Source organism: Mustela lutreola, chromosome 10 (assembly GCF_030435805.1).
Source record: "Mustela lutreola isolate mMusLut2 chromosome 10, mMusLut2.pri, whole genome shotgun sequence".
Classification (NCBI taxonomy): domain Eukaryota; kingdom Metazoa; phylum Chordata; class Mammalia; order Carnivora; family Mustelidae; genus Mustela; species Mustela lutreola.
Genome location: NC_081299.1, coordinates 99,786,590 through 99,929,026, shown reverse-complemented (window position 1 = coordinate 99,929,026; position 142,437 = coordinate 99,786,590). Strand labels below are relative to the sequence as shown.

Sequence of the window (142,437 nt, the reverse complement as noted above, 5' to 3'; positions counted from 1 at the left end):
TATGTGGAATCATGTGAAAACAGCACAGAGGCCTTAGGAATGACCTTTTTAAAATATCCAGAAGGTGGTTTTGGGTCCCGTGAGGATATCCCAGAGAATAACAAACACAATAAGCAGGTCCTGAGCGTCTATCTTCTGGCAGGACCTGTGTGCAGGGCTCTATCTCCCTCCTCTCACCTCATTCTCGGAGCTACTCCACAAATGACCACAACTGTGCCCAGCCTGCAAATGAGGAAGTGAACGATAAGTGGCAGTAAGTATCTGGCCTGGTCACCAATCGGAAAGCAGGAAGCCTGCTTTGAAACCTGGGTCTGACTCCTGAGCCGATGTTCCTAACCAACACACTGCAGCTTGCTGTCCCATACCGTGCTCACTGGCCACCAGTGTTCATGTACGTTTAGATACAGGGTCATTAGAATAGAATGTGGGTTTTTTTTTTTTTTTAAAGATCTCATTTATTTACTTGAGGCAGAGAGCGCATGAGCAGGGTGGAGGGGCAGAGGGAGAGAGAGAGAATCCTGAGCAGACATCCCACTGAGCAGGGAGCCCGAGGCAGGACTCGATCCCAGAACCCCAGGGATCATGACCTGAGCAGAAGACAGACACTTAACTGACTGAGCCCCCCAGGTGCCCCTAGAATGTGGTTTGATGGCCCAGTGACACTAACTACCTTTCAAGTGCTCAGTAGCCACTCGTGAGGGATAGTGTCCATCCTACTGAACCGTGAAGATACACGACATTTGCAAGTCCACAGAAAGTTCTGTTGGACAAGCCTGGGCTGCAGGAATGGATTGTTTCTGGCTTCCATTCCTCCTAATCAATGAGGCGAGGAGATATTCTCTTCCTTCCCGCAGCCTCCTTTTGGGCTCCCCAGTTGCTCTGTCTTGTCACCCTGCACAACGCGCTGTGAAAAGAAGCGGAAGGAATTCTGAGAAAGAGAATATGCAGAAAGTTGGGAAAGCGGCCGCTTGCGATGTTTCTGCTGCCTGGAACTCTGCAGGCCAAGTCCGTTTGTCTCACGGGGTGCCCGCTAGACTGGCGGGAAAGCCTGAGCACCTCGCTGCAGCCCCCTTGTCTTTCCATTTCTCTCTTCGGCTTTTCTTCCCTCCTTCTCCCATTTCAACTTTTGAAAAAGAGCTCTCAGCTGCTGCAAAGTCAGTGTTCAGAGCACATTTGCATCTTTTCTCAGTTGCTGCCTTAATTACACATAATAAAGGTATTTAGTTAGAGAAGAATAGCTGATGAGCCTGAACTATAATAAAAAGGGCTTTTGCCAAAAGCCATTTCCTTTGTCAAGAGAGAACTTGCTCAAAGGCAGTGGGAAGCCGTGATTCATTCTTACACCACAAGCGTTACTATAAGAAATTCGGTTCCTGGGGAGTGGCTGTCGCCCAGACTTTCAACAGTGACACAGCCCTCAGTCACGTTCTGCGCCCGCGACCACTGCCTTGACCAGGGACCAGGGCACGGACGACAGGACAAGACGGGCTCCGCAGGACTGGTGCCACAGGGTCTGCAAACGTGGCCAACTGACCACCCGTTTTGGTACAAGAAGCCGTGTTGGCACGTGGCCGTGCTCATTCATTTACATATTGTTTATGGCTGCTTTGCCCAACAGCGGCAGGGCTGAGTAGCTGCAGCAGAAGCCACGTGGGCAGGAAAGCCTAAAATACTGTCTGACCCTTTCCCCAGCCCTTGGCTTCTTCAGAAGGCAGGAGTGGGAGTCCACGAGAGGTCGTGGTCCTTCCTATCCCGTTTGGGGCTCTGTCTAGGAGGGTCCGCAACCCCCCTGCCCTCCCACCTGGTCCAGGACAGCATCATCTCGCCCCTGCAGGACGGCTCTAGACACTTCCAGACACTTCTGCCTACTTGTGCCCTCCCACCCCGACCCCGGCCTTGGCAGTCTTGGTCTCTACTCTGCGGCCAGAGCACCCTTTGGAAATATTGCCATTTCATGCTTCAAACCCTGCCAGGGCTCCCATTTCAGAGAATAAAACCCAAAGTCCTCGGAGCGACCTGAAGGGTCCAACTTCGTCTGCTCGCCGCCCAACCTGTTACCCCCCGCCGCCCTATTCGCTTTTCCTGGCTCTTTCTGCCCCAGTCACACTGGCTTCCTCCTGCAGCCCCGAACGGCCAGGCGCTGTCCCCAGTCATGGGCAGAGGAGGCTAGCTGGCCCCCTAGGATGACCAGCCGCAGTGTGGCCTTGCTGCTGGCAGACAGCCGCCCAGCTGGGCCCCTGGCGTTCAGGGGGAGCCCCCACACTAGCTCTCGGACGTCCCTAAGGAAGGGAGCAGATCACCTGCCACCCCGGCTCCACTGCCCTGTACTGCTTTAGTTTTCTTCATAACATACCCTGCGCCCTGAGGTGGTCTTTATTTACTAGCTTACCATTCTGTGCCAGAGATGTCTGCCATCTTTCTTACTGCCCTGGAATGGAGAGGTTCCCATGCACTCCGCACAGTGTCTGCCAAGTGTCAATGTTTGATGAGTGAATGAATGAATGAATGAATGGACAGATGAGCAGTCCCAAGGGTCTTTAAGTAAAGGATCGTTTGATAGCAGAGACGCTGTGGACACCAGATGTGTGGAGCCGCTGCTCTCCTGGGGCTGTGGGCCACAGGCATCAGTGCATGGTGAGAACTGCACTACTCTGTCTCAGGGAGCCCGGGCTGCTCAGAATCTCAGGGGCCGGGCCTCAGAATTTGCTCGAGGGGCTCGGGGAAGCTTGCCAAAGGAGGCAACACCCAGGAGGGACTGGCTGTGAGAAGCAGCCAGGAGAGGTGTTCCTGGCCTAGGGGAGACCAGGAGACGTGCCGCAGCCTGGTGGGTTTGCAGAACCCTGAGCCGCTTGAGACGGTGTGAACTCAGGGAGGCAGGTGGGAAGTGGGGTAAGGGAGTACACAGAGGCCTGTGGGGCCAGGTCATGAACAGACTTGCTTGTTGTGCTAAGCCGCTTCGACTATATCCTGAAAGCGATGGGAACCAGGAGGGGGAGGGGGAAGCTGGGGAATATCATAATCAGGGGTGCGTTTTATGAGGCTCCTCTGGCAGCATTCAGTAGATGCTGTTGGCATGGGCGTGAGATGAGTGGCCCAGTGTGGCACATACACCGAGACGTCCTAGAGGTAGTTGAGGACCCCAGTGCCTCACTTTTGGAAAACAGCACAGCCAGCGGGTCCTAGCTCTAGCCAGGGGGGACCTGGGGTGCTCTTCCCACTTTCTACCTGCCTGTGCCAGGTTGAGGAGGTGGGAGCCAGCTGAGTCTAGTTTCATAAAACCATGGGCTCCAGGAGAAGGCAGTGGTTTCAAAAAGTGGATCTCTGAGGAGCACCTGAGTCAGTTAGGCATCCAGTTCTTGATCTCCGCTTACTTAGGTCTTGCTTGATCTCAGTTCAAGCCCCATGTTGGGCTCTATGCTGGGCAGGGAGTCTATGTTTAAAAAAAAAAAAAGTGGATCTCGGAATCCTTATTGAGCTCTGCATTCATCTTCTCTCGCTGTCCAGCAGGGGCCCTTTGGGGACAGGGGATCCTGATGGGTCACTGCCACCAACCGGTGCCTGCAAACGCACCAGGGGCCTGGGGCCACCGCTGAAGGGAGGCCCAGGTCTCAGGTCCATCCTGTTGTAACTTATATGTTTCGGGTCCCAGTGCCTGACGGGGACCCAGACAGGGGACAGAGGTGGGTATAGACCATGCCGCTGCATTTCAGATGAGTATGGTTAACATTCTCCAGTCAGGCAAGGCCCAAGGAAGACTGATGTCGGTGATGGATAGCCATAGCCACCCAAATGTCAGCAGTGGGCCTTCCCAGACTCTGGTAGCTTCTATATGGCCGCATCCCCACAGCGGCAGAATCCGTGACCCCTTCATTTCCAGCATGCCCCAAGCTCCCCCACCCATGGGGCACTTGTGGAGGATTCCAGGAATGGGAGTAGGGGAGAATGGGGTCTCACAGGTGTGCAGACACTAACACGTGGAGCTGCACAGTGGGTAAACTCTAGGAGTCTGGCTTCTAGCAACGGGTCTCAAAAGCTGGGAGAGGAGCAAGACAACCCTTGTTTCTCCTGTGGTGTGTGCCATGAGACGTGCTGAGGCTGAAGCGGGGAGTGCGGGTGGTGGGCAGCCGGAGGGAGCTGGTGTGGTTGGAAGCATGGTAAGTGTGTGGCGGAGCGGACAGGTGCCCGTAGTTCTGTCCAGGAGAGACTCTCACAGGCCCTCTGGGGTGCTTGTTTGACAGGAGTGGCTTGGGGTTTGAGTCGGGAGCGTGGAAGGATTGGCACGCTATGCAAGTGAATAATGGTGGGGGATGGGGTACCGGGGGAGATGGGCATGAAAGAGGGCACGTGATGGAATGAGCTGGGTGTTCTAGGCGACCTATGAATCACCGGGCTCTACCTCTGAAACGAATAACACACTGTACGTTAATTAAATTGAACTGAAGTTTTAAAAAAAGAAAACTGCAAAAAAAAAAAATTAAAAATACTAAAGTGGGCAGGTGGTGACCGGTCTCCATTGAGAAGGGGAGGCGAGGATCCTTCATATCCAGCCATTCCTTACCGTGGGGCTGGGGGCCCATGTCTTCGATCTTCTGACTCTTTGAGAGCAGAGGGAGATCCAGATTCTTATGGGAATATCTCCTCTATGGGTCAGTTTCTCTAGGTTAGGGCTGTAGTAACAAACAGCCCCAAATATCAGGGGCTTATACCAGCGAAGGTCCATTTCTGTTGCTGTTACAGCTTGGCAGGGCTGGCTCTGCTCGGAGTGGTTGTCCCTTCCCTGGGTCCGGGCTGAAGAGCAGTCCCATCCTGGTTGTGCGATCTTGTGGCAGAGCGAAAAGAGAGCCTTCAGACCCACGCGGTGCCCCTTCAAGCCACAGCTCCCAGGTGGCATGGGTCACCGGTGTCCACACTCCATCAGCCAAAGGTGGGTGTCCTGGCCAAGCCCGAGCAAGGGGAGAAGTCTGAAGGCCTGCTTCTTCACCTTTCTGGCGGAGACAATGCTGTTCCCGTGGCCACTGCGGAGGTGGGGGGGGGGGCAGGGGACAACAGGGCAAGAATATCACCTGCCATGCTCCCTCTTTTTTTAAATGTTGGCAACTGAATCAAAAGCTTCATAAATGCTGGCAGAGCCAAGCAAAACACAGGACACCCTGGGCCGCCAATGTACAACCTCTGATTTATAGGGCCAGAGATGGCATAAATAATCTTGCTCTCTTCCTGAAACACAGACCCCTGTCTCAGAATTTCCCCAGCTCAATAGTCCTCTCAAAAAGCAAAAAAATGGTTACTCAGCAATGACATTTGTAAGATGTCTGGGCATCCAAGGCTTAAAAAAGAGTTTCAGGCCAAGAAACTTGACACCATTTCCGATAGTAAGAAACTCTCTTAAATTCACTTTGTTATTTCTTTGTGATGGGCGTGTCCGGGATGAGGCTGACCCTTGCCTTTCCCTTTGAGAATTCTGTGTATAGACAGAATCTGAGGAAACTTGCCATTCACACCTGTGTCCATCTTTGCCCAGAAAGAAGACAGTGGGTTGAATCCATCCGGACAGACAACATACTAGTTTGCAAGTCATTTTGTGACATACACAACACACACGCATGAAGCAGGTGTCTCATGTGTGCTCTTTGAAATGATTAAAGTCATTATTAGTCTGGACGATGATTTTTAGGTTTGGGTGATAAATGTTTTGCTTTGGTGGTGTCTATTTTTGTACACACTAAAGTCTGAGCTTGGTCTCTGGGATCTTGCTTTCAGAGAAGGGGAGAAATATCTATTTTTTAAAGATTTTATTTATTTATTTGACAGAGAACACAAGTGGGCAGAGAGGCAGGCAGAGAGAGAGGAAGGGAAGCAGGCTCCCCGCCGAGCAGAGAGCCCAATGCGGGGCTCAATCCCAGGACCCTGGAATCATGACCTGGACCAAAAGCAGAGGCTTTAACCCACTGAGCCACCCACGCGGCCCTATTTCACCTCTTTTTATTTGTCCTTCCCAATATGTAAAAGTGCATGATACGTTTTAGAGGATTTTGATAATCCTATAATCATTTCATCAGCAGCATCGCCATCATATCATTTTCATAAGAACATTACATATAACAAGGATAAAAGCCATGTCAAGTTTCTGGGGCCTCAAAATATGTCTATTTCTTCATCCATTTGGAGAAGGTGTGTCAAATACAATTCACTACACCGCTCACAGGGAAAAATTCTCCATTGTTTTAACAGGCAGCCCCACCCTAATCATTCCATGTTTTCGTTTAGCTGTCACTCAGCACTTTCTTTCTTCTGCTCCCTTTTTTTTTTTAACCTTTTTTAAGACAGAGAGAGAGAGAGAGAGAGAGAGAGAGAGAGAGCACATGAGTGGAAGGAGGGGGAGGGCAGAGGCAGAGGGAGAGAGAGAATCTTGCCAGCTCCACCCGACAAGGGGCTCCAGCTCATGACCCTGAGATCATGACCTGAGCTGAAATCAAGAGTCGGCTGCTTAATCATCTGTGTCACTCAGCACTTTCTAGAAAGGTGATTGGCAGCTTCAGGACACTATTTTTAAAATTAAAAAAAAAATTATTTTTAGCATTGTTAGCACGTATTTCACTTTTTTTTTTATTTTTAGAAGATTTTAAATCCAGTATAGTTAACATAGTCTTATATATTAGTTTCAGGTATCCAGTAGAGTGATGCAGCACCTCCCCCCGTCCCCTGTTCCTCATCACAAGGGCCCATCCCCTGTTTCACTCATTCCCCACCCACCTCCCCTCTGGTGACCATCCGTGTGTTCTCTTGAGTTAAGAGTTTTCTTCTCTTTTGTTTCGCCCTATGCTCATTTATTTTGTTTCTTAAATTCGGCATGAGTGAAATCATATGGTATTTGTCTTTCTCTGACTTATTTGGCGTAGTGTTACACTCTCGGGGTCCATCCATGTTGTTGCAAATGGCAAGATTCCAATCTTTTTAATGGCTGAGTAATATTCCATTGTATACATCCACCATATCTTCTTTATCCATTCATCAGTCGATGGACACTTGGGCTGTTCCATAATTTGGCTATTGTAAATAATGCTGCAATAAATATAGGGGTGCCTATACCTTTTTGAATTAAGGTTTTTATATCCTTTGGGGAAATACCTAATACTGGAATTACTGGATCATATGGTGGCTCAAATTTTAATTTTCTGAGGCACCTCCATACTGTTTTCCAGAGTGGCTGCACCAGTTTGCATTCTCGGCAGTACATAAGGGCTCATTTTCCTCCACATCCTTGCCAGCACTTGTTGTTTCTTTCATTTTTGATTTTAGTCATTCTGACAGGTGTGAGGTGATAACTCATTGTGGTTTTGATTTGTATTTCTCTGATGGTAAGTGATGTTGAACATCTTTTCATGTGTCAGTTGGCCATCCGTATTTCTTCTTTGGAACAACCTGTGTTCATGTCTTCTGCCCATTTTTGAATTGGATTATTTGAGGGGTTTTGGTGTTGAGTTATGTAAGCTCTTTATATATTTTGGAGACTAACCCTTTCTTGGACATGTCGTTTGTAAATACCTTCTCCTATTCAGTAGGTTGTCTGTCAGTTTTGTTGATTCTTTCCTTTGCTGTGCAGAAGATTTTCATTTTGATTTAATCTCAATAGCATACTTTTGCTTTTGTTTCCCTTGCCTCAGGAGACCGATCTAGACGAATGGTGTTATGGCCAATGTCAGAGAAATTACTGTCTATGTTTTCCTCTAGGATTTTTATGATTTCAGGTCTTACATTTAGATCCTTAATCCATTTTGAGTTTACTTTTATATATGGTGTAAGAAAGTGGTCCAGTTTCATTCTTTTGCATGTGGCTGTCCAGTTTTCCTAACACCATTTGTTGAATCTTTCTCCCATTGGATGTTCTTTCCTGCTTTGTCAAAGGTTAATTGACCATATAATTGTGGGTTCATGTCTAGGTTTTCTTTTCTGTTTCATTGATGTATGTATCTATTTTCATGCCAATACCAAACTGTTTTGATGACTATAGCCTTGTAATATAACCCAAAGTCTGGAATTGTGATGCCTCCAAGTTTTTGTTTTTGTTTTGCAAGATTGCTTTAGCTATCTGGGGCTTTTGTGAGTCCATACAAATTTTAGGACTGTTTGTTATAGTTCTGTGAAAAATGCTATTGGTATTTTGGTAGGGATGAGATTACATCTGTAGATTGCTTTGGGTAGTATACACATTTTTTTTAAAACATTTTATTTATTTATTTGACAGTCAGAGATCACTAGTAGGCAGAGAGGCAGGCAGAGAGAGAGAGGAGGAAGCAGGCTTCCCACTGAGCAGAGAACCTGACGTGGGACTTGATCCCAGGACCCTGAGATCATGACCTGAACCGAAGGCAGAGGCTTAACCCACTGAACCACCCAGGCACCCTAGTATACACATTTTAACAATATTTTTTTCTTTCGATCCATGAGCATGCGATGTCTTTCCATTTGTTTGTGTTGTCTTCAATTTTTCTCATCAGTGTTTCAGAGTTTTCAGAGTATAGGTCTTTCACCTCCTTGGTTCAGTTTATTTCTAGGTATTTTATTATTTTGGTGCAATTGTTAATGGAACTGTTTTCTTAATTTCTCTTTCTGTTGCTTCATTATTAGTGTATAGAAATGCAATGGTTTTCTGTATGTTGGTTTTGTATCCTGTGACCTTACTAAATTCACTTATCTATTCTAGTAGTTTTCTAGTGGAGCCTTTAGGGTTTTCTATATACAGTATCATGTCATCTGCAAACAGTGAAAATTTTACTTCTTCCTGACCAATTTGGATGTCTTTTATTTCTGTTTGTTGTCTGATTGCTATGGTTAGGACTTCCAGTACTATGTTGAATAACAGTGGTGAGAGTGGACAACCTTGCTTGTTCCTGACCTTAGGGGAAAGGCTCTCAGTGTTTCCCCTTTAAGGATGATGTCAGCTGTGGGTTTTTCATAGATGGCCTTTATTATGTTGAGGTATGTTCCCTCTAAACCTACTTTGTTGAGGGCTTTTATCATGAATGGATGTTGTACAGTGTCAAATGCTTTTTCTGCATCTGTTAAATGATGGTATGATACTTATCCTTTCTCTTGTTGATGTGATGGATCATGTTGATTGATTTGCAAATATTGAACCACACTTGCATCCCAGGAATAAATCCCACTTGATTGTGGTGGATGATTATTTTAATGTATTGTCGAATTTTGTTTACTAATATTTTGTTGACAATTTTTGTATCTATGTTCATGAGATCTGTTTGGCCAGTAGTTCCCCCCCCCTCCTTTTTTTTAATAGTGTCTTTATCTGGTTTTAGTATCAAGGTGATGCTGGCCTCATAGAATGAAATTTGAAGCTTTTCTTCCTCTAATTTTTGGAATAGTTGGAGGAGAAAAGCCGTTAACTCTTCTTTAAATGTTTGGTAGAATTCACCCATGAAGCTGTCTGGTCCTGGTCCTAGTCTTTTGTTCATTGGGAGTTTTTGGATTACTGATTCAATTTCATTGCTGATAGTGGGTCTGTTCAAATTTTCTATTTCTTTCTGATTCAGTTTTGGGAGGTTATATATTTCTAGGAACTCATCCATTTCATCTAGGTTGTTCAATTTGTTGGCTTATAGTTGTTTCTTGCAATATTCTCTTATAATCTTTCTATTTCACTGGTGTCAGTTGTTATTTCTCCTCTTTCATTTCTGATTTCGTTTGAGTCCTTTCTGTTTTTTTGTTTTGATGAGTCTAGCTAAAGGTTCATCAATTTTGTTAACCTTTTCCAAGAACCAGCTCCTGGTTTCATTCATCTGTCCTATCATTTTTTTGGTTTCTATTTCATTTCTTTCATTCTTCCTTTTTAAGATTTTATTTATTGGAGAGAGAGAGAGACAGCAAGAGAAGGCAAGCAAGCAGAGGGAGTAGCTCTCCACTGAGCAGGGAGTCTAATGGGGGACCCGATCCCAGGACCCTGGGATCATGACCTGAGCTTAAAGCAGACACTTAACATCTGAGCCACCCAGGTGCCCTTATTTCATTTATTTCTGCTCTAATTTTTATTATTTCCCTCCTCTACTGATTTTGGGGTTTTTTTGTTCTTCTTCCAGCTCTTATAGGTATAAGGTTAGGTTGTTTGAGATGTTTCTTGCTTCTCTTGTATTGTTATTAACTTTCCTCTTAGAACAGCTTTTGCTGCATCCCAAAGATTTTGGACAGTTATGTCTTTATTTTCATTTGTCACCATGTATTTTTTTATTTCCATTTTGATTCCTTGTTTGACGCATTCATTGTTTCATAGCATGTTATTTAACCTCCATGTATCCGTGCTCTTCTCAGATTTTTCCTTGTGGTTGATTTCTAGTTTCATGGCACTGTGTTCAGAAAAGATGCATAATCTACTTCAATCTGTCTGAATTTGTTGAGACTTGCTTTGTGGTCTAATAGGTGATCTATTGTGGAGAATGTTCCATGAAAATAATGTGTAAGGGTACCTGGTTGGCTCAGTTGGTTAAGTTTCTGGCTCTTGATCTCAACTCAGGTCTTGTACTCAGGGTGGTAAGTTCAAGCCCCATGTTAGGTTCCATGTTTGATGTGGAGCTTACTTAATTAAAACAAACAAACAAACAAACAAATAAAAGAACATGTATTCTGCTTTAGAGTGGAATGTCCTGAATATATCTGTTAGATACATCTGGTCCAATGTATCATTCAAAGCCATTGTTGCCTTATTGATTTTCTGTTTGGATGATTTATTTAACCACTGATGTAAGTGGGGTATCAAAACCCCCTACTATTATTGTATTACTATTGATTACTTCCTTTATGTTTATTAACTGCTTTGTGTATTTGGGTGTTCCCATATTGAGTGCATAAGTTACATAGTTACATAAATTACAGTTGTTTTATCTTCTTCTTGGATCTCTCCCTTTATGATTATATAGTATCCCTCTTTGTCTCTTGTTACAGTCTCTGTTTTAAAGTATATTTTGTCCAGAGTGCCTGGGTGACTCAGTCGGTTAAGCATCTGCCTTCAGCTCAGGTCATGATGCCAGTATTCTGGGATCAGGCCCACATCAGGCTTCCCCGTTCAGTGGGGGCGCCTGCTTCTCCCTCACCATCTCTCCCTTCCATCCTCCCACCGCCCCCCACCCCTCACTCACACCCTCTCTTTTTTTTTGCTTTGGCTCTTTCAAATAAATAATTTAAAAATCTTTTAAAAAATAAAGTCTGTTTTGTATACTATAAGTATTGTTACTCTGGCTTTCTTTTCACAACCGTTTGTATGATAAATTCTTCACCATTGCTTCACTTTAAATGTGCAGATGTCATTAGGTCTGAAATGAGTCTCTTGTAGGCAGCATATAGAGAGGTCTTGCTTTTTTATCCATTTCATCACCCTACGTCTTTTGATTGGAGTATTTAGTCCATTTACATTCAAAGTAATTATTGATATATATGTGTTTATTGCCATTTTTTAACTCATTTTACGATTTTTATAGTTCTTCTCTGTTCCTGTCTTCTAAGGCAAGCCTTATTCTTTACACAAAGTTACCACCTACCAACCAGGCCCTCTTCCCATAGCCGTGCCCATCAAGTAGGGTCACCTTTTAATGTACATGCCCTAGCGGAAACATTTTTTTTTTTTTTCTATTTTGTCAGCCCAGCATACCCTCCACTTTCCACAAAAGCATTTTCTTCATGCAAAGCCACAGGCCTGCTCGAGGGGGAGGGGTTACTTTTTATAATTTGTACAAAGGCATTCCTAAATTTGGGCCTGAGAACCCCAAAATTAGCAACATCTTTCAACGGTTGTTACGCATTCTCTGTCTCATCTTTAATTTTGGAATGTTTAGTAAAGACTGGTTTAGAGTTATGATTTCCTGAGCCCTTGCTATCTGCCAGAAACTGTTCCTGGGGGTCCATAGCGAGAGTGGAGTGGGTTCCGACAGATGCCCTGCCCTTGTGCAGCTTGTGTTCTGGACTGTCGATCCAGGAAGGTCAGTTGATCTCAGCTGTGCTCTGGGGAGCTGAGGGAAGGCTGTCGGGGCCCCTCACCCCGAGGCGTATGTACTGGTAGCAGCGGTAGGCCTGGCTGGCTGGGGCCGGTACGGGGCTAGGCCCTTGAGTATCATTAGCAGGAGGGGGGTGGATTTGAGCAGTAGACAAGCCTTGGGAACTTGGCACCCTGGGCATCCTCTCTGAGGAACACTTGGAGGGGGATAAATCCTGCCGGGCCTTTAGGATCTTAGTGAGTGTGTGAAGTCTTCTCATGGCCCTTACCTGTGGCTTCATTCCCTCTCACCTGCATTAATTCTGTCTTTTTCCAGTCTGAAGATCCAGCTTCCTGACCGAGAACTTGGAAGTAAAGTCCTATTTGAGGTCTGCTTTCTTGCTTTCGTTGGTTAACAAAACACAATTAGTCCCAATTAGCCCCAATTACCCTCCCTTTCCTCTGGAGTTGCCAGCTCACTGAGAGTCTCTGCTCAAGGAGAGCTATTCTGGATATTTCTAACCCTTATCTGGACATTTCTAAAACCTGCTTTCCCAGTGGGTTCAGGGCCCTCACCTGGTCAGGCCCTCGATGTCACCAGCTTTCCAGCTTTCCCGAAGGCTGGCTCCCCTCAGGGTCTCTGTCACGGACGCCTACAGAGCAGAATGCCAAGAGTTAGGTTCAAGGGAGCACTTCTTATTTCTTCCTTTAAATTACAAAAGATGAAACAGAGGCACGAGGAGAATTGATCAGGCACCCTGTGTCTAGTAAGATGAGATTTCCAGCTATCTCCACTGGATCTTGCTGCCGAGCCAGCCAAGGAGCTCATATGTGCCTTCAGAAGTCCCGCTCAGCCCCTGAGCCCCAGGCAGAGCCACGCGCCTGTGGACAAGCAGGTGTAAAAGCAAAGCTTTGGCACAGACAGCTGTCCACCGGACTTGCACACGAGACTTTGCCTGCAGCCCAGTGCCCACTGGCCTCAACCACACACCCCACGGGACCTCGCCAGCATCTGCTCCTGGGCTCCTCCCTCTACCAATGTCTGACTCTTAGACTCCCTTTCTAGATCTTACTCACTCACCTCCCCTTGCTTGCACCCTTAGATTGACCTTGAACCTGTATTTGTCTGCTCCTGAGTGCATCCATTTGGCAGCTAGGGTGTTTCACGCCCAGAGTCCCCGTGCTGGTTGCTTCCTGGAGCCTCTCCCTGTGCTTTTAAGCCCTACCCCCTGCTCCCAGGGAGTGAGCCTGGCACCCAGGCTGCCATGCAGCTCTGGAAGCCTGCCACCTCTTCCCCACCTCTGGTCCTACGCCTGGGAGCATGTGCCAGAGTCTCATTTCCCTTTCTCTCTTCGTCTTCTCCATGACCATCTCTACCCTTATTTTGTGTGCGCCCATGCAGGTGTCTTCATTCTCCCGTGTGGTCAGTCTGTCCTCCCCTTCCTACCAAAAGAAAGGAACTCTTCTGTTGCTGCCCTCCCGTCTCATCCTCCAAGGCAGGTGATGCCAACAGTCACGTTTGTCTTCCTGAGCTAAAATTCCAGGGTCCCTTTTTTCAGGTCTATACCCTGCACCCTAAAGTGTATGTGGACCTCCGAGATGGCAAATTTCATCCCTCCCGATTATTTTGCTCCTGGAAGTTACAACATCTCCTCCATGTTTCTTGTTGTTTCTGTTTCTTTTATTTTGTCGAGCTCTATAATTTTGCTGCCTTATTTAGTGCTTTGTTTAAAACATGTTAGGTCTGGGGGCGCCTGGGTGGCTCAGTGGGTTAAAGCCTCTGCCTTCGGCTCAGGTCACTGTCCCGGGGTCCTGGGATCGAGCCCCACATCGGGCTCTCTGCTCAACGGGGAGCCTGCTTCCTCCTCTCTCTCTGCCTGCCTCTCTGCCTACTTGTGATCTGTCTGTCAAATAAATAAATAAAATTCTTAAAAAAAAAAAATGCTAGGTCTGAAAATGTGACAGAAATTTGACTTTGACCAGCTCAAGCAATACAGAGAATTTGTGAGGTCGTAATCCAAGCAAGTGGCGCAGGAGTGATGGTAGAACTGGAACTTGGAGACTCTTGGGGCGTTTCTCACCCTTCTTTCCTGCTTACTGCACCGTAGCTCTGTGCTACTCTAGCGACTTTCCTCTCGAGGCTGGAAGCGTGGCTGCCAGCCACCAGCCTCACGTGCTCCCAGCTTTGCCATCAGGTAGGGCAGGAGAATGGAGAGAACCGTTCAAAAGCCCCTGGAAGCACCAGGTTGTCATCTTGGATGATTACATCATCACTGAGACCAAGGGCCAAACTGATCAAGGTTAAACACAAGGTCAGATGGCTCTGACCATCCCACCTCTGTTCCCTTCTGAGTCCTCTTCCCCAAAGCTGGGAGGTCTTCTGGCCTCCTTCTGGTCTTTCTATCTTCAGTTATCATCATCACAAGCATACTGGATGTTAGAGATTCTCTGTGTTGGTGCTGTGAGTGATGGTCAGGAGGACTGAATAAAATCTTCTAGAGATGCTTCCCACCTTGCAGGGACAGGGTGTAAGAATCCAGTGAGTGCTTATTTCTCACCTGGGCTCCATCGCTAAATAATTTTGGGTGTAGCTGCTGATTCAGAAGATCCTTGTTCTGACTCCAAGTGGATGGTTAGCAGAATTCTGCCTTTAGAATAGTAGTGTTTGCTGCATCTAAGATTTCCATTAAATGTCCTGCCAGAGCACCTACGAAGACACAGAAGTGGGTCTTCACTGAGATTACCAAACAGGTTCGGTGATGGCTTCTCTGCTGGCTTGATCATATGTGTTTGTGACGTGAAGCAGAATTTAACCTGACACTGGTCTTTGTTGTGACCCGGTAACAAGATTATGAAGGGGAAGAGCCCTATATTCCCCTAGCTAAGGTCAAATCTGGTATTTGAGGGCCTTCCTGGGAAAAAAAGGTATTAAAAATACTTTTACTATTTATATTTAAAATATACTATTTGTATTTAAAAATGACAAAAACAAACGTATTCAAAAGTGAATATTTGTATAGAAATGAGAAAAGAAATAGCAAATTCTGAACTTTAAACAGTTAAATTCACAAAAGTCCAGAAAACTGAGTAATTTTTTTTAATTAACGGCTGATGTGCAATGAAAGATATATAATAAAATAAAAGCTGATATGAAAAATAGCTGTAATATAATATATAGATATATATGATCTATATATTATAGATACAACTATGATTTAATATTTTCCATAGAAATAAAATAATTCCATTCTTCCTCTAACTTGGTTGATCAATTTTTTGTGAGTCATTAATTTATAAAATTCATAAAACATGGAACTTTAATGGACACATTCACCATAGTTCTTCCATAAGACTTGTGCCCTATAAATAGAGGACTTCTGATAAATTTGATTTTGCAAAAGTCTTCAAAAAGAAAAAAATAGCGGACAGTGTTTATGATTGCAGACGCTGCACATAGCATACATTCCTAACAGAGTTTCCCTTACTAAGAATTGATGAGAACTGAATCTTCAGATTATCATTTTCTGGGTTTAACTGGAAAAACTCTCCACAGCGTAGCTTCCGGCTTTGCGCATAGAATCTTGCTCTTCTTCCTCTCCCCTTAAACATCCAGTGCTAGTGCCCTAGAATAGATTCATTTCACAGTAGGCCCCCTGGTACTGCATTTGCCCATCGTGTCAATGGGAAAGTTGACCCAGTGGGCGGTAAGACCACTCCTGCAGAGGATAGATAAGAGTCAGTTAACTGTATGTGGAAATGTCTGTAGACCACACAAACACATCTCACTCAACCCAAACTCAATATATTACCAACTGAACTTTCCTTAGTTAGTTCCTCAAATGCCCATAGCTCTCAACGCCACCTGACTAATGGGGTTTGGTGGAAAGAAATTCATAAAGGAAAGAGAAGGTGACTTCATTGATTGTGGTTCAAATATGTGTCCTCTGCAAAATTTGTAAAAACATCCGCCATGTAAACAGATGGCTAGGGACCCATCCGAGGCCCACAGAAGTGGGCCAGCAAATGAAGAGTTCTCATGTTTGGCTTCATTTTTTGTTTTGTGGTATATTGTATCTGCCCCAAACTCTAACTATGGGGGGCGACCAATATTTAACTGGTTGGTAACAGCCAAATTGGCGTAGGTGGGTTTGCAACAAAGGGAATAAAGCTCCTGCTTATAATCATCAGCGAAAGAGTCATAAATTACGGTGCTTTCTAATTCATAATATATTGTTTGCAATATTCCCTACAACTGTTCACAAAACCGTGGTGGAAAACTACACCTACAAGGATGAAAATAATTACCCATTAAATTTGTATAATATGTAAATATGTAAATGAGGCCTAGTATTATTAGACCCATTTAAAAAATTTATAAATGAGGAGGCTGCCTGGCAAATGCATCTGTTAGAGCCTGCTCTAGGCGATGAGGGCATGGTTGGAAAAAGCAGACCGATGAGACAGTGGGATTAATAGGTACAAATTATTGATGGATTGGATAGAGGTAAAGAAGACAAGGAAGTTTTAAAAAAATAATTTTAAGGGTTATCGTGAGTCTGGTTTTTTTTTTTTTTTTAAATTTAATTTTATTTTTTCAGTGTTCCAAGATTCATTGCTTAAGCACCACACCCAGTACTCCATGCAATCTGTGCCCTCCTTAATACCCACCACCAGGTTCTCCTAACCCCTCATTCCCCCCTCCCCTCCAAAACCCTGTTTGTTTCTCAGAGTCCACAGTCTCTTATGGTTCATTTTCCCCTCCAATTTCCCCCATTTCACTTTTCCTTTCCTTCTCCTAATGTCCTCCATATTATTCCTTATGCTCCACAAGTAAGTGAAACCATATGATAATTGCTTTCTTTACTTGACTTATTTCACTCAGCATAATCTCCTCCAGTCCTGTACACGTTGATACAAAAGTTGGTTATTCATCCTTTCTGATGGCTTTGTAATACTCCATTGTATATATACCACATCTTCTTTATCCATTCGTCTGTTGAAGGGCATCGTGTCTCTTTCCACAGTTTGGCAATTGTGGCCACTGCTGCTATGAACATTGGGGTACATATGGCCCTTCTTTTCACTACATTTGTATCTTTGTGGTAGATACCCATAGTGCAATTGCAAGGTCATAGGGAAGCTATATTTTTTATTTTTTAAGGAATATCCACACTGTTTTCCAAAGTGGCTGCACCAACCTGCATTCCCACCAACAGTTTAAGAGGGTTTCTCCACATCCTCTCCAACATTTGTTGTTTCCTGTCTTGTTAATTTTGGCCATTATAACTCGTGTAAGGTGGTATCTCAATGTAGTTTTTATTTGAATCTCCCTGATGGCTAATGATGATGAACATTTTTTCATGTGTCTGCTAGCCATTTGTATGTCTTCTTTGGAGAAATGTCTGTTCATGTCTTCTGCCCATTTTTTGACTTGATTATCTGTTTTTTGGGTGTTGAGTTTGTGGAATTCTTTATAGATCGTGGATATCAGTCCTTTGTTGTGAGTCTGGGTTTTTAAAAGTGGTTACCTTTGGGGACCCCTGGGTGGCCCAGTGTGTTGAGCATCTGACTCTTGGTTTCTGCTCAGGTCATGGTCTCATGGGTCATGGGATGGCACCCCCAGTTGGGTTCCATGCTTAGTATGGTCTGCCTGAAGATTCACTCCCTCTGCCCCTCCCCCAACTTGCATATGTACATGCACATGTGCTCTCTTCCAAATTGAATTAAATTAAAAAAAATTATGTCTCAAATTAAAAAAAATTATGAAATTGCTTTTGACCTTATGGGAATATTGTGGAGAAATATTTATTTAGGCACGGAAAGCAGAAAAGTTATGAGTTTAATTTGCAACTGGTTAAAGTGATGCATCTCAAATTAATGAACTTACTTGGTCATCTTGTTAGAATGTAAATGGATTCAGCAGTTTGGGGCAAGTCCCAAGCTCCTGTAGTTCCAGTAAATTCCTAGGGATTCTGATACCACTGATTCAGGACCACACTTTGAGTACAAGGCATTAAAAGTGACTAATCACCTTTCAACTATAGATTTCTTTTGAAAGATAAGGGGAGGGTCCTGACAGGAAGGGCTTTTCATGCATTTGGAAGAAAGCAGTCTACTAGTCTTCTTTAGAGACAAGGGAGCAAAGAGTCTGCAATCTTGAGGGAATCCTCAGTGCAGAGAGGAGGAGGATTCAGGGCCATCAAGGAGAAGAAAGAAAAGAGAACAGGAGAATATAGTGTTGTTAAGGAATCCTATGGAACAGAATTTCAAGGAAGAAGTCAGTGGAATTCCAACATATAACTAATTTATCCCACCATCTTCTAAGGCCCCCTTTCACTGCTTTGTTTGCTCTATTTTTTCCCCAGCCCTCCCTTGGCTATAGTAGATGGTTATTGGATTGTCTGCCTAAAGCTCTCCCACCCCTTTTGCTAGGAAGACCTCCCCTTCTTAGGATCACAACCATAAGGACTGCCATGTTTTCATATGACCCTACACCCCCTCCCTACAGTTGATTGGTCCAGGCATGGGCACCCGATCCCATTTGAGCCAATCATAGTTCTTCCCTGGGATTATTCAAAATAGGACTTGAGAGTGGCAAAATGTGTTAGGTACAAAATCCGTTAGTGGTTGCCAGCCGGGTTAGAAACCAGCACAGAGAAAAATTAAAGACAGGTGATGGCAGAGAGCCCTGGCAGAATTCCAGCCCCTTCCAGCTATTCCCAAGCCAGCTACCTCCATCTCTTCTTTGCCCATGATTTGTTTATTCAGTACTCCTTTCTATGACCCAGAAAATTCACCTATTGCCTAAGTGGGTTTGAGTCACTTGCAGCAAAATCCTGACTAATACCCGGCAAACATTTTCCCAACACATTTCCTCTTGTACACCCCTTCCCCTGGGCCTCTTCACGCTGCTGAGTGTAGCCTTCCCCAGGTACTGGTGCAGGATGACAACAGGCCAGACCCAGCTGCTGAGCAAGGACCATAAACCCCAGTGTTGGTCTTGGCGGACATCAGCGTGTCACTGAACGCCACTGTACCAGATCATGTGTTCAGGGCAACAGCTGAGCAGAGCCCACAAAAGCCTCATCTTCAGCTTACTGGGACTTCCACTGGCAGATTGTTAAGACCCTGGGGGCAGACTTTAATGTGTATACCTATTTTCAATGCACAATTTCCTTTTTACACATTTAGTCTAAATTAAATTTGTTTTTGGAATTCTCCAAGTTCTCGCTTAGTAACTTCTCCCCACCTTACTTTATGTTCTAGGTCCGTTTCCCCAGAACTGAAAGCTACTCCCATCTTTAGCTCCCTGGATGCACGAGGCCGGGAGAGGTCTTATCCCTCCACAAATTTGTTTGAGATTCATTAACTCCTTACTTCACATTAGTTAACTTTTTAACTACTGGGAAAGTAGTGGGGAAAAAATACAAATAAAATCTTCTCTTCTGCAAATGGGCAAGTCTAGTTAGAACTTCCCATTCTCTCCTGTACCTCCAATTCATGCACACACACACACACACACACACACACTCACACATGCCTGTACATGTGTGCGCACACGCAGACACACACGTGCACCCCGGTCCTGGTTGAGAGCAAAAACCCACCTCCCACCACCCCTTCTGCAGACAGAAATGCTGCCATTCGTAAGCTGTCACTCCGAGGAAGACAGCAGCTGTGTTATTCTATGATTTATAGAACAGATTTGCATTTCCTTGCCTTTGAAGCTTGCCTATAATCTGCCACATAAATATTTGAAAGACAGGATGGTGGAAACAGACCTAAGCAGCTTAATCGAACACTTGGCAGGTAGAGGACTTGGGCTGGTGTTCATTTCAAACGCCCCCATTGCCCCAGGGCCTCTTGGTGTGTGTGTGTGTGTGTGTACAAAATTGAAATTCAATGTTTAAGCTCAATCCTATAGTCCAAATCCTACTTGAAGGAAAGCCAGAAGAATGCCTGTTGGAAGACAGGCTTCATTTCATGTCTTCTCCTGGGCCAAAAGCCCAGCTGGCCTCCTTAAACTGTTCCAGGAAGTGGGGAGCAGGGAGCACAGCAGAAGCCCCACCTGTACAAATGGGGTGATCTGGGTGCTGGCCCGCCCCACAGCAGCCCTGAGGCCATGGAGAGGCAGCTTGGCTGGGTTGTAGGAACGCTCATCTCAGAGGCTAACCAGCGCTTTGGCTGTCCCAGGAAACCAGAAGGTCCTGGGGGTGGGGGAGATTCAAGGAAGGCTCCGATTTTCTATGTACCCACCACACACAGCATTTCCCCAAACATGGCACCGAGTGCATTTTCTGGAGTTGTTACAGGCTCATACTGTGTAGCCAACGTCACAGCACCCTTTAGCCTACTAGAAGTTCTAAGTTGTGCAGCAAAAAACAACAGTCTAAGTTTGCTTCACCTAATTGGGCCGAAAATATGCATTTATTTTTTCATAGCACTCCCGTTAACACACTATAGGGTAGGAAGGAAATGGGAAATAATGCCATAATCTGATTCCATAAATACGTGTTGGTTCCCCTCTATGTGCTAGAAGGGAGATCACAAAAGTAGTCCTCGGCCTTGAGACAAACCACGAGGGCCACTCCTGGCTGAGGCTCCTTATCAGAGGTCATGCAAGTGTGGTGGGGGTATGGGGACTGAAGAGGGAGGTGTTCCAACTAAAAAGGACCATTCATAAAGCTCTGAAACTGGGAGGACAGAAGATCCAGTGAACAGAGACCCAGACTGAGAATCGGGAGACATGGGGAGCCCGGCCCTGCCACGAGCTCTGTGGCCCGAGTCCTGGGCTCAATGGCTTTGCCTTTCTGGACCTCTGTTTTCTCCTCTGCAAAATGAGCTAGTTGGCCTTGACCTCCACACTCTCACTGGCACCACTCTTCTATAGCAGGCTGGGGAAAGAGCTCAGATTTAGACACATGGGATGGTGGTGTGACCTCTTCTCCCACCCGTTCCCACCTGGATTTCTGGAACTCCAGAGGAAGAACCCCGCTGTGTTTGTGAAGAGTTGCCTACAGACTCAAGACAGGGAGGGGAGGGAGGTGGGGAGATTGTTGGCAATAGGCAAACATGGAGCTCATCAGGACACAGCTCATCCTTAGAGGGAAAGGACGCAGAAGCACAGCTCCAAGTCAGGAGGAAGCAGAGGTCCCAGCAAGTGTGGTGGCCTCTACCACAACCAGCCACCCAGAGGCCAGTAGACAGCGGGGGCATCTCACCACACTCCCAGTGCCCCATATGCTGAGTGACCCTGCCCTAGGGCCCTGTGGTATTGTCAAATGGAAAGCAAGAACCTATTCTCCTTCTCCAACTCCCCAGCAGGGTGCCGGGGACCAAAGGTGCAGGAAAGCCATGCAATCTGCAGACATAGGTGAGAAATCCCCAGGGACCGGCAGAGAGGCTGTGGGCCCGAGAAACACGGAGCCGCATGGTGTCGTGAGTGGTATAGTGAGCCAGGGACAGGAAACTGATGTGAATGTGCCCTCGTCTGGGGCCCCCATGAGCCTATTCTCGTTTCACCAGAGCTTCAAAGGAAACCCAGGCTTGAGCTAGGTCGGCTGACCTCATTCTGGGAAAAATGGCTGCCTGGAAACAGAAGGCAAGGAGACCCGCCTCCAGAGGAAGTCTGATGAGCAAGCCGGGTGTCCCTGCTGACAGAGGAAGGAAGGAAGGAAGGAAGGAAGGAAGGAAGGAAGGAAGGAAGGAAGGCCGTCCTCACTGCTCTCTGTCCTGGTGGGGTCAGGCTGGGATGCACAGAGCTGACTTGAACCTGGGAGAGGGGTTTGCTGCAGACAAGGGGAAGAAAAATGAGGAATGACCAGTCTCAAAAATGGAAGAAGATTTGGGGACCCACTCATCAATCAATCTTTATGTCCACTCAGCTGCTAGTTATAGAAAGGGGTTGGTAATGAGGGGGGGGATTACTATACCAACACCAGTCCCTGCCTTCTCAGAGCTTGGCAGAGCTGCCCTGCTTTGCCCCATTGTGAAAGAGAAGTAGCTGGCCCAGCCCGCCATAATGGGGGAGCTACCAGGGGAAAAGTTCTTAAAGACACACAGAGAAAGTAGGTCCATGCTTCCCTTGCCCCTGTCTCTCTATAACCCCTGATAGCTGTGGCAGAGGAAATGGCTGCTACCTAAACTAGACAGTGCCTAAAGAAGACTTTGACCCCATTAGTGTGTTCCTCATCCAATCCACGGTGACTTTTCCTTTCTTCACAGAGTTGAGCCCACAACCGACTCCATTGTCCTGTGGACTCTGCAGCTGTGCCTGTGACCGGGGTGGGGCTGCAAGTCTGGGCAGGAGAGGCTCCGGGAAGCCGGAGTTGCTGCCAGTGATCTGTTTCCAGCCTGGGGCAGGAGCTGGGCTAGGTTCCAGGTGCAACTTTTGATCAGTCATTAGGCACAGACTTTGCTCAAGTCACGCAGTCACCTCCTTCCTGCCTCAGGGCCTTTGCACTTGCTGGTCCTTCTACCTGAAAGATTTTTCCTTCTATCTCCACCTGACTTGTGTTCCATACTCTACCAAATGCTACCTTCTCAGAGAGATTTTCCCTGACCACCCAGGTTAGTGGGTGTCTACTCTCTACTTATTTCCTTTTTAACACTTAAAACAATTTATAGTTATCTTGTTTATCTTTTCCCCTGTTCATTATCACTTTCCCCCATTGAAATGCTGGTTCCTTTAGGGGCAGGGTCTATGTTTCTTGTCCACAGCTTTTAGCACAATGCCTAATGGAGGCTAGGTACTTAGAAACTATGTATTGAATGAACGAGTGAATAAATGGATGCCATTACAGGAAACTGTGTGGTTGCTCATTCAGGATAACCTTACCCCTATGTTTTTTCCTTCATAACAAAACCCAAATTTTATTTGGCAACCTGTGCTACTCATGATTGTGTGTTTTACTGAGCCATTCATAATGTTCCCTTTCCCTGTGCTCGTAATTGGTTTCAGAAAGGACACACGACATAATACTAGCCAGAACATTCAGCAGAAGTCCACAGGGACAGGGAAGGGGGTTCTAAAAGAGTTTTTCTTTTCATAAAAAGAGAAGCAGACATTGTCTTTTGATCTGGATACAATGCCTAGTACAGCTGAAGAAACTGGGTCATCAATAACATTACTGGGGAACAATACTTCTTGTTACAGGGCGTAGTAAGTTTCCTCATTACTAAACCATTGTGAGTTGCATCTTTTGTTACTTGCAGCCAAAGGCATCTGAACCATAGAGACTATGGCATTTGCTGTCCCTCAGTCTGCCTCTATGACTAAGACTGACAAAGAGAGACTGATAGTCCAGAGCACACCAGCCCCAAAAGAGGGGTACAGAAGTTGCCACAGCAGAGCAGAAGGTAGGAGGTACATAGGCCCACCTCTAATCCTTAGGAAATGCAAGCAGGTAAATACGGTTATCCCATTTTTTAAAACATGGAAACAGGGCTCCAGAGAGCTGTGACTTGCCCAAGGTCATACAGCCAGAGAGCGACAGAGCCAGGGTTTGCACAGACCATCTGGCTCCAGAGCCCAGGATTTCCTATCACCCCAGCCCTTGTATAGAAGTAGACCCTGTTTGGGAAGAAGTTACCTGTATACGGACTCAGTGACCTATAGACGGAAGACAGCACCAGAGCTCCATGAACTGGAGAGAGATGCGTGTGAGCAGAGAGTCAGAAGACCGAACATATGCCCTGGGTGACGTGGTGGGGAGCTGCATGGGTGATGGAGACGGGGCAGATGAGAGAGGATGTAGGTGGCCCGAAACCACCCGTCTCTTTTGCCCCGTGTTTATTTTAAACTAAGACGACTGCCATCTCTTACCCATTTCCTTTTGCGTGACCCTTCCAGCTAAATATCATCCTAAAAATTGATCAGCCCACAAAGTTTTGTTAACCAGCCTGCTCGGAATGCTCTACAGATGGCAAAATAAATAAAACCTACCGGTAGTTACAACTGCCCTCCTCAAAATGGTAACTGGCCTCAGGCTCACAGAACTCGGCTTCAGGAAGTCTGCCTTACATAATGAACAGGAAGATGAAACAAACGTTGGGTCTCTGGACACTTCGTGGCACTATTAGTGGGCACCCCAGCTCCCCCAGAAGCCTTTGGTTTGCAAGCCCTCTTTTTCACAAAACCAGGGGTATGGCAGACTCCCATCACCATAATAAAATAACGGCACCAGCTAATTTCCCCAGGCTTCAATCTCAGCAGGGAAGGATATAATATTGCAAGCCAGCAGAAGCCAACCAAGTGGTGATACAGTAATTCTGTTTTACATTACATTAAATGTTACTATTTCTGAAGGGAATATCTGTGGAGCGCTGGTGTAACCCATAGCAACCAGCTAATAAATTGTAACTTATACTGCCTCAGCTTATTGTAGGGGTGGAGAACAGCAGGGGAAAAAAAACCACCAAAAAACAAAACAAAAAGGCAAATGCTGGCACCCCCCCCCCCACTACCTCCTCTACACACTGGCGCGCGCGTGCGAGCACGTATGCTCACACACCATGCCCCACCACACCACACACCACAAATACAGGCGCACTGGCATTTTCTAATGAAATGATTTCCGGTGAAGTGGGACAATGATCAGCCAAGCTTTTAATTCTTCACCTTCGTGTTTATAGATATATTTGATGTCTCTTTGAGAGCTCAGGAGAGGTGTTCTAAATGGGGCCAGCCGTCCCCCTGGCGTTCCAGAAGGATGACCCTCGGCATCACTTCATAGCCTTTAGCGAGGGTGACGGTCTCAGCGACAAGCCTGCACACGGGATGGAGCGGCTGAGCTCACCTTTTCTCCTTCTGTCTACAAATAGCTCTTGCCTAATTGCTCCCATACTTCAAACTCACAGCAGGCTGGTGAGCCCTGCTCTTTGCTCCACGGAGCTCCTCTCTGGCCTCAGCCCCCATAGACTCCTCCCCTCCATTAACTCCTGTTCCTGTTTGGGCCCTTCCATCTCTTAGACACTCAGCCAGTCCCTCTGAAATGGGGGCATTGGATCCGAACTTACAGGAATTATTCATGGTGTACTTTGTGTCCTTGAGACAGTCTGTTCGTCTGATTGGGCTGATGAGCTGGGCACACCCCCATCTGTCTGCTTGAACAGTGCTGGACTTGATGAACTCGCTCCCAATTCTGAGACTGAGATGCCCATCACTCAGTGGGCTGGAAGGAAATGACCAGTGCCTAGGCCACCTGAGTAACTTTTCTCCTGTCTAGCCATGTCTGCTTGGGTCCAGAGAAGGGGAGTCAAGAGTGCACTCAGGCTTGGGGTAAGGGGGCTCTCCTGACCTCCTCCCTTAGGTGACCAACACAGGCCACTGAGAATCGGGCACTCTGGGTCAAGAGCCTCCTGATGCACTTATGAGCTGAGTGTCATTTGGAAAACCCATGCAGCTCTTGGGGACTTAATTTCCTTATCTGAAATGCAAGGCCACGATGAGTACATGCAAGGGTGCGTTCAGCTGCGATGATGAAAAACCCAGCTGGCAATGCTTTAAAGAGAAGGAAATACATTTTCACACATGATAATTGCTAGGGCAGGTTGGAGACTCGGCTTCCACTTACCTGTGATTCTCTCCTGGGGCGGGGGGGGGACACTTTCATCACCATGTTTGCTCCACCAGAGCGAGTTTCTCCCCTACAGTCCTTGTTACGCTGTGCTGTAGTTTACGTGTCTGTCGACTTGAGGGATTGGATCTCCTCCCTCATCTTGGAAAGCCCCCTGACTCTGGCTCAGCACCTGGTATGTGGTCAGGATGAATGGACAGGTGAATGAATGAGTGGATGTTTCTAAGCTTCCTGCAGAAAGAAAAGGAAATTTGGGGACAATAAAAAGCTGTAATATGGGCAAAAATGCTGTGCCAACTGGATGCAACAGAAGCATTAAGAAAGTTATGATTATTGGGGCGCCTGGGTGGCTCAGTGGATTGAGTCTCTGCCTTCAGCTCGGGTCATGGTTTCAGGGTCCTGGGATCGAGCCCCTCATAGGGCTTTCTGCTCGGCAGGGGGCCTGCTTCCCCCTTTCTCTCTGCCTGCCTCTCTGCCTACTTACGATCTCTCTCTCACTCTCTCTGTCAAATAAATAGATAAAATATTTTTTAAAGTTATGATTATTAATTATTACAGTCACAAAGCCTTCTGCTCTCGGAGCAGCCACTGGGATGCTGGCATGAGCTCTAAGTCCCTCCATGTTGGTAGTGGGAGATTTGGATGGGACAGTAGAAGAGAGATGGTTTTTCTAAGAAATGTTGATGGCATTTGGCCCCTATGAACAAAAACCACCAACAATGTAATTATTAGTTACAAAGGTCAAAAACTGTCTTTACAATGGAGCAATCAGATGGACATTCCTTTAACCAAATAATGAAACTTGGCATCCCAAACAATGAGGTCAGCTGGCCCTACAGCTTCTTGATGCCTTCAGTGGGAGGTGCACCATTCGCCTGTGTGGGATTTTTATCTCCAACACTCAGCCTGAATATAATCATGGGGGAACAACCAGCAAATCCCAGATCAAAGGTCATCCAAGAGGACAGCCAGCCAAACTCCACTGAGATACTGTCAAGGTCATTGAGATAAGTCAAGGCAGGGGACTCTTCTAGATTAACAGAGACTAAGATAGAGCACCCAAATTGCAACAAATGAATTTGATTGGATCCTGGATTACAGAAATGCTACAAAAACATATTTTCAGATAATTAAACTACATATTGGATAATTCTGTTGCATCAATGTTAAATTTCTTCAGCTTGATGATGATATTTTAGGAGTGTGTCTTTATTCTTAGTAGTTACATAGTGAAGTGTCCTGATGTCTGTAACTTGTTTGGAAATGGTTTAGAAAAAGACACACACACACACACACACACACACACACACACACACTCCTGTATACACACACACTCAGAGACAGAGATACATAGGGAGAAAAAGCAAATGTGGCAAAATGCTAACTAGTGAATCTGGGGAGGGGCATATAAGTATTCATTGCGCTAATCTTTCAAGTCTTCTGTAGCTTGGAACGTTTTCACTGTAAAATACTGGGGGAGAAGATGTTGGCAGACAGCATGAAAATCCCATGTATTCACTAAGACGGTATTCCAATGAGACATTTACATTTTATCCATTTTGATCCTCTCAATTTTTACTATTATGCACCTACCTTTGGACTTCTCTTACCTAGGCTAAATTAGAAAAATCTGGGTAGCATATGAGTCCACATTCTTGTAAGGACGCATCATGTTTTCAAAAACATTAATTGGGCTCCAGCCAGGTATGCCTACTGTGCCTCTTTCTCTCTTCCTGCCTCTGTCTCTGTCTCTCTCCTTTCCCTACCCCCGTCCCTCGTCTCCCCAACAGTGATCTCAAATGCGCCATGCATTTAAGTGACCTTGGTCCTTGCCCTTCAGCCCCCCACACCATAGCTAAGACTTCTTTGAGCAGAAGTGAGGAAAAGAGCGTCCCAGTCCCCAACCCCCACCTCCCATAAGCATGCCCCTGAGACTTTGACAAAAAAGGACAGCAGGATTAAAATCTAGCTTTCGTTTATCTAGTCCATAATCGAGGTGGCTTTTGGGTCAGAGTCTTGGTGGTGGAGGGGTTCAGAGTTGTGGAAGGCTGGGTCTGGCCCTGGCTGCCAGAATGTAGATCAGGCTAAGCCCAGGATGCTAGAGCATCGGGCAGAGTTTCTAGAGAAGGCAGCTTCCTGCTGCTTCCTATCCCTGAAGCCAGAAAGGCCAGCCTGTCCTATTGACCATTGGCAAGGGGCCCTTTGCCCACCTGCGTATCCAGTCCATGGTCTTTGGCCAACATGTGACCGTATTGCCTCGCCTCCTCTAGTGCATGCCTTGCTTTCCCAACAGGGCCAGAGTTCTCCGTAGACAGAACCACTGAGGCGGTTACGATAGCACGTGTCCTCTGGGACCTCACCCCCCAGGATGCTGCCCAAATCTCCAGACAGTCTGGCCTGACTTACTCACCAGGCATCACAGGCAAAGCACCTTAGGCCTCCAATACTTTGAGTGACCCACAAAAATGTATGAAGTTCTTTTAAGACCCAAAGGGGGATAAACAGGAACTATTAGGGATAAAGATTATATTATTTTTTATGCCAACACAATTAAAAAATGTAATTTGTAATTTGTTTTGTAGAAAAGTCCAGCGAGGAAATGTTCTGAGGCTGTAGGAGGCCACATCGCAGCTCTGGGGTCTGGTTGGCTCTGCCCCTACCTTCTCCCAAACCCAGGGTACCCAGATACCTCAGGACCTCTCTCCCTGTTCCTTTTCTCTGCCTGTGGCACCTTCCCCAGCCTCTCCCCCAACTATAGCTCTATGTTTTGTGTTTTCTTGAATCTGCCACCAAATAAGACAATTCAATGTGAAAAGATCTCCCCCAAACTGAATCTATGACAATGGGAGGACCGTTCTTTTTCTTTATTTCTTTCTAAAATGATGTCCTTCTCTTTTCTTTTCCTTTTGGTACGAAAATGTCCTTCCATCTATAAAATTACAGTAAGGGCAGATGATACTTGAATGGCAATTATGTCACAGGTCATAGAGGTCGGTGACCATCTGCTGGTTCAGCCTTGATCCCCAGTTCTGTGAACATTGTCCTGGGTGTGAAACCCCATTCTTGGACGAGTCTGGACTTAGAATACTGAGAAAACTGAGCTGCTCTTCCGGACTGACTCATGGCCCCTCCTCCATGAAGCCCTCTCTCTGGCTCCAGGCCCACCACTCTGCTCCCTGTGGCCTGTCACGCTCACTTCCCCTGGTAGCATTTTTCTCATCTGCCCCCACCTCTACTAGCCATCTTCTGGAAGGCAGCACTGCGCCTTACTTCCTTGTGTCTCCTCCGCTTGGCATGGTTCCTGGTCCCCAGTAACTGCTCAATCAATCTTTGTTGGATGAATGAAGAAATATACTAATTCCCAGAAAAAATTAAGTTAATGGATAGAATTTCTCTGGCTTTTACTTTTTTCTCTCTCTACATTTTTATTAAATCTTTGGCACCTGTTATTCCTTGTCCACTGGCCAGTGCTAGCAGATGACAGAAAGAATTAGCAAGTAGCAAATGAATATTAATGGGCCCAGGCATAGCCGCTGGTGCTTCGTTTGACAGCTTGTTTTTTCTGTGGACAGGTGTTTGGGCTTATGGTTGTGGTTTTATATTGTGTGTTAGTGCCTGTAAATTTAATTAAATTTAACATTTCTAAGCAACTTAAGCATACAGTAGCTAAATATGTAATTTTTTGCTAAATCAGAGGCTGTATTTTGGACTTAAATATATCAATATTTCATGGCATTCTGCAAAAGGTACCATGACCGATAGGAACCCTGTTGTATGAAAACATAGAGACCAGAGGCTAGAGAACCGCTCTGAAGGCAGGTTTTAAGTGGAATGGGGGCTCTCCATCACTGCAGGCAGCCTGAAAGAAGGGGGCGGGATGCAGGAAGATGCGGTGGAGAAGTTTGTAGGAGGCCAAGGCTAATCACTGGTCCCCGTTCCTCCCTCCCATTGCTTGAGCCTGAGAATGTAATTCTCTCTTGTTTATTCTTGCTGCAGCTTTAGGTGGGTCTGTATGAGTGTGTGTGCATATTGAGGGCGTGGCAAATAACTAAAACAGTTATTATTGGGCAAAAGAAGAAATGCCTTTGGTCCTTCTGAAACTGAATTTTCCCACGCTCAGCTCCGATAAGGTTACCAGTCTATTGGGAAATTCTCTCAGGGCCGCCGTTTCCAAGCTGAGCAAACCCTAATTTATGGGCCTCTCAAATCCGGACCTGATGTAAGTTTCCACCATCAAGCCCGCTCTCCTCTAGGCACGCTCCGCAAGCCGGCTAAACGGAACTTACCATGTGGTTTTCCAGAACCTTCCAGCCTCTACCGTTATTATTACAGTTCCCTACTTCCTGCACCCAGGCAGTCCCCCATTCCATCTCCGTTCCCCCACATCCCACCTACTTTTCAAGACCCAGCTTTCATTCTAATTCCTTGTTGAGACTACTTCCATCTCCCTAAATGCATGTCATGCCTCTCTTCTCTGACCTCCTGTATCCTTTTTCAAGGCACTTGTGTTCTGCTATCAAGGAAGGTAATTTCTGTGTTTTATTATCTCCAGTCCACAATCCAGACACACACAGATTTGTTATAAGACATTCACAGTAAAGGAGTTTTATTCATCGGGGTATAATACCCTGCCTGGTACATTGTTCTCGCTTTATCTATATCGCATAGAATGTGAATTTGTGTCCTCAATAAGGCCAAGCTGAATTCTGCAAGCATTTTGCTGCTAATCTGTGTATCTGAATTCTTCTAGTTGCAAATCACAGATGAACCAACAAAAAAGGGATCGAGTCAACAAGGGAAATATAGAATCATATCACAAATTCTAAGAAATCCGGAGGTAAAGAGGAGGCTCTGGGGTTGGGATTGGTGATTCAGTGATGTCCTCGAAGGCCTGCCTCCTGCAGTGTGTAGCCACCGCCGCCCCTCCCCCCTTAGACCCAGTCGCCATGTGGCTGTTCAGCTCCGGATTCTACACACAGATACAACACTGCCGAGCAAAGAAACATCATCATTCCTTCTATGATTCTCTTTTTATTATAAGGGAAGAACTTTTCCCAGAGGCTGCCCGCAGACCTCCTCTCACGCATTATCGATCAGAACGGCAACACAGGCGCGTGCCTAAAACAAGGGCTGGCAAAGAGAACAGAAGTCCCTTGATCAGCTCAGGTTCATCAAGATTCACAGCCTTGGTCTGGGAAAAATTTCAGACCCTCCTAAGCATATGGCCCTACGTATCTGCACAGACCTGGGTTCTAGGTCAAGGTGGAAGTAAGAGGTGTCTTTGTCTATGCACAATGGTGCCAGTTAAAGTCCTTCTATGTAAAGGCTGTTGTAAAGCTGGGACATGCCAGAACAGGAGTCCTGAGCTCTTGGGTAGTAACAGGCAGGGTGGGAACACTCACTTCCTACGGATAGATAATAATGACTCATGATAGCTACCATCCATTTCTATCCCCTTTCTCCCGCACCTTCCAGTATAACCCCCTCTTCTCCTCAAGCTCAGCCAATGGTCCCCCTGAGAAAACCTAGGCAAAGACACTCCATGTACTACCTACACCGACCCACCAACCTACATCAGTGCCCACATATTCTGCCTTTCCTCCCACGTTACGTGTGCCCCATCCTTGCTCCCAGCAAAGCCCAGTGCCTCCACTTACACCGTTCCCATCCCCACTCACCTACTCGAAGGCATAGTCCAGCGAATCCCTCCACTTCCTGCACCACTTGACTTGCCTCTGCCTTCTAGATCATTCCCACCCATAAACCGCATGCTCCCGACCTTAAAACATCCCCTCTTGACTTTGCATCCTTCTACTGCTCTCAGTCTGCTTATCTATTTTCCTTTGTAACAGAATCCCTCAAAAGGGTTATTACCCAGAGCCCTGACTAAACCCGTTCAGGGTAACCAAGGATATTCATTGCCTAAATCCAGTATTTAGCTCTCAGTTCTCATCTTATTGGTCCAGTTAGCAGTATTTGACATAACTGGTTTCCTCTTTGTAGGAAGACTTGGTTCCCAGGATGTCTCCTGTGGCTGGCTTTTCTCCCATTGCACCTGCTGGGTGCTCTTGGCCACCTTTGTAATTCCTCTTCCTTTCTGAATGTTATGCTATCTGGGAGCTCAGTCCTTGGACTTCCCTGCCTCTACTCAACTTCCCAGTATCCATACCATGGCTTTAACTATCATCTATGTGTTGAGGACTCCCAAGATGCGTTTTCAGACTCAGACATCCAGCTGCCTACTTGACATCTTAATCTGAATGTCCATAAGGCATCATCAAACGTAACACGAATGCACCAAATATCTATCACGGCAGAACAAACCCGAAAGCTTTGGGACAATTTGGCCTGGGCTCAACTGGAAGATTTGCTTGGTCATGCTGGGATCATTCATGTGACTGATGTCCTCTGGAGGATTATACTGTGACAGGATGTTTTAAGACATCCTCAAACACATCTGGCTGCTAGCTGGAGCTATTGACCATGACCCTCTGGTTGTCCTCCGTTGTCCTTAAGTGGCCGAGGCAGAGTTCTAAGAAGGCAAGCACCCAAACACAAGACCCAGTGCATGACTTACCCGGTGTAGGGAAGGTAATCATTTCTCACCATGTCCAGAATAGAATTCACAGCGTCTACTCCCCCAGTCCCCATCTGCTCCAACTATAGTCTTTGCCATCTCGGTAAGCAGCCATTCCACCCTTTCCATTGCTCAGGCCAAAAGCCTTAGAGGCCCCCTGGCACTCCTTTCTTGCCACACTCCCCCTCTAATCTGTCATCACACTCCTGTCAGCAATTCCTTAAGAAACATAAACCCGAACCCGGCCGCTTCTCACCACCATGCTTCCTACCGCAGTCTCTCACCTGGATGATGGCAGTGGTCCTTAGCTAGTCTCCCTACTGTCACTCTTGACCCCTGCAATCTGTTTTCAACACATCAGCCTGAGCTATAATGTTAAAACATTGATCAGATTATATCACTCCTCTCCTTAAGTCTTCAAGGTTTTTACAATGGCCAGCAAGTTCCCAAACGATTGTTCTCCCTGCTCCCCCCTACCCCGCACACATACACCGTTATCTCTCCGACCTCACTTCCAGCTGCGCACCCCCACCACATCCCAGCTCCTGTCTCACCGGCCGCCTGGATGCTTCTCACTTGTACTTAGTGCATGGCTGGCTCAGGGCCTTTGGACTTGCGGTTCCTCTGCCCAGAATGTTCTTCCTTCAAACATCTGGGGCTGGGCTCCTTCACCTCCTCTGGATCTTTATTCAAACACCATGAGGGTCTGGGAGGCGCCTGGGTGGCTCAGTTGGTTGAGCCTCTGCCTTCGACTCTGGTCATGATCCTGGGTTCCTGGGATGGAGCCCCACGCAGTCCTGGAATTGAGTCCTGTGTTCTACTCCCTGCTCAGTGGGGAATCTGCTTCTCCCTCTCCCTGCCACTCTCCCTGCTTGTGCATGTGCCGCGCTCTATCTCAAATAAATAAATAAAATCTTAAAAAGAAAGAAAGAAAGAAACATCACTGGGGGGTTGTGACTGCTCTATTTAAGGTCACAATCCCTCTTTTTGAAGGGCAGATTTATCCCTCACCAAACCCCAGGATTTCTTCTCTCTTGGGGCTTTCTGTCACGATTGCGCCACATCCTTTACCTGTTTACTTGTTTTTTGTCTGTCTCCCCATCTTAGAAAGTGAACTCCTTCAAGCAGGATTTCCTTTTCACTTATTTTGCTGCCCCCCACCCCACCCCACCACGCCTGGACTAGAGACTGCCATTTTCAGGTGTTTAATTATATTTGTGAAGTGACTGAATTCATTGACTACTGACTGCGGGCTGCAGACGTCATCCGGTTTATTGGCCGCGGACTCCCCACGCTAGCCCTGTGCAAAGACAACTGCAGTACCTCCACTGGCGAACCAGGTGCTATTGCTACCATTTAGCAGGTGTGGAGACTGAGGCTGGGTGGTTAAATAACTGCTCTGAGGTCCCGGAGCCAGGGCAAGGGCAAGGGCAAGTGTGGATTCGAGCTCTTTTTTTTTTTTTTTTTTTTTTTTTAAGATTTTGTTTATTTATTTGACAGAGAGAGGGAGAGAGGGATCCCAAGTAGGCAGAGAGGCAGGCAGAGAGAGAGGGGGAAGCAGGCTCCCTGCTGAGCAGAGAGCCGATTTGGGGCTCAATCCTAAATCCTTGAGATTATGACCTGAGCTGAAGGCAGAGGGTTAAACCCACTGAGCCACCCTGGCACCCCCAGATTCGAGCTCTTGACCAGCCAGCTAAACTGTCATTGCCTTCCTGGCGTTCTCTCCTGGCCCAGGGGGCGGGCAGCTCGGTGGCCTTCTGGTCAGCATCTTCATGTGGTGTGACTGCCATTGCTCATCCAAATTCCTAGTTATGAAGGAGAAGGAGGTGGAGGAAGAGGAGCAGGAGGAGTGGGAAAGGCGGTAAGAGAAGGCAGTGAGGGAAGGCTCAGTGGTGGAGGTGATGGAGGTGGTGGGGTCTCGAACCATCCAGCTGCCTCTGGGGCTGTAGCAAACTGTAGGACCACCCGGAAAGCAAACCCCGGGGTGAGGGCTAGGGTGTGTTCCCCACCATGTCCCCCAGCTCATGGGTGCTCCTTTCAAAGACTGCTAGGAGGACGGTCCTCTCTCTCCCTCATGCTAACCACTGGATTCCCAGGCTGAAATGAAGCCCTTGAACAAGCAGCATTTGCAGATGACCCCATCTGGCCTCTGCTCCCAGGAGGCTTTGCTCCTTCCCCTCTCGCCCCAGCGGGCCTCAGGCGATTCGGCCTCCCTCAGACCTGGCGCAGGGCTCAGCAACAGCCGGGACCCCCAGCGCTATGCCGGCCAAGATGGCTCTGCGGTGGGTGATGAAGGAAGGGGGCCTCCGGCTGACGTCTGGTGGCCAACAGCAGGCTGGGAGGGTCCGTGCTGAAAACACCACAGGCCAGCCATTTGCAACAGAGACTGCTTTGGTCTTGGGACTGATGGACGCATACACATATTGTTTTGAAAAGGTTGTGTTGTTGTTGTTGTTGTTATTGTTGTTGTTGTTGTAACAGTCTAGGACCAAGACAGACAGCTGGGGTTGATAGTGTCTAGAGAAAGATCGCAACTACTGTATTTGGGTTATCATACGATAGCTCACGAAGAAAAGGGCTTTGTTCTACGATTGGTTTCTCTCGTCAATTAAACGTTGAATATCTGCCACGAGGTCCCGGCTGTTGAAGTAGAGATACTTCCGATATACCTGGCGGTCACATGCCTGCTTACCTAATGTAAGGTTCGGTCTCCTTTCCTTCTTCCCTCCCTCTCTCATTCCCTCCTTCCTTCCTTGCTCCTTCCTTCTTCTCCTTCCTTCCTTCTTGCTTTCCCTGTCTCTCTCCTTCCCTTCAGCCTTTTTTCTTTCCTCTCCCTTCTATCCTTCCTTCAATCCTTCCCCCTTCCCAGTTGTCCTCCTTGGTTTCATCCTCTCTTCTTTCCCTTTTCTGCTCCTCTTTCATGATTAGGAAATTGTCCTTGAGGAAAGGGAGGGGAGGATGAGGGGGTCACAGAAGTGTGGTCGAAATTACAAGGGGAAGAAGCCTGTCGACGTCCATGTATGATGTTCTGGGTTGTGAACGTATGGCACACGCGTGGCCTCCTAGGCCTTGTCGGCTTTGTCCAAAGTGTCAGGGGAGATGATCTCCCTGACGAAGTCCCCAGGCTCTGAGGTCTGGGCTGGGGTGAGACTCGGGGATCCCAGGGAGGTGGGCTGTGTTGGAGGGGGCAGATGTTCCTTGCCAGGGGCCTCTGTGGAGGGAACTAGAGGGTGATCACTAATGAAGGCTCTTGGGTACAAGCAGGAACAAAAACCTGACCTCCTACTTGTTTGTATGAATTCTCTATCCAAAGCAGCTTGGGGTCTGCTACACCCGGGACTAAATCACCCAGCGGAAACTCAGGAAATACCCCTATCCCTCGGCTGCTGGAGCTCCCTGCAGCCCAGGGCCTGGAGGCCCACTCTGTGGGCTTGCGGGTAGAGTCCAGTGTATTCGCTTAGCCTCACCTTCATTCACTCCAAAAAACTTCACCTGAATGCCCGCTAGGCACCAGGCGTAGTGCAGGGAACAGACGGCACTGTTACATTGGGCAGTCTCTGGTCCCAGGAAACCCACTAGGTAAACATACATGTAAACAAATAACCAAAATCAGTGAAAAAGCACTACCCTTGAGGACTATACTAAGCACAGAGCTTTTATCAGTGGTTAACCCAATGCCGGAAGGAGGCAAGCAGTGGGGGGCGGGGAGGAGGGCTTCATAGAGAAGCTGGGGGTTCTGTTGCTTCTACAAGAAGGCTGGGAGTTTGCCAAATTGATGGGTCATGGCAGGAGACAAAGCATACCAGGCAGAATTACAGCATGTACAAAGGCTGAACCAGGAATCTATTGGTAACCAGGTAAGACCCGATCGTAGTGGGAATAATCAAGAGCCGAGAAAAGTTGGAGCGAGATCAAGGGTAGCTGAAGGCATGCCCGTAACCTATTCTAAGGAGTCTGAATTTTTCGTAAGCAATCGGTGGCCCCAGAAGGGTCACATCTACACTTTAGGAAGATGTGCCCTTTAGAAGGACGGATGGGCAGAGAGTGAGATCGTCCCCTGGGAGAGCATGTGGACAACCAGGATAATAGTCTAGAAAGAGGAACTGAAGCCTGAGCTGGGGCAGAGGCCACAAAACCAGAAAGGAACCGACAGCTTCAAAAGATGTTAAGAAGATAGAGTTGGCAGCTCCAATTACCGATTGGCCGTGGAAAGTGAGAAGTCTAAAATTAATCTAAAGGCTCTGGCTTATATGATTGAGTGAAAAGTGGTATCACTAATGGAGATAGGAAATTGAAGAGGAAAAAATAGATTCCAGGCAAAAATAATGAGTGGGGCATATTCAGCCCAAGGTCTGGTGACATCCTGGTAGAACATTTCAAAAAGCAGTTGGCTCTCTAGGTGTAAAGCAAGGAAGGACTGGGCTAAAAGTGCTAGTTAGTCAGAGTTGTCTGCTGAGAGAGAAATAGATACCATGTGGTGTCAGGGGGAAAATGGGGTCATATAGAGAGTGTATTGGGGTGAGCAGCTCTTCTGGTCTTTGCCTTATACCCTATGTCTAATCCAGCAGGAAGAGTGGTCAGCTCACATCCTGAGTCCACTTCTCACCACTTCCATCACCACTTCCCGAGGCAAAGCTTCCATCGTCTCTCACCTGGGCTATGCAGTAATCTACAGCTGGATCACCTTGCATCTATTTTTGCTTCCCTGTAGACTATTTCCTATACAACAGCGAGATGGGCCTTTAAAAAAACGTGAATGAAGTCATGTCACTTTAATCTTCTAAACCACCCAGTGGTTTCCCTTGACACATGAAATAAAACGCAAATTCCTGTAAGACTCAAGATTTGGCATTTGCCTGCCTTTCTGAATTCACCTTCTACTTCTACCTCACTCGCTTTGTTCCTGCCACACTGAGTTTCTAGCTCTCAAACATGCCAAGCTTGTTCCTACCCCAGGGCCGTTGCACTTGCCGGCAAAGCTCTTCTCCTGGATCCTTCTACAGATCTGATTTCTGTGACAAAATTTTTAAGTTTGAATTCAAGTTTGTATTTCTTTGAACAGAGTAAGCATTGGTGCTCCATTGGCTGTGTCAGATAACTTCAGTCTTTTGAGATTTTGTGGACCTGTTCCAGTTTTCTGTTGCATCTGCTGGTTCTCATTCACCTTGTCTTATTTCCTGGTTATCTCTGGCTGTATGCTGGAAATTTTCCTTCTGGAATAATTTGAGGCCTAGGATGATAGTTTGTTTGTTTGTTTGTTTGTTTGTTTTTTCTCCTGAAGGGATTTTTATTTACTTCTGGAAGGTACCTAGTGCTACTCCCAGTCTGGTCCCACTTTAAGCCAAGTTCTAGGCTCAAGGTCTCATGCTGCATCAGATGACCTAAAGGCAGAGTTGATTCTGGTTCACAGTTACCCTGAGGGCATAGCTCTTGGACAATCCCAGCTTTGGGTTTAGAGCCTGCAACCTTCTCCCTGGGCTCTGATGTTTGTCCCCTTACTCTCCGAGGCCACCAAAAACTCAGTTCCGAATTATGGATAGTTACTGCACACGCATGGGTATCCACAAGGCGACAGTGGCTCTGTGTGATGGTCCCCCTCTTCTCCTAGCTTTTGCCCAGTAATTCCTCACCACTTTAATAAGTAGCTTTGGCATTATTTAAATTTCGTCTGGGTATTTTAGTTGGCAGTGAGAATATTGGTCCAAATTTCCTGGTCTGATGTTGCCCCATTTCTTCCACGACTCAATTCCTCATTCCGATCGTGTGCAAATATCATTTCTTTGGAAAAGCCTTTCATGCCCATTCCATCGAAAATAGCCAGCGCTATCCCAGCATTCTCAGCTTTATTGTTCTTTATAGAGCTTAATCACCATCTGATATTTGATTGCATATTTATTTGCTTCCTTGTTTATTGTCTGTCTCCCCAGCTAGAAGTTGTTTACTCATTCATGCATCAAATATTTATTGCACGCATCCTATGTCCTAGGCACTATTCTAGGCATTGGACATGCAGTACAGAACAAGGCTGGTCAGGTACCAGTCTACAGGGAGCTTACGTTCTCACGGGGAAGACAAACAATAAATAGTAAAATAAATACAGAAAGTAAACTCCGTGAGGATAGGAAGCTTGCCTGCTTTCTTGCACCTCGGGGTGTAGAACAGTGTGAATATTATTTTTTTTAACGGAAAAAAATCCTTGTCCCAATGTCTTTTTCTGTATTGTTTTATCTGTATTGTTGGCTTGCTGCCTTTTCTCTTAAATATGTTATCATTTTAAGTGTATTAAGGGTTAAAAAGACTTGTGTGTCAGCCTGGAAATAGAATCATCATCTACTATATTACTGTTATGGGGAAATATGTTCTGAGTTCCAAATAATTAACTTCCAAGTGAACTTTTGGAAACTGTCAGCTGGGCTCATATATATTTGGGTGAGATTTGCCAATGTCTTTGCACTCTTTTATAGAAAGAGGCAACACGCCAGCCAGATCAGGCTAGACAGCCCTGGCGATGAGTGGGATAACAGATGTCTCAGAAAGAGTGCCCTCACATCCAGAAGGCTCTCTTCTGCTGTAAGTTCGTGGTTGTTTGAATTCTTAGAATCTCAGATCCGGGGTGACACCCCTTCCCCTGTGCAGGGACAGAAGCTCTGTGACTGAACTCACAGTTTTTTCACCAGTGGGGGCCAAGCTCAATTCTTGAGTGTCCTTCACCTGGGCAACGGCATGGTTGAAAGTGGTAGCCAGCCCTGGCTCTCAGCCCTGCCACCCTAGGACACTGAAGGAGTGAGAGATGGTGGTGGGGGGCGGTCAGCCAATCCAACTCAGAGAAGTCACTCCAACATGACAGTATCATGGCATTCAGCCTCAGCTCAAAATCTTTGCCTTCGCATGTGCTCTAGGTTGTTCCATTCATTAGCAAGGGGAGGTAGCCCATGGAAGAAGAGCGCACGATGGTGGTGAGCCAGAGCAGAGTGTAGGAAGAATCGAATCTAAGGCTGCCATTGGGTTAAAGCACAAACAATCCCTCCCAAACCAAAAAAACAAAAACAAAAACAAAAAACAAACGAACAAACAAAAAACAACCCACCAAAAAATCCAAACCCAACCCAATCAGGATTAGCTGACATTTTGGCAAAGAAAATAGACAGCAACAAAATCCTCAAGGTTGGGACTGGGAAAGATGGGGAGCCTCTTCAGTGTGGTCAGGACTAATTTCAGAAGGGAATATTGGTAGAGAAATGAGCTCTTCTAATTCTTTTGAAGTGGGCAACAAACTATACCGTTGAGGGACCCAGCAATCAAAATCGGAACTGGGCTTAGAGGCAGGACATGGGATCATGAATTTGTGAAAACTCTATCCCAAGATTTTGAGCTGGAAGAGCCCTAGCAGGGGGAGGGGAGGGGACAGTGGCAGCCAGGTTGTTGTGAGTCTCTGTGCGTTCCCCCCTGCCCCCCACCGCTGCCAGTACCTGCATGATTCCGAGAGGGAAGGAAGGAGAACCAGGAGGGTGGGGGGAAATTTTTTCAAACAATCATCTAGTTCAGTCTCACACCAACACTTAGAAACTAAATCTTCCAGATGGGGCCCAGGAATCTGTATTTGTCATGCTGTTGGAGTCATTCCTTTCCAGCTACTTTGGGACCTTCTGCCTAGTCTCACCAACCTCGCTTTACAGAACAAGGAACTTGGGGCCAGAGAGGTCAAAAGACTCCATGAGCAGCAGAGCCCAGACAGAAAGCTAGAATGTCGGGCTCCCAGTCCCTTGCTGTGTATACGAAGTTCAGAATAAGCCCAAACAATATCCAGTGAGTACTGAGAACTAGTTAGAGGCATCTTACTAAGTTCTTTTATATATCAGCTCATTTCATTCTTGCAAGTGCCCTAGGAAGGCAGATGCTGTTGTTACCCCCTGTCTAAAGGAGGAACCTAGGCGAGAGTGTAGTACCTTGACCAGAGTTAAGTGTCAGGGGCTCAGACCTGGTGTCCTTCTCCAAACACCACCATTCTCCGTCAGTTGGAGAACCGGAGAATCAGTGAGCACAGCTCTGGGGCTTTGTGGAGGAGGAATGATGTTAGCTCCATAGACTCTTACATCCCCCCTGGGATAAACCAGTCTTCAGAGTTCCGGGGCGGCATATCCAGACCCTTCACTGACACCAGATGGCACACCTCAGGTTCCGAGCATCCACCCATGGGGAGGGCCTCAGGGGCCTACTCTGCTCCCTTGCCACCTTGATCCTGAGATGTAAGAGTGAACTCCATTTTTTTTTTTTTTTTTTTTTAATAGGACAGATGGTATCCTGTGTAAGCGATTGCTAGTCTCCAGCTCTGGGGAGCCTCACCCACGTAGGAGGATAATCACCAAGAAGAAAGCTTGCTATCAGGATTGTTTAGCGGTACTTTTAGCTCTGACTTGGCTGTTCTGTGGGGTGGGAAGGCTTTGCTCCTTCCACTTGGCATTTTGCATGGCTTAAGGGCAATGAACACGGGCACTGGTGAGCACAAGGTGTCAGGCTATCTTTAGACTAAATGCTTTGCCCTCAGCCTTTTTTAAGTTGACAAAAGAGAACTTGGCTAATGCCTTCTCCCCCCGCCCCCACTTCCCGCCAGTTTTAAAAAACCATAACATTATGTCACTTGTGGCTTTATATTAGCCTTTATTTTTTTTTTTTTAAGATTTTACTTATTTATTTGACAGAGAGAGAGCACAAGTAAGCAGAGCAGCAGGCAGAGAGAGAGAGAGAGAAGCAGGCTTCCCACGGAGCAAGGAGCCTGATGCGGAACTCGATCCCAGGACTCTGGAATCATGACCTGAGCCGAAGGCAGCCACTCAACCCACAAAGCTACCCAGGTGCTCCTTATATTGGCCTCTGATTACAGCTCCAGTCGGTCTGGAGACCTCCAACTGATAGAACTGCTTGCCCATATCTTATCTACCAATTTCGTATTGTTGTTGTTGTTCCCCCTACAGTGTTTACATTATTTTTAAACACTAGCTTCCAATGAATAAAATTAGGTGCAATCAAATGAAAATCTGGATCTCTGGCTTTTCTTGAAAAACTAAGAAAATCAGGCAACACTGGATCTTTGTTCCTGACCGCAGCTTCTTTGCTAAAGCTGTGCTTCAGCCTGGCTTTGTGGGCTTCTGAATTAAAGCCCCGGGGGAGAAGATTAAGGAGTCTTCCAAAGTGTCCAGAATATCCACCTGAGCCCAGGCCAGTCCAGGAGAGGGTTCGACATTCCAGCATAAGTTGTTTTGAAGCAAGTCGCTAGGGTTGGGCCCAGTCACCCGATATATTTGCTGACTGGGGACTTCTGTCCCCTCCTCTCCTTTGACCACTTCTCCTTCCCTTAGGATTCTTCCGCTGTCTGTAACTGGTCTCCTGAAAGGGCCACCCTCACACCACTGTTCAGCACTTCATTTAATGGTTTCTATGTCTGGAGGGCAGAGACAATCTTTTCACTGTACAGGTGTGCCCCAGAGATATTGAGGGTTAAGTTCCGGACCCCTGCAATAACGTGCATATTGCCAAAAAAATGAGTCAAATAAATTTTTTGGTTTCCTGATGTCTATTGTAGTCTATTGTACTATTCTAGTTTATTAAGTGTGCAATTCCTGATGCCTAAAAAATAATGTACTCACCTTAATTAAAAAATACTTTATTGCTGAAAATTCTAACCATCTTCTGAGTTTTTAGCCAGTCACCATTGCTGATCACAGATAACCACTAATAATGAAATAGTTGGAATAATAATGAAAAAGTTGGAAATTTCGTGAAAATTAACAAAATGTGAGTGACGCAGAGACATGAAGTGAGCGCTCCTGGTAGAATGGCACCAACAGGCTTGCTCCGACCAGGGTCACCACAGACCTTCATTTTATAAAAAACAGAAGTAGCTGAGAAACACAACAGAGCGAATCTCAATAAAATGAGGCATGCCTCTACTCTACTCTCCTGCCTTACAGTGAACACAGCCCTTGGAATATCTTAGATGGTCCATCTGTGTGCAAATTAGAAAGCTATGCTGGGAACCAGCCGTAGCATATCTGGGGGGGTGATGGAAGTCAAGGGTTGACAAACCATCCAACAAATGCCAGTGGTCTAGATGGTAGGTGGGGTAGGTGGAGAAGTTAAAAATGAGAAGGGATACTGAGTATAGGGTTCAAGGATGGAAGAAGTGGCCCTGGGCAGAAGTCTAGGGACTGAATGCTTAGGAAGAGTGGTCTTGGATAAGGGGTCGGGCAATCTTAGGGGGGTCAGAGAGTTCTGATACAGGCTGAGGTAGCTCTTCTTGAAGATCCCTTGACTCCTCTTTCTCTTCCCCTCCATATCCAGTTCTCCAGAACATACCACTGAACATAGTCTCAAAATGCTTCTAGACTCCACCCATATCTCACAACCTGTATCATTTTCATCCCAGTCCTAGCCAAGGTCATCTCTCACTTGCACAACTACATGAGCCCCCTTTTCAGTGTCCCTCCTCCACTTGTACCTCCTTTCCCTGCGGCCAGAAGGACACAAATTGCCCGCTAGCCCATGAGGTCCTATAGGATTTCCTCTGTGACCTCTCTGATCACATTTCACCTCCTCCTTTGCTCTCCTGTCCCTTCACAAACCTTATAGTTCTGAGCATTTTAAGGGACTTTGAACCTGCTGTTTCCTAAGCTTGGAATGCTCTTCTTCCAGAAATCTCCAAGGCTCATTCAGTCCTTCTAATAAGAGGTCGTCTTCCTGGTCACCCACATAGAACAGAATACTCCTACCCACCCCACACACATACACACGATCCCCTTCTCCCACTTTTCCCAAGAACACATGTCATGTTATGTTACATATTTATTCATTTCATTGTTTGTGTTTTCCACTAAGATAAGTGCCACGAACGAGAGTGGAGAATTTTCTTGGCACACAATATATGCTCAATAAATAAATGAAAGAGTCTAGCAGATAAGGAGGAGTGAGAGATGTCAGATTCAGGGTTGTCTTGGGGGAAAGAGGTAATATTTAACGCACAAGAAGAGATTTTCCATATAACACTCGGTATATGTGATAAATATTCAATTCAGTTCAATTCAGTTGAAGTACTTATAATGTGCTTACTGTACGCAGCTCACAATGCCAAGTAATGTTTGAGATAGGGGCGCCTGGGTGGCTCAGTTATTAAGCGTCTGCCTTTGGCTCAGGTCATGATCAGGGTCCTGGGCTTGAGCCCTGTGTCAGGCTCCCTGCTCAGTGGAGAGCCTGCTTCTCCTTCTCCCTCTGCCTGGCTGCTCTGTCTACTTGTGCTCTCTCTCTCTCTCTGTCAAATAAATAAATAAAATCTTTAAAGAAAAAAGAGAGAGAGAGAGATGTTTGGGATAAAAGATAATTATAGATCCTGCCAGCAAAGAAGAGGGGTGAGGGCAAGTGAGACCCCTTAGTTTTTTTTTTGTGTGTGTGTATGTGTGTTTATTCCCCATTGCATGTTCTTCATTGCCTTGCACACTGGGGGAGTGGGTAACTAATATCTCTTTTAATACATTAATTATCAGTATACTCCTTCACGAAATCCTTTCATTACCATACTGTACAATAGAGTGAAAAACATCTTATACCCACAGTCCCTTTCTGAGTTCTGTACTCCACACCCCGTCCCCTAACTGCTTTTTAGACATCTTCACTCCTATAACTCTTGGGCCTCTCAAACTCAATACATCCAATCTTATCCTATGTATCTTGATCTCAGTTTTTGAGGCGGAGCTGGTTTTTCTGCCCCATTCCTCACCTTCAACCTGGCATTCCACGTAGTTTACTTCCTGATATCCAGGGGAACTGCTCATATCTCTCCCTCCCTGTTGCTACTTCTGTGGTCCTGGTCATCAGGATCTCTTGTCTGGATTTTCAGCAACACCTACTAGAACTCCCCTCCCCTCCCATCTTACACATCTAGGCCAGAGTTGTCTTTCTAAAATGTACATCTGGGAACAGTACTGCCTTGCTCAGAACCTTCAGGGGTTTCACCATTGCCCTGGGTTAAAGTCCACCCCCCCTTTTTTTCAAAGACTTTATTAGAGAGAGAGAGTGAGCACAAGCAGGGGGAGCAGCAAGCAGAGGGAGAAGCAGGCTTCCTGCTGAGCAAGGAGCCTGAAGTGGGACTCAACCCCAGTACCCCAGGATCATGCCACCGGACTGAGCCACCCAGGGGTCCCTAAAGTCTAAACCCCTTAAAACACCATACAAAGCTCTCCAGGTTCTGGCACCAGATTTCTTCTCTGCCATTTCTTGCCACTTTCTTACAGCCTAATTTGTGCCCAACGGAGATTTCGGCTTCTCTAAGTGGACTGCTCTCTCCTCCCCCTAGGTCTTGGAGGGTACTGATTCAGGGTCCGGACTCAGTTACTCTTTCCCTCCCTCCTCTCCTTCCTCCGCAGCCTCCTTCTGCTCTTTTGGACTCTACCTGGTTTTCATTTCCTCCAGGAAGCCTTCCAGGCACCTGACCCGATTTGACCAAAGCCCTCCTCCTTATGACCCAACCTGAGTCCTAGAATGTGCTTCCTCAACCCTTTGTTCTTTTCTTGCCTTACTCCTTTTATAGTCTCCCCAGTAGACTGCAAACTCCAGGAGGGCAGGACTGTCTTTCTCTATCTTGGTTACCTTTTGACCATTCCTACCCAGAAGGCGTGTGTATTCATGAAGTATTGAATGGATGAAAATGCACTTGTTTCGATAGGGCTGTTCCTCATAAAATAATTATATCTTACATTTACCAAGTGCTTAAGATGGGGCAGGCTCCATTCTGAAGTGCTTTACAAGTGTGCTATGGACATCTCCCATAACCCTATTTAGTAGGGGCAGGCTATTTCCCCATACAACAGATGGGGAAACTAAGGTCCAGAGAGGTGAAGTAACTCCAAGGTCGGCCGCAAGGACGTGGAAGAACCAGGGTTAGAACCCAGGTTGGGTCCAGAGTCCAATTCGGCCACAACGTCTAGGAAGTTCTGCCCTAGAATGAAGCACAATATGGGGTTCCACTACATGAACGGATTCAAGTCTCCTGTTAAGGGCTTTGTTTTTATTTCCAGGAGAGAGGACACTGCTCCCTTGCTGCCCTCTTCAAGGCTGATGGGTCCTTTGCTGGGCTTTGGGAAAGGCCTTGTGCTGCTTGCCCACGGCGCGGTAGCCTGCGTGTGACGCCCTACTTAACTTTCAGGGCTGTCCTGCCCACACGCTCCCAGTGCCCAGGCCCTGGCTCGGCTCTTGCCCTGGGCAGGTGCGCCCCACAGAGCAGCGGCCCCCGCGTCCCCCCCTCGCACCCCACCGGGCCCCTGGGACGGGCCGCTCTTCTCCGGGGGCGGGGGAAGGGGCGGACCAAGGGCGGGGCCTCTCGCCCAGGCCACCGCCCTCGCCCCGCGCGCGGCTCCACCGGGTGCAGCGGGCCGGACTGGAGGGGCGGGGACTCGGGAGGGGCCGGAGCGCGGCTGCCGGTGCGGCTGCGGGGGGAGAGGGAGAAGGCGGCGCGTCCCCGGAGGCGTGCGCCCAGACTGCCGGCCGCCGGACCGACGCACGGAGGGAGAGGGCCGGGGGCGAGGTCAGTATCCGGTGGGAGCGCGGGCGGCGCGCGGAGGGGCGGCGGCGCGGGCAGCCGGGAACCCGGGGCAGGGGGCGGGGAGGGCGGCGGCGGGCGCGGGGCCGGCTCCGCTCCGGGGTCGGGCCCGAGACCCTCCCCTGGCCGGTCGGGCGCGCGGCGAGCGCGCCCCGGCCCCGGAAAGCGCAGCCTCCGCTCCCTTCTCCCTCCGTCTCTTTTCTTCCCAATCAGCGAAAATAAACACCCGGGAAGGTAAAACAATAGCGGGGCCACCTGGGACGCGGCGCGCGCGGAGCTCCCACGTTTGGGGCGGGGGCCGGAGCTGGCACCGGGAGTGGCGGCCCCACGTCGGAGCCCCCTCCCGCTGTGCCCCCGCGAAGGGTGGGGCTCCCCGCGGCGCTGGGCTCGGCAGGAGGTGAAGGGAATTCCCTGGAGTGAGGCGTGTGGGCAAAGTATTGCTGGAACAATCGGGCTTCCCGCATTTGCCCTGCTGTGGGCAGGGAAACTGAGGCGGGGGCCGGTGTAGCGACTTGCCCAAGGTCAGAACGCCCGGATTGACTGTCCTGATCCGGGAACGGGACCCAGGCGTCCCGAGCAGCCCAGCGCTCAGCGCCTCTCGGTTTTGCGGCGCTCTTGTTCGCCTTTGATACATCTCTGTTGTGTTTGTTTTAGAAATCTGCTGGCATTGTGGGACCGGCTTCGCCTCGGGGGCCGCAGAACGCCAACTTGCTTCGTGTGTCCTGGGTAGGTGTGGGGCAGGTGGCAGCTCCCTGACCTACCGACATGGATGGAGACGGACTTTTTGATGAAGAAACCCAGACAGTCGGTGCCATTCCGGGGCGATTTAGCTGTCAGAGGTTTTGACAAAACCTGCCCTGTTTCCTTGGGGGAATCCGAATGAGGGAGCTTTCAGACACCTTCACTGGGAAGCCAAGGACATTTCTGTATAATCAGTGGATGAAAGGATTTTCTCAGACTCTTTTTTCCCTTTTCCTTGAGGATTAATTCACTGCAATCTACAATTCCAGTGGAAACCGCAAGGCACAGGATGTGGCAGAAGCCTAGAGGGCCTTCAGAATTGTTCTGGACCCTTCTTTTAGCATAGGGGAGTTCAACACAAGCCACTGGCCGCCCCCCTGCCCCCCATCCTGCTGATCTCTTCTCTTTAACCTGTTTTCATTTTTTGAGTTACGTTCTATTTCCACAACTGTCCTCTGGAGCTATAAGTGGATTGCCAGAAATGAGAGATTAAGTGTGAGAGAAGAGGGAGCGTCCTGTGTTGTGTCTCTTCTCTGCTGCCGACATGAAGTGCTTTTTCCCAGTGCTGAGTTGTCTGGCTGTGCTGGGTAAGTGGCTCTGCTTATCAGTGCGATCGATGTGAAAGTTTAACCTGCTGTTGGTTCCTGTAATTCCGTGTGGTTCTTTCCCATCAACACTTGGCTTGGGGGCCACCGGCGCACAGCAGATATGTATCACAGGTTGGAATAGGGTACCAAGAGGCCCTATTCTGACCTGGGAGGAACGGTGAGATATTGTTTGCTGTCTTTAAGAAGGAGGAACATCTACTGTCCTTGAAGTGTCTGTCCCAAGCCTTGCCTTGCGGTGAGATCCCTCCATCTGCGTGTCAGTGGTTTAGGGACTCCATGTGCCTTATAAACTTCAGTGTCTTACCCGCTGTCCACATTAATTCCAAATTCAAAGTGGCAGCGTTATTCTTACTGTGGGGAAAGTTGGTTTGGTGGTAATGATGGAGCGTTTTTTGTTTTGTTGTGCCTTTTGAGGGGGTGGGGAGTAGTCATGGGTGGGGTAGGGTGGCGAAGGGATGCATTGCCCTGCCTGAGTGGCCTGGAGCCTAAAAGTGTTTGAGGATATCAGTCTTATGTCCCCTCCCCAAGGAAACTCAGAGCATAGTTCTGGAAGAGGAGAGACTGGAGGAGGGGAAGCTGCTTGCGTGGGAATGTGTTAGGAATGGTTTTAGTGCCCCTACAGAAGGCCAGAATGCTTAGAGCAGGGTGAGGAACTGTGGTCCCAAGAGGTAAACCCTTGATACCTGCCCTAGGGATCCCCTTCCCATTGCAGAGCCCCCGTCCCCCCTTGCCCATACTTTCTATACCATCAAACATCGGCTTGTGTGTAGTATCTGAGGACACATCTTGGGTCTAGGATAAACTTCCTAGCCAGGATCTGATGCATCCTTTCTGTCCATCTCCCCAGAGCTCGCACAGGAGCCCACCCTCTGACCTCTCTGTGTGGTTCTGTCCCCTGAGTGAAGAGGTCACCATGGCTGCCTATGGTGTCTGCATTTCTGAATCTAGATATTTGGCATTTACAGAGTTTATTCATGACCTGCTGGCAGTGGAGATTGCTCTGATGCGTTGTTTGTATGCTTGTAGGAGTTCACAGTTGGGTGGAAAGAACAGGTTTTGGAGTTTGAAAGCCTGATTTGAATCTGAGCCTCATCGTGATGGTCCTATAAACCTCAGTAAAATGGGATGATACCTCCAAGGACTGTCTTGACAGTGAAAGCCTATAAGGTGTCCTGAATACCTTGACTGCTTTGAAAAATGTCTGGAACACATAATAAACGTGTGCAGTCAGTGATTCTTAAACTTGGGTGCATGTCGTAATCCCAGGGGGAAGCTTTTAAAAGTCCCGATCTCCGGCAGCAACCCCAGACCAATGAAACCAGATTCTCCGGGAGGGTGAGCCAGGCATCAGTCTTTCTGCTCTCCCAGGTAGTTCCAAGTGAAAGAACCAGTGTGTGAGTTCATTAGTGCCAGCCCTGTCCGCCCTGGCACACACTCAGACACAGGGTCCCCTGGCAGGTTCGTCGGTGCCGTGCTCAAGGGTGGGTGAGGATAAGGTGTCCCCGTGTCTCCCTTCTGTTCAGGCAGAGTTAAGAAAGCAGATAGCTCTCTGTGCACCAGTCCTGAATATCCCATTGATATTTGTTCATACTGCATTTGTCATTGACTTCGTGTCTGGGTTTAAATCAGTAATTAGTGATTCATGTGGATTCAAGAGGACAAACAAGGAAGGCCCTGGGGAGTTGGAGGAGGTGGTATGGCTAAGTGGGATAGAGGGCTGGGTGGAAGGGTGGGGCCCAGGGCAGGAGAAGGAGCCACCAATGGCAAAACAAGGAAATGGGACATTTGTGCCTTTTGTTTGTTCTGGCTGCTCTAGAAATGGGAGGCCTCCTGCAGGTCCCTCTGCGGCTCGCGCTCTGGGCCACTCTGTGGACTGGTCCTTGGGCCCTGACACTCTTCTCTTGCCTCCCTCTCGCCCCCTTAGAAACAGGTGCCGGGGAGGGAAGGAAAGGAGCCTCAAGGTGGCCGCGAAAGGGAGCACTGGCTGCCGACCAGAGGACCAGCCGTGGGTGAGGGTGGGAAGGTTTAGAAGTGTGGGTGTGTCTGGTGCTTTACATCCTGCTGCTGAAGGTGCAACTTCTCCCATCACTGAGTGACTGTCAGCAGGGGTGGGGAGGGCCTCTTGCTACCCCCCCTGCTAACCTCGGAGAACTGGAGGTGTCTGGGGAGGGAACAAAACCCAGGTTGGGGGTCTTATTTCCTGCTTGCAGTCTGGTGTGGGCTGATTCATGCGTCAGCATTCTTGCTGTGTAATGTAAATTAATGTGTAATGTGAATTTCAAAGAGCAAAGAATCCCAAGGTTTTGTGCTCATGTGGGTCACACACCCAGAATCAAATTTTGTTTGTACAAAGTAGGATGAGGCTAAGTACTCTGCACAGTGGCACGGGTACAGGTGCTGTCAGCCTTCAGAAACAGCAGTTTGAGTCAGAAAGCCCGGTGACAGTCCCTGAGGGCGGACCTGGGGTCAATCTCCCACCTGCCACCAACTCCCTCCGCACCTATGGACCCACGCTTTGTGCTCCCTTCCTTTGCCAGCGTCGCGGATTTTGGATCAGGTTCCTCCTTTTCGGCCTGTCTGGGGGCTGACTCCTGCCCTTGTGTCTGTCCTCCCCGAAGCCACAGTGACCGCTGTGTCTTGTCTCTTCCTCTTGCAGCGCTGGCTGCCCCACCCAGCTTGGGAGCCACTGGCTGCCACGGCCACCCTTGTGCCAATTCCAGAGCCACCTGATGCCCAGGCCTGGTTGAGCCACGAGGGTTAGTGACGTCTCCGCTGCTGAGAATGGGCAGAGCCAGAGGGGCAGAAGATGAGAGAGAGAGAGAGAGAGAGAGCGCACGAGCAGGGGCTGGTGTGACCGTGGCATGACTGTGGCGTGCGTGTGAAAAAGGAGGGAATGAGGAGAGAGGGAGAGGGGGCCGGGGCTGTGCCAGGCAGCATCCTGCATGAGTGACAGGGACGTGGCAAAATGACAGCCATGTGGGAGAGACAGACTAGGATTTGTGTCTGCAAGAACAGGAAGGGGACGATCCAGAAAGATGATTGTAAGTTTCAGGCCCTTAAAGCAGATTTCGGTTTTGCATAGCCATGAAGAGTTACGCCTCCTAGGCCAGTGCTGATTGATGTCGCAAACAAGACGGAATAGCTTTAAAAGTGTGAGCCTGGAAAGAGGAGATTGGGACATCTGTGGATCAGCCCAGGAGAACCTGTAGCTGGCTCATGACCATTCGTCGTCTCCTCCAGCGGCGGCAGATTTCATGTGTTGAGTTTGAGAGGCTGCTTGCTTGAATAGGATGGGACTGAAGCAGTGATCCCTTACCACGCTGTTAGCTAGGGAGGAGGCCAGAGGGTTCTTCCAAAAGAGATTGAAGGGAACTTTGATGTTCTGATGAGAGTGAGCTCGGAAGCAGGACTCATGATCAAAGGCAGAAGACACAAGTGAAGCAGCTTGGGGGTGGCCAGGAGATGAGTTCTGAAGATCGTGATTTATGGGTGAACAAACACCGTCCCTAGCAGTTGTTGCAGGGGTGGTACACTGTCCCTTTCCTGGGGACCATTTGACCGGGGTGCCTGAGAAGGGAATTATCAGGACGACTAGACTGGCTAGGAGGTCTTTCAACTCTGCGAGTTACTGAGTCACCACTCTGCCCCCCAGGCCGTGTTAAGATGCCGCCATGCCCTGCACTTTGCATTGCAGTAAGGGAAGAGCAGTAATGATACCACCTCTCCTAGCTCTGGCCTTGGCTGTGAAGCGAGCCCCGTCTCATGAAGTCCTCCACATACACTCACTGGATAGAGGACTCCCAGCATCACCTGTGTGTAGATGGAGCTACTGAGGTCCAGGGAGGTTAAGGAACCTGCCTCAGGAAGACTACTGTACCAGCTCAATATGGTGTTCCACAGTGGCAGGGATGCAGGCCCCTTCTGTCTTGTCCCTCGTGCATGCCTCCATTCCCAAGGTCATGGCATGATCTGAGATGGCTGTGCTAGCCCCAGCCATCATGAAGGGGGTAAAGGCTTGGTGAAGGGCAAAACTTCATAATTTAAGGACATTTCTGGAAGGTTGCCCTCCCCTCTTCTGCTTATACCCCTGTTGGTTAGAACTTGAGTGCATGACTGTACTCGGCGGCAAGGGGGCCTGAGAAATGGCATCCTTAATTCTGACCAGCTAAAAACTGAGGGTTCCGAGAAGAGAACAGATGTGGGAGGGTCAGCAGTGGCTTGCTGGCTGAGCGACAGAGCTAGTGAGTGACAGCAGAGGGTTTTGAAGCCAAGATCTTCTGGTCCAAAGCCTGTGTTCTTCCATCTCACCAGCTGCCCCTCTGTGACTCTGTGGCCCAGCGCCTGGCCTCTAAGAAGCCTTATCAGGAGGGCGCGAGCCAGATGAGCCAATAGTTGTTACAATGGGAAGCAACGTAAATCTACATAAAATCACGCAGGCAGTGTTGTGATTTTAACAGTAGTGACCATAGTGTTTTTAGTCCACTTGTGTGCCAGTCACTGCTAGACACTTGGCGGAGCAAAGCCCTTCCATACGGAGGACCCTCCCTATCATGTTCACTGCTGTAGCCCCAGAACTCAGCCTTATGCCTGGCACAAAGTAAGTAGGTGTTCAGTTAATTTTTTTTAAAAAGATTTTTATTTATTTATTTGACAGAAGTAGGCAGAGAGGCAGGCAGAGAGAGAGAGGAGGAAGCAGGGTCCCCACTGAGCAGAGAGCCTGATGTGGGGCTGGATCCCAGGACCCTGGGATCATGACCTGAGCCGAAGGCAGAGGTTTTAACCCACTGAGCCACCCAGGTGCCCCTGTTCAGTTCATTTTTTGATGACTAAATGGTTTCGGTATTCTTCCTTGCCCAGGACAAGGAAACTCAAGGCTCAGGGAGCTCAGGTCGTTTTGCTCAAAGGACAAGTGCTAGAGATGGGCAGAGCCTAGATCTGAATCCAAGTTGGGCTCTAGAACTTGTGCTTTTAAAATGTCGACAAACAGGGTGACATTTCATCTTTCTTGGGCCCTGGATCCTTGGGGCAGTATGGTGAAACCTTTGGACCCTTTCCCTGGAGAACATTCTGAAATGTGCAAATAAAAACACATCGGCTAACAAAGGAAATCAATTATATTGAAATATAGTCATCAAAACATTAAACCAATTTATGATTATAGCAATACGCTTCTTTAGTAACACATTAAATAACGAGCCTCTAGCAGCAGGTCCAACAATTATTGTAATTATGGCATAGCGAGGCACGAAAACGGTATGTTGAGGTATCAGTGTCAACCATGATGTGATATGAAAGCATGTGTGATTTTTGCTGTGACAGAGTCACAGGTCCTAGAGACATCGTCATGACGGCTGCCTGCATCCATAATCAAACATTCACAAAGAGGTCCACATTCACAAAGAGGTTAGTTGAAAATAAAGGCGTATTTTTCTTTCCCATTCAAGTTCCCATAGCTCCTGACTTCTGTTCAAGGACCCCTGTGAAGTGCGAAGTGAAGTTCAGTGTAGGCGGTGGTTGCCGGGAGCACGCTGTGTGAGAGGACTTCATTAGCTTTCCGAAACGGGCAGGGTTTCCATGCGGGGAGCATTCTGTTCCCAGTAGAATCCTCATGGCGCAGAGGAGACAGCAGTTGTAATGGTGGTAGGGTGGCCCTGTAGGGTCTCGAGAAATGACTGGCGGTGGTTTTAGGGTCCAGTTCACCTAGGATGATGAGGGCACACAGAACTGCCTTCGACTGTAAGGAGTTTGGGAGTTGGGCTTAGGCTGGGTCTCCCGGAGCCCAGGCGGATCACTTCCGCTGAGCCCTGGCCTGGAAACTGAATGAAGTGGCGCCATTGCTGGCCTCCCCTGGTCCCTGGCCTTGTGCATCCTCCATTATGGCTCCTTGATTAATATTTTTAGGTTCCTTCGGGAGCTCTTCATTTGCCATGATTGGACACCTGTTTCTTTGCTGCTTGAAAGTGAGCACAGCTAACTCCTCGAGAAGGGTTGGTTTTTAATTTAAGGAAATTTAGGACACCTGTGTGTGAATGCCCCCTGATTTTCAAAGAAATGAGTGGTTGCGTCAAAATCAAGCTTCCATTTGTAGAAAATCACATGTTGCCAAATTCCCTCATCAAGAACGCTTTATTAAGTGACTAATTGTGGGCCACAGTGGTGGGCACTTAACAAAGACCATGGCAATGAACCTCCCTGAACTGGAACCTTCAATTAAGGGAGATTTTGTTTTTTATTTTTGAACTCCGCTTTCTGAAAGGCAAAAAATCGCAAGATGTGGTAGCAAGGATTTATTCCAGAAATTAACTTCCAGGCCACCATCCGTCCAGTCTCTACATCTTCCGCATCTATAATTATAGTAGCAGGAGAGAGTGATGAGCCTCAGGGCACTGCAAGATCCTAAATCAAAGATTAAATTATATTAACTCTACTCAGGCTGGAAAGTGATCAGATGTGTTTGAAAAACCTTTGTAACAGGCTTTGTGATAATGAGAGTTGAAACAAAGTTTCTGTCTGATCCTCTATTAACCCTTTAATTAAACTCCCCCACATATCCTCTTCCTCGTCATCCAGGTGACCCCGGCTTTGCCCAACGTCCCTGTCTTCTAGGCGATGATCCTCTAAGGCCAGCAGTAAAGCAAGCAGTATATCCCTGTGCAAATGGACAGGAAGACAATGACACTATGTGCTCTCCGAGGACAGGTGTCTTGGGGAAGGAGGGGGTGGGCAAGTTTGTTCTTGTTTTCAGCTCAGCAGTAGTAGGGAGGGAACTTCTGTCTAGGAGAGAGATGAGGCTGGAGTAGCTTGTGAGTGAGTGGTCAGTCTGGAAAGGCTTTCTGGAAGAGCTGGAATGTTAGGCATTTCTTGAGTAATAGGACAAGGAGGATCTGGCAGAATTCCGGGGCTGGAGGCCACCATGGGCGCATTGCAGCTGCTTTGAGAAGGTTTCCCAAGGACTAGAGAAGTCTGATGTGAGTGTCAGTGGCTGTTGCCGGAAGGAGCAGTCAGTCAGTTGGCATGACGTCTGGGTATTTGGATCTGAGGTGGAAGGAAGATACCAGAGAGCTGTAAGTGGGTGTTCTGGAGGACCTCTGGAGAAGTAGCCAGGGAGGGTAGGAGGCATTCCTGCAGGTGAGGGTCTAGAGTGGAAGTGAAGGGGACCTGTTCCCCTGTTCCTGTACCAAGGAAAGAGCTTTCATGAATCCATCAGAACATCGTCAGGGCAAAGACATTCTTTTTTTTTTTTTTTTTTAAAAGATTTTATTTATTTAATTGACAGAGAGAGAGAGCTCATGAGTAGGCAGAGAGGCAGGCAGAGAGAGGAGGAAGCAGGCTCCCCACTGAGCAGAGAGCCCTGTGCAGGGCTGGATCCTAGGACCCTGAGATCATGACCTGAGCCAAAGGCAGAGGCTTTAACCCACTGAGCCACCCATGTGCCCCAGGGCAAAGACATTCTAACAAAATTGTGAACTCAAAGAAATGCGTGGCCTCTTCCCCTTGACTTTCTGGTCCCTAGGCCTTCCCTTTATTAAAACGGGGCAGGGGATTGGGGGAGAATCCGATACCAGTTGTGTGTTCTTTCCCCAAATCTGATTCTTTGACGTTTGGGAGCATGTTCAGGATTGCCTAAACTTGGCCTTATTTTTGTGTGTTTAATACTGTTTTTGTCTGTAGCACCCATTTTCCCATTCTTTGGAGGGCGCTCCATGCCTCCTTTGTCTTGGTGACTTCTGAGAACACAGTCTCTGCCCTCAGGGCTTTGGATCCCGGCCTGTGGCATGCTGGCAACAGAAATGTGTCATGAGGCAGGCTGTTGGCCTCCTTCTCACGGACCCCTTTTTATTAACTTCCCTTCCCTCAGGCGCCCATCCATTTGAAGTCTTCTGTCTCTCAGCATTAAGTAGTAATTAATCTGTTTCTCCTACGTGGTAACCACTGTGATTGCTCGCTCTTGCTCTAGTGATACTCTTCAGCTCTAAAGCAACATTAATCTGACACGCTGCATTGCCCGTGACCAAAGGACGCACATGGCTTTATCTGTTGGGTACCTTAGCCCTGTATCTGCAGTGTAGGGGAAGTGGAGTCATTGTCGGGTGTTTTGAAATGTCTGAGGCGGCCAGCTTTCCTACCCCACATGTTACTTTGAGAGCCCCAGGTCCTTGGATAACCTAGACGGTGTTTGCCCATTTGTTGATTGTATCAGTGACCTTGACTGACTTTGCTAGGAAGGACTTTCAGTATGGAGCTGAAGAACCAGCCATTGCTGTAGGTCAGTCCACACTTGTCCTGTTCAGGGACAACCTCCTCCTCTCTTTTTTTTTTTTTTTTTTTTAAAGACTTCTAGAGAAGTTTCACAACTTCTTAGATGTAACGATCCTATCAATCTTAAATTTACTGAAGACTTGATTGGAATTAACTCATAATTTAAAACAACAAATAAAGTGTTGAGGGTATAATATTGTATAAAAATAAGATGATGAGAGATTGGTTTCAATTTCAGAAGGTAGCTTCTATTGTTTGCTTTGTTTTTTGGATTTTAAGTTGTTGACAGAGATAACAGGGGAATATAGTTGTGAATAAAAAATCTAGACAGTGGAGATGGAGGGTAAAATGTGAAAGTTCCCCTCTCCACCCTATGTCCCTTACTGAGTCTGATATATATTCTTTACAGTGTGATAAATATTCTTCCAAATCTTTTTTTTTAAATAATTTCTATGCATATATTCACACCAATATAGATTTTTTTCTGACAGAAATAGAATCATACAGAACATATTGTTCAACAACTTGATTTTAAAGGGGTGATTTACCTCACTATTTTTTTAGGCTTAATTTTATGGCCATATCAGAACTGATTTGGTTATTTTATAGCTAGTTGGAACTGTAATTTGTGAAATCATTGGGGAGTAGTGAGCCTCATTCAATAGCTATATCACGGAATAATTTTGTCTTGCCGTATCAAGAGTCATAATATAAACACTACCCTTAAATTTTAATGTACTTAATGAAAAGAATCGACTTGTTTGTTCTGAGTATTTTCTCCCAAACACATACATTTAACAAATTAGGTACACACATATTTTGTTGACTGTTTTAGTTATAATTTTGAAATTATGTTGAATTCAAATGAAGCATATTTAAAACTTGTTAAGAGAATAACCATAAATATTGGGCTTGGGATCTAATTCAGTCAAGTTTCATATTTTTTCCTAGACTGGGGGGAAAATGAGGGAAGTTTTCCTGCATTTTCAATTCCCCAATGATTCTTCCATTTAGAACGAACTGGACTACCGTAACTGCTGAGGTTACCGGCTACCAGACGTTTAAGACCCAAAAGAACACTTTTTTTCCCCTCTATCCCTGCGGAAGCAGCTATTTCTGTAAAAAAAGATTATCATTTCAAAGTGTTGGGTTACTTCTCAGGTTCACTGGTCTGACTTTCTTTCAATCCCTGGAAGCAAAAGCAGGTTTCTTGGATCGGTCACCTTTAGACCTGATTTTTAAAATAGTGCCCATTTTGGAGGGATGCTGGTTGGATTCATGTATCGTAGTCAACCCTTCTTCAGCATCGGGGTTTGACCTGCTCTTCCCCAACCGGAGACTGCTGTTCTGCTAGAAACCACTTACACGACTTTCCTAGGAAGACTTTTGATCTATTCATCCAGCAAATATTCAAGTGTGGACTCCAAGCAGCCCCTCATTCGGTTGCCTCCCATAACTAAGAATGGAAAGGTAAAATCGTGAGAAACATTTTAGAAAGTCACAGGATCTGTATTTTTAATCTTAATAAATAGAAAAATTAATTAATAACACTCTGATGTGGGGGAACTCTTTTCTGTCCCTGAGGTATGTCTTTTCTCTTACTGTTACTGAACATCTTTTCCTCCTGGTTTTTTTCAACTCTGCTTTAGCAGCTGTGAATTACATTTGCCCCCTCGGCCCCGAGAATGGCCTCTGAAGGAGTAAGACATGAGTGCCACTGATTGGGGGCGACTGGGGTGGGTGGCCCCGCGAGCGCAAATTCTTTCTTTTGAAAATACACAAATATCCCAAGTCCTGGATACGTGGAATGTCCTTACTTACTGCTGCGGATATTGTCTGTCTCTGGGAATTGGGAATTTCATCCTCAGCTCTGAATTTCTAGGAAGCCAGAACAAAAGAAAAATAGAGCAATCACATACATCCCTTCATGCCGGAGGCGGCTTCCACACCAGGGTTTCTCCTGAGGACCCTTCATGTGGGGGCTGTGGTGGTGGTAAGCTCCATGTGTCTCCTGTCTTATACTCCTCCTCCCTACTTTCCTACAGAGTGGCTCCCCTCGGGGAGCCTTGTCGGGGCAGGCTGTGGGGACAGCTCAGGGCCCCCTCCAGTGTTGGGCCTGGGTTCCAGAAACTGTTGTGTCTCCTCAGGGTGGTCCAGGCTCTTCCAGGCCTGCACCTTGCCAGATGCTGTCCTCTGACCCAGGGCTGCTACCCCTAAGCATTCATCGATCATTGCTTCCCCTTTCTCCACCAGTCCCCCAAGTCACAGGTTCCAGGCAGGTTGGAAACTGTGCTGGGTGGGAGTCACCCCAGCTCCAAAGCTGGTGGCTGCTGCTCCCCAGAGCGTCTGGATGGAGCCCTCCTCCTCCCCGTAGGCAGCGCTTTTCCAAGGCCTTCCTGGTGTGCCTCATCGGATTTGTTCCGCGCTGGTTTTGTGTTGGCTGGGAGTTGGCTGGTCTTTTGGGGGTTCTGCTTCCCACATGGACACGTCGGTTAGATTATCAGAGATGGCATGTGGAGTCATTCTAGGCTTCTCCTGAATCTAGACCACCCTTTAGGATGCTATTTAGAGATGATTTGCTAAATAGTGTCTTAAGGTCTTCTGATGTTTTAGTATCCAAGGAAGCATGCTGGACAGTGTTGCCATCTGCCTTCTAGTCTTCCATTACCAACAAGCAAGCTTGCATCTGAGTGCCCTGCCTAGCTCTTTCTTTGTCCCTGTGTCAGAATGGGCTGTGGCCCCCTGCTGGGGGTCCTGGTACCTTGCTGGCTGGAGGAACAGCATCTGAAGCTCCTTTCTCACACGTATGATTCCAACCTTTCTGAGCAGCTCTCTACCCACTGGTGAACTTCTGGAAGAGAGAAAGTAGATTAAGAACTCATGTGCCTCTGGGCTTGAATGTATTTGGAGAGAATCCTTAGGGATCTCCTGTGTAATCCTCTTCTCTTAAAGGGCAAGTGTTCTGGCCTGGGCTGGGGGAGTGGAGGGACTGGAGACCACCCCTCACAGAGCAGAGAGGGAGTCTGGTGTACGCAGCCTTTGTTTTAAAATGAAAACATGACGTAATACAAACATTTGCTTTTCCACTTTTGCCCCCCCTCCCCCCATCACCACAGAAGAGCTGTAATTTTCCATATTTGGAATTTGGGGAGAGCCAGGCCTCCTTTGAGGACAAGGCCAGATTCAATCTATGCTTTGGGGGAAAGTAAGTGAATACGAGAGAGCCTTGAGGGCTGCGGTATTTATGGTGAGTCTGTGATTACTGCATGTGCCTCCTTGTCATAATTTATTCAGCAGCCCCCGATGTCCCAGAGCTGGTGCTGTGCCCATCAGTAATCTGACTCTTGTTTCCTTCTGCCTATTTTCCCTTTTGCAAATGTATAGGTCTTCAGCTTTAATCAAGTAGGCTTTTACTCTGTCATCTGTAACGGGGATAACTGAAGTCATGTGGAGGATTTTAAGTATCTAATCTCTTAAGACATTCAGCGCATAATCTCCTCCAAACCCCGATCATCCTGCCTGCATCCGCGAGATTTGCGAGGTTCTGCGAGGAGGCGGGATGGGGACTCTGGCATCCTTCGGAGGGTCCGGCCTCCTCCTTGCTGGCGACAGATCTTTGTTGGCTTTCGGCCTGGGGAGAGGGCCTGCTGATCGTCTGCCACAGCAAGAGCGTTCGAGATGCTCCGTGAATGTGACCAGCGTGTCAGTAAATCTCAGAGCCGGTGCAGAGGACGAGAGGCCAAACACGCAGGAAGATACCAGCCAAGTTCACCGATGTCTGAGCAGTGTGTCTGGGGCTGGCTCTCTCAGACAGGCTGCGAGATAGACAAGAGGCCTGTTGGTCAGTGCTGTTCACCGACATTTGTCATTATGTTATAGCAGGTCAATCAGAAAGATCAGGGGGTGCAGGTTCTACAGTTTTCATGTGCTTTGCTTAGAAATGGGACGTGACTTTGTGTGTGTGTCATTGATTAGACTAAATTGGATTACGGTCACTCTTCAACATGAGTGCCCGGTTTAGCACTTTTTTTTTTTTTTTTTTTAAATTTAATTGACAGATCACAAGTAGGCAGAGAGGCAGGCAGAGAGAGAGGAAGAAGCCGACTCTCTGCTGAGCAGAGAGCCCGATGCGGGGCTTGATCCCAGGACCCTGAGATCATGACCTGAGTCAAAGGCAGAGGCTTTAACCGACTGAGCCAGCAGGCGCCCCTTACAGTCACTCTTCAGATTGTCATTTCTTGCTGTGCTGTTTTCAACACTTTCGGTGCTTAGCTCAGGTTCTCGCTGTCAGAAGTGTCTTCCTGGAAAGGAGTTTGGTGAATATTCCCGCAGTGCAGACTTTGGTACTCTCTTTCCATATGATGGTAAAATCCCTAAAAATGGAGACTAATGAGGATTAGTTTAAAATTAGAAAAATGTTTGAATTACCAAATATTTTCCAAGAACTTCACTGTTATTACTTTTAAGTAAATACTGTAACTCAAACGAGGCTAATAGAGCGCCTAATAAAAGATCCTTGGGGATCCTGCTTCAGGAGAGAAATAAGAATGATTTGCAATTAGCGTACCAATTGTTTATGTAAATGGAGTTTCTGAAAAACTGGATTGTGCATGAAAACAGTTTGTTCTCTTAAGTATTTTAAGTAGTCCCTGTGAAACCCTGTGTATGTTCACTGCCGGTAGACTCTGTATGGTATACAGACCTTTTTCGCGAAGACCTAATTCAACCCTATTAGCAATATCAGAACTCCCAAGTTAGTCAAGGCCTTGATCTTACCCTCCCCCCACCCCCATGCTGCTGCAGCACCTGCGCTTACCTATCTTAACATGAATCAGTAAGTTGAGCAAATATCTGATCTTTTCTGCCACGTGCTTGGCAGTGTGTTATATAGAAAAGACAACGATCACCATCCTTGTGTAGCTTTATAGGCTAGCAAGGAAGTCAAGCAGTCCACAAATAAACACACATATTGTTAATTATAGGAACGAAGCTAGACAGTATGTTACTTTGTAATGCACGGTCTAATGCATTAGACTGTAAGCCCCATGAGCACAGGGATTCTGTGGGTGTTGTCAGCCACGGTGTCCCAAGCCCTTCCTAGCCTGTTGCCTGGCATGGAGGAGATACTAGATTGAGTTGTGCAATATTGCCCCATTTGTAGGTCAGCAACAGTTGAATATCAGCAGTGTCATAAGGTTCAACGTAATAGCTCTTCAGTCAATATGTATTGAATTTTGAATATGTATTATAATCCGCTGAGCTCTTAGAGTACGCTGCATTTAACACAGTTCTCGTTAGCCAAGGAGATGACCGCTATGGTACTGGAGAAGGAACTCTGAAATTTCCAGGAGCCAAAACTCGCGGCCCTGTGATGTCAGGTAGAGATGGTGCACTAGTGGGACTTCACAGCCTTGTGGTACGTGTGTTTTCTGTGCAGTTCTTGGCATATTTCCCAGCCTCAGGTGGAGGCACGTGTATCTGGGGCCCAGAGTGCTATCTGTGGCCCAGAGACCAGAAGAAAGTGCTGGAAAGCTGAGATGAAGACAAAGATCTGAGCAGGGTTGCCCAAGAGGAATGAGGGATGAGAGCCCCATCGGGGCAACCGAAGGGGCCATCTCTTTAGTCCAGAGGAAAGGGAATGCTTGCATTTCCAGCCCAGACCTCACGCGGTCTCATAGTCAACAGATCCATGTGTGCCCACAAAGTGCTTGGTGACTCGCTAGGTACTGATAGCCCTCATTGTGAGCTTCATTTGTGCCTGCCAGGTTGTGGGCTGGTCTTGTAGATCACGGGCCCATTGGAGGCAAGAGTTGAACTGAGGAGAAGGCCCAGCTGGGCCCTGCTGGGAGAAGCCCAGGGCTCTGGCCCGTGGCCTACTCCCTATCCAGGGAACTGGGAGTTGGGCCCAGCCTAGGGCTGGGACCAGAGCTTCCCAGACCTCCTCTGCTGAGTACTTTTTTTGCATCTGATTGGATTTATTGGCCCTCTTTCCGGTTTCTCTGCACAAATGTCCAATTGTGCCACTCCATTGTAATGCTCACTATTTTCTCACACCCACAGGATAATTTCTAGTTTGGCTCAATGGCACAGCTCGCTGTTGAGCATCTTATGTGCCAGCACAGGATGGGGGTGACGAGTTCGGAAAACACAAATGTGTTTTGTTGGTCCCAGCCTATGGCAGACCCTTGGTTACCTCCACAACAGCTGTTCTGTTCTTTTTTTTTTTTTTTTTTTTTTTTTTTTTATTTTAAAAGATTTTATTTATTTATTTGACAGAGAGAAATCACAAGTAGTCAGAGAGGCAGGCAGAGGCAGAGAGAGAGGGAAGCAGGCTCCCCGCTGAGCAGAGAGCCCGATGCGGGACTCGATCCCAGGACCCTGAGATCATGACCCGAGCCAAAGGCATCGGCTCAACCCACTGAGCCACCCAGGCGCCCCAACAGCTGTTCTGTTCTTGACGGCAGAGCTCTCTTTTGGTTTCAAAGTCATGTCTCTCTTCCGGTACCCCTCAAGGAAAAGTGACCCCACCTCTGGCTCCAGAGTAAAAGCTGACCAATCTAAGCCAGTTATGGAGACCCGAAGTTTAGACGTGAGTGAGTGACAGAGTCGTTCGTGGCCAGTGAGATACGAGGAGAAGATTGCTGTGGTGATTCTAGGAAAAATGTCTTCTCTTAGAAACATAGAAGTAGGACAGCTCCTTCCACTAGAGTCTTGGAGACGAGGCAGCCATCATGTCACCATGAGGAAAGTAAAGCTGTTAAGCCGTTAGAGGGAGAGGATCCAGAGCCACTGAACGCTGAGCAGGTCGAGCTCCGTACTTCCTGTCTTCTCTGTTTCAGCCAGTTGAGTTGGTGTTTTCTGCTACTTATAGTCGAAGGCCACCTGTATTAGACACTCCCTCAGAGGAGCAGGACGTAGGATTTATTCGTAACAGTACAGTTCAGCTGATCATCAGAAGGCACTCTCTTCAGAGCCAGTGCTGAGCCCTCGGGTAAGCCAGAAAGGAGGGAGCTAAGTCCATGGGTAGGCAAAGCTGGAGCGAGGCAACTGTGTTTGGACTGGATCCTGAGGTGGATTAGGATTTGTGTGGGAAGAGCAGAAGGGCATTCCGGGCAGCGGATGGCATGAGCAGGCCTGCAGGGACAGGAGTGGACGTGGCACTGCTGGAGAACAGTTGAGATTATGTCCTGACTAATGCCACAGTCAGATTCTAGAGCATGGCCAGCTGCAAGCTCAGAAGGTGACCCTTGACCCATGCAGTGGAGAGAGGGTTGGGAGCAGGGAAGAAGCTGGGAAAGGGGACCTTGAGGGTTAAGGGGAGGCAGCCATGTACCAGGCTGGTCAGAAGGGGAGATGGGAAAAGCCAAACGGAATAATTCAGTTCCAGGTGGTGAGATGCGAGGTGAAAGTGGTAGGCAGGGGAGGAAGATAGCAGAGGAAAATGGGAAAGGAATAAAATAACTGCTGAGTGAAGGCTTGATTGAATGTGGCGCAAAGGGGAAGTCTAGAAGCTGCCTCCAAGTGTCTGGGTGTATGGCTTGGGAAATGACGTAAAATGGAAATTTGAAAGAGGGGATCGAGTTTAGGACGATGCTGTCTGGTCTCTGTCACCGGGCTTTTGAGGTGATGATGGAAGATCTAAGCAACGGGACCTTGAATTCTTCTCAAAATACGGGTTAGGCCTTGGGAATGAGAGACCGGGACTTAGGATGTTGTGGCCGGGATAACACAGATCTGTACACACTCCTCCAGGTTCGCAGTGTTGCGGGGTCAGTGAGATGGGTGAGGAAGTAACAGGCGTCATCTCCTGGGGAAGGAAGGCAGCTAAGAGCTGGTACTCCTGCATTTCTTCCCTTCCCCAGCTCGGCCCCCCCCCACCCTCCCACCCAGCCGGAACATGCTTGGTACTGAGGGGCAGGGACCGTGCGTGTGGCCACGAGGGGAGGAGGGCCTCCTCCCAGCATCAGACTTCACTCGCTCTGCCTTTGGCTGGGAGAGCGTCATGGAAGCTAGATCTGCTGTTGTAATGGGGTGGCATTGCTAACTGCTGTTTGTGTAGGATCCAGCTGCTATGGGGTCTTCACGTTACATTTTTTTTTTTTTTTTTAAGATTTTATTTATTTGACAGAGAGAGAGAGTGTAAAAGCACAAGCAGGAGGAGGGGCAGAGGGAGAGGGAGTGGCAGGCTCCCCGCTGAGCGGGACCCTGAGATCATGACCTGAGCCTAAGGCGGATGTCTGTCCCAGCCTTCCAGGCGCCCCTTCAGGTTACACTTTAACACCTCCTCCTGCCATGGTTTGCTCAGAGGTCTGTGTTGAGTGGGCTGCCCCTCCTTCTCCCTCTGGGGCTCTTCGGTGTTCTTGCAGGGTGAGTCCACTCCTTGCTCCTGTCCCCCAAGGCTGTTTAGCTTCCCAGGGTAGGGGCTCCCTGCTCAGGAGCGGTGTTGGGGAGACGGCTGCTCTCTCCACAGATTCCAGAAATGTCAAGTGGCTGGTATCCACTGGCGACCAGCTTGAGTGTCTCAGTCATCAGTGGAACTGGACTTGGAGCTTCAGGGAGAAGTTCCAGACCTCCAGCTTAGACCCAGCACAAGGTGCTTTTTAATCTTTCCTGTTCTCCAAAGAGGGGATGTGTGTCTTTTCTTCAAGGCTCAGGAGCGTGGAGCGAGGCCCCTGGACGAGGCCAGTCTTTGTTGCAGCCCGGAACACACTGGGCCTGGCTGACTCCCATTATTTTCCTCAGGGCAGGGGCTGGGAGGCAGGGCTGGGAGGCATCTGGGATCTGGTTTTCATCAGGCATCGAGGAAAAGTGCAGATGCCCAATCTGATCTCGCTTTAAACAAAGCAGAGTTAGTTGCAAGGGAAGGGCTTTTGTGAGGCGCCTCTCCTGCTCTGGGTGTGATCTCTGGGGTATCCTGTTTCTCGTCTCACTGAAAACTTTGAGCCCACAATTACCCAGAGGAAAGCCCTTGAGGCAGGGGTGGGGGTGGGGCCGGAGAGCCACCACGGACTCCTTGGCCCCTACCCCCTAGAAGTTTCCAGCTTCTCCTGAATTTGAAAACTTAAAGGCATGAAAGGGCCATCTCTCTGTTTTTTAAAAAAATTTTTCCTCGTCTTCCAGCAACACAGAAGTGTCATAAATATCTGTCGGTGCCATTCTGTTCCTGGGCAGCCACTCTTGCTTTCCCCTTTGCTCTCCCTGCTTCCTCTGACAGGCCTCGGAGGTCCAAGTGTCATCCCAGGAGGAAGATGACACTGAAGCCATCTGTCAGCCTGGCCTTTCCCTTGTCCATCTGTCCTTCCAGTCATCCTTCCATCTGGGCACCCAGCCGACATTCAATAAGCATTTGTTACTGAGCCAGCAGTAGGATTTGGGGCAAGCTACTTAACCCTTCTAAGCTCCCATTTATTTCCTCTTCTGTAAAACAATAGGAGCCACTCATGGGGGTTAGTGTCAGAATGGAATGGGGCCCAGGGAGGAGAGCGCCTGAGTGCCCGCCATGTGCCCGGGGCCTGGTCCATGCTCAGGAAACTGTACTTGGCGCTCAGGGCCTGGGCGCCTCCCTGGTCAGCTGACCGGCTGCAGGTTGCCTTGGACGCCGGTGGCCATTTGGAGATTGGATTTAGGCCACAGTACATAGTTGCCAGGCCATAAATGCAGGACCTTTGGACCCCACTGTCGCATTCCTTGGGATATCTTGCTGCTCTTGTCCCAATCTTGGCGGGGCCGCTGCGGCCGGGCTCCAGAAGTCTCCGGGCCTTGACGTCATTTGAGGTTGAGAGCGTGGGCCACTTTGAGGGGGGGTTCCTCAGCCCGCTGATGGGGCTGCACTGCCTGGGTCTCACCTGCCCACGTGCCTCACCTTTTCTCGCCGCCTGTCACACCTCTGCCTCTGAATGTTGCCTTTCTACGATACGTGAGCCATTTTCCTCTCCAGCCCTCTCCATCTGCTCGAGCTCCTGCTCCCCTCGGGGCTCCTGTTCTCTTGCCTGTTCTTCAGGGTTTCCTTCATATTGCCTCGTTTTCCGGCACTTTGAGGGAGCCGCGTCGATGTCATCTCACGTAGCACGCTGGGTTTTAGGGAAAGAACCTGGGTGGGTGTTTGAGTGTCGGGGAGCTGCAGAGTATCTGATTAGAAGGTCCTGGGAAGTGAGCTGTTTGTCGCCGGATGGCATGCCAGGAAGGGTTTGGGGAGAGCCGGGAGGAGGCATATGCTGTCAGCTACCAGGCTTGCCTGCCGGTGGCAGTGGCTCAGGACCGGAGGCGCCCCCGTTGGCTCCCCTGCCTTCCCTTGTCGTCCCAGCTTCCTCATCGTCCTCCTCTGTTTCTGCACTGACCGCTCACTCCTGCCTCTGGCAGCCTTGGCGTCCTGTACGTGCTCTGACGTGGCCCCTCTCTGCCTCATTCCTACTCTCCTCCAGTGACTTGAGGAAATTCTCGCCTTCACTCTGTATGAACCCAAAACGAACCCTGCCTCGGCTGGTAAGTGTATTGTGCTGGGAGGGACTTCTCCAGTACAGTGAGACACCGAAGAGCTGGCACCGTTCACTTCCAAGGCTTTTACGGTTCCTCGAAGTCCTGCAGACCTGTCCTTTCTTTGACCCCAGCCCACAGAGGCTTCTAGCTCCTTCTGAAGAGAATGATAAATAATGGCATGTACCCAGAAGCCAGGCAGAGGAATGCACTGTCCTGGCGCCTGGGGAAAGGGCCGGGGAGTGGCCGAAGCTGGTGTTCCAGGTCACAGAGCCCCAGGGTTCAAGCAGCAGTGGGAACAGGCTGCAGTGGGTTATGAAGGAGACTTTGTCCTGCTCCAGCTCGGCTCTGTGTTTAAGCCGGGGATGGGAGATGATCCAGTTGTAGGCAGGCTCTTGCTGCACGACCTCTTATTAAGGTGGAGGAAATGAGAGGCCTGGAGGCCCCAGCCAGGCTGGCCTTGTGCAAAATGGTCCACAGAGGTCGGGCCCTCGCCACCCTCTCCGTGCTGGCCTCCGTCTTCCCTCCAGCCCCATAAGTGGCTGCAGCTGCAAGCTTCCTTCCACCCGCGGTGCCCCATTTGGGCTGTAGGCCCCCATCCTTGTCTGGCTGGGCCCAGCTTTTGTCCCTTGCTCTCCCCAGGAGTTCAGTACTTGACCGAGTCCTCTGGCTCATCCTTGACCCTGGCTGGCTGCGGGGTTTACCGCACCGGTAGCGTGGGTCCTTTGCATCCAGGAGGGAAGCAGAAGCAGACATCAGTTGAACTCCCATGTCAGTCCAGGCTCTGTGCGTTCTCTGACCTCATCCCTATGGTTTCAGGTCTGAGGACTGAAGAGGAACTGAGTAATGTTCTAATCACTTTATTGTGGTGTTATTAATGTATAGCAGAATTAAGTGTCGAATATGCTGTTCTCTGTGTGCTGACAGATGCAAACGTTCATGTAAACCACCGTCACAACCGAATAGAGAGCTTTCCTGTCACCCTAGAAAGTCCCCTCCTCACACCACCAGGCGCAGTGGCCCCGGGCCTGGTTTCTGTTACCACAGTGGTGCCCTGGCTGGAGCGTGGGCCATGCAGAATCCCACAGTCTGGAGCCTTTTGAATTTGGCTTCTCTCCTTCCGCATAACGCTTTTCCAGTTCATTCACGTGGTTGTACAGATGTACTTTAGTTTTTTGCTGAGCAGTATTCCGTGCTACGGACAGATCACAGTGCATGATGAACAAAATGTCCCGTGGGCGGACATTTGGGTTGTTTCCAGTTTGGGGTGATCATAAATAAAGCTGCTGTTTCACGTGTGAGTCTCTGTGAGGATACAGGCTTTCATTCGTCTTGGGTAAATTCCAGGAGCAGGATTGCTGGGTCCTACGGCGGCGAGAGTACGTGTAACCTTATAGGAAACTGCCAGATTGTCTCCCCAGGTGACTGTGCCACCCCACATGCCCACTGGCAGCGAGTGAGGTGGACCTGACACCACTGACTTCTAGTCTGGGGTCTTTCTGGTCACCCAGCCTGCAGGGTCACTAGCTGCTGTGATGTAAATTACTTCATAATCATAGTAATCTGCCCTGAGTTCATGCTTTCTCTTTATTTTTCTTTTGCCTTTTAAGGAGTTGTTTGCTTTTAAATTTATTCAGATCAGTGAGCCAATTCCCCAAACCCCAGAACCATTTTAGAAGACACGTATTTAAGACTCGGTTCTTCTAGAACCATGCTAGGTACAAAAATCACTATCAGATAGGGTCTCCTAAGAAAAAAACCTGTAAGTACTTACAACATGAACGTGTATGTGTGTATGCATGCGTATGTGGATATGTACATGTACACATAGATATGAATGTGTGTGATGTTCACACAGACACACACATAAAGAGATTTAAATTTTGGAATGATTCTTGCGGTTGTGGGGTTGGCAAGTTTGAAGTCTCTAGGGCAGGCCCACATACTGGAAATGCAGCAGGATTTTACCCTGTGGTCTGAGGCTTGATTTTTTTCTTTACTAGGATGACTTTCATTTTCCCTCTTGAAGATTTCAGCCGAGTAGCTGAGAGCCACCCATGTTCTCAAGGGTTAGATCCTCTAAATTCCACGGTTCATGGATGTGTTTGGTTCCATCACTGGCTGCTGTGGTGGCAGGTTATAGTAACAAGTTACTGAGCCTGCCTTTTTAATGCAGGATTTCTGGAAAAGTTGTCATGTTTGGAGCCAGATGAGGTCCTAGAAAAGTAGAGAGGTTTTCTCCATGTGGCCCTCAGCGACTCAGGGCAGCCTCCTTTTCTGACCACTGCCCCCACACAGACGTCCTCCTTTGCTGGCTTTTTTTGCTCCCGTCACCTCTGTTGGTAATTTGAAGTCTGTCCTCAGCAGGTGTCCAGTAACTGCAGTTTCTAGTACTTTCCAGGGAGATCCCTGATGTTTTGATGGCCCCAAATGGACAGGCCCGCTGTCCCATTACAGCTGGCCCTGGTGATGAGAGAAGGAGTTTGAGGAGCATGTGGTTCACTTGGGTTCACTTTTCTATTTATTTGTGGTAGCATTTCCTGTGTGGGGACCGCCATGTTCTTGGGCAGGGGTCTGGATGAAGGAAGCATGGGTCCTCTGCTCTAAGGCATTGGTGTCACAGGCCCAGAAATGGCCCTGAAACACCTGTGGCTGAGTGATCTCACCAAATCTGGCCCCGGGTTTGGGGAGGACAGAGGTGAGCTTGGGAGCCTGCCTGGTAGGCTGAAGAAAGTCCTGCACTTAGAATGGGAAACCATGCTTTGGAACCCTTTCCCTGACTTCTGCTAACGTGATGACATTGGGTGAAACATCAGACCTTTCTGGACTTCAGCTCCCTCACTGAGGAGTAGGAACAATGGTCTGCATTGCCCAGAGGGTTGGCCGGTCAGCCACACTGTCCACAGGAAAGCTTCTTGTGCGTGCACATGGCATCATAAGACTTGGCCTTGGCCTTGGCCATCATCCCAAGAGAGGCCAAGTTCATAGCAGGAAGCTACCTCCACCTCCTGTCCTGTGGGATCCACTGTCCCTGGAGCCCCTGGAGGATAAGGCATGAGTAGGTGTGACTGGGTCTGCTGAGAAGGGCTGCCCTCTGAGCACGGGGCAAGGAAAGTTCCTGCTTGCTCCCACAGACTGACAGTAATAAATGCACAAAAGAGAACAGAGCCATTGATGAGTGTCCAGGCGTCAAGGACACAAAGGACTGTCAGGGGAGTGAGTCAAGGCCCCTGAAGGTCACATGACGAATGTCCATCCCACATGGAATTTCTCGGTGACCCAGGGGTGTGAATACAAAAGTAGCTGGAGTCTAACACAGAGACGAGTGGGTCTTTAGGAGGGGGCAGCCTTGTGGGAGAGCCAAGAGCACTGATCTGGGAATCCGGAGACCTGCATTCTCTAAGCCCCTTTGTCAGGAACTAGCCATGTGACCTTGCACGGGGTGACCTCTGTTTCCTTTTCTGTGAACACGGGGGCAAGACGGCATGACCCCACTCCAGAGTTTTCACACAGCATTTGGCGAATGAGGCCCTCCAACCCCAGTACCTCTCGCTATTCACCCTGTGCTTTTCGGACCAAGACGTGCCAGCCGCCTCTGTCACTGCTGGGTGGTCAATCCCTGTGGTTAATGAAGACTGCTTTGGGGCAGAGGGGGAGGGGGAGGGGAGGCTGCTGGGGAAGGTGGGGGATGCGGGTTCTGAGGTGGGATGGTTTTAGGCAGCAAAATGCAGAGAAACCCGAAAGTGACTTCGCTAAGCAGTTTTTGCCGTGGGCTTGCCAGCAGGTGGCTCTGGTGGCCCCCCACTGCCATCTGCCATCCTGAGTTCCCGTGGCCAGCAGGTGGTGATTGGTGGTGGCATGGAGGAGCCTATGTCCCTGAGGGGCTCTTCTTGCTGCCCCCTCACCCTTGGGCTCAGGAGACCTCTTCCCAGACAGCCCGCATCTCTGGCTCGAAATCACTGGCTCTGATTCTGGTTGAGGCTTTTCTTTCCCATGTTAAAAAAAATAATAATTTGAGAGAGAGAGAATGAGAGAGAAGGAAAGAGAGTATGAGTCATGGGAAGCTGAGCTCCCGCTGGGCTGGGAGCCGGATGTGGGACTCAAACCCAGGACCCTGAGCTCATGACCTGAGCTGAAGGCAGACGCTTCAACGCCTGAGCGCCCCCAGGTGCCTTTTTTCATTTTCTTACCCACTTGAGTGAATGTGCTTCTTCCTCCCCATGTGACAGGAGTTTTGAGCCTTCTCCCTGGTCAAGTTTTGCTCTGTCCCAAATCCCACTCTCTGTTTCTTTGAGGTTGACCTTTCTCATCCCAGGCCTGGAGCCCTGCCCCTTAAGCAAGGCGACTCAGGTCCTCCCAGCTGTAGCTGCTTGGAAGCATCCAGAATTCCAAGATCAGTCCTCAGGACTGCAGAAGCACGCAATATGAGCTCTTACCCTTAGGGAGGCCACCCCAGACGTCAAAAACGGAAGCCTGAGGGCCAGTTTCTTGTCATTCTAAAGTTTTCCTTGTCGTAGATAATTCTTCCTCATATTAAAAAGCACATTTGGGAGCATGAAAACAAATGAAATGTGCTGTATTTCAAAGGAAAACTTGATGGAACAACGCCTTCATCCATCCATGTAGCGCTCTGTCAGCCAAGGCAGTGTGGTGCAGGGTCATCACGAGCATCGCGTGAATATGTTTCCTCACTTTCCTGACTTAGATCATACTGACACGATTCAAAAAGACCTTCTCCTGGCTTCCCTTTGTCCTCTGCTGCCCTTTCCACTCTACGCTCTGCCTGCTCTGAGGGCTGCCCTCTGCTGTGACCCCTGCTCTTGTTCTTTGAGCATTCTTTGGCCCGGATACTTTTACTGCTTTTCTTTAGTCTAATTCTGTGTGGCGGAAAACTGTGAGTATATCCCCAAGTGGAGAGAATAGGATCACGAGCCCCCGTGCACCCCTCACCCAGTTCCAGCCATTATTAGCCCATCCCCAGCCTCGTTTTATCTGCACTTGCTCCCTTTCTTACCCTGCCTGTATTATTTTCCAGAGAACCCCAGAAGCAGTTATGATTTGCTGTGGAGAACTCTTGGCTGTTAGGCCATTTTTTTTTTTTTTTTTAAAGATTTTATTTATTTGTCAGAGAGAGAGGGAGCGAGAGCGAGCACAGGCAGACAGAATGGTAGGCAGAGACAGAGGGAGAAGCAGGCTCCCTGCCGAGCGAGGAGCCCAATGTGGGACTCGATCCCAGGACACTGGGATCATGACCTGAGCCGAAGGCAGCTGCTTAACCCACTGAGCCACCCAGGCGTCCCTGTTAGGCCATGTTTATTAGTAATTTGCATTTGCATTCAAAATTCATCTTCAGAATAACAAGGAGGTAGTAGCATCTTGTCCCCATCCAATTGGTGAAAATATAATGGTCAGACCATGCCAGGGAGTTAACAAGCACCTAAGACAGAAAGAACACTTAACCCTGACCTTGGGAATACAAATTGGCATCCCAGGGTAGCAGAGCCATTTGGGCCATGCGCAGCATGACGGGAGATCCCCTCAGATGAAGGGTTACAGGGATATTTATTGTAGTGAAGAGTTGGGAACCACTAAAAGTTCATCAACAGGCAAATGAATAGATAAATTATGATCTATCTATCTATATATACAGTGAACGTTCATGCAAGGGACTGTGATATACAGCACTAGGAATGAACATGCTGGAGTGACACAGGCCAACAGAGATTACCCTCAACAATGGTCCAGTGAACATGACACAAACTGCATGCCGTGGTGCCGTCATAAACAGTTTGGAAATGTGCAAAGACTGTACTGAAGCATAAAAACATACAGGAGTGGTAAACGCTGAGGGCAGGATATTGTTTTGGGGGGGATGGGGCCGTGGGATAGGGAGCTGGGAAATTCGAACTTGGGCAGCGTCTGTGAGGCTTATTTTCTTGGAAAAAAGAATTTTAAGCAAGTGCGACAAAATATCAGGATTTGACAGTCCTCGATAGGCATGGCTGTTTATTATTCTGTATACTCTTCTGTAGGTTTCCAAGGCTTCCTCATTCAAAAATTAAATTCAAGGAATGTGTAATTACTTTTCATCTTGTGAGCTGGAGATGGCCACTGTGCTCACGTGATGTTGTAAGCGTCCAGACTGAAGCTAAGACCCTCATCCAGTCCTGAGAAAGTGCGTATTTTGTCAACTGATGACAGAAGGTCACGGATCCCCCTAAATTTTTTTTTCCAGAAAGTTATATTGACAGGGAAAGCCAAGTAACGAAACCCTAATGGTTTACTTAACAGGGTATAGAAGATTCAATGACTTTGAATTTTCCCCTTTTGGAGAAGGTAGGAACAGGGTGGAGGGAGGGGTGAAGGGGGACCCCTTCCCTCCCTATATGTAGTCTGGTCCTAGATGTGGTTTCCTCCCTCTTACCTGCGGTTGGTGAACACCTGAGGCTTGCACTGGGGTAGGACAGATGGGCTCGGAGAAAGTAAGATTTTTGTAACAAGGCCTGGGTAACTGGATGTACGCAGGATGAAGGGCCCATCTTTCCCAAAACACAGACCATGCAGACCTGGTCCCTACTTGTCCGTTGTCACCAGGGTTCATAGTGTCCTTGCCAGGGCCCACAGCAGTCCTCTCGGTGAACTCACCCTTTGTTCTCTGGCCTCGCCTGGGCCCTGTCCTCATGTGTGGATGAGTGCCTCCCCACACTGGTCCCTGGGCTGTGTGCCCAACTCCTGCTGATCTCCCGAGGCTGAGATCAAGAGGACCTCCATGAGACGCCCTCCCTGAGTCCCCAGGCTGACACCCACCGCGGCCCTGGCACATAGAGCTCCTCAGCGGGTTGGTGCTTCATTCCAGGCCTTTACTGGACAGTGATGCCGGTGGAATGGTTCAGAGCACAAACTCCCATGTGGCCTGGGGCAGATGACTTAAGCTCCTGGCTCAGCATTCATCTGTGGACAGGGAGGAGAAAAGCACCCGCCTCACGTTGTTGCTGTGGGGATTACCTGTGCCACACATGAGGCATCCAGAGCAGGGCCTGGCAAGACCCAGTGCTGAGAATCGCTGGCTCCTCCCTCCTCCTGTCTTCCTTCTACCTTCCCTCCTTCCTCTTACTTTGTGCTCACCATTGTTTGCCCACCAACGTGGGGGGATGGAAGACATTGTAAGCAGAGCCTGTCCGTGGGATTGACGAACGGCAGGCTTGTTGGGGGTGGGGGTGGCGGGGGTGGGGAGGCTAATTCTGGAAGGACTTGGGGGAGATCGGAGGGATGGGGGAGTGGGCCGGGAATTTGGACACCTTGATGACCAAGAGGAGGTGTTGAGACAAGAAGGGACTGGCAGAGTGGAGCCAATAGAATTTCTTTAAATTTATTTGTATTTTTTAAGTGTGGAATGGCTTAGGCTTTGGCATCGTATTCCATTTGTTGAGCATGCCTATTGCACGGGCCAGCAGGAGGTGGGGTGACGTGATGCGCCTATGGGCAGGACAGGCGCGTGGGAGTCTTGTGCCCAAGCACTGCGTTCAGAGTTCGCTGGGCGCATTAGGGTGTTGTGGGATTCTGTCCTTGACCTTTCTGCATTTTTCCAGTGAGTTTTGGTAAAGGTGGAGGTCACACTCATTTAAAGCCATTTAAAGGACTTTAAAACGAGAAGAGACAGCAGGCAGGTTGGTTGGGGGGGAAGATCAAAAGCCAGGCAGACGGATGGGCTGCCTTCTGCTAGCATGGAACAGGGATGAAGGCAAGGCTTGGAATCCAGCTACCCACGTGTGAGAGGGTGGGCTGTGGGCGGGGTGGCAGGTTGTGTAGCTGGCAGGCGTCAGCCATGTGACGGGGCCCCCGGACGAAGCCATCTTGTCTGCACTGGAGGAAATTTGGTGTCCAGAACCAGGGTGCTGGTGTCCTTCCTCTGTGCCGGTCACGCCACAGGTGGGGGATGGTGTGAGGTTCTGGGCAACACATCTGGAGGCACAGAGGCAACCTGGAGCCTGTTTGTGAGAAACGGGGAAGAGAACTGAACCCTTGTCACGCATGCAGCCATGGAAGGTCTCGGGCTTTTCTGCCTGGGGAGGAGAAGCCGCAGAGCATCTAGACGGCAGGCTCCTTGAGCGTCAGGATGGTTGCTGGGCATCTCTGTAGTTTTCATTATTGTTTCAGTGTTCAGTGCCTAGAATGTGCTCAGTTACTACCCAGTGAATGGGTAAATAAGAAACTGAGCTCAGCCTGTGTCCAGGACCCCTGCACCCAAGTTCAGTTCCAAGTAAAGAAGAGCGTTAACAGCTTCCTGACCCGAGCTACCACCCGTGGAGTTGAGCCGCAGGGGTGGGGAGTCGGTAGCTGCACGGGCCCCAAGAATTATTCTTTATATCCCTGAGTCAGGACCTAGTGTGGAGGGAAGGAAAAGGAGTGGGTACAAATCTGTGATGGCTGAGGGTGGCCAGGAACAAGTAGATTTGTAAATGAATCTGTTGGCAACTTAGAAACGCACCCCCTCCTCCCCAAACAATGCTTTTTATAATTTCTGGTTAAAATGCCCTAATTTGAAATAACACTGAGTAGAATTTAAGTTAATAGTGTGAATCGCAGTCCCATTTGCTCAGCTTCATGGCCCAGATCCGCAGAGCCATTTGTCACAGTTTGTTTTAAAGCCAGGAAGAAAAATACTCCTGGCCACTGTCCAGAACTCCTCGTGGAGATGCTGCCTTTGGAACATGGAAGCGGTGGGTGGCTCCAGAAAGCTGGGGTGGGGCAGAAGGAGGGCCAGGGGCGGGGAGGCAAGAGACGGGGTTCCACCTGCCCTCACTGGCTTGCGGGTGACCTTGGCTGAGTCATGCAACCTCTCTCAGTCCCCGGTGCCTGGTGGAGAGGAGCCTCGGCCGACCACACCTTCTCCAGGTCAGTGAGCTTTCCTCCTTTCATTCATTGAGCTAATACTTCGAGCTCCTCTGGTACCAGGGACTGTTCTAAGAGCAGCACCAACGCTTTCCTAGTTTTAAGACCTAGGATGCGCAGAACGGCATCCTCCGTACTAGAGAGCAGCGTTTCTTCCAGGCGTAAGAGCCATGGGCATGCAGACTGCTGTGAGCTCTGGAGAAGTCATCAGCAGGCTTCCTCCTGGTGTGCTTGAGGCCGGAGAGGGCGCAACAAGGGCCAACTCTGAAGTGCATGAAATCAGGCTGTGGAGATTTGGAGAGCTGAACAGATGCCCTTCAGAGCGCCTCTGAGTGTGCAAGGAGCCGGAAAACGGGTGTGCGGAAGGTGGTTTTGGAGAGGGGTTGTCTGCACAGCAGGGACTCACTTCAGCTGGCGGGGGGGGGGGGGGGGGGGGAGACTGAGGCACCCGGGGGGAAGGTTGTTCTTTGGAGTGGAGGTGCACTGGGAATGAGGGTTCTGGGAGAATCAGTGCGTGATTCGTCCCGCGCATGTCCTGGGCACCTGCCGCGGAAGCCCAGAGGGGCTCACAGAGCTGGGTTATGATGGGGCCCTGACTTCGGCTGCCCGGAGGCCTGCAAAGCAGATGGGTGTGGAAATGTCCCTCCATGGTGCAGCCAGGGGCACACCGCACAAGAGGGGGTGGGCTTTCAGGAGGGACTCAGAGTGGGCTGGGTGTGGGGCAGAGAAAGAGCCATTCCAGGGAAGGGCTTTGAAGTCCTCGGACTTCTTCTTGTGGGTGGAAGCAGAAACCCCATCACCAGGCATTGGTCATTGGATTCTTAGAACCATGGGGGATCTATGATTCAGTGCCCAAAAAAGAGGGTGGCCATCCCAGTGTTCGAGACTGAGAATTCTTTGTGCTTAAGCTGCCATCAGCCTTTTCTGGCACACCGTGGGTGGAAAACAAAAAACAGTCCTTCCTGCTCTGCGTGTGGGGATTGGGCGAGATAAGGGCTGAGCAGCAGCCGTGGGCCAGGTGCAGAGGGTGGCCGGTGGATGGAGGTGTGGCTGCAGGAGGGGGCCTGGGAGGGGTTGGCCGTGACTGGGAGTAAACAGGATTTCGGGGCGGTCCCTGGGCCCTCCACAGGCTGTCCACAGTCGAGGGAGGAGAGAAGAGTGAGGACCACTCTGTGCCAGGAAGAGAGCCAGGGAAGGCAGACATTAGTGGAGATTGTTTTGGAGGAATAGTCAAATATGCACAGATACAATGAATTTATTTAAACAAATTTCTGGAATTGACAGCTTGACTCAAGGGCTCACCAAGCTCTGTGCCTTAAAACCAGTGGGTGGGAGCCTGAAGTGAGTTTGAGATGGGGTCTAGACCCTGGGGACTCTGTTGTGGAGAGGCAGTTATCCATTACCTAGGGCTTTTCAACCAGCCACCCTAATCTTAGTGGCTTACGAGAATAATCCTTTTATTCTCTCTCAAGGAATCCTGTAGGCTAGGACTTCAGGAAGGGTTTGGCCGTGATCCTCCCTTGGTGTCTTTCCTGCCGCTGCATGGAGCTGTTGGCTGGGACCCCAGCTGGTGGAGCAGTGTGGGGAGGGGTGGGGACGCAGCATCTCTTTCTCTTCCTGTGGTCACTCCTGGGGCCTGGCCTGGCTTCCTCAGAGTATGGCCAGTTCAGTGCCCTCAGGCTGCTCCCAGGGTGCCCAGGGCTCCGAGGGAACGAGGCACCGGGGAGAGCCAGGAGGAAGCCTTTCATGACCTAGCCTTGAGGTCACTTGTGTCCCTGCTGCTGAAGTCATAAGCCTGCCCAGGTCCAAGGGGGAGGACCCAGATCCATCTCTCCATGGGAGCCGTGGAATCAGGTGAGCAGAGCACGTGGGAAGGAAGAAAGGAAGGAAGCTTTGCGGCCCCCTTCCGGGTACACTGGCTCAGGTGTGGAAAGGGCAGGAGCAGTTGAACTCCCCCATAGCACCGTTAGATGCCGAGGGTGGAGGGCACCGACTGTGGCCTGGCAGGCAGCGCACGATACTGCGCACGATACTGGGCACTCCGAAGAGGAGGCAGCCAGGGATGGAGGCCATGGAAGAGGGACGCCAGAGCTGTCCTCAGCGGGGGGAGGGAGCGCAAGGGGGGAGGTGATTTTGGCCAGAAGTGCAGAGCTCTTGTTGACAGAGTTGTTTTCTTCACTATCTGGAGCCCTGCCCCCACCTTCCCCTTAGATTGCTAAACGACACTTAATTAGGAGAAATTTTAAGTAATCTTCGTCTTTTTTATTGTCTCCAGATTTTACTTTGGCATAGCATGCATTTTTATTCATTTAGTTTGGGATAAGCGAAGAGATGCACGTGTCTAATATAAAAAGATACAGAAGGATGTAGACAGTGGGAATTAAGTCTGCTCCTCACCCCGTCCCCCCCAGAGACCACCGCGCTGCTGTGCATGCAGTGTTCTCCCCGCCCCGGCCCCGCAGTGATGCTGACTCTCTGGTCTGGCGCCCAGGCTCTTCCCCAGCCCAGACCTCCCCTCGGGAGCCATCCACCCACCTTTACCAGAAGGCTGGGCCTGTGAACTCAGGGTCAGCCTCAGCCTGGGGCTCCGATCAGGCTTTTCTGAACCTGTCATTTTAGATGTTGCTTCTAATTCAGGTTGGATTCATTCCACGCTGCTTCTTCATTTCTGCTTTGTGTGGTTTCTAAGTGTTCTTTTACTCCCAAGACCATGATTTCTGGTATTTTTTTGTTCTGTCAGTTACACATACATTTCCCTGGCAGAGGGAAATACATATAGTTGGGGGAGCCCAGGGACTTTGAATTTTGGTGTCACAGAATCACACAAACTTAGAGCTGAAAAGGGACTTTAAGGATTGGCTAGGTGTTTTCCCTTTTTTGTTTTGTTTTGCTTTGGATTTTTTATTTTTTATTTTTTTGCACATAGGGATTTCAGCTCTGGAGAGAAAACTGAGAGATTAAAGTCCTCTCTGTGCCAGAAAACCCCACAAACCTCCCACAAAACCAGCACTGCTTTTCTTCCTGGGATGGACGCCGCCCTGCAGAGACCCCCAAGTCCCTGGAGCAGGTGGTGGGAAGTGCCTGATCCAGCCCTGGGTAGGAACGCTCGAGCCTAGGAGATTCCAAACGGCTTGAGCGCAAGACCTTGGCGCTGTGCCCAGGCCTGGGGGTACTTTTTAGCGGGCCTTCAAAGGGACAGATTGCAGCTGAACTCCGCGTGGTACCCGAACACAGCTCGCCGACACCAAGGGCTGTGTCTCTGCAGTGCGCAGCATCGATCTGTAGCATCTGAAGCTCTTTTTTCTCTCTGAGTGTCCACAGAATTCATTACTTTACAATGAGCCTGTCAGGGACAGCTGCAGTGAAGAAACTCTCTGCTCAGGTCTCGGTGTCTCATCCTTCTGGAATTTTGCCTTAGCGAGTAAATCAAATGCTCTGTAAACACACTAATGTCACCATCCACACGCATGGGGATTTAAAACTTTCTCTGAGCCCCTTTATAGATGCTGCCTCCCCTGTTCTTGGCCGCAGCCCTTTACTTTTCTGGATTTGGCTGCAGTTTCTGAGAAATGCTTTTTGGGGTATTTAAAGAAGATTTTATTTACTTACTTACTTATTTATTTTAGAGAACATGTGTGTGCAAGCAGGGGGAGGGGCAGAGGGAGAGAGAATCTCAAGCTGACTCCGTGCTGAGATCATGACCTCAGTGGAAACCAAGAGTCAGATACTTAACTGACTGCGCCATCCAAGCGCCCCCATAACAAGCTTTCAAACAGCAGCTCCTTTGCCCCTGAAAAGCACTCCATGCACTGGGTCCTGCTCTTGGCTCTACAGGTATGGTGAGTGAATCCTGCCAGCCAAGGGGAGCTCTAAGTTAATGAGTACAGTCTTTCTTCTCCTTCTTACAGCATGGATTTCCTTTACAATCCTTGTGAGTTTGGGGAGACAGAAGTAAGTGGCTGAAAAAGGGTCACTGGGTGGGATTCCAGGTCCCCATTTGTTCCTTCCAGGTTTGCGTTTTTTCCCCTTGCCTCAGAGAACCCCTCATTCACTGTGTGGCGTGCTTAGTTACTCCACAGTTCTCTTGAAAGGGGTTTCTGAGATGCTTCTTTAAATCCTGGTGAGGATGTCGCCTCTCTGTGGCGGTCTGCTGTGCCGAGGGACGCTGGCAGTCCCCCGCCACACAGAGATCCATAGCTCATCTGGCCATATCCACAAAAGACAGCTGATAACTTCACTTATCAGCACTTAGGTGCGTTGGAGACCTTTGGGGATGGTCAGCATTTTCTGGTTTTGATTACCTGTAACTGTTTCCAAACGTACAGCCCTAGCAAAGCGATAACCTTCACAGCCGTATCATCAGGGCTCTCACTAATGGGATCATTTTCTGTTTTGAACGTCAGTTGCCTCTCCTCTCTTTTCTCAATCAAGCCCTCATTGATTGCGTCGTGCGAGTCTGGGATCCTCGACTGCCTTCCAGGAACGGCTCTGCCCGTGGCGACTTCTGCTATGTCTGGATCTTTGTGGTAATGATGCCCATTTGGGAGCTGGGGGGTCCTCCACTGACGGAGGTTTTGAGGGGGACTGAGTGCCAGCTATTTGGGAGCAGTCTTGAATTAACTGTCTTCTGGCAACTTCCTCCAATTGATCGATGGCTTATTTTGGCCTCGGAGACACCTCCTGTCTGAGTGTTTGCCTCCGTCAGCTGTGTGGCTGTTCTCTGCTCCCTCTGTCCTGCAGCGGGTGGTGAGAGGAGGTGATTTCTAGCCTCAAGTGGCACGGTGGTCTGGAGGGTCGGACGGGCGCAGGGGAATGGACTCTTAGTCCGATCGTGACTCATCCACCCCCCGCCCCCACCACCAACCTTCCTCCTCTGTCTTTGTTCCGTATACACACCCTGTCACCCAGATCTGCGAGTTGCTCTGGACAGCTCCTGGACTCTTGGGCTCGTGACCACATTTCCTTAGCATCTCTTCTTCCAGACTGCCTCTGTCCCCCTCCTGGGGTTTGCCCTCGTTGGGTTCTCAGCGGCGCTCTTCTAGACCATTGCAAGGATCTTTTGCTAGGACCTCTTTCCCATCGTTCCCGCCAGAACCACCTTCCCGAGACATGACTCAGAATATACATTCGGAATATGGACACCTCAGTGACTCTTCACTGCCCTCGGATCACAGCCTCTGTAGTGTGGCGACTGAGCCCCACCGGGTCTGCCCTGATGCTCTTGCCACTCATTGGTCTGACCCCCCAGTGTGTCCACACCGAGAGCCCTTTGGCTCCCCCCAGGAGCTGTGTGCATGTGGGCTCCTCTGGGCTGAGGGCCTAGTCGTGTCCCTCCAGCCTTACCAAGCAGGCACATCTGCTCACCCTAATTAAAACAGGCACCAGAAAGCTCTGATCTCTGAAGCTCTTCTGACTCCCTACGGTTAGTGGGGACCGCTTGCTCCACGCCCTGCACGTGTCCTTCGCTGCACTGCTGGCCCTTCTGACTTCGTTTGCACGTCTGTCTCCCCCTCCTAGATGGTGAGGATGTGGGTCTTGTAGCTCATCCGCCTGACACGGGCCTGGTGAGGGAGAGGCAGCACCCACAGTTGTGGACTGGATGCATCACTGGCCGCATATCCCCTTGGGGCTTCATTTCTCTGAGCCTCCATTTGCTCATGCCCTCTGAGCAATGGGGACAGCATCCTTCTCTTGCAAGGCGTGTGTGATGTTCAGACGAGAGGCCTGTTGTGGAAACCGCTTGCATAGGGCAGCTTTGGCCGACGCCAGGGATTTCGCAGGTTCTCAGTCCTTATGGCCCTTTTCAGGTGAAAGCTGAGGGGGAGCATTGGTTTTAGGATGAGGCATCTCATGACCCCCTCATGTCTTTAGTCTTACCCAGAGGGCTTTTCCTCTCACCTCTAATTAGAAGAAGATGTCTGGGGAGCACCTTCAGCTTCTGGGCCGAGTTTGCCGCTAGGGGCAGAGGCTTTTGAACCCTCGTGGGACCACTGAGCCAATGCTCAGAATCCCAATTCTGAAGTCTCTCTTCCTCGAGGCTTCTCTTGGGCCTTACTGGTGCAGCTGCCCTCGCTTTCAGTAGGAAACTGCGGACAGCCATGGGACTTGGTGTGCATCCTTGGCCTCGGGTAAGTCAGAGGCAGCCTGCATGGTGATGCCTGGACTTCTGCCTTCTCAGAACTCCCCCAGCCGCCTGTCACTCAGGGGCCTTCTCTGTACCCTGGAAGGACGATTGTCACCAGGGCTCATGGTCTCCATCCGTGCTGCATGAGGGCATTGAGTTGGAAGAAACAGAAGAGATGTGTACAAGGGCCAGGAATGGATCAACACGGAATTGAAAGTTTAATAACTCGGAAAATAAGGAGTTTTAGCAAAGTGACTAAATAGCTTGGGAAAAAAAAAAAAGGAGGTGAGGTCGAACCTGTTCAACCAGGCCCTTGAGCAAGTTCCGAGCTCAAATAGAGGGCAACTGATTAACCACGCGACCTGTCACACCTGCCAGGTCACCTGGCCAGCCTGGCCCTGGCCGATTCTGCCATCCAGTCTTTCTCAGCCCTTCCCTTCCCCCTGCCCCACCCACAAAGGCCGCTTAGCCCCCTTTCCCTTCCCGCCTCCCCCACTCACCCATCCTTGGACTCATCTGTACAAAAACAGTCACCCTTCTCTGATTCCTTTTCTGGGGAAGGGAGGGTGCAGGGGAAGGCGGTCTGAGAAATGCTTTGTGACCGCTTGTCCTCCGTCCAAGAGTAATCCATGCAGAGTGCACAATGCTTAGGAAACACAACACACAAAGTCACTTACTACCTTCCTGTCCTTTAGCAATTTCCTGTGTGTTGGCCCAGCACCTTCCCCGTACATAGGTAGTGGGGTAAGTGGTTCTTGACAAAAACACTTGTAAACCCTCTAGAGTCTTTTCCTTCTCTAACTTAAGTAAGATGCTTCCGACATGTTTAGGTGTTCATAATATTTTGCTCTGTGATTTTTGATGACTGTATAATATTTCACCTGCTGGAGAGGGGCTGTCATTTCTGTCATAGAGCCTTGCTGGCTGGACCTCTCCCTGCTTCTGCAGACCCCCATCCCCACCCGCCGTGTGCTGCTCCTCATTCTGCCACCCTTTGGAGGGCCCCTCTACCCTCCCCCAGCACAGCCCCGCACACCTCCCAGGGCTGTGTTCCGAACTCACCAGTTCCTGTCTCTGGGCTGCTGCAGAGTTGTGTTTTATGTGTTCCTGGCCCCAGTAAGAAAAACCAAGGGACCCGCTACTCACTCCATGGTGACAATCCTGCTCAAAGCGTGTTCCTTGAATTAAATTGGAAAATGAGGCATCCCCAGGGCAGCCCTCAGAGGAGGAGACTGAACCACCAACAGTGAAAGTCAAAGCTGGAGGAGGAATGGCTGTGAATTATTATGATAGAGGTAACAGGGGCTTGGGAAATCCCGAGGGGCGGTGTCCATGCACTTGACTATTAATTTTTAGTTGAGTGTGGATGTTGATTTTTTTGTTAGCATGCTGGACATATTTCAGGATGCCTGGCTGCTTACTCTTGAAGCAGGGACGGAGGGGGCAGTGGTTGTACGCCAGATAATGGAATATAGAAGCCCACCCAGTCAAGTCTGCCTGGGCCTAGGTGGGGCGAAGTGTGTGTCATAAACGACCCCCCACATCCATACCTGAGCGTTTGAGGTGTGGCTGTCTGGGGAACGTGTACAAGAGCCGTAGTAGGGAGTTGCAGGTGAGTGCACAGGTAACGGTAGGCATATGCAAGCTGGACTGTTGGAGCCCAGAAACTTCGGGCAAGAAGAGGAAGCCCGTCTTTGCAGAGAGGAGTGCATCTGTCCTGAGGAAGTAGTCTAGGTCATGTGGGTTTCCAGTTCTGGGACTTGTAAGGACTGTGACTCATACTCGTGGGTTGTTTTGAACTTCCATGGTGTCCCCTGTCATACCTGCCCCACCATACACATATACCCACTTGAGCTAGTTGAATGGGCCCCTGAGCTCAGATCCTTGTGTTTATCTGCCTAACGATCAGGAGGATGGCCCACACACCTTTGAGCATGGTCACAGTCAGGACAATGGTCATCCCAGCTGCCAGCCCATCTGTTTCCCTGACCGTCTGGCAAAGCCAGCCTGGCTCCCAGAGGAAGCTGCCCGAGTACTTCTGGGACTGAAGGCGAGTGTTCTGGGCTTTTCCTAACTTGAGAGAAGGGGGCCCTTGGACCCTGCTGTGCTTGTTGGCTCTCCCATTGGTGACATATACTAAAGTGTCTGACAAGCCCCAAGTGCTGAGCTCAGGGCATGTTTGGATGGTAACAGAGCTCCTCAGTGTGCAGAGGTTCTCCCTGGGAGTCACAGCAGAGCCTCATGAGGCCAAGAGAGCCCAGGGGAGAAGGTTGTGGTCTTGGGCGGAATTGGGAGAAGAGCATCAGTGGTTGGTACAAGGAGTGCTCCCTGGAGGGAAGTTGGAGGGGCTGCACCAGGAGTAGGAAACTGCTCTGAGGCCCATCTGAAGACCACCCATTCAAAACCTGTACGTCCCTTGGCAGCAGGGCAGCCCTCATTTCTTATGAGTGTCTGTGTATGTCTGTGGCCTTGGCATTGGAAGACAATGGGGAGGGTGTGGGACATTGTGTTGAGGGCCACGGTAGACTCTCAGGAGCTTTCTGAAGCCATTGCCTCCGGTTCCCTCCCAGGTCATGGCCCTCGAGGTCTTCTGCATTCCTTGCTGCCCCAGTGAACTGACCTCCTCATGCAATCCGCAGGAGACCTTTGGGCATTTTTCAGGAAGGACCTGGGCTTAGCATCTTCTTCCTGGGGCCACGAGAACATCAGGGGAGACATAGACAGGAAGCCTGCCAGCTTCTAGGAGGAAGAACCGGAGGACAGAGGTGATGGGGGGGAACCAAGGAGGCGTTACCTTGCTCCTCATGGGGGACGGTGGTGACGGCCAGTAAAGTGACTCCTTGGATATCCAGCAGGTGCCTCTCAAACTGTCTAAGAACTTGGTGAAACTGAGGCATTCCAGGTCCAGAATGGTTCTGAGTGAGGGTTCTTTTACGGGAACTCATGTGAAACTGGTGCTTCCTAGGCCACCAGACTCGGCCGGAGAACTGTGCCATGAGGTTGTCCTCTCATTAAAAACAATCTGCCTGACACTCAGTCCATTTCTGTTATCTTTGAAACCGGATGGAAGGAAACAGTGGTCAGTAGATGTAGGGTAATTACAGGGAGAGCATTTACAGGCAAGTAATCTGATTCCGTCTTTTAATTTTTTTTTTTTCTCCTCCAGAAAACAGAAGGTGAATACTGGTACTTCTGTTCAATTATAAGCATTTTCCCCTGGATATGCTGCCCTCAGTCCTGGTGCAGTTGGGAAGAGGGTCTGTTACCTTAGCTGTGGGCATGGTTGGATCAGGGCAGGCTCCCCCATCTGCCTTTCCAGAAGCTTCTGGGCTGTGCTGACCTTGGGATGGGAGTGAAGGGCCCCAGGTGGGTATGAGAAGGTGGGAGGACTCTGGGGTCTTAGCTCTGGCTTTTCGGGGAGTGGAAGGCTGTGGGAGGGCTGAGTGACAGGAGGGGGCATGGCTGAGGAAGAAGAGCAGGGGGCTGTGGTCTTGGAGGCTGGTCCTAGTGCCAAGCACGTCATGGGTGAAAGGGCCACGGACATCCTAGAAGTGCTCAGTTCTTCCCTGTGGGTTCAGTGGTTAAGGAGAGAGAAGCTAGGGGATTGCACAAATTTGGTCGAGGAGAGGACAAAAACCTAGTGCTTCTGGACAGAGAGCAGGAGCTGAATTCAGATTCAGATGCTTACTGCTCGAAAATCAATACTTGACAGACAAGGGATGGTGGGAGAGGAAAGCTTGCTTTCTTTGGGAAGCCGGCAGCCTGGTAAGGTGGTGGACTAACGTCTCGAAGACCGTCTCCCCCGTATAGTTGAGGCTGGAAAGGTATAAAGGGGAAGGGGGAAGAGCACATGAGCAGGAGAAGAAGGTGCCCTGGTGGTTAGTCCAAAGTGGACGTGACCCTGAGCACACTTGCTGGCTTCTGGGGCAGCTGTTTTCAGAGAGTCAGACCTTATCTTCTGTGAAGGCCTGTTCCTTCACTCCTCAAGGCCAGTGGTCTGCAAATCTCAAGGAAAGTAGGTTAGTTCCGCTCCAGACCAAGGGACTTAGGTCAGCAAGCAAGGCGTGCATAAGCTCAAAGCAAGTTATCCCTTAAGACCCGTTGGAGTGCTGTTCCAGTGGGAGGCATGCACAAAGAGGAGGACATGTTGGCTATAGCAAAACAATGAGAAATCCCGTAAATATCCATCTATAGGGGAACAAATAAAATGCAGTGTAATCCCAGGAGGGGATACCATTTAGCTATATAAAAGGAAGGAACTAGAATTATATCGAATCTCAAAAACATTGGGGAGCAAAACCAAGGAATGTGTCTGTATGGAACCAAAGTGTTTTTGTAATGATACTGTGTATTTTCAATGATTGTGTATATATATGTTTATATACGTATATACACATATCTGTTTGTGTCTGTATTTCTGTACCTACATGGATTTTTAAGAAAAGTCTGGAGTGGTTCATAGCAGTGCTAGTCTCTGGGGAGTTGAGGTGGGAAGCAGGATGATGGCTGGTAGTCAGAAGAGATTGAAGGCTTATAATATCTTCATTATCATTTGTTTGAAATATTCTAATTAAAGTAAATATTAGAACCTTTAAAGTATTTTTGAAGTCATCATTCAGCAGCGTTCTAAGGTGGCTGCTTCAGCATTTAGGACCAAGTAAATGAGACCGCAGCTGGGAAACAGGGACCCTGCCCAGGGGCTCGCTGGCTGGGAATCCTACCGCAGACAGCCAGCCAGGCAGCCTCGTCGTGACTCAGCAGGACAAATGTCACGGAGATCAAAGTCGGTTTGGGGTGAAGTGAATCATTGTGTTTGCCATCTTCTTTGCTGGTTCTGTAGCAGGTAGTCATACCTCCTTAGAAGTGGCATCAATAATGTAACATTAACTAATCATCTTTAGACGAGCTCTATTTTAGGTACCGCTGGGGATTTAAACGAAAAAAAAAAAAAAGGAGAGAAGGAATAGTGATATTTTTGTCCTTGAACTTAAAACCAGGCCAGGCCTTCATCTTGTCTCACTTGACTGGGAATTTGGTCTCCCTGCTTCGGGTCTTGCCCTCTGCTCTGTCCTCCACCTGCCTCCAGAATAAGGACTCAGAAACACAAACCCAATCTGTATCCTTGCTTCTCCTGTGCTAGCCTCTTTCTCAGCTTCCCCTATCCCAGAGGAGAGCTTTGACTGTATCCGGGTGCCTTTCGGTACCCTTTCCCGCCTGGGACTCCTGCACCCTCCTGTCGTGTGACCAGAGCCCCCAACAGGCTTCTCGTTGGTCCTGGTCCTGCAGCGACCCGGTAGTGTTTTTATGCGGTACATACTTCCCTGCCCACCCTGCAAGACCCAGTTCAAATGCCTCTGCTTCCGTGAAGCCTGTTTGGAAGCCTACAGTCTCCTTCTGAGGGAATCTTCACCTTGCACTCTGCCCCTCACCGTGGTCACCTCCTGTTATACAGTAATGATTGGTTATGTGCATTTCCTTTGGGATTGTCAGCTTTGCATACAACTATGTCTTATTAATCCCTCCCTCAGTTTGGGGCTGGGCCCCCCTTCATATAACAGGTACTCAGAAACTGTTGGTTGAAAGCGTAGCGTAGGTTCCAGCCCTCTTGGCCCTGTAACCAGTTACTCTAAAACTCAGTTGCTTCAGACTATTTTATGGTGCTTGCCGAACCTGTGGGTCAGGAATTGGGGCGGGCGTGGCGGGGATGGCTTCTTTCTGTTCCCGCTATTCCAGAGTCTCAGCTGGGAGGCTGCTTGTAGCTGAGTGGTCCTATGAAGGCTTGATCACGTACATGGCGTGCTGTGGGGTGGTGAGCTCCGTCGGGCTGTGGACGGAGTGGAGGGGGCCCCTCCCTGCGCCTTGGGCTTCCTCACAGCACGGCAGCCTCAGGACACTGGAGATTGTTCTACGGCCACACAGGGCACCAGGTGGCAGAGCAGATGCTGCGTTACTTGCTACGACCAGACCCGGACAGTCACAGGGCCATCAGCCTGCCCAGGTTCAAAGGGAGGGAGATTGAGGTCCACCCCTGATTGCATGGTCTCACTGAGGAGGAGCACCTGGGACAGGAGCTATGTTTGGAAAACACACCTTGCCAGGGTGTGTGGGAGAAACTGGGTTCACGGCTAGAGCTCGTGTCACCACCGCAGGCCCTCTGGCACTCGGCCACTTCATGCTCGTGGAGCACTTAGGATGGGCCACGTGCTCAGAATCTTGGAGGAGGAACTCGTTTAATCCTTCAATGACAAAGTGACAGTTAAGTCACTTTACAAATGGGGGGATGCTAAGGCACAGAGAGCTTCAGTAGTCCTAGCCGAGGTCTCGCAGCACCTCCCGTGCTGTGCAAGATCAAGGAAGGAGAAACTTCCGGAATCATCTGTATTCTTCAGATCTGCTGCTGGGTGATGGCACTGCACACACATCGCATGGGAGTCAGAGGCTGTTTCAGGGGACAGTTTTGATGGAAATGAGGACCGAGCTAGACGTCTTCATGTCCGTGGTCTGGGGAACTGGAGGAGACAGCTGTCCTGTCTCTGTGGTTTCCTGCATGTGTGTGTGTGTACGCACACCTCGGTCAGACTGCCTCTCATGGGTGCTGACAGTGACCTAGCAGGACCCCTTTGTGAAGGTGCTTTGTGTGGTGCGGGTGAGGGCAGTCTGGCTTCCTCCACCCCTTGCCTCAGGTTCTGCATCTGTGAAGTGAAGTTGCTAAGAGTATATTCTTCCCAGGGCTGCTGTGAGCGTTGACATGCGTTAGTTAATACCTGTGAAGCATTTGGACAGTGTCTGGTACCCCATCAGGGTCCAGCAGGTGCTGGCTGTCGTTGCAAGGGCCAACCTCTGTGTTTGTCTGTCTGTCCTCTGGTCCAGAAGGTGATTACACGGAGATCCTTTTTGCTGATACTACCGTTGTCCTCCCTTGGCTGAAGGCTAACAAGTGGGGACCCCCAGACCTTGTCACCAGAGTCGCCTCCCTACTGCTCTCTCTCTGGGAAGCTTCTACTGGGTCCAGTCTCCACCTTGCAGAGGGTCTGTTTGGCATTTTAACCTTGAGGCCCTAGAGATTCCCCATGACAGTTGTCAGGACGAGGTTGGTAAGAAAGTCAGTCTGTGGCTTATCCTCGCTTAACGCTGATGTTCCCATGTTCGGCATGCACCACAGAATAGGAGAGTATTAGTCACATTCTTTGTCCTGGAGAAAATGGCTTAATCCCGAAGGACATCTCCTCATCGGTCAGGGTGGCTCTAATGACATCAACTAACCTTCGTTGTGTGAAGATTAAATGAGATGATGGACGCCGAGCGGTGAGGGTAGTGTCTGGCCCCCTAGAGTGCCAGTCGTTGCCATTCTCGTTCTTCACTGTAAAGCAACACAGACTTGCCATTTTAAAGTAATGGGAGAATAAAAAGAAAAGAGAAGGGGAGAGTCACCAGCATTCTCACCACTCAGAGATTTAGCCCAGGATCATTGTTTTCTGGGGTCATCGTTTCTAGGTATAGTTTTGGGATTTTTTAAACATAATTTTACTACCTATGCAGTTTTGCATTTTTAGCCAAAAGTTAAACGTCAATGTTCCTTTTTTATGCTCTGGTACTTAACAAAGATTTTTTCCCCCCAGTTTTAGATGATCTCCTAGGGGGCGGAAGAAAATAAAATCTTGAAAGCTCACTGGGTGGCTTTCACAATCTATCTGATCTCTGGGGTTACCTGCAAGATCGAGATACGGTGCCTTACATTGTTTCCATCGTATGGATAAGGAGATATGCCAGTGTGGCAGGGTTGCGTGTAGAATTTCTACCAGCTGGGTGTGGAGGGAGCTTTCATAACTGGAGAGGCCACAGCTGGAAGAGCAGACGTGGAGTGGTGAGCTAGATCCTTTGACACTTCGACATGCTCAGTCATGCATCTTGAACATAGCAGTTGGACCCTTTGCCTAGAGACGTGGGTTCCCCAAGCCTAGGCGTATTCCAAAAAATGCATGAGAAGCTAGTTTTCACAGGCACAGTGACCCCTCCTGCTCTGTAACTCCTGAATCATACTATCCCTAGCCAGTTTCATCTGGGAACAAAGGAAAAAGAGCGTCCTTGAACATGCATGCTCTTGAAAAACTAGTGAAGTGATAGATACCCCGTGTTTGTTTATGTGACTGGAGATGGTCACAAGTAAATCTGAAAGGACATGGCCTGTCCTAATGATCATGTACTATCTAAAGCAATATTCTGAATTCTTTTCCTGGGCCTTGAGTTGCTTTCCGAATCTTTTAAAATTGATGGACCCCTCTTCTAGAAAATGTATGCATGGGCAGCAAACACAGTTTTTCATTAAATCTTAAGACTCACAGGTGTCGATACCTGTCATATATTGGTGCAAAACAAATTACCCCCACACTTCAGGCTGAAATCAATAGTAAATTCTTCTCAGTTTTACTATAATCCTAAAATTGTTGTCCCCCCCCCCAAAAAGTGCAATCTTAAAAAAGAATTTTGATTGGAGAAGCTGTGTGTGCTCTGTGAAAGCAGGAATTACTGCAGTTGTCAATAAAATTCTTAAAATGATACAAAAAGTCAGAAAACACACAGATAACAGTAAACATTATTTCATACAGTTCCTGTGCATCAGGAATCCAGGAGCCCTTACCTCTGGTGGCTCTGATACTATGACTCCTGGTGGGGGGCTGTCATCTTGGCTGGTCTGGAGGATCCGCTTCTGACATGGGCCAGTTACATGCTGGTCTTTGAGGGGGGTGGAGGTGGGGCGCTCAGGTAGACCTGCCCTGAGGGCTGCTTTGATGTCCTCCTGACCTGTTGTCTGTGGTCCCAGAGAGCAAGGCAGAAACCCTGGTGTCTTTTTCGGCCTGGCCTTGGAAGTCATACTCCAGCGTTCTGCATTTCCAGTCAGGGCAGAGGGCAAGGTGTGGAGGGTAAACTCCCTACACATTGACTCCAGAGGTTTCCTAACCCTTTCATTTAGGGTTTTTATATGGGGTTTTATTACACTGGCATAGTTCGTTGAATCATTGGCCGTTGGTGGTTGAACTCAGTCTCTTGCCCCTGTTTTCTCCCTGGAGTATGTGGGGTGGGGAAGAGAAAGTATCAGCCCTCTACGCTGGGCCAGCTCCTCTCTTAAAACTGTCAAGGGCCTGCTTTAAATCATTAGCATCACTCCTTTGGGGGAAAAGGGGCTCTTTATGAATGACAAAAAGACATTGCTACCACTCAGAAATTCCAAGGGTTTTAGGAACTCTGGGCCAGGAACCAGGGACAAAAACCAAATACGTATTTTTTTTATTCTACCATGTTAGTCAATACAGAAGAAATTTTATACAGCAGTCATACCTTACTTTTGTTTTTGGTTTAATTTTTTTTCCTGCTTATGCAAGTAGTATATACTCTTTGCAGAGAAACAAGGGTAGAGAGGAGTAAAATACAAAAAAGAAAATAAAAATCACTTGCCATCACATTATCCAGTATTTCTCTCTCTACTTTTTTAGGTTTACAACAAAATTGAGAGGAAGATACAGAAGTTTTCTGTACACCCCTTTCTCCACTCATAGGTAGCCTCACGTATCCCCCACCTCACTCATCAGAGCTGCACGTTGGTTACCCAGGATGAACCTGCATTGACACAGCAGAGTCACTTGAGGCCCATAGTTTACGCTAGTGTTCACCCTTCCTCCATGGTACACTCTGTGCGTTTGGATAAATGTGTAATTAAACGTGTTCATCATTACAATATTGTACAGAGAGTATTTTCACTGCCCTAAAAATCCTCTGTGCTCTGCCTGTTCATCTCCCCGCCCCCCGCAACCACTGATCTTTCTAGTGTCTCCATAGGTTGGCCTCTTGTGCAATGTCACATAGTTGGAAGCATATAATGTGTAGCCTTTTTTGATTGGCTTCTTTCACTTATTTGTATATAAAGTTCTTTCATGGCCTTTTCATGGCTTGAAGCTCATTTCTTTTTATTATTTATTTATTTTATTTATTTATTTTGAAAGCTCATTTCTTTTTAGTGCTGAATTCTCCTCTGTGGTCTGGATGTACCACGTTTGTTGATCTCTGCTGAAGACCATCTTGAGTTCTTCCAACTTTTGACAATTTTGAATAAAGCTGTTATCAACACATATGTACTGGTTTTTGTAGCAACAAAACTTTTTAACACCTTTGGATAATACCAGGGAGTACAGTTGCTGGATCATATGGTAAGACTGTGCTTAGTTTTGTCAGAAACCCCCAGACTGTCTTTCAGAGTGGCTATTCTGTTTTGCATCCCCATTAGCAATGAATGAGTGTTCTTGCTCTAAGTCCTCCCCAGTGCTTGGTGGTGTTAGTGTTCCAGATTTGGGTGGCTCTTATGAGTGTGGAGTGGTATCTTTTTGTTTTCATTTCTGTTTTCCCGGTGACAAGATGTAGGGCAGCCTTTCATATGCTTCTGTGACATCTGATGTCTTCTTTGGTGAGGTGTTTCTTAAGGTCTTTGGCCCATTTTTTAATCATTTTTTTTCTTATTTTTGAGTTTTGAAAGTTCATTGTATATTTTGTTATCAGTCCTCTATCAGATGTGTCTTTTACAAATATTTTCTCCCCGTCAGTGACTTGTCTTCTAATTCTCTTGATTTTGTTTTTCACAGAGCAGGAGTTTAATTTTTTTTATTAATTTTTAAATTTTTTTATAAACATATAATGTATTATTAGCCCCAGGGGTACAGGAGGAGTTTAATTTTAAGAGCACTTATCCATTATTTCTTTCATGGATCATGCCGTTAATGTTTGTATCTGAAAGGTTATCACTGTCCCCAACCTCACCTAGGCTTCCTCTTAGGTCATTTTCTAGGAGTTTTATGCTTTCACATGTTACATTTAGGTCTGTGATCCATTCTGAGTTAGTTTTTGTGAAGGGAAAAAGGTCTGTGTCTAGATTTGGGTTTTTTGCTTATTTGTTCTTATTTGTTTGCATGTGTTTATACAGTTATGTGAGCATTATTTGTTGAAGAGACTGTCTCTGCCCCATTGGATTGCCTTTGCCCATTTGTCAAAGATCAGTTAAGTATTTATGGGGCTCCATTTCGTTCCATTGATCTATTTGCCCTTTCTTTCTCCAATACCATGCTGTTTTCATTACTCTATAGTAAGTCTTAAAGTTGCATAGCTTTAGCCCTTCAACTTTGTTCTCCTCTTTCGATATAGTGTTGGCTATTCTGGGTCTTTTGCCTTTCTGATAAACTTTAGAATCAGTTTGTTGATATACACAGATGACTTACTGTGATTTTGATTGGAATTGCGTTCAATCTATAAAGCAGGTAAGAACTGTTATTTTGATGATATTGAGTCCTTTTATCCAGGAACATTGACTTTTTCTCCATTTGCTTAGTTCTTTGATATTGTTCATCGGAGTTTTGTACCTTTCCTCATATATATCTTCTGTATATTTTGTTACATTTCTACTATTCCATTTTGGGGAGTACTAATGTAAATGGTATTGTGTTTTCAAAACTTTACATTCCTTTTGTTCCAGGGTTTGTTTGTTTGTTTTTTTAGTCAATCCCTTTAGGTTTTTTATATAGACAATCATGTCATCTGTGAATAAAGACAGTTTAATGTCTTCCTTCCCAATCTGTATACTTTTTTTTTTTTTTAAGATTTTATTTATTTATTTGACAGACAGAGATTACAAGTAGGCAGAGAGGCAGGCAGGGTTGGGGGGGAAGGCTTCCCGCTGAGCAGAGAACCTGATGCGGGGCTCAACCCCAGGACCCTGGTCATGACCTGAGCCGAAGGCAGAGGCTTTAACTCACTGAGCCACCCAAGCACCCCCTCTGTATACTTTTTATTTCCTTTTCTTGCCTTATCTCATTAGCAAGGACTTTCAAGTATGAATTTGAAAAGGAGTAGTAGTAAAAAGGAATATCCTTGCATTGTACCTAATCTTAGTGGGAAAGCTTTGAGTTTCTCACCATTAAGTTTGCTGTTAGCTATGGATTTTTGTTCTTATTTTTTTTTTTTTTTTAGATATTCTTTATTAAGATGGAAAAATTCTCCTGTGTGCCTACTTTACTGAGACTTTCTATGGTGAATATTGTTGGATTTTCTCAGATGCTTTTCCTGCTTCTCTTGATATGATCATGTGATTTTTCTTTTTTAGCCTATTGATGTGGTAGATTACATTAACTGATTTTTAAATATTGAACAAGTCTTGCATACCTGGGATAAATCCTATGTGGTCTTGGTGTATAATTCTTTCTGTAAATTGTTGGGTTTGATTTGCTAATACTTTGTTGAAGATTTTTGCATCTATGCTCATGAGAGATCTTGGTCTGTATTTTTCTTATAATGTCTTTGTCTAGTTTGAGTGTTAGGGTAGTGCTGGCCTTATAGAATGAGTTAAGAAGTGTTCTGCTGCTTCTGTTTTTCTGAAAGAGATGGTAGAGAGTAGGCATACTTTTTTCCTTAAATGTTCAATAGAATTTACTCATCTGGACCTGGTGCTTTCTGCTTTGGAAGGTTATTCATTACTGAATCAATTTGTTTGATAGGACTGTAGGTCTATTGAAATCATCTCTTTCTCATGTGGGTTTTCACAGATTCTGTCTTTCAAGGAATTGATCCTTGTCGTGTAGGTTATCAAATTTGTAGGCACAGACTTCTTCATAGGATTCCTTAAGTATCCTTTTAATTTCCATGGGCCCTGTGGTGATGTCTTCTCTTTCATTTTTTATTATTAGATAATTTGTGTCCTTTCTCTTTTTTCTTAGTTATCCTGGCCAGGGGCTTATAGATTTTATTGATCTGTTCAAAGAAGAGCTTTTGACTTTGTTGATTTTCTCTCTTGATTTCCTATTTTCAATTCCATTGATTTCTATCTCCTGCTTACTTTGGACTTAATTTGCTTTTCCTTTTCTATTTCCCTAAGATGGAAACCTAGATTACTGATTTGAGGTCATTCTTCCTTTCTAATACATGCGTCCAACGATATAAATTTCCCTCTAAACTCTGTTTTGCCTGCATATGACACATTTTGGTAAGTTGTGCTTTCATTTTCATTGAATTCAAAATATTTTTAAATATCTCTTGAGATTTCTTCTGTGACCCAGGTGTTCTTTAGAAGTGTGTTGTTTAATATCCACATGTTTGGGGATTTTTCAGTTATTTTTCTGTTATATGATTCCACTGTGGTCTGCGAGCAGACACAGCGATTTCTAGCCTTCTGCATTTGCTAATGCAGAATTTGCTAAGGTGTGTGTTATGGCCCAGAATGTGGTCTGTTTTGGAGACCGTTCCATGCAAGCTTGAGAAGAATGAGTACTCAGCTGCTGTTGGATGAAGTGGTCAATAGACGTCTGTTACGTTCAGTTGATTGATGGTGTTGTTGAGTTCAGCTATATCCTTACTGATTTTCTGCTTGATGGAGCAGTCCATTTCTGAGAGAGGGGTACCAAAGTCGCCAGCTCTGCTAGTGTATTCATCCATTTCTCCTTATAGTTCTATCAGTTTTTGCCTCATCCAGTATGATGCTCTGTTGTCATGTGCGTACACGTTAAGAATTGTTATGTCTTTGTGGAGAATTATGTAATGTCCTTCATCATCAGTTTTAACTTTCTCTACCTTGAAATCTGCTCTGAGATTAATAGAATTTTACTTCTGCTTTCTTTTTTTTAAGATTTTATTTATTTATTTGACAGGCAGAGATCACAAGTAGGCAGAGAGGCAGGCAGAGAGAGAGGGAGAAGCAGGCTCTCTGCTGAGCAGAGAGCCTGACGTGGGGCTCGATCCCAGGACCCTGAGATGACCTGAGCCGAAGGCAAAGGCTTAAGCCACTGAGCCATCTAGGTGCCTCCCTGCTTCTTTTGATTGGTGGTTACATGGGTTATTTTTCTCCATCCATTTACCCATAATCTATATGCGCCTTTATATTTAGAGTGGACTTCTTATAGATATATAATATCTACAAGATATATAAGATATTATATGTTGGCTCGTTTGTTTTGTTTTGTTTTGTTTTGTTTTTGTTTTTGTTTTTTTGTAGAGTGAAGGGAGCTTTATTAATTTCTATCCACACCTTCAACAGACAAAATATACAGAGAATTACCCTTCAGTTACAATAACATGACACTGGACTATTATCACGAATGGCATCAAAGAAGTGTGAGGCATTTATGTAGAGGAAACTCTCAACAATGGGTACAGCCCTGTACCACTTTACAGAGTACTTCCACATTATTATCTCATTTGATATTAAGCGTTAACATTATGTTTAAAATTGTGAAAATTGATGGAGTGCTTTCTCATGACTGTGCCAAACACTGTGTTACTCTATGATTTCTTTTTTAATTTTTAAATTTTTTTATAAACATATACCGTATTATTAGCCCTAGGGGTACAGGTCTGTGAATCGCCAGGTATACACAATTCACAGCACTCACCATAGCACATACACTCCCCAAAGTCCATAACCCCACCACCCTTTCCCTACCCCTCTACCCCCGGCCACCCTCAGTTTGTTTTGTGACATTAAGAGTCTCTTAGGGTTTGTCTCCCTCCCGATCCCATCTTGTTTCATTTATTCTTTTCCACCCCCCAAGTCCCCAACGTTGCATCTCTACTTTCTCATATCAGGGAGATCATATGATAGTTGTCTTTCTCCTATTGACTTATTTCACTAAGCACTAACTACCCTCTAGTTCCATCCATGTTGTTGCAAATGGCAAGATTTCATTTCTTTTGATGGCTGCATAGTATTCCATTGTGTATATATACCACATCTTCTTTATCCATTCATCTGTTGATGGACATCTAAGTTCTTTCCATAGTTAAGCTATTGTGGACAGTGCTGCTATAAACATTTGGGTGCACGTGCCCCTTCAGATCACTACATTTGTATCTTTAGGGTAAATACCCAGTAGTGCAATTGCTGGGTCATAAGGTAGCTCTATTTTCAACTTTTTGAGGAACCTCTATGCTGTTTTCCAGAGTGGCTGCACCAGCTTGCATTCCCATCAACAGTGTAGGAGGGTTCCCCTTTCTCCACATCCTCGCCAGCATCTTTCATTTCCTGACTTGTTAATTTTTGACTCGTTGTGTTTTGATCCACTCTCACAATCTCTGTCTTTTAATTGGCACGTTTAGACCATTGATGGATGTTCAGAGTGATTTCTGATATAGTTGCATTTGTATCTACCACACATATTACTGCTTTGTATTTGTAGCCCTTGCTCCTTGCTCTTATTTTTGTCTTCCACTCTTTCTCTGCCTTTTGTATCCAGTCCTATTTAGATGGCTGTATATGACCCTGTGTATATTTGTTCTTTTCTTTTTAAATTACAGAAGTGGTATTTGCTTGTTGCAAAGTAATTCAAAACATATAAGAATGTCTAAAGTGAAAAAAAAGCAATAACACTAAAAAAAAGTAATCCCTGCCCAGGAGGAGTCTCCTGCTGTAGGCTGAGAGGGAAGACGGAAGGGGCCTCGAGGCCAGCGCAGGCCTTGGCCAGGTAGGGGACCTGGGTCTCTTTGAAGACATGGCGCTGTCTCAGAAAATGAGGGGGCAGTGCCAGGAATAGGAAATGTGGAGAGTGGGGTACAGAAAGGGAATTAAACTGAGAAGGAAAATGTAATTTCTACTTCTGTGTTAGGGTCCACTCTTTAACAACGGTGTTATTTTCAGGGACCAGAGGCCCTTTGTGGGGCGGGAAGGAAATGAAGGAGATCTTGAATGAACAAGTGCGGCCGAATGTGTGTGGTTCAAGTCCAGCCCGGTGTTTGTTTATTTATTTGTTCAACAAGGCTGCTTACAGCCTGCTTCGGGCTTGGACGAGTTAGTTTGACCCGGATGCCTCAGCTCATCAAGGCCGCTTCACGCTGTTTACTTTCCAGGGGGTGACATGTGTGATCTGATGGCCGAACGCTGTGGTAAGGTCTGTGAGGAGAATATGGGCTGGCTAAGCTCCGGGTTGCCTTGCGTGAGAAGAGCCAGCATCATCGGACTGGCCTCCGCCACGCCCATTCACTAGAGAAGAGTGATGCTCTCTTGACCCAGATTCACGGAGAGTCTTTGCAGAAGGGAGGAGATGGCCTTCAAAATCTGGACACCTGGTTGCCAGCACATAGAGAGCCATGGAAGCAGCAGTTGTCGACCTTGCCATGCTTTTGGATTTTTAGAATTGCTACTGGCCGGGCAGCACCCCAGACCAGTTACACCAGCTGGGGTCCAGGCCCTGCTGTGTCGGAAAGGTCCCCGGGTAATTCTAGTGTGGCTGCAGCATGAAGGAGAAGCTGGCTCCCTCTCACCTGCCTCTAGTGGCCTTCCTGGCAAGCGGCTGTGGCTTTAGTGTCCCCAAGCCCGGAGATACAAAGAGACTTGAATGTTCTCAGTGCAGTTAGATTGTTTTCAGAGTTCTGTGTTTCTGGAGGAGTGCAAACATTTGATTCAGAATGTCACCATACAGATATTTTAAGTTGTCATAGACAGAGTACACATAGTCAAAATGTTATACACCACAATTTTCACAGACCGAAAATAACTAATGAGCTCTCTCCTCCGTGGCTCTCCGTGTAGTAATGAGGGCTGTCAACCAAGATGGATCAATGACATTCACAGACCACTTTGATCCGTTGATTTGTTCCCCTCCCCTTCATTTGTTCAGTTCCCAGTTTCTGCGCAGGAAGCCAAGCTGGGGTTCCGTGTAAGACTTGGATTGGGAGGAAAGGATTTCCGTGAATTACAGGTCGGAAGCTCCTCGTCTTTCCTTCTAGGTCTGTGGTAAAGTCTGTCATCTTGTAGCTGAGGCCAGCTTGCTCGGAGGTGCCCATCCTGCCCCCTCCCAAGTGCAGCCCTGGACTGGCCTTGAGCTGTGTCCCCATGTCCTCGAGCTGTCTGGGCTGCTCACCAGCTGGATCCCCGTCAGATCGGTTCACATCTGGGCAGCTGGGATTCCTTTTCGGAGAGGGAGAGGGGAAGCTGTCATGGACTGTGGAAGTGGGCTGCTGCTGTGCGTGGAGGTGGGTGGGAGAGAGACGCTGTTGTCGTCAAGAGGCCCTTGGATTGTCCTTGGGGATGTCTGGCCAAACCCATGGATCCAGCACTGCAGAATGTTCCAGCCAGGAGGGGTTTTTAGCTAGCAGCCCTGCATGGAAGAGTAACTGTGGGCTAGAGCCTGTGTTGGGGGATTTACAGGTGCTTTTGTTTGTTTGCTTTAAAGATTTTACTTACTTATTTGACAGACAGAGATCACAAGTAGGCAGAGAGACAGGCAGAGAGAGAGGAAGGGAAGCAAGCTCCCTGCTGAGCAGAGAGCCCTGATACAGGGCTCGATCACCAGGACCCTGGGATCATGACCCCATCAGAAGGCAGAGGCTTTAACCCACTGAGCCACCCAGGTGCCCCTATGGGCGTTATCTTACTGAGTCTGATAACTCCGTGAGGCCCATGTTATTGTCCCAGTCTTACAGATGAGAAAACTGAGGCCCCAAGGTTTTAAGTAATTAAGCCAAGGTCACAGCTAGTAAGGGACAAAGCCAGTCCTAACGTATGTGCTGGTCCACTCCCAAGCCTTCTTAGAAATGATTTTATAGATGAAGAGATCAAGGTCCAGAAAGGAAAAGCAGCCTGTCCAAGATGACACAGCCAGTCCTAGTTACTGGCAGAACAGGGGCTAGAACTCAGCTGCCCCCTGTGCCTCACTGCTGTACCCAGCTGCTGCAGGGAAGGAAGGCCATTCGGCCTGGGGGTAGGGGGTTTGCGTTGGTGAGGAGATGTGGGGGGCGCCTTCTCCTCCCTGCCCTGGGGCTCAGGCAGTAGCAGTCTCAGGCTAGCATGGAATGAGAAATGAAACTCACCATTTTCCATGCTCCCGAGTCTATGGGGGAGAGCGTAGTTGAGAAGAATGAGGAGAAGGCAGGCAGGGGTGAGCCCAGAGCAGCATAGCCAGCCAGACTGGCAGCTCCCCTCCCCCCATGGCCAGTGTGCGGGCATCGGGGTTGTCCTTCCACATTCATGTGCATTCAGCTTCAAGCCGCAGTCCCCCGCAGGAGCTCCAAGAGGTGAGTAACTGCTCCTCCACCTCCTGTGCTGGGAAGAGCTACATCTAAAAACAAAGGGCGCAGCACCAAAGCAAGGGCCGCAGGACTCCCTTCATCCTACAGGCCCAGACTGCAGGACGGTTGCTTTTATTTGTTTTCAAGGGAATGGGTGTCAAGGAGTCAACGTTTCCTGCTCATTTCATTAAAAACTTTATAAACGGCATTAATAAGTAGATATAAAACCGCTACACAAATGGCAGAGGGACTAAATGAAATTCCCAAGGGTTCAGCCGTTGAATCAGTAACCAACTGCGGCTTTGCTTGGTCAGATCTCCATATATGCAAATTCGGGACAGAGCTTTAGCGCAGTGTTTTAATTAATATTTATAAATCACAGAGCACCTCAGAGAGGGCCAGGAAGCTATTTATATGATCATGTCATACAAATCACAAACGTTTTTGAAGATCGCTGCCTACTCTGCGTTTTGGTCTGGGAAGTAAGCGAGCCTGTCCGTGTGTCCCCCACAGGTGTAGTGCTGGCACAGCGACATGTCGCCGTCCAGGAAGGACCCCTGTACCGCACGGAGGGCTCCCACATCACCATCTGGTGCAACGTGAGCGGCTACCAGGGGCCTTCGGAGCAGAATTTCCAGTGGTCCATTTACCTGCCATCCGCCCCAGAACGGGAGGTCCAAATTGTCAGCACCGTGGACTCCTCCTTCCCTTACGCCATCTACACCCAGCGAGTCCGCGGGGGGAAGATCTACGTGGAGAGGGTCCAGGGAAACTCAGCCTTGCTGCATATCACCGACCTGCAGGCCCGGGACGCCGGGGAGTATGAGTGCCACACGCCCAGCACGGACAACCAGTACTTCGGGAGTTACAGTGCCAAGATGAACCTCGTGGGTAAGGAGATGACGTTTTCTGTGGCTAGCATTCCACCCCAGTGAGTCTGCTCAGGGTGCTATACCCAAATGCCACAGCCCAGATGGCTGACACAAGTGTTGATTTCTCACAGCTCTGGAGGCTGGAAGTGCAAGGTCAAGGTGGCAGGCACGGTTGGTTCTGGTGAGGGCCCTCTTCTGGGTTGCCAACCTTTGATTTCTCGTTGTGTTCTCCCATGGCAGAAAGGGAATGAGAGAGCTCACTGAGGTCCCATTCCAAGGTCTCCCCCTCCATGACCCCATCGCCTCCCAGAGGCCTCACCTCCAAACACCACTGGGGGTGGGGGAAGGAAGGATTGGATTCACCATATGGGTTGTGGGGCAGGGGAGGAAATAAATACTGAGTCCGATTACTGAGTCCCTGCTTTCCTCGTGCAACTTTACTTGATTAAACAACAACAACAACAAAAACTCAAAGCTCCCCAGATGTCTTAGTGGTTAACCAGTAGCATGAGTGAACAAAGGTTGTGGGTTCCCTTGTAAATCCCTTGTAAATAGAAGGCTGGGGCTAAAACAAAAGATCGAATGCAGGTGTTAAGCATTCGGAGAAGGTTAACTGACCCTGTAGCTGGTGAAAGGAGATACGAAAATCGAAGGCAAGGACATTTGGGTTGATGATCTGCCTGAAGAAGTGATGGAGGTGGAGTATAGGACATCAGCTAGCAGAGAAGCAAAACTGCGCTTCTGGGGCTCTGGGGCTCTGAGACTTGCAGGGCATGGCTGAATCAGGAGGCGAGTGCACCTGCGGGTCCTTGTTCACACCCAGAGCCACTCCCTAGGTCCTCCGGCTGCACAAGCAAGGGATTGTGCACCAGCTGTCTCCCTTGGCCCTAGTACCCCCGGAATGTTGGAGGTTGCTGGTGGGAGGGGACAGATTTCAGTGTGGACGGCTGTGGGCCACCAGGCTTGCTGATTTGGAAGAGTCAACGATATCAGGGCTGGTCTGTTTTTCCGCCCAAGTCTTAATCTCCAGTTTTTATTATCACCGTTCTGCTTGGAAATTATATCTTGAACAGAAAAACAGAATATTATTGCTGACCCTCTACATGGGTGAACCTTACGCCCCAGTGCTGTCCACACTGAATTCTCCCCTCCCCACCCCACACCAAACTTGCTTTTCCTTTCTGTCGGTCTGCATCCTGTCGAGAGGCCTGTGAGACCTAGGCCTGAGATGAACTCAGTAAGAAAGCACACACTGGTTGTGACTGGGGTGGCCCCAGGCCAAGAAGGGGGGTGTTGAGTCTCCAGAGTACAGTTTTGGTTTTATTTTTGTTTTTTAGATTTTATTTTTTTATTTGACAGAGAGCGAGATCACAAGTAAGCAGAGAGGTAGGTAGCTCGATGTGGGGCTTGATCCCAGGACCCTGAGCTGAAGGCAGAGGTTTAACCCACTGAGCCACCCAGGTGCCCCCAGAGTGCAGTTCTGACCAAGGGGCCATGGGGCCATGTTCTTACTTGCCAGAACTGAGGCTTCCTTCTAGCACGGACCCCTCTGACACATGAATTACAGGAAAATTCCACTACCTGATGATCAAGGTTGTTGTTGTTTTCCTCTGCCAAAGACTTTTTTTTCTTTCTTTCTTTTTTTTTTTTCTTACAACATAGCCTTGCTAGAGCATTGCATTGCTGAAGTGAGTGGGGGGGAACACGGGGGTGAGGCAGTGAGAGGGGAGGAAGTCAGCGAGGTGTACAGACATGTGAAAACGCAACTTATAAGAACTATTTCCTTTTGAGGATCGGTCAGAAGCCAAACGAAGTATCTTGAAGCAGTACCAGAAGGAACAACAAAATCTCATTTGGCCTAAAAGAGAATTCTTGTTGACACGGTATTTTTAGGGAGTTCATTTACTATGAGAAACGAAGTACGTCCTGCCTATGTTAGCCAAGTGTTATTAAAATAGCAAACAGGTAAGCGTTAAGTGCCAAAAAATTGCAGTCCAAATCCACGCAGGAAACTGCTTCTGTTTCTGTGCCATCTGGGGTTGACTGAGGCCTCCTGGTGACTGCTGAAGGCCGTGTGGGGTCAGTGGCTGGCCCCCCGGCAACGGTGAGGTTCTGCAGCTTTGGGACCATGCGCCTGGGACATTTCTGTGTTGCAGTGATTCCTGACACCCTGCAGACCACGGCCGTGCCCCAGACTCTGCACAAAGTGGAGCAGGACCCCTTGGAGCTGACGTGTGAGGTGACCACAGAGACGTTCCAGCACAGCCACCTGTCAGTGGCCTGGCTCCGGCAGCGAGGGGGCGAGAAGCCCGCAGAGGTCATTGCCCTGAGCCGAGATTTCGTGCTGCACTCCAGCACCGAGTACGCCCAGAGGCAGAGCCTGGGGGAGGTGCGGCTGGACAAGCTGGGGAGCTCCACGTTCCGCCTCACCGTCTTCCACCTGCAGCCCTCCGACCAGGGCGAGTTCTACTGTGAGGCTGCCGAGTGGATCCAGGACCCGGATGGCTCATGGTACGCCATGACCCGAAAGCGGTCCGAGGGTACTGTGGTCAACGTCCAGCCCACAGGTCAGTTTCTCTCTTGTTCTTGCTGGTGGGGGGGAGTTGTGTGATGCTAGGAGAAGGTACAGAATCCTTCTCTGGTGACCTCTGAAAGTACTAGGAACATAGAGGGGCCTGCCTAAAATCTGACATCTAGTGACTTTTGGAGAGGAGGCAGCCAGCCCAAATCCAGCTTACAGACAGGGTTTCTTGGGCCCATTGGGGTATTTGATATTTTTCTTGAATTACAGGTTCATTTTTAAAAATGGGAAGATTTCACATAAATTGTTTTGTATCTAATGAACTGGGTTCCCGGGGCCTGCCCCCCCACTTTGATGACATTACCTGTTTCGGTGACCAGTCCTATTTTATTTGTAGAAGACATTTGAGATTATGTGCCTTCCATCAGAGGTCTGAAATTATGATCTAGGGAAATTTTGGCTTTAATTATGATTTTCTATATTAATACTATGTCCTTGGTAGTGTTTTATAATTTCCAGAATGCTTTATCACGTAGTACTTCAGGGTCCCTCGGAAGTTCTGCAAAGTAAGTCAGTGGTGGGGCAGATGCTGAGGGCTTTATGCTTTATGATGGGGCCCCGGGAGAAGTCCCAGGGCAGGGCATCGAGGTCCACCTGACGAGTATCAGATTCTCCCATAAGGGCTTTCACTGGTGAAAGACCTGCTAAGGGGGCTCCCTGAGGAGGCTGAGTTGACATGTTTATAGCTGGGGTGAGAAGATGATGACTCCATGAGCAGAGATCCTCTCTGACTCCCCACACTCTCCAACTGCCCCGTGCCCCCGAGTCCAGCCATGCTCCAGATCGGAGCTAATGTCTGTCGCGGGCTGCCTTGGCTGGGCAGCAGCAGGCCCTCCACGAGACCTTCAGTGCCCTGACTTTGGTCATCGAGCCATCATCGAGTTGCAGTAGGCAGCCCGAGGACGTTCCTGTGTTGTTCCTCACCTCCAGGAGGAGCTGTGATTGGAGGTGTGGTTTATGGGAGATGATCTGTGGTACATTTGGGGTCTCATCTTCAGGACCTGACTTTGACCTCGCTGTCCTGTTTGCTACACACAGTCAGTGGTCTTGGCCTTCTGCCACTTTTTCTTGTGTCCGTGTAGAGCAGTGCTTCTAATCTACCCAGTGGTACAGATTCCTGAATCAGGCTGCTGGAGCGGGGCTGGGGGGGCTGGGAAGCTGGATTTCCAGTACATATCCCAGCTGATTCTTCTGCTGTCTATGTTGTCTGGCACAGCTCTACAGGTAATAGAGCAGAAGGGATTCTCTGGACAGCGGATGGGCTTTCATGAGAAGGATCGGCTCCAGGAAAGAGAGTGCTTTATCTGCTCTGTCGGGCCCAGAGCCGTTAGCAGCTTTTGGATCTTCCAGTACTAAGACATCTGGGGAAGGCGCTTCATTTCGTATTTATCCTTTCCCTTTCTGGTTGGCTTTAAGATCAGCTTCAGAAGTCTGGACCAAATTTTGAATCTTAATGCTTTCAAATTAGGTAGCATCAGTTAATCTTCTTTATTTTAATCTTACCAATTTGGGATTAGGACTTTTTGAATTTGCCCAGCAAATGTATTCAGACTAAGCCAGCCAAGAGAAAACTGGTGCAAAAAAAAGTTGAGGACTTTACTCGGTGCTCCCAAGCTTTTCAGGTTCCACGGTTGCAGCCGCATCTGGCCCTTCCCTTAGTTCCTTTCAGTAAACATTCAGTGATTCTCTGCAGCGGTGAAAGTCCGGCAAGAGCCGCTGGGGATTCGAAGATGAACAGCTCTTGGGGCCTGCCCTCAGGGAAGGGGCAGCTGTGAAGGCCGGTGGCTCAGGGGAGTGTTCTGAGGTCTGTGAGGCTATGTGGATGGTGCTCTGGGACGCAGTGACGAGGCAGTGCCCTGGCGACCTGAAGTTTTCCCTGAATGGGAGAGTGAAGAGAATCCAGGAAAACCAGCAAGGAGGGCAAGTGGAGCTGAGTCTGAAGCTTGAGGAGACACCAGAGGGGCACGCTTAAGGGCACAAAAATGTGTCCCATGGCATGGGTAGAGGTTGAGGCCCAGAAATGAGTGACGAGAGGAGGCCTGAGGCCCACGTGCTGGAGTGCAGAGTTCGGCCTTGGCTCCAAAGCCCCAGTGTTTGTAAGCTGTCCTTCTTGGGGTCTTGGGAGCCCCCTTAGAGGTGCCTGCCAGGAGGTGTTGGAGGAAGGCACGCTGAGGGCCACAGTGTTCCCTCACTGCCCTTAACCAAATGTTTTCTCTATTGGGCAACAAAAGATTTTACATAAAGAAACTGCCCTTTCCTCTGCCCCCTCCCGAGGACTGTTTGAAAACCACTGCTTCAGACACCTGTAGGGGGAAATAGAGATTTTTCAAGCAAGGAGTGACACAATGAGTTCTGGGTTCCAGAAGGACAGAACCCCAGAGGCCAGCTGGAGGTTGATTAAACTGCCATGGGGAGACCAGGTAGGAGAGAGCTCTGAGACCAGGGTGGGTGGGCGGCAGTCTGGAAAGCAGGCAGCGGGTGCTAGAGACGGAAGAATGGGGAGCACCGCACGGAGCAGGAATCCACGTACTGGGCACCCTGAGGCCAGGGCTCTGGGTGATTCCTTGAATTGGGATGGGGAGGGAAGGGGAAAGAAAGGTATTTAGAACAAAGTCCTGCTTCAAAGCCTCTGCTTCCCGGTCGGTGGCAGCCCTGGTTGTCTTTTCTTCTGTTTTTGTCAGTTTCAGTCTAGGACTCCATCCTTCACGCAGAAGCTTACAGAGATGCTCAGTACATAAAAGCACTGTCCGTGCTGATCCTGGGAGGGATGAGGGCTGGGAGGAGCTGTGTGGTGGTAATTGCAAAGGCCCAGGAGAACAGCAGCAGTGAGAGGTCAGAGGAGCAGGTCTCGGTGAGAAAGAGAAAGAAACCAAGGGGTCAGTCAAGCAAGAGGAGAATCAGGAAGGAAGACGTCATGGAACCCAAGGGAGGAGAGTGGGTCCGACTGAAACCTGCTTGAGAGAAGCCTTTGGTGCGATGGGTCGGGGCCACGGTGGGCAGGGGAATCACTGAGGGCATTTGCTAAGACAGTGAAGTGTGGGAGAGGGGCCAGAAGCCAAACTCCAGGGAGCTGAAGAGGGAGGGGCATTGGGAAAAGCAGAAATCAGTTTCTGGAGGTGTAATAGACTGGGCATCATCCCCAAGGACCAACTGCACATGAAGGCGGTGGTACTCAAAGTCCTGTGTCTTCGACCTGGGAACATCAAGCTTCACCAAACCATGGGGTTGTCCTGCAAGAGTAGAAGAGTCTCTGGTTGCCACAAGTAGAAAGCCGCAGTTGTAGCCAGCCTAACTCTGAGGAAATGGAAATGGGAAGTTCTGAGGTCTCAGGCACCTGTTTGCATGTCTTCCGTGCCATTTATCTGGAAGGCATGCCTTTTTTTTTCTTTTTTTTTTAAATCATTGATGTCAAGTGAGTGTAATTGGGTTTACCACAGAGCCACTGTCTGGCCGATAACACAGGCACAGTTCCCTTTTGGTGGGTCCCTTTTGGGCAGGGGGTGACAAAGAGAAACTCACTTCAGTTCCCACCTCCTAGGACTGGTCTTTGAGGAAGAGGAAGCTGAGGCAGCAGCTGTCCCCGGGGAGGCGAGCCCCTGGGAGTCGTTGATTGGGGTTTGCTTTGTCAGGAATTTGGGATCCTAAAGGAAGGAGTTAATTTGCTGAAGAATATGGATGTTTGGAGCAAGACACCAGCCCATGGGGGAGGGGAGGAGGGGGAGTGGTTGAGAGCCTCAGGAACAGGGAGAGGAAAAGCCGAGTTTGGACTGGAAAAGATGCATACTTGTGATCCCTGTGATTTTTCAGGGAAAATAGAATTTTTTTTTTTTTAAGATTTTATTTGTCAGAGAGAGAGAGGGAGAGAGAGCGAGCACAGGCAGACAGAATGGCAGGCAGAGACAGAGGGAGAAGCAGGCTCTTCGCCGAGCAAGGAGCCCGATGCGGGACTCAGTCCCAGGACACTGGGATCACGACCTGAGCCGAAGGCAGCTGCTTAACCAACTGAGCCACCCAGGTGCCCCGAAAATAGAATTTTTTATCTGCTCGAAGGGTGCATAGGACAGGGGGACAAAAATGGGGCAAAGGTCACAAAGTTAGTGGTAGAAGCTTGGAAATGCCAGCATACGGAAGGTAGTCGAGGTCAGAGCCAACAGGTCTATGAGGAATTCCAACATACCTGGATTGTGATTTCCCATCTTCAGGGGGACAGAGCTAGGCCTGAAAGAAGGAGGGACCTAGCTCCAGCCGTCCTACCCAAGGCCTCGTGGTTCTGTTTTCTGCAAACCTTCATCCTTCGTCTCAGCCCCCACTTCCGCCATGGGTGCCCACGAGGGGCGGTGAGTGCCTCACCGTCTATGGGACGCTGTGTGCAGCCATGAGCCTTTCCCTCTCTGAGCCCCCGCTCCTTCCCGGTCAGACAGCCAGCTCTCTGGAGGGTGCTTGGCCTCCCTGATCATCTCAGAGGTCATTCACTTTCAGCAGAACTTGGTGTCTTCCCTCTCCCTCCTTCTCGAGATTTGATCTGACAGGTGGTGACTGGTGGAGAGACATTCATTTTCACTTTGTGGAATTTTGTGCGAGGGATTGTCGTAATTACCTGTGTTTTATTTCCAGCGTGCACAGGGGACTAAGAACATATCTCAGTTATCGGTACATTTTCGAGTATTTCTTAGCACTGGGGTTAGTGCCTAGGCCCCTGTGTAACTTCATCTCTCACATTTCCATGGTGTGGGTCCCACCGCATTGGCAGAAAATGTTTGTAGGCCTGTTGCTTAAATGGAATTTCCGGGGGTATAGGTGAGAGCTAGACCTGGGTAAGTGATGTCAGGAATGATATTCCTTATTGACCTCTGGGGTCTAATCCTGGACATCATAGGCTACAGAGTCCCCTCCGTCTCAACTGGGATGATGAGACTGTCTGGGTCTAGCTACCTTTGAGTTCTCTCCGAGATATTCAGGAGTTCTCGGGTCCTCAGATTATCCCTGGGCGTCGGTTGGATTTTTCTCCCAAGACTTGCGAGGACGTGCCTTCCCTGTGGTTAGCATGCCCCCAGAAGGCCCCGGTGGTAGGAATTTGCGGATACTGTTGGGGTAGCTGGGGGTCCCTGTGTTCACCCAGAATGCATCGTTTTGTTGTTGGTTTCCTTAGACAAAGAGTTCACCGTTCGGCTGGAGACCGAGAAGCGGCTGTACACGGTGGGTGAGCCGGTGGAGTTCAGATGCATCCTAGAGGCACAGAACGTTCCTGACCGTTACTTCGCTGTGTCCTGGGCCTTCAACAGCTCGCTCATCGCCAGCATGGGGCCTAATGCTGTGCCAGTCCTCAACAGTGAATTCGCCCATCGGGAAGCCAGGGGCCAGCTCAAAGTGGCCAAGGAGAGCGACGGTGTCTTTGTGCTCAAGATCTACCACCTCCGCCAGGAAGACAGTGGGAAATACAACTGTCGTGTGACAGAGAGAGAAAAGACTGTCACCGGGGAGTTCATTGACAAGGAGAGCAAGCGGCCCAAGAACATCCCCATCATAGTCCTCCCCATCAGTAAGTAGAGAGATGTGCTGCCACCTCTCCTCCCCCCTCCCCACCCCCGTCTGGTCTGTAGCTGGCATCATTGAAAAAGAAGTTGGGGGACAGATGAGCTATTTGGCGGTGGGGGGTTCATGGAGCCCAAGGGTTCAGTCAGCGCTGGCAGAGAAACCCGCTAATCTTTCTCTCTCCCTTCTCCAGCTTGCCTGCCCACACTTAGCACACCCCCCCACCCCCCAGTGACTCAGAGCACTGGGGTGTGTGTGCAGGCTGGAAGGGGCATCCCAGAGCTGAGCGTTAGCAGCCCTCTGTAAATGCTGGCTGGGCCAGCTCAGCTGGGAGGAAAATCAGGAATCGGGGAATGACTGTTTGCTCCCACGTGGGAATCAAGTGCCCAGAAGAAGTGGGCAGATGCCTAGCTTGAAATATCACTTACAAGGGTTGGTCTTTTATGGGAGGATTTTCAGTCATAAAGCCCCTTATTTAAAAGGATTTGCTGTCTGGGTTTTTGCGTATAAGGGTTGGCATTTCCCTAAGGGTCTCTTCCCTATTGAAGTTGTGTTTTAAAAAGTCAGTGGACGGGACCTCTCCCGTCTTCCTGGAGCACAGCCTTCCCGTGAAAGCTTAGCCGGTTTCCAAGGCTCTGGCCAGGCTCCTGTCTCCAGGGAAGCTGGCCTCGTCTGGGCGGGGACCCGTTGCAGCTGGGAACCGGGGACACTACCCACGTTTGCGCCTACCATGTTTACCCATCCCCTAGGGTCAGGACGTTATTAACATCTCCGTTCTCTCAGAGTTCTGTTTTTACTAAAAAGAGAGTTAAAGCTTACCATGCCCTGATTTTTAAACAGGACAGTGAAGTTTTTAAACTAACCTTTAACCTTTTTCTCAACTGCTCCAACTGTTCTTTCCCTTATCCTTGTATGGTTCCCTCTATGCTTTGAGTTTCCCTTTTCCATTTTTAATATAGCCCCCCCCAAGCAAGAAGGGTAAAGCAAACAGAGGGTCTCGCCACTTCTCTCTTTTCTCCCCCATGGGGTTCCTTTCTTTCGTCCTTATTTCTTTATTTTTTAAAATCTCTCTCACACATCTAATAATCTCAAAATTATTTTGTTTCTTAGACTCTTATTTTATTCCTTGCAATGCCTAGCATGGTGCTTTGCGTAGGGAACGTGCTTGCTGAGTATTTGTAGAGTCGAGACGGTGGAATCGAATGCCCACTCTCCTGACTGTTTTCTGTCGGTTTGTGCTTGCCTTAACCACGGACTCTCTACCTTTAAATCTGCAACTAATTCCTCGTTGTGCTGTAAGGATCCAGGGAAGGGCAGCCACGCTGTTTCCTGTGTCTTTTGTACTAAGAGATTTCCCCCGACCCCTTCCAAGAACTTGTTTGATGATCTGTGGCCCTGCTATATTGCTTTTCCAGCAGATAACTGGGTAGTTAAAGTCCCTCAGCACCACCAGATCCTGCCCCAAGGCCACTTGGGTAAGTCTACCGAAGTACAGCGATCACATCGGGAATGGTGATAATACCTTGGATTTTAATGGCGCTTTTCCTTCCAAGAGTCCAAGTGCTTCTGCATAGATCACTTCTTCCTGCTCTTCCACCTCTGAAATCCCTGCAGAGGCCACAATCCTATCCATCCTAGGAAGGAAGAAGCCAGAGCACCGTGTAGAGACGTGGCAGGGCCAGTCCTATGAGCGGCTGAGTGTGCGTGGTGTCAGGAATATTTGCTTCCAGCTCCAGACCCACTGCTCCGTGCTTAGCCTGTGCTGTCTCACCCCCCTCCTGATGGGACATTTCACCAGCGCCTGTGCCGTCAGATTCTCATTAGTCTGTGCTAGTTCTCGCTTAATCCAGAGAGTTCTACACTGTCGGTTGCCTTTTTCTCAGGCTCAGGAACGCTCGGAACTAGTCTTAACAGGCAGTGCAGCCCCTGGGTTCTTATCTGCCTAGGACCCAGCCCGCCAGCCTGGTTTTTCTTCTCCGAGGGCCACATATCACGGTGCGGTTCTTCCAGGCAGTCCCCATCGGAACCCAGCCAGGGCTTCTGGAAGAGTCTGCTGGGGTGGCCAAAGGGAATGGCAGGGATGCCCTGCACATTGTTCTGCTGGCGGCAAGCGAAGGGACTTTTATCGCTTCATGCGGAGTTGTCCTTTCAATTCCCCGCGTGGAACGATCTTGCTAGGGATGGGTCTTTTACTTCAAGAGGAATTATCATTAATGAGGATGACAGTGCACAGTGTTGTGACCCCGAGAATCAGGAACTCTTAGTGCCTCCATTTTGCACAAGAGAAATGGAAGCGTGGGGAGGTTGAAGAAGAGTCCCAAGGTTACAGAGTTAGGAAGCAGTGAACCCAGGCCTAGAGGCCCCATCTGCTTGCCTCCAAATCCATGTTTTTAGGGCTTCTTAGTGCCGTAGATGATGGCTAACCGGGAGCCTCCCCATCTCTGTAAATCATCTTCATATGGCTCCTGGGAAAATTCCTCTTTTCCACCCAGCCCAGATCGATTTTTCACAGGGAACAAGCCAGTCCAGAATGGAAAGCAGGCACCCTCCCCATAGCACGAACTAGCTGCTGGGGCTCGGTGCTCATCTTTGTCTGTTTCTGCCTGTGGGAGAAATATGGGACGAGATGGATTCACTACATGGTGATGGGTGTCTGTGTGTCCCTCCTCCATGATTGGGTGTGCCGCTTAATCTGGAATTTGATTTCATTGGTTGATTTTAAATCACTGTGTTTCATGTGGGTGGTACCTGGAAAACTGAAGCCGAATTCATTATGGTGTTTGTATTTAAAACTCAGTATAGATAAAAGAATGTATACATAATGAAGACAGATTTGAACATCCAGGATATTTATAACAACAAAAGTTATTAGGAATAATCATGATCACTGTGACCACCTTTTGGAATCCTCCAGTGTGTTGGGTGACTTAAATGCATAGTCTTACTTCCTTTTTAATCTTTAAAAAAATGCATACTAGAAATGTCACTGTCCCTATCTTAGAGACAAAGCACGTAGAGTGGAAATAATTTGACTGAGTGACGTCAGCAAACTAAGTGAGTAGAGAAGGAGCGAAGGGAAGTGGATCCTTTGCCTGAACTTTGATTGGCAGGAGGTTTTGAGGCTGCAGCCGTGGAACCAGGGCTGAACATGGGTGGCAGGTTGGAGAGCTGGTGGCCTCGGTCTGTCCATTAATGAGAAGTATGAGAGCGTACTCTCCACCCCTCCGTGAAACAAGACGCCTGTGCCATTTTAACCCACACCCAAGCAAGCTCATGTTTATCTTCCAAGTATGTCCCATCATTTTTGTGCTGCTTGCTAATATTGCCCTGTAGGGCTCTAGTGACATGTTGCAGATGTCCAGCATTCATTTGCCTGCCGTATCACCAAACGGCAGGAAGATGGAGGTGAAGTAGAATTCCGGAGTCACTCAGCTTACGCAAACTCCCAAGTGGAAAAATCCTTGAACCCCAGCTGAGCAGATTCCCTGATAAATGCCTTTTTGCCCCAAGCGCAAGGTCATTGCTCTGTGTTTCTTAGGATCTAATTCAGTCTCTGGTCTCAGACCCTCTTTATCCCACACATTACCCTGGCACCCAGCTAAGGGCCTCTGAGTTTATGGATCTTAATATCCGGGGGGGCAGTGCCCAGAAGCAGCCGGGGCTCACAGTGGCAGCAAGTGTCGGGGGGCTTTCACCCTCCAGGTGACCGGCCCCTGCATAGCAGGACTTCTGCCCCGTCCTCCTTTGCCCGCTATGGGGAGGGGGCGGGAGCGGCCTGAAAGCCACAGCGTGGCCCTCTCTCCCTCTTTCCAGAGAGCAGCATCTCTGTGGAGGTGGCCAGCAACGCCAGTGTCATCCTGGAGGGGGAGAACCTGCACTTCTCCTGCAGCGTCCGCACGGCGGGCCGGCCGCAGGGCCGCTTCTCCGTCATCTGGCAGCTCGTGGACCGGCAGAACCGCCGCAGCAACATCATGTGGCTAGACCGGGACGGCACTGTGCAACCGGGCGCATCCTACTGGGAGCGCAGCAGCTTCGGGGGCGTCCAGATGGAGCAGGTGCAGCCCAGCTCGTTCAGCCTGGGCATCTTCAACAGCAGGAAGGAGGACGAGGGCCAGTACGAGTGCCACGTGACCGAGTGGGTGCGGGCTGTGGACGGCGAGTGGCAGATCGTCGGGGAACGCCGGGCCAGCACCCCCGTCTCCATCACGGCTCTTGGTAAGGCAGCATCTGGTGGTCTTTCTGTGGGGCAGTGGGGAGACTGCTCCCCTGTCAGAAACCTCACCCTGACTTCCATCAAAGTTCTGGCAGGAAACAGTGGCACCTTCTGAAGGGTTTGATTGAAGGGCCTGTTACCAACGTGTGGGTAGGGTTGAGGGCCTTGGGGACTGGTGGCAGCTGGGGGCACGCACCCTTCCAGGGTCCGCATGGAAGGAGTGAAGTTGGAAGAACTCTGGCCAGGGGATTGAGGCCACCCAGCAGGAGTGGTGGCCCCAGGTGGAGGAACGTGGCCACTGCCAAAACCGGCCACCCCCCAGAGCAGAGCCTCTCTCGCCTACCCCCAGGCTCTCCTGCCCTGCAGCCCAGGGGCTCAGCCCTTCTCAAAAGGCCAGAGCAACACAGACAAGGGTAGAAAGTACCTCTTTCGCCCTTTTTTTAAAAGCATTTACTATGTTCCTGACTGAGTCTAAGCACTTAAGCTCAATTGTCCCTTTGAATTTTCACCTAGCCAAGGGCTAAACCCAATTTTACAAGGAAACTGAGTGAGAAGGGTTACCTCACATGCCCAGGGCCACAGCTTTTAAAGGACAGGCCCATCGTCCAGACCAGGGAAGCTAAGTCTCTCCATTTTTCTTTCAAAGCCTGTGCTTTCATGTTTCCTTCTATAAGGCACCTTCTTAGGAAAGCCACTTCCTCATTAGCATGAAATTAAAAGATACCTTGAGATTTGCTAAAACCCGAGAATTAGATTTGCTTCTCATGGGGCCGTGAAAGAGACTTCTATCAATGTTTATCTGCCTAATAGGATCAGCATATTAAATTGTAAAAGGCCAGTCGGCTACTTGTTGTCTTGTTAGGTCTTTCTGTTTATGAGGACAACTGTGACATCAGCTGTCCTCAGTGGCTTTGTGTCCCACTCCCTGGGACTACATTGTCCACTCTCCTCATAGGTAGGGCTGGTGGCGCCTTTATTCACACACCCATTACGATGGTAGCCCCGGCTGGTTTTCCCTCAATGGAAGATTACAAATATACTACCCATCCAAGATTACAAATACACTTTTTTTCCCTAAAAGCTTAATCCCCAAGACTGGCCTGCTTCTTGCAGTCATCATATTGCTCAGATTTCTGTCTGTGGAAACTTCGTCCACCGGTTGAGTTTGCCACCCTCCCACCCCGGCTCAGTCAACACCAGTGTGGACCTTTGGGGATGCCACCTGTGAGGAAACGTCTAACTTTCCAGTCACGGTCATTTTCCCCCACATCATGAGGTTAGAGACATCCAAGGAGTGATTAACATTTGTCCGGAGCACTTCTCCAGAGGTCACCTCACAGAATCCACTAATCCCCTGAGAATTTTCCTTCTCACCTTATGTCTGTGGTTCTCACAGTCAGGGTTACCAGGGGCTCTGACCTGGGATCGCAGGGCTTGGTTCTACTTCCCTGTTCTCTACCTCTGAGGTGCCTCTGGCCAGAGCCATAGTTAGGGCGGCCCAAGGTGGTTAGGGCAGGGAGAGTAGAGGGCACTGTGGGGTCAAGTTGCCTGTCAGTCTAGATGGTGACCTACATGAGTTTTCATATTGGTGCAGTTAGGTACGGCTGGCTCTCAGCAGGCGCCCCAGGAAGATGACAGGTGGGAACACCCTCCAGCTGCCCTGGCCCATCGTGACCATTCAGTTAGAGTAAGCCGGCTGCCCCGTGCTCCGTGATCCTGGTGTGTGCTCTGTCAAGCCTGGACAGAGTCCCTTGCCTGGAGAAGCTCTCTCCCCTTAGGGTGTTGAGGCCAGGAACCCCTGTGCATGGCCTCTCCCTGAGGTCCTATGTTCCCCCCACCCTTGGGGCAACATATACTGCACACAGAGACCCAAGTGACCACCACAACCACTTAAGGTTTAAGGCTGGGTCTCTGGGTCTTAACTTTTTTTTTAAAGGATACATAAAGATAGCTTATGAAATCCAAACTGAAAATCCAGAGTTTTCAGCAAATTATGCCAACCTATTTGCTGTCTTAGCCGCCCCACACAAATCTGAAAAACTCACTCTGTGCCTGGTATTTTACCCACAGAATCTGAAGTACTTTCCTTTATGTGCATTTTGTTTCTTCAGCAAATGACATATATGACAGAATAGGGCGTGGGCCAGGTACTATTCCATGCCAAGTATGTTGCAAAATATTAATTCATTTCATCCTCACAAGGACCCATTTTACGGGTTGGGAAATAGAGGTGGAGAGAAGTGAAGTAACTTGCTGCTGTCACATAGCTAGAAAGTGTTACCGTCAGGCATCTGGCTCAGGGGTCTGTGCCTTTAACCCCTTCCCATGGATAACACCACCTGCCTGCCCCTGGCTAGCAGCTTGACCGTGGGAAATCATTTCACTTCTCCATGCCCCTTCCTCACCCGTAAGGAATGGATGGTGTGTCTTCTTGTCCTATGAGGTCATTTGGAGGATTCAGTGAAGTGTGGTGGAAGCACAGCCATTGGCAGCATGCCTGGGGCATGGCGCTCCGTAAATGCTGGCTGGCCCTGGTTTTATGATCACAACCAATGTATTAATGCTAAGTAGTGTTTCAAGGTGAGGGAAGTCAGATAACCCCCACTGAGGAGCTGGGGTCAGGGACTAGTCAGCTGGCCGTCCATGAGGAGTATTAGGAGCCTCACAGCCTACTGTGATGGCAGAAGCCCACCTCACCCCAAGTCCCCCCTGCTGGAGGTCTGGCCACGTGCTGTGGCTCCCTCAGTGCCTGTCTCCTTTGAATTTCACAAGGAGAGTGAAAGAAGGGCGGGTGAGTGAACCTCCACTGCCTGGCCCAGGAACGTGGGACGTGTCCTGCCACCTGCCTTCCCGTTCTCCAGCCCCGATGTGCTGCAGACCAGACAGGGGAGGTGTTGGGACTGGACGCTGTGTCCACATTGCAGGCAATGAATGAAGTTGGCTTGGGGGCTTTTTTCTCCTGGTGTTTTTTTTGTTTTGTTTTGTTTTTTAAGATTTTTTTTTTTAGAGAGAGAAAGAGAGCACAAGCAGGGGGACCTGCAGGCAGAGGGAGAGGGAGCAGCAGACTTCCTACTGAGCGGGGAGCCTGATGCAGGCAGATGCTTAAATGACTGAGCCACCCAGGCACCCCTTTTCTCCTGTTTCAGCCGGGGATCCCAAGCTTTCTAGGATGAGCTCTGCCTACAAACTTCAGTTCCTGTGAGGGGACTGATGGGAGGCAGATGGAAATGAAGGTTTCACTTAGAGGGACTTGCTCAGTGCTGCTCAAGGAGAGTCGCCTCTGGCCTCTGTCTGCAGGGTCTTGTGACCTTCTGGGCTTGTGCTTCCAGGTGAGAGCCAAAGTAGCCGTGGTCCGGGCATCAGGAGAGACCCAGAGCCTTGGTGGTGCTCCGTTCGCTTTGCCAGCAGTCCCATCACTGCGGCACACTGCCCTGAGAAAGCCAGGTGTCCCCTCTCCCTCCCACAGCTGGAGTCTCTGCTCTCTCTGCAGAAATGGGCTTTGCTGTCACAGCTATCTCCCGCACGCCGGGCGTGACCTACAGTGATTCCTTCGACCTGCAGTGCATCATCAAACCCCACTACCCGGCCCGGGTCCCCGTGTCAGTGACGTGGCGGTTCCAGCCGGTAGGCACCCTCGAGTTCCATGACCTGGTGACCTTCACCCGGGATGGAGGAGTCCAGTGGGGGGACAGGTCCTCCAGCTTCCGAACCCGAACGGCCATCGAGAAGGCCGAGTCGAGCAACAACGTGCGTCTCAGCATCAGCCGGGCCAGCGACACAGAGGCGGGCAAGTACCAGTGTGTGGCAGAGCTGTGGCGGAGGAATTACAACAACACCTGGACACGGCTGGCCGAGCGGACCTCCAACCTCCTGGAGATCAGGGTGCTGCAGCCAGGTCAGTGGCATGGGGGCTGGGGGTTTGCCATGGTGCCAGTACGTGGGGACAGAGAGGGGACGCACTTCGAGCCCTCAGTGGTCCTGCTTTATAGCTGCAGAAATTTCAGATTTGGAGGCGGCTGTAAGAGGACTGTTTGCTGGTCTGGCTTGTCCATGGCTGACCTCTTACCTGTGCTTGGTTTGGGCTGTTGTTTCTGAACCATTTGAGGGTCACTGGCAGGGGTCGGGTCTCCTGCCTTTAGGTCCTCCAGTGTGTGCCTCCTAAGAACAGGGACTCTCTCCTATCCAACCAGGACACTGCTGTTGGGCCCAGGAATTCACCACCGCTGCGGAATGCTACCAGCATTTCTCCTGTTGTCCCTATGATGTCCTTTATAGTTTTTCTTCTTTTCTTCCTTCCAAACCAGGATCCAATCAGGAATTGCAAACTGCTTTTAGTTGTCTTGTCCTTTTAGACTCTCTTTACTTAATGTCATCTCCTAAATTCTTGCAACAGCAGCATGGAGGAGGGACCATTGTCCCTTGTTGGCAGCTAAGGAATGTTGAGCGCGACAGGGGACGGGAGAGTCCCTTACTGAGTTATTTCCCTCGTGGCAGGTGCTTAGGGTTGCTAGTTTTATGAGCCTTTCACAAGCCCAGGAAAGACTGTGACTCGCCCAGGGTCATGCAGCTGGTAAAGGGTGGACCCAGGGTTTGAATGCTTGTGTTTTTTTCCCCATGCCATTTCCCGGGGTGGGAGAGGAGAGTGGTTGCTCCTTCCCTGGACCCTTTTCCTAATGCACAGGAGCAGGTAGGTATCTGTGCTTTCCTGGTGTCCCCGGTGTGTGTCCCATCTCCTCCTTGGCTGGAAGCTGGTGGAAGGTGGAGCCCAGGCTGTGGGCCCAGGTTCCCTGCCATGGCCGCTGGGCCCCTGAATAGGAAAGGGCAGGCACCCTTGCTGTGAAGGGTGGTGTGGATGAGACACGACTTGCAAAGACGACTTTCTGACTTTGTGACCCGCCCATTCTGCAAAGATGGTTTGAACACCTTGCAAAGAAGACTTTTCTACCGACTCACCAACTTGTCTGCTCTGCCACGTCATATGGTGATAGTGGTATTGTCTGAACTGGCCCTGGCCTCTTCTAACCCCGTGAAAGCCCTGTTCTGCACCAGATTTTGGAACAAGCAAGTTGTATAAATGATGGGAAGGGGTTCCTTGTGCAGTTACAACCTAAGCCTGGGCAGCAAGAAGCTCAAAGAAGATGCTGTGCTGCTTAAGTAGATTTTTGGGTTAATGGAGGGTTAAGCAGAGACCCCATTTTGTATGACCTCTTGTTGTGGAAATGCTGAGGGACACACTTGCCTGTCTCACTGACCAGGACATTCTAGTTGTAATTGTGCATTTTGTGGTCTCCTCTGGCCCTCAAGCTCGCTGTTGTGAGCCACAGCACCCGTCACATGGTTCTGCAGCTGTAGAAGGTAGCCTCGGTGCTGACCTCAGGACCTTGCCTGACATTGCCTTTTTGAATCAGTTCCTAATACTTGCTTGCTTCTGCCCCTGTTTGGGATCGAAGGCTGGAGCACGTAAGGAAAGGCTCAGGAATTAGCTCAGCAAAGATTCAAGTTATTTGGATTTTGACGAACTTACGGTGTTTCTAAAAAGAATAAGGGGTAGAAATGTGTTAAGTTCCTCTTGGGAGCCAGACTTTGTCCTTACTAGCACCTATGTGAAAAATTCATCCAACACTGAAACGATGGAGATGTTTGTATCCCTGTTGTGGTTTCTCTGCGGAGAAACCCAGGCTCCCAGTAACTTAGGAGGCACGATGGCAGTGAACCAGCTTGTCAAGTGGAAAACCGAGCTTGCTGGGGCTGGTGGGCCTCGGTCTTCTCAGCTTCCAGAGGTCTCTCCATTTTCCATCATACCATCTCATTCCTCCTGGGTGGAAAATGTAGCTGGAGAGCTAGGGGTGAGGGTCTGCTCTGAGACCTGTTTCGGGTCTCTGTGGCTTGTGCCGAACTAGTCTGTGGAGCGAGAAGGGGCAGCAGTGGTGCAGAAGCCTGTGGGGAGGGGCTGTGGGTCACGTGGCCTGTGCTCTGAGGTGAGCAATGTTGTGCCCCCTCCGCTGCCAGGTGCTCTGGGGGCTGCAGAGAGCCCAGTGGGTGCTGGGGCCACACACCACCGCCCAGGGAGTGGCTGATGCACGAGGGAGAGTCCATCCCTCTTCATGTTACCATCCTCCTCTACTAAATATTGATGCAGTTAGCTCTTCACCTTTCCCAAAGAGCTCCATGGTCGTTTTTTCTTTTCCCTGCCACACACTCGGGTTGGTACTGAGCCTTCATGGTGGGGGGTGGGGCAGGCAGGGGAAGTAGAGTGGAAAATACCAGAGGGCTGACTGTGTCAGACACTTGGCGTGTGTGATCCGTGTTGTCTTCACCCGATACCCTGGGAGGAGGCTCTTGCTGTCCCACTTTATCAGCAAAGTCACTGAGGCTCGCAGAGGTTCTGACTTGCCCAAGTCAAGTAAGTGGTGGGGGCGGGGGAGGTTGGGATTTGAACCCGTGTGTGCCTTGTTAAAAAGCAGTGGGGTTGGATGATGAAAGGGGGACTTTGACTTTCTTTAAGGCCGTATCGTCAGAGATCGTACTTAATGCATTGAGTTAACAGCCTCATTAATAGAAAGAAGTTTATCTTTGGAGCTGGCTGACGGGGAGTCTCACAGCACAGGTGGTTGTAGCAGTGAGAATAGTGACAATGACACAGCAGCTAATCTTTAGGGAGTGTTTCTTGTGTGTGTTCCTCACCAGCCTGAATGCTTTAGATGCAGTAGCTTCCTTGGTTCTCACAATACCAGGTTTCACCCATTTTATAGACGAGGACATGAACAGAGACATTAAATAGATTACCCAGTGATCCATAATAAGAGGCAGAAGCAAGATGCAAATCCAGACGGGCAGTCTGGCTCCACAACCCAAGCTCTTAATTTGATTATATTGCATATTTTCTAGGCAATTTTTTTTTTTTTTTCCTTCTCAGGGAGCCTTTTCAGTACCAGGTACTTTTATTTGACTTCACCTCTCTCTGGTTTACCATCTGTGATTTTCTGACACCCGTTAGTAAATACTTCAATTTGTTTTTTTCAAGTTGGGGCCACAAGGTGCCCGTAGAGGTTCTAGTCTGCTAATGGTGAAGGATTTTTATTTTTTTAAGATTTTATTTATTTATTTGACAGAAATCACAAGTAGGCAGAGAGGCAGGCAGAGAGAGAGGAGGAAGCAGGCTCCCCGCGGAGCAGAGAGCCCGACAATGGGCTCGATCCCAGGACCTTGGGATTGTGACCTGGGCCGAAGGCAGAGGCTTTAACCCACTGAGCCACCAAGACGCCCCATGGTGAAGGATTTTAACTGACGTCTCCTCTAACACCCATTTCTTCAAACTTCTGCCACAAGATGGCTCCTAAGACTTGGGGATACCAGAGCTCAGAACCAGCCTGGGCTTCTCTTCTTGTTGCTCTCCCTCCAGTCCTTGCCCCTCAAAACAGACCTCTTACCCCTGCTCTGGTGTTTTCCATCGAGTGTCCCTCCACCCAACACCTGCTGCCAATCGCTTTTAAGAATATTTTATCAAATATTCTTATTCCAACAGAATCACAGAGAAACCAGGGACTGTTGGCTCTCTCGTGCTGGTCCATGTGTCAGCCTTTCACTGTTCATGTCACCTGCTCCCAAGGGGCTCTGTGTGATCTGTGCCCCAGATCGGTCCTTGCCAGGGCCACCTGCTGGCCTGACCACATCACAGGTATTTGATGCATTAAAATTTCTGGCTGGATGGCACAATCGATCGTGGATCTATCATTGACCATTCTTTTTACCTACTTCCTGCTCCATCCGTGCGTCCCCAAGGAGATCTTCGAGGAACACCATCGCTCCCATTTTGTTGATTTAGATTAGCCTGATTCCCATCGATCACAGTGTGACCCCCCACGGGGCATTTAGGCAAGACTTTAAGCCAGTTCAACAAATTCGATTCCTCGCTTTTAATCAATTCTTTTCTCTTTTAATTTCCAAGCATCGCTTTGCTTTCTTCTGATTTTCTTTAGCACCAAAAAACACCTCCATTCACATATTCCTAAATACAGAAGCAATAAGGGAAATGTCAGCACTCATTTTCCAAGTGTTTACGACCCTCTCTCGGTCTGGCTATTAAATATTGCACATTCAAATTGACAAAGCAATAAACAAGCTTCCAAGAGGAGAGCCTCCGGTGTAGAAAGCCGACTTGTCAGTGGGTGTATTCTGCTGGGATTTTACTGATGGGTAGTCAGGATGAATATTTAATACCCTGTGGATGCTGCCAAATCCGTTTTCTCCAGTTTCTTCTTGCTGACCTGGCAGATTGGGAGGGCTGAGCGCTTTTTTCTTTGACTTGCATGGGTCCAGGGCATGTGAACAGTGGCTGTCCTTGTCACAGTCTGGTAAGTGACAGCCTGCCTCATCCCAAGTGGGATTGGCCCCTGCTTTCTTTTAGGAGAAGCTGAGGTTCATTCTCCTGGCATGCCGGGTGCGTGTGGCTTCCGCCTGCTGGGGGCTCAGAGACAGTGAGCAGGAGCGCCAGAGCCCTAGGGGAGTTCCCCAGCCCTCCCCCACCTCCTCAGGCCCCGTTGTCATGGTGACTCCAGGTGCACCTGTTTGCAGGCCGCACGTAAGGGTCATTGCTCTGTCTGCAGACAGGTAAGACAGACAGGGCATGTCTGGGTGACTCCTCATCAGCTGCTTCCACTTCCAAACTTTTGCTGCTTTCTCCTCGCTCCTCCCTCCCGCTGCCTTCTGCAAGCACATTTGAGCACCTACTCTGTGCCAGTTTCCATGCTCAGTACTGCAGCTGCAGACAGGGGCATGTCCTCATTCCTGCCTGGCAGGCTGTCCTGCAGCCTGGGAAGATGTCGAAGCTTGGGGAAGAGTCACAGGGATGGTGGCAGGGCCGGCTTGGGGGTGGGCAATGGGACAGTTCAGGCTTGGAGCAGCGTATACAGAGGACATCATGGAGGGAGGAAGCAGCATGCGTGTTTTGACGTGACTGAAGCATGGGGTCACGGAGGGCTCTGGCCCCAGGTGTGTGGGCGAGGGCCAAGGGAGTCCCTTTTAGACACCAAAGTGTGGAGGGTCATCACATGTGGTGGTTAAAAGCGAGGACAGACCAGGCAGCCTGCGTTTGAATCTGGGCTCTGCCACTTACCAGCAGGGTGACCTTGGCCAGTATCTCTAAATTTGGGGATAATGTTACGTATTTCATAGATCTGGTGGGGAGCAAATAGCCAGTATTTATGAAGTGCTCACAACAGTGCTTAGCACACGGAAAGGAATCTATGAATTGGTTAACATTTTCTAATCTGAGCAATCAGGAGTTCTGATGGTGCTCAGATCATATCCTTTTTATAACAGTTCAGAATAGTCCCTTTACTACTCTTAAAATGAAATTCCTAGATAGTATAACATGCCTACTCACATAACCTTTAGAAATGGTTACAGTGCCCTAACTGTGGGATAAAGGATGAATGTTTTTGAAAAGGAGTTCGTAGCACAGTGACTCGGGGCTCAGGGACAGTTACGGTGGGCAGACACGCCGACGCTCTGTCCCTAGAGACACCGACCGACTGTCAGGCCCGTCAGCCCCAGCAGCACGGCTCTCCCCGACATGCTTTCTGGAAATCCTGAGCAACTCTTGCTGCAGTGTGGAACAAAACAAAGGAAGATCCTCCCTTCGTTTACTTGGCATATATTAAAACCATGCAAAATTAAAAAAAAAAAAAGGTATTGTTTTCCCCCACATGAATGTCATTTGAAAGTCACGCAGGACAGAGCCAGAGGTTTGGGGCCCAGAGCCATCCCAGGCCTGGGTTTGCATCTATCCCTGGCCCTCATCCACTCAGCACCCCCACTTCCAATCAATGTGACAAAGAAAAACCTGCCCGCAGATTTTGCTGACATCTGCTGAAAACTGTGGTCCTGAGGAGCCCCAAGCAGGCCCCAAGCTGGGAGCAACAAGCCCCTGCTTGTGGCTTAGGAAGGTCCCCCTGGTTCGGGGTGGGGGCTGGAGAGCTCCCTTGCAGGCCGAGTATGGCCAGCCAGAGATTCTAGGGGTCAAGTAGGGCCTGACCATGGGGAGAGAGAAGAGCAGGGGCTTAGGATAGAGGGACTGTAGGTATAGTAGCTGCCTGACTGGCATGTGTCTTTGCCTCCTTCTCTGAGGGAGGGTGCGACACACACACACGCACACACACGCACACTCATTTCTCTCCCATAGCTTTCCCTCCTCACCTGACTTGCTTCCCTCAACTTGACAGATGTCTGCTGTCTGGCCACTGGCCCTGTCTATGCCTCACTGTTCTGATCGCTGTCACCTGTCTTTAGTAAAGCCCAGTGTTCCTCCTCTCTCCTCTGCTCCTTCACTGCCCAAGTCTCCTCATTGGTCCCTCTGGCCCTGTGCACCCCCGTACAGAAACTGCTGTCTCCTGGGTTACCTGCAGCCACCTCACGGCCACACCTGTGTCTTCTCTGACTCACCGTGCCTCCCACTTGGCTGGAGGGCTGGTGAGGCTGCAGCTCGCTGGCCCCCACCCCCAGCTTTTTGGTTCGATGGTCTCAGCAAGTCCCAGGTGATGCTGATGTCGGAGGGCCCCACAAGGCCCCAGATGGCCCCCTGAGAGCTGCAGTGGTCAGTGTCTGGTACGCATCCCAGGCCCCTTGCAGACCGGTGGAGGCTTACTTCTCTGACCTCACCTGCAGGACTGACCGCTTGCTCTCCCTGACTGTGGTGTGCCGAGCAGTTCCCACCTTTGCTCCCCTGGCCCCTCTCTCTTGGGTGCCCTCTCTCTCCCTTCCTATGCCTGGACAACTCCTACACACTTGTTTTGCAAGGGCTGGCTGAGCTCAGATGTCGCACACTTTGTGAAATGGGCTGTCCCTCCTGTCGCAGTCGGGATTAAACGCCTCTCCTTTAGATCCCCATACCTCCAAGAAAAGATCAGTCACCTATTTATTCAATCACCCATTTCTTAATTTGTTTAGCAAATGGTTGGGTCACAGTCCCTGGCCTTCAGATGCTTCTAATTTCGTAGGAAACAAAAGGCCTTTAAAAAACAAACCTCAGCGTGAGACAGCCTGTAAGAGCTCTTGCAGGGTGTAAGGAAATCCTTTACTGATGGAAGAAGGGAGTTCGGGGCGGGGGTTTGGGGGATGGCATACAAAGCAGGGTCTGCAGGATGGGTGGGTTGGCCAGTGAAGCCGCTGCTCTCCCCGGCTGAGTTCCCCCAGACACCTCTCCCGGCCTTCCACCTGTCCTTGCTGTAACACAGCCACCTCTCCGAGAATGCCAAACCCAGGATCCCGCCCCATGAAAGGCCTATGAAAGACTTTGCAGGTGCACAAAGAAAGGGCCCTTCGCTCAAACTGGGCACAGCACGGCCCTGGGAGCCTGAGGCGCCCCCTGGAGGCAGCACTCACCTGAGCCTGTGCTGGCAGGTGGGGCCTCACTCCCAGCCTCTCTTCCTGCCCCTACCTCCTGCTGACTCCAGTTGGGGATTAACCCAGCCTTTGCCCCTGGCTTTCCCATCACCTGTGTGCTGTCTCCCTCCCAAAATCCATTCACTCATGGGGCTCTGTCTGCGGATTCTCAGGCTCTAGGGTTCACGTGAATCACCCAGGGATCTTGTTAGAGGCAGATTCTGAGTCAATGGCAGGGCGGTTGCGGGGTGGGGTGGGGGGGTCTGGGAATCTGCATCTCTGTCAAGTTCTCAGGCAACGCCGGGCCCAGGCCAGTGGCTGCGCGTCTAGTAGAAAGTTGGCCACTTTGTTTGACAGTTCTGGATCTCGTGGTGTGCTTTGAACGTGGCACTGAACCTAGAGACCAAAATGAAATGGAAGTAGTAAAAATGTAAATAAACTCTTGCTAAACTTTCTACAGACCATTGCGTTTAGGCTACACATATTCCTATGAGGTATTGTCATCACACCGATGAAAATTCCACCAGTCCTAGGGCGCCTGGGTGGCTCAGTTGGTTAAGCGACTGCCTTTGGCTCAGGTCATGATCTCAGGGTCCTGGGATGGAGCCCCACATCCGGCTCCCTGCTCAGCAGGGAGTGTGCTTCTCCTTCTGACCTTCCCTCTCTTATGCTCTCTCTCCCTCATTCTCTCTTTCATAAATAAATAAGTAAAATCTTTTTTTTTTTTTTAAGAAAATTCTACTATCCTAAAGTGGGCTTCCCCCCCTCCCCACGAAGGATGATGGTGCTGGCAGGCTTCCTACTGCCCAGGGCAGTACCAGACAGGACTCCTGAGATCTTCCTAATTAGGCATGGGGGCTGCAGGCTCTCCTGGGCTTCAGGCGAGGCCCTCCCTGCCCTTGAGATGGGGAAGGAGATTCCAAGCACAGAGAAGGAGCTGACCCCTTGCCCACCTGTCAGGCAGGCACCACATTCAAAAGTGCCTCTCTTTCAAGCTTTTCAACACTTCACAATATTTTGACATGGCAAGGAAAGAAAAAATGGAAATGCTTTAAAACATCTTCCTTCCTTGGATTCTTGTTCTCAGACCACATGACCGAATTGAGGCTTAGTCATAGGATTTCAGTTTAACATATGCAGTTACTATAGCAATTGAGGTTTCCTTAGTAACAGTTGCAAAAATAATCTGGCCCCAATTAATAATACATTTTAAAGCTCTTTCTACTCTACACTGAACAACCCAGTTTTTTGGACAAGAACCAGATAATTCAGGTGGTATCATTTGTGCTGATATAGATATCATTTGCATGTGGTGAATTGGGTTGGAAGGGAATGAAAAGGGAGCTGGTTGTTTCAAGTATTGTAGGAATCGGATCTGAAAAGTCGACTGGCAAGCTAAATGCATCTAGTTTGCAGAGCTGGGAAGCTTACTGGTAAACCCTGCCCTGGATTCCTGTGTGCCCCGGAGGACTTTGTGTGTTTGAAGAAGAGAGAAGGCTGGGGATGGGGCTTGTTTACAAAAAAGACAAAAAGAAGGGTGGGGCGTGGGACGTAGGATTTCTCTCTCATATTGGTGTGTTCTTTTTTTTTTTTTTTTAAGAGGGGGGGGAAGAGGTGGTGGGGGAGGAGCAGGAGAGGAAAAGAGAGAATCTTAAGCAGACTCCAAGCCCAGCATGGAGCCCTTTACTGGGCTTGATTTGATCTCATGACCCTGAGATTATGACCTGAGCCGAAATCAAGAGTTAGACTCTTGATCTACTGAGCTGCCCAGGTGCCACTCATATTGGTTTGCTCTTAATGGCTTGAGAAGGTCTGTGGGAATGTGAATTTAGCAGTCCTTCGTGAGTAGTGTCTCCTAATTCACACTGAGTTACTCGTTATTGGAGTTGCTTTTGCAGTAATGGCATTGGGTATTAGATCCCACCGTCCCTTAGCTTACTGAATCATCTCTGCCATCCAGAATGTTGATCTGTGCGTGACCAAGGTATCCAAATGATGGTCTGGGGCTTTCAGAAATTTCAGTTGGGGTGTGAAAAGCTGCTCTCACTGTTAACTCCCAAGGAGGAACTTGGAGCTGTGGCTTTTTCCTCTTTTTAAAAACCTTTTCAGTAGGGGGATAATGGTGGGTAGGGGAGTAAGCAGAGCCAGGTGTAATAAGGGTGGAGTGGGTATGATCCCAGATTACCTACTTGAGATGTATTTCCTTAGACCTTGGCTTCTTGCCACCATAAAGGTGAGCCCAGTCCTTAATTAGCAGGTAGGGTGGCACTGTGGAGTCTGCCCTTCCTCTGGTTTTGGAGCAGGGCAGCGAGGGGAAGGACCCTGGAGTTAGCTCCGTTCTGTCCCATTGCTCGCCACTTTCTTCTCAGCCCCCTCCCCCTCTCTGCCCACAGGAAGATCACCCCCAGCAATCCTCCAACTGCCTGCTACCACATTTCTCGGGGCACGCTTTCCCCCACAGATCCCAGCAGACACTGAGCACGTACTTTCTGAAGCCCAGGCACTGTGCCAGCCTCTGGGGAGTGTAATGATAAGACCGTCCACTAGGCACAATGGTGGTGTTCTTCAGGCCATCTCTGGCACTCAGCATCAGGAGGAGTACACTTGAAATATTTGCAGACTGTCAGGGAAAAGGTTGATCTCTGCCCTCAGGGCGCTCACAGATTAGGGTGGAAGAGAGACTAAGGAAAAACAGCCAGAAGATATGTAGAGAGTTCTGATGCCAGCGCCAATTGGGGCTGCTGGCCCCCGGTGGGAAGTAGGAACGGTGGGGGGGGGGGGAGTGGAGAGACGAACCAGAGGGGAGATGGTGGAAGGGAGGAGGTGCTTGGGGCACCTGGGTGGCTCATGGGTTAAGCCTCTGCCTTCGGCTCAGGTCATAATCTCAGGGTCGTGGGATGGAGCCCCATGTTGGGCTCTCTGCTCAGCAGGGGGAGCCTGCTTCCCCCCCTCTCTCTGCCTGTCTCTCTGCCTACTTGTGATCTCTCTCTCTCTATCAAATAAATAAAATCTTTAAAAAAAAATAAAAGCGAGGTGCAGAGGGACTGGGGGAGCCGTGTGGTGGGGTTGGGGCTGGAGGGGTGAGTCATGGAGGTAAGCCAGAACAGTTGGGCAAGAGCCAGATCCTGGAGGGACTTTGTACCATGAAAAGGAATTACTTTTTCTTTATAAGCGATAAGCAGTTGGGAGCCATTAAACTTCCTAAGCAGGAAGTGATTGGGCAGATCTGTGTTCTCAGAGTCCCCTGGAGGCTGGGTGATATGAAGAAGGTGGAGGGATGTTGGGGTGAAGCCAGCTCCGTGCCACTTGCCGCAGGCTGAGCCGCGCTTCGGGGGAAGCCCGTCCGCGTTCAGTCCTCCAGGAGCTGTGCTGGGCATAGCCTGGCTGGGGACCGCAGGCGAGCGGGGGGCGCCCAGGTGTCCGGCGCTTCCGCTGAACTGCCCCCCTTTGCCCTCGCAGTGACAAAGTTGCAGGTGAGCAAGTCGAAGCGAACCCTCACCCTGGTGGAGAACAGGCCCATCCAGCTGAGCTGCTCCGTCAAGTCTCAGACCAGCCAGAACTCCCACTTCGCTGTGCTGTGGTACGTGCACAAGCCCTCGGATGCCGACGGCAAGCTCATCCTGAAGACCACCCACAGCTCGGCCTTCGAGTACGGCACCTACGCCGAGGAGGAGGGCCTGCGGTCCAGGCTGCAGTTCGAGAGGCACGTATCCGGGGGCCTGTTCAGCCTCACGGTGCAGAGAGCCGAGGTCAGTGATAGCGGCAGCTACTACTGCCACGTGGAGGAGTGGCTGCTGAGCCCCAACTATGCCTGGTACAAGCTGGCCGAGGAGGTCTCGGGGCGCACAGAGGTCACCGTGAAGCAGCCAGGTAAGGATCTGGGGCACAGCCGTCCCAGGCCAGTGGCTTTAGCATGGAGGGACTGCCGGGGGGGTGGGGGGGCTCGTCCTAGTGCCTCCTGGTGCTGAGGCTAACTCAGGAAAGTGCCCTCTGCTCTGCTGTCAGGGACAGCATCTTCCTCACTAGGCTGGCCCCACAGGGTGACTGTGCTGGGCACGAGGTGGTGAGGCCGGGACCCCGGCAGTTCCTGGATCTCCTTCTGGGTTTTCAGGTTGCACCCTGGATCTCAGGCTGGTGCCGGCTCCATACCCAGCATTCTTGCCTGGGAGGCACTTTCTGGTCTCCCTGCTCTGCTCCCCTTTCTTTCTTACCACCCATTTCCACCCAGGGGGGATTCCTTCCCATCTTCAAAGTGGACTACGCTTCGGCCCCCATCTCAGAGCGTATGGGTGGGGGCCCCCATTCTGTTTCCTGACAGACCAGGGGAGGCACCTGAGCTCTGCAGGACTCCCTCCTACCCACCACAGGGCAGCCCTGCTCATTGAAAAACCCCTCCCTGTAATTCCCCTCCAGGTTCTAGATCTGCCCCTGGAACAACCCAGAATAAGTTTGGGTCATATCTTTTCACGTGTGGAGGGTGCTCTTGTCAGTCTCCCTTTCTCCTTATTAGAGAGCGCTTCTAGTTCTTTGAACTCCCCACACGATGTGGCCATTTAGCTCCCTCTCTGTCCCTCATTCCTACGTGGCCTGCAATCTGTTGTCGCTAGCCTGTCCTTCCTGACTGGCCAGGGTGCTCTCTTGCACCCCAAGTCCCGTCTCCGTGTCTTCATTTATGTTTTCCTCTGTGCCTGGAACAGCCCTCTCCTGCTTCTCCTGTCTTCACTCCATCCCCAGGACTTCACTCAGCACCACGTCTAGGAAGCCTTCCCTGCTTTTTCCCATATCACCAGAGGTTCCTTTTTCCTTATAAAATACCTGATGTAATAATTATTTGTTTGCATTTCTTTTCCACTATACTTTAAGTACTTTGAGGGCAGGGCTCTGTCTTTGTATATTCAGCCCCTGGTATGGCACCCTTAATAAATACTCAATGAATAAGAAACAAATGGCAGCTTTCCTCGAACACCCCAGGGCCTTTGTACTTACTGTTCTCTTAGCCTGGAACACGTTGACCATAGATATTCATTGATCTCATTCTTCCTCAAAGAGGAGTTCCTAGTGCATTTTAACTAAACTATTACCCTAGTCACCCTGTACCTGTTTCCCTGTCCCCTGCACAGCATACATCACCACCTGGCATTCTGTTTATTTACCTATTTGTATGTGAGTAATTATGAACTTCTTATTTTTTTGCATTTATTATCAGATAATATGTATTTATTTATTTGCATTTATTATTAGATAGTATGTATTATATGTAGAACTAAATATGTGCATGTGTGTGGATATATTCTTCACCTTTCTGTTCCCATGGCTTGTCTCCCAGGACCCTCGGTACACCTTTGTTCAGACGGTGCATGGAACCAGAGGCAGAGGCCAGGACGTGGCCCGGCCCACACTGAGTGCACTGGGGCCATTCCCCTTCTTTTCCCTTGGGATGTTGTCTTGCTGAGACTGCCCCAATGCAGGGTTCTCAGTCCCTCATGCTGACACTTCTGTGAACCCTTCTGCGGGTGCATCGTGAAGGAAGCTCTGCTCTCCATTATTCCTCTTGGTTTTTCCAGAGACCTCAGGCTGGTCCTTGGGGCTTTTGAAAACTGACAGTTGTCATTTGGCCCACAGATGTTCTTTTAGGTTTCTGTTCTTCCTGCCTGTTTTCAGTTTGGGTCACTTTCTCCGCTGGGAGGACGTGATCCCCGCCCACCTCGAGTTCCCTCTTAGTCACCATTCATCAACGTTGCCTTTGCTCATTTGTGCAGAAACGAAGAGATTCTCAGTGGATCCTAAATTTATCGAGGGAATTTCCCCATCTGAGACTACAGACTTACAGCAAGCTAACTGGGCCAACACACAGGGCTGCACGGATTTTGTCAAAACACAGTTAGTGAGATCTCTGTTGGTGGGAATACAGCACTATAAACAGAAAACTCACAGGATGCTGATTCAAACAACACATCCCTCCTTTTCAGTGATTTTTTTTTTGTTGTTTCTTTGTTGTTTTCTTATGCCTCTGCTTCCAGTTCCTTTTCTCTACATACCACCCCTCTCCTTCTTTACCTGATAAGAAAGAATATGCTTATAGAGCTTTTGGAAAAACACAATGAAAGAAGAAAATAATCTTTCAACCCAGAGACCATCAGAGTTAATAGCCTTATACACACGCACACACACATATATGTATATGTATATTTTGGGGAGACTCGTTATTTAAAATATTTTTTCTAAATAAATAAATCTTTAAAAAAATAAAATATAAAATATTTTTTCTATTTTTTTTTGAAGATTTTATTTATTTGAGAGAGAATGAGTGAGGGGAGAGGGCTGGGGGACAGGGAGAGAGAGCATCTCAAGCAGACTCTGTGCTGAGTGTGGTGCCCAACTTGGGGCTTGGTCTCATGACCCTGAGATCGGGACCTGAGCCGAAACCAGGAGTTGGTCACTTTACCAACTGAGTCACCCAGGCGCCCCTTTTTTCTATTATTTTAATTGACCTTTTAATTATAAAACTTACTGAATTGCATGGTAAAATATCCCGACAGTTTTGAAGTGTAAAAAGAGTAAAAATTGCTCGTGCATGCCACCCCCACCTTGGGTATCACTCAGGAGGTGTCCTTCTCCAGGTGCTTCTGTGCTTTTACAGTTTTGTAGGTTTTTGGCTCCCCTAAACCAGATAGGCTCATCAGGACCTTTTATGAAACAACACGCATGTCATCAGGACATACTGTCAACAGTGACACTTTTTCTCTGGAAGAGAATCTGATTGGCTGAGTTTTCAAGTCACTGGTTCCATCGATATCAGAAGTTTCTTTACTAAGGTCAGATCTGTTCTGTTCTCACCTTTCAAAGTGAGAACCTTTCAAAGGAACCCAAGAAAGTAAGAATTGCGATTTGGAGAGCCAACTCAGGAACATATTTGTGTTGTCTGCAGGTCTTTTGTGGTAGGTGGTCCAGCATATTCTAGCTGTCATGTGGTCAGTTTTCAAAATTTGCTCTTGGTTTGAAAGAGGGTCTCACCATGCCCTCATCTGCTTGACCCTTCCCAGCCAGCCCTGCTGGTCACCCATAGGCTCATGGGCTGCTCTCATTTGGGTGTGGAGTCATCTGTACCTCGTACTTGTCCTCTCCTATGCATCTGAACTGATAAGATAGAAATTGGGGGACAGCTGTTTCCATGAACTGCTTGCAGTCTGTGAACTCAGGCACATGGTCAAGGGACTCAGAATGTTTGGGGTGCCACAGCTGGGAGACCTTTCTTCTAACTGAGCGGGCCGCTGCCCTTCAGTATGCAGAAGGCATCCATGGGCCGGCACATGGAAAGGGTGCATGCGAGTTGCCTGTTGTTCCATGAGGCTAATGTGTCTTTCTTCGCCTTTCTAGACAGCCGCCTGAGGCTCAGCCAAGCGCAGGGGAATCTGTCGATCCTGGAGACGCAGCAGGTGCAGCTCGAGTGTGTGGTGCTGAACCGCACCAGCGTGGCCTCCCAGCTCCTGGTGGAGTGGTTTGTGTGGAAGCCCAACCACCCGGAGCGGGAGACCGTGGCCCGTCTGAGCCGCGAGGCTACCTTTCACTATGGGGAGCAGGCGGCCAGAAATAACTTGAAGGGGCGGCTACATTTGGAGAGTCCTTCCCCCGGCGTGTACCGACTCTTCATCCAGAACGTGGCTGTGCAGGACAGCGGGACCTACAGCTGCCGCGTGGAGGAGTGGCTGCCCAGCCCCAGTGGCGTGTGGTATAAGCGGGCGGAGGACACTGCTGGGCAGATGGCTGTGACCGTCACGAGGCCAGGTGAGGGTTAATGTCCCCAGGCCTGCAGGGCTCTGGGTCTTTCCCCTCTAAGGGTTATACTTGGTGCACTGCACAGAGTGAGTATATTAACACATTGTTTGCAGCTAAATATATGACCATTTACATTTTGTATTTGCATTCAGAATTGTCTCACATTTTTTCCCCCTAGTGCATGGAAAAATGGCACATCTGGCTTTGGCCTAAAGTGGTTCTATTTCTTAACCAGAATAGCATTTTTCAGTTAACTGTTGCAGAACGTGGAATATTTCCTTGTTAAAGAGTACAATTCCAGCTCAGAAGGTGGTGGATATGCAAAAATCTTGAAACAGTAGCCATGTGGCTTAAAAAAGTTAAGCTTGTGGATTTTCAGTGGAAAAGAATTGATTCACGTGCTTTAAATAGAAATAGCTTGCTTTACATAGGAAAAGATGAAAGTTAATCTCTCACTACCTAATAATTTTTTGGTACCAGTGACCACTCTGTGTGGCCTTTCTTGTCCTTGTCATTTCTATAGTAGCTAAATGAACATAATTACTCAGTACGATTATGGTTACACATTTCCATCCATAATAAAAGCAGAGGTGGTCCTCTGGAACACCACATCCTCATCCATCCTGGTCCCAGCAAAAAGTCAGTGGTCCCCCAGAGGACATGGAGCAGAAATGGACTGGTGGCCTGTGTCCACGTGAACGCTCTGTCTTGTTCGTTTCCCATGCATCCTAGCGTTCCTGTCTGTAGTCTGTTGGAAGTGTCTGTCACACTGGCACATCTCCCGAGAACGCTCTTTTCGTGGGTAGGACACAGGAGCCTCGCAGCTGTGCCCAGGCCCACGTGTCATGGAACACACCTCGGAGTGAACACACCATTTGTTCTGGGAAAGAGGCATTATCTCAGTGCTCTGGGTCTTGCCTACGCAGGATGGGAAATCACCTCTGCTTTGAGTTACTCATAGTTCCCAAGAGCCTTTGTTTTTTTTTCTTTTACCATGCCTAGAAACTGCTGCGTGTCTTCTCTCAAAGATGAAATTGTAGAGAGGTGGCTGCGGAGTGCTCTTGTCCCCCAGCACCCAACCATGTGCACGTCCTCACTCCAGGGCTGCAGGGCAACTAGGAGGGGATAGACATTTACCAAGTCCCTGCTGCATTCTAGCCTAACATACAGGGGAGAGTTGGAGGTGGCCTTCTTTCCTGGGGCTTGTACCTGAAACAGGAAAGAGAGCTCAGGTGTGCATAGGTAGATGGTTGGGCCTATTCTAGAAGAGGACAGACATGGGCAACCAAATTAGAGAGGTATGTTTAGGGGAGGGGGAGTGCGTGGGCAGGTGGGCATTTGTTTCATTAGAAAACTTGCTTTGAGTCATTCCTGCAGACGAGGCACGCAAGGGAGCCAGGAAATTTAAACTAAAACTCACCTGCTTATATTTAAGCATTCGGGGCACCTGGGTGGTGCAGTCCGTGAAGCACTGATTCTTGGTTTCTGCGCAGGTCACAATCTCAGGGTTGTGAGGTCTAGCCCCGCATCGGGCTCTTGTGCTCAGCACAGAGTCTGCTGGAGATTCTCCCTCTCCCTCTGCCCCTCCTGCTCAGGCTCTTTCTCTAGAATAAATAAATCAATCCTTAGATCATAAGCATTCAGGCGAGAAGAAAACAAAGGAAAGGAGAGTAGGTGAGGAACAGATCCTTCCAGGAAATTAAATGTCCAGGAGCTGATTGTCTTGCTGTTTGGGGTCCACTGCTTCTCACTGGCCGGCCGCCAGGCGCTTTAGGACACTAATGCAGTAGGCTCTGCAGAGCAAAGATACCGTGGACTGCCCCGCGAGCTGCAGCATTTCTCTCTCATGGCTCTGTGGGTACAGTCAGCCCTGCTCTCTGGAAGGGTAAGCAGTGAGCCAAGGAATGTGAGTTGCCTTTGGATGGATATTCTGCGTCCTGCCGCCTTGCCCTCCAATGTGTTCTCCCTCTTGGGAGCTGGGGCCAAGGTGTTGTTCCCACCACCTGTAGAAGGTTCCTGAGCCTTTCTGTGCCAGCGATGCACACTGAGATTCTAGACGGGCCCGGGGGGGGGTTTCGAGGAGCTTGGCAGAGCCCCATGGAGGTGAGGGGACCCCAGCTTTGCGTTGACCTGTGAGCAACGTTAAGCCAATTCATCGAAAGCCCAGGACAATACTTGGGAAATGCTCCTCTTTGGTTTTCCTCCAAGCAGAATCCGATTTGGTATCTCTACTTTCATTGCCGTTGTGTTGGCATCTGTCATGAGTATTTCATAAACGGAGCCAGACAGGCCATTTAAGAGGTAGGGAGTGGATTGTTTGTTTAGTACTTGTCCTATTGAGCAAAAAAAAAGGCAGCAGCAAAATAAAGAAACTGATTATGCTGCCTGGTGGTGTCTGTGACTCACCTGCTTGGGTCCCTCTTCCTGGCCCTTTTGTGTCTCCTGTCTCAGTCAGGAGGATGCTGTCCATGTCATCCTTCTGGTGAGGTGGAGGGCGGTCTGTGCTCAGGGTGAGGGGCCCTTTCAGGTCTCGGGCTTGAGTCTTTGGAGAACAGTCTGCTCCTCGGTTCACTATGATCTGGGGAACAGTCCCCACCCACATGGCTCAAACTCAGAAGCTGCTGAGGGTTGAGTGAGTTTCCCAGAGCTGCCATAACAAATTAGCACAAACTTGGTAGCTTGAAACAAGTTTATTCTCTGACAGTTCTGTGGGCTAGAAGTCTAGGAGCAAGCTGTCAGCAAGGCCAGGCTCCCCGTGAAGCTTCTAGGAAAGAATCCTTCCTTGCCTCTTCCGGTGTCTCTTCGCCTCAAGTGTCCTGTGGCTTGTGGCCGCATTGCTTCAGTCTCTGCCTCTATGTCCTTCTCTCTGTGTGTCCCCTTGTCTTCTTATCAGGACACGAGTCATTAGATTTGGGCCCACCCTAAACCCAGGGTGAGTTCATCACATCTGCAAAGACGTGCTTTCCAAGGTCACATTCTGAGGGTCCAGATAGATGTGAGTTTTAGGGGGGCCCTTCAGCCCTTGCAAGAGGTTGCAGTGAAAATAAATGTTTCCTCCACGGAGTCCCATAAGCAGCCATGCTACCGGCTTCTTGTGAATTCTGTGGATATTCGAAGCAAACATAAGCATACGTGTGTCGAAATAAAATATATTTTCTTCTGCATACAGTGACCTATAGAGTACACAGTGTTCTAGAGCCTAGCAATCTTTCTGGAGTCTCCTTCCCCCACGCCAGGCACATGGCACCACCTTGCTACTTTCAATAGGTGTGTGTTGTATAGTATTACTGTGTTACTAGAGTGTATTTGGTGATGGACATTCAGGTTATTTTGAGCAAAGAAATTAAAACAGCCTCTTCTTCCTTTTTTGCCTCCTACTCCCCAGACGCTGCCCTGCAGGTGGACACGGTGGTCCCCAACGCCACAGTGTCTGAGAAGGCAGCTTTCCAGCTGGACTGCAGCATTGTGTCTCGGTCAAGTCAGGACTCCCGCTTTGCCGTGGCCTGGTACTCTCTGAGGACTAAAGCCGGACGGGAAAGGGACGGCCCTGGCCTGGATGAGCAGGAGGAGGAAGGGGACGAGGAGGAAGAGGAGGACCAAATGGAGCGGACGGCCCTGCTGAGCGTGGGCCCAGATGCCGTCTTTGGCCCAGAAGGCAGCCCCTGGGAGGGCAGGCTTCGCTTCCAGAGGCTCTCTCCGCTGCTCTACCGGCTCACCGTGCTTCAGGCGAGCCCCCAGGACACTGGGAACTACTCCTGCCGCGTGGAGGAGTGGCTGCCGAGCCCTCAGAAGGAGTGGTACCGGCTGACGGAGGAGGAGTCGGCCCCCATCGGCATCCGGGTTCTGGACACAAGTGAGTCGGCCCAGGTTACAGGGGAAGGATGTCTCTGCTGGTTCCAACCGTTGGTTCCAGCTGGTGAATCCAGCAGTCTGGAAGAATAAAATCAGAGCTTGATTATGGGGTTACAAAGCAGTTTTCCCACCCGTCGAGGGCATTTTGGCTTTGCCATACCAGTTCGTATAGTTGACCCTCAGTCGAGGATAGGAGTTAGAGTGGGAACATACCATCCAGGAATCTTCCTAATCAACTGGATGTTCCACCAGATTCCCATTTGGTAACATTTCATTATCCAAGTACCCAAGCGACATCATGGTGTCGCTCTTCAGAATATCTCACCTCATCCTGCTCTAGCCAGTTAGCGTGTTTCAGACTCAGAAGAACACAAAATGAAGCCCGAGTACATTGCTGCTCTGTTTTTCTCAAGTTCCTGGCTCACGTGTGTTTTGGAGGGTGACTTGGAGGTGGAGCTGGATGTTGCATGAGTGGTTGGGATGATCAGAGATACTGTAGGGCCCTGCTCGCCATCAGCTGCTCCAGAAAGGTCCAGAGCTCAGTCTTCTCATCAGATCAAGGGACTCCACGGCCAGAGACTGGAAGAAATCATTGCTGGCCTGAATGATTTGTTCTCACAAGTCGCTCTTTTAAGTTGCCCTACTGTCCAAGTGTGGCATAGAGCAGACAGAAGATGGCGTGTGTCATCCTAGAACCTGCCTGCAATGCACAAATAAAGAATCTGCGGGAAACCGTAACCTCTTTTCCGTTTCAGCCAAAACATTGTCCTGGGTAATTTTGATTGGAGGTTTTTTTGTCTTGTCAGCTTTTTCTTTTCTTTGACTACCTCCTGTTTGGGAGATGGAACCATATGAAATTGAGGTTTTGTAGGTCGAAAGTGGGCGACTATCAGCAATTTCATATGTTTTGGAAATCTAACAAGTATAAATGTGTGTGGAATTTTCTTAATAATACTGAGCAATGGCTATGCAGTAGAAAGGGAAGCAGAGAAAAGCCTAAATCATACTCAGACCCCCTCATAATCCACTGAATAACCCCAAAGTACAAGCAAAGGTGTTTAGTCCACATTTTATCTTCCCACTGTGGATGTTCCTATTTATTAAGTTTTACAGTATATAGAGGTCATCAGCAACCCTGTTTTCCAGAGAAAACAGTCTGCTGCTGAGGTCTCGTACACCAGAGCAGAACTTGATTGGGTCTGGGGCATGGGGGAGCAAGTTTCATTCCCTTCCACATCCAGGAATAACTAGCACTGAATTCCTTACAGCCACACACACACACACACTGTGGACATTGGTAAATGGTCCGTAAGGGCATTTCACTTGATAATTTTAAGTGAGTAAGCATCATTTCCAGTAAAACTGCTTTCAGAAGCTGGGAGGTGAGGAGAGGACGTGTCCTTCCCAGAGAAGGACGTTTGGAGCAGAACGGAGTCCAGAGGGACACGTCAAGTTTTCACCGCATTTGGTTCTGTAGCTCTCCAGGCAGTCCGTACTGGCTCCCTGCGGGAGACGGAGGCATTGCTTTGAATGAACTTCCAGCTGTGAATGGGAAGAGGCGCTGCTGGGAGAGCAGGGCTAGGGGGGTGGTCTCTCCTTTCTTCACAGCAGCCAGGAAAAGACAGGGTGGGTGCGGGAGCTGGGTCGGGCTGGACGCGAGGGCTTCCGGGAGCGAGGGCCAGAGGTCCAGGCTCCCAGCCCTCACGGTCTTGCCTCTCTGTTCCAGGTTCCACCCTGCAGTCCATCATCTGCTCCAATGACGCCCTCTTCTACTTCGTCTTCTTCTACCCTTTCCCCATCTTTGGCATCCTCATCATCACCATCCTGCTGGTGCGCTTCAAGAGCCGCAATTCCAGCAAGAACTCGGACGGGAAGAACGGGGTACCCCTGTTGTGGATCAAAGAGCCACACCTCAACTACTCCCCCACTTGCCTGGAGCCCCCCGTGCTCAGCATCCACCCAGGAGCCATAGACTAAGGGGAGCCCAGCGGACCTCAGCCGCAGAGGAGCTGAGACTCTCCCTTCCTGCCTCTTGCTCTGTGATGGCACAGTGGACGGCACCCAACCCCTGGAGTGCTCACGCCGAAAACTGTCAGACTTGAGAAGCGTTCGAAGTCCCCGATCAGTCACAGAGACAGACTGCCTTGAGGTGGCAGTCCTGGTTGGTTAGCTGTTCTGGAGCAGAAGTCCTTATCCTGCAGAATTAGGCTCCTTGTTTTTGTTTCCGGTAATGTAGTGAGTAGCTCCAGGTGCCACGTCTACTCACTGATTTATAGAGTATTCCCAGATAGATGTTACAGGGGTTCTTATTCTTTGTAATGGACTCTTTTTAAATCCCTTCAGTTTACCCTTTTTGGATTCCGTAATGTGACGGACGATTTTCTCTTTAAAAACGTACCACTGATGGCAAAAGGAAGGATGAACTTTACGGCGCAAAGGAATCTCTTCCAAGACTTACTGTTTTTGCATACTTGAAAATGCTACCCATGGATCAGAACCCGCCCGAGCGTTTTTTACTTTCTTAATGAGACTTGAAATTTATGTGTAGTGTGGGCCCAGTTTGTATCTTATCGTTTCCCTCAGCTGGAGTGGTTGGAACCCCTTTGTAGTCAAGATGAAAGCATTGAATTTTGCTTCAAAGAACTGTGTACATACAGGAGAAGTCCAGCATAACCCTATTAGGAGAAGATGGTACCCAACCAGCCTGCCAGGGAGGCGAAAAATAGGCTTCATCCCAAGCTTGCCAAAAAAAAAAAAAGAAAACAAACAAAAAACAATACACAACCCCCACTTTGTTGGAGAGGAAGTCAGAAGCTCCAAATGGCACGCACTTTGCCAGCTGAAGTGGGGAGAGGGCTACGTTTAGCAGCTCCTGACTTTCGGATGGGTCAAAGCCAGTGATGAGCGAAGGAAGGAGAAAGGACGAGTTGTTGGCTCCATCTGTTCTGTTCTGCACGAGCAGTCTCTTAACTGATAGCTGTGAGCGGGTGGGCTTCCATTCTAAGGTGCTTTGCCAAACTCTTAAAGGGAAAGTGGCCAGGGAGCCTGAAAAGGGGACAGTCTGAGCTGAATACACCAGGGCCCGAGCAGCTACCATAGCTAACACGGCACACCTGGAGGGGGCACAGGCCAGGGTGACGGCTAAGTTCCTGCAAGGGTCAGGGTGGGACCAGGTGGCTTCCGGAGTCTGACCTTGGAGGGAGCCTGACCTTGGAGACCAGGGGAGCTGTAATTGCTGGGATGGTGGTATGAAGACTAGGTTTTTCTTCTTGCCTGCAGTTAGTTTCCTCAGAGAGAGCCCTGTCTCTCTTATCCACCATTTCTATCCTCCTGTGTCTTACCGCTGTAAGAATATCTATCTGCCCAGGAGAGGTCCAGATACAGCCCTTTTGTGACCCATTCAGAGGACGCCTAGTCTCAGCGGGAAGTGATCACAGGCCTGGGTGTGGCTTTTTGCCCTTCCCCTTCTTGGATCTTGTTTGTGGTTTTGGTGATTTGGTTATTTGTTGTTATGGTGGCATCTCCTTCGAAGGCCCACCAAAGCCCAACAAGGCCAGTGTCACCCTGTTCCTTTATATCCCGGGGCAGTGTGCTTGGCTCCTCTGGAGCCCCGTCCTGGTTTACAAGTGTTGCCTTTTGCCTACTCCATGGGAGGAGTGCTTATGCCCTGGGCTTCTCTGTTCTGCTGACCAAGAGCACCGTTTCCTCTCCTCTTGAGCTCGCATCTTGAATCCCAAGGGAATTCACAGTTTAGAAAAAGCCACCAGGAATTCTGGAGCTAAGTCTAACCAGAGAGATTATCGACTGTTCTGAGGCTGAACAGACGTGGCAGGAGGCCATGTGGCTGCCAATCCATCTCGGGGTCCGTGGGGGTGCGGGTGGCACAGGTGCTCAGCTGAGGGGAAGCCTGCCTCTCCCCCCCCCCCCCCCCACTCCAGTGCTCTCCTTTGGGGCCGTGTGTAGGCACCACCCCTTCAGCCCTCCTGTAGCCTGATGTGCTCATTCCCATTTATGATGCAGGCTGCGTCAACACTTTGGAGGTCGTCAGCCGGCTCAGCAGGGAGGGAAGAAGGCAGTCCTTGGCCCCATTTCTTCCTTTCAGCCACGTGGGCTTTCTATGGGAAAATTAGCCCCTCATTTCTAGCCTGAGGCAGTGAGGGAAGACGACTTACTTTCTCCTGTGTGAGAAGGGGAAGATTCCAGAGGGCTGGGTGGGACTGGGAGTATAAACAACAGAGTTGACTTCGCATTGGTTCTCAGCTATAGAAAAGTAGGTGACGCACAAATTAAATAATGTGAAGCAGTTGCAGGAAATTTAAAAGGAGGAAAAGAAACCGAAGCCAGTATTTTAATAATTGGGTTTTTCTTTTCTTTTTTCCCCTGTATATTTTCTCTTGGGCTGGGGGCTACCATCAGAGGGTGAGCATTTCAGCTTTTTCGAAAAATACCCAGGACCTTGTTTGGCCATTTCCACGGAAAGAGTGGTAATGGTGCCCTCCAGTGGCTGGAGACCTCATTGCACACGGCCTACGGGAGTTCTAGGCCGAGGACCCAGAGAGGAAAACTACCAGCTGTTCTCTTGACTTATCTACAGCTACAATGTTGCATTCATGAAAAACTACACTGTGCTAGGCCCATCCCAGGATACTGATATGACCACACCCTCCTTCATCAGGGTGTCTCTGTAGCAGGTTTTCATATTCTTTTCAAACAATGGTTTCTCTGCGTTTATTGTTGACAAAACAAGTAGGGTAAGAAAACTACCCATGCATGATGTAGAGAGCTGTTGGTTTGTTTTGGGGTTTTTTTGTTTTTTGTTTTTTTTAAAGGAAAACTATTTGTAAAATGTTGCACTAAAATGTTTTATATACACTTCAGAGACCTGTAGTAAATTATGTTGAAAATACGGCTGTTTACAGTTACTGGAGCCCATTGTCCTCCTTTCTCTTAAACTGCCTCTCTCCTCTGAAGCTGAGCCCTGGAGGTGTGGTGTTCTGCCCCTGGCATCGGCCTGCTAGGCTCAAGGGTCAAGCATTGTAACCTTAATTACCCCACCCTGCCCCCAGCCTGAAGAGTGCCTTGTACAGATGATGGGGGTGGGGGGAGGGACCTTTCCCAAGTTGCTTTACTGTCAACTGCTAAAGATGAATCATAGTACATGTACACAGTTACCCTGATTGTCAAGGCCATGTTGCCCCCAGATCTGCGCAGGCACCACCCACCTGGAGGCAGCTTCACAAGTAGAGCTCCCGAACAGCTTTCCTTTTTAGGGGCTGGGACAGGAAGGGGTAGGAGGAGACTGATGGAGCACAGGAACTGACAATAAGACCACACCGCCTTTCTCAAACGATGGAGTGTTGTCCCCATCGACCGTGGACTTAACAGGAAGCACTTTCCAGGAGGCAGGAGCCAAGCAGGAGCTGTGTTTTCCTGTTCAGGGTGCCCTCCCACACAGCACACCAGTCCACGTTCCCCACACCACTCGAACACTGGGATAGTACCGAGGAGTTCACCACTATTGCAAAGTGAGAATCATAGAATGATTAAAACCACAACAGTGACACATGATTCGGCAAAACCCATCTGTAATTTTGTACATTGCACTGACTATGCAAAAGAAACTAGATAGCGGGTAAAAAGCAGAGGGAGGTGCTTCCTTTTCTCTTAAAAAAAAAAAAAAAATCAAACCTTTCAAAGGCTTTAATGTGTGCTTTCCTCGGCTTCGCGGCCCCATCTGCTGCATCCTTATCAACTTCTTGCAGCTGCTGGCCTGGCCAGGAGTTGAAATGGGATTGTTTATCCCTTGGGTACCCAGAATGGTTCCATGTTATGTCTTACGCATTACTTTTGCCTAATTTTTCTACCAACTGCTCTCTTTCTGCCAAGGCACATTTTAAAAAGGGAAATGGAGTATTGTGGAAGAAGATTACCCATCCACGCCTTTGGTGCAAATCTGCCCAGTATTTATATGAGTGAAGTGAATGTACATTTCCATAAGAGGCTGGGACAATTTCCATGTATGTAAGATTGGGAGCAGTGTTTTGCTCAGCTCGTTCTGGGATTTCTAAGCTTCCTGGGGAGGTGGGGGTAGTTGCAAGGCAAGAACTAGAGCCAAAGAACCAGAGAGGGACGTGTTATGAAGAGCAGCAACCCCATGCCACGTGAGCAGGCTAGATGAGCCCTCCTTTTTTCCCTCTAGTTCATGATTTATCTGCAGTGATAAGCAGATGTGACTGGTCCTCACTACTGGCACCAGATGAAAAATACATCCACTCTCCTTTTGGGGGCATGTTTTCAGTATACGAATAGAGCCTTTTGGGCCCATTGCCTAACTCAGGTCCACCTTTCAGAGCCACTTTTGACTCATGAAATCTGCTAGACCACGCATAGAAGCTCCTCTAAAATGCTTGGTAGAAGGAGTGACTGGCTGGCTCAGTTATAGAGCATGAGGCCCTTAATCTTGGGGTTTTGGGTTTGTTAGGGTATGGAGTCGACCACCCCTCAATTAGAGAACACTTGATAATGCAAGACCCCAGCTAGCTGGGGTCCAAGTATCGGCCTGGCACAGCGGGTTTCAACAGGGACCCCAAGCACTCAAAGCCAAGGGTTTATATAGCATTTTCAAGGCACTTCTTCATAGCTACATACATATCTTGCACCCCACTTTGACAGTTTAACTTGGTTTAACCTTTTGCCACCCCGGCATCACCCTGGCGCCATCCTGGCCGTTAAGTGAGACTTAGGTTTAGAAGAAATTTAACTTGATTTACATTTCCTTCTGCCTCAGCCTCCCTCAGTTTTATGGTGGGGAGGGTTAGGCCTTGAGGAACTGAGCCCCTTTTCTCTGGAAATTGGGCCATTGAAGAGATAGCCCTTTTTGTTGTAAATCACCAGGACATTTGCAAACCAAGGGAGATTCCTGTCTTGCAGGATTGTGATTTCTGCAAGTTAACTATTTGTTTTCTTTAACATCTGGTCCCTGTGGCGCCACTACCTAACCACCCTGGTGGTATATGATTAAGTTGTTTCTTAGGTTTTACCTACTTTCTCTTATCTCAAGTTACGTGTGCCCTGTGGGCTGGTTAGGGACGCTCAGTAAAATAGCTTCCCAGCCTTCAGGATGGCCATTCTTATGCCAACCCACTCTTACAGTGCAAGGTGCCAGCTTTTGCTTTGCCGAGATGGCTGTACTTCTGTCAGGGCTAGACTCGAGGTGGGTACAGCCTTGTTTTTCTTGGCCTTCACACCTGGAGCTGGTTTCCAGGACTTGTTTTTTAAGTCCCCTGGGGAAAGGGGAGCAGGGGCAGTAAAATAGGTCCTTACAGGTTCAAGCCCCACATTGGGTGTGAAATAAATATTTCTCCCAAAATGGCTTGATAGAAGCAT

At 49.0% G+C, this 142,437-nt stretch overlaps 1 protein-coding gene across 2 annotated transcripts; it reads left to right on the top strand.

Moving 5' to 3' along the window:
* The first annotated feature begins 45,625 nt into the window (after positions 1-45,625).
* Positions 45,626-139,957, top strand: IGSF3 (immunoglobulin superfamily member 3). Of its 2 annotated transcripts, XM_059135564.1 has the most exons (12): positions 45,626-45,701; positions 46,371-47,044; positions 99,357-99,734; positions 101,872-102,282; positions 107,446-107,835; positions 109,244-109,303; positions 111,642-112,043; positions 115,532-115,936; positions 126,883-127,293; positions 130,801-131,208; positions 134,585-135,052; positions 136,778-139,957. In XM_059135564.1, exons 2-12 carry the CDS (start codon positions 47,002-47,004, stop codon positions 137,026-137,028), a joined length of 3,627 nt encoding a protein of 1,208 aa, XP_058991547.1. In that variant the 5' UTR covers positions 45,626-45,701; positions 46,371-47,001; the 3' UTR covers positions 137,029-139,957. The 2 variants fall into 2 exon arrangements, with proteins under 2 accessions (XP_058991547.1, XP_058991548.1); XM_059135565.1 differs by lacking the exon at positions 109,244-109,303.
* The last annotated feature ends 2,480 nt before the right edge of the window (positions 139,958-142,437 follow it).

Bases quoted from the DNA above. Each gene is read 5' to 3' on its own strand.
- IGSF3 (XM_059135564.1), top strand. From the start codon at position 47,002: ATGAAGTGCTTTTTCCCAGTGCTGAGTTGTCTGGCTGTGCTGG. The intron at 102,283-107,445 runs GTCAGTTTCTCT...TGGTTTCCTTAG, and splicing joins GGTCAACGTCCAGCCCACAG to ACAAAGAGTTCACCGTTCGG. The intron at 135,053-136,777 runs GTGAGTCGGCCC...TCTCTGTTCCAG, and splicing joins CATCCGGGTTCTGGACACAA to GTTCCACCCTGCAGTCCATC.